General features: G+C 43.1%; 8 protein-coding genes across 12 annotated transcripts in view; 4 read left to right on the plus strand and 4 right to left on the minus strand.

Annotated features, from left to right (window-relative positions):
- Positions 1-3,775: 3,775 nt before the first annotated feature.
- On the plus strand, positions 3,776-57,731 carry LOC6732305 (neuronal acetylcholine receptor subunit alpha-7). Of its 3 annotated transcripts, none has more exons than XM_039292057.2 (15): positions 3,776-4,011; positions 4,914-5,865; positions 24,501-25,630; positions 25,726-26,188; positions 32,434-32,573; positions 40,046-40,381; positions 40,589-40,664; positions 43,963-44,157; positions 45,092-45,178; positions 46,811-46,920; positions 51,255-51,406; positions 51,789-51,911; positions 52,026-52,164; positions 52,410-57,551; positions 57,610-57,731. In XM_039292057.2, the coding sequence occupies exons 3-14, from the start codon at positions 25,154-25,156 to the stop codon at positions 52,560-52,562; spliced, it is 2,451 nt and encodes an 816-aa protein (XP_039147991.1). In that variant the 5' UTR covers positions 3,776-4,011; positions 4,914-5,865; positions 24,501-25,153; the 3' UTR covers positions 52,563-57,551; positions 57,610-57,731. The 3 variants fall into 3 exon arrangements, with proteins under 3 accessions (XP_039147991.1, XP_039150204.1, XP_039152388.1); XM_039294270.2 differs by having other exon boundaries at positions 3,776-3,965; XM_039296454.2 differs by lacking the exon at positions 3,776-4,011 and adding an exon at positions 4,098-4,238.
- LOC6732304 (protein draper) lies at positions 11,137-12,470 on the plus strand. Its single transcript, XM_002079396.4, has one exon. The coding sequence runs from the start codon at positions 11,232-11,234 to the stop codon at positions 12,363-12,365; it is 1,134 nt and encodes a 377-aa protein (XP_002079432.1). The 5' UTR covers positions 11,137-11,231; the 3' UTR covers positions 12,366-12,470.
- A 10,287-nt stretch (positions 57,732-68,018) lies between the features above and the next one.
- Positions 68,019-71,145, plus strand: LOC123327031 (proline-rich protein 36-like). Of its 2 annotated transcripts, XM_044922501.1 has the most exons (4): positions 68,019-68,571; positions 68,632-68,894; positions 68,994-70,169; positions 70,799-71,145. In XM_044922501.1, the coding sequence occupies exons 1-4, from the start codon at positions 68,178-68,180 to the stop codon at positions 70,958-70,960; spliced, it is 1,995 nt and encodes a 664-aa protein (XP_044778436.1). In that variant the 5' UTR covers positions 68,019-68,177; the 3' UTR covers positions 70,961-71,145. The 2 variants fall into 2 exon arrangements, with proteins under 2 accessions (XP_044778436.1, XP_016024961.2); XM_016180131.3 differs by lacking the exon at positions 70,799-71,145 and having other exon boundaries at positions 68,994-70,365.
- Positions 71,146-71,595: 450 nt separating this feature from the next.
- LOC6732307 lies at positions 71,596-72,894 on the minus strand. The gene is made up of 2 exons (XM_002079399.3): positions 72,738-72,894; positions 71,596-72,683 (listed from the first exon to the last, which is right to left on the minus strand). Exons 1-2 carry the CDS (start codon positions 72,792-72,794, stop codon positions 71,748-71,750), a joined length of 993 nt encoding a protein of 330 aa, XP_002079435.1. The 5' UTR covers positions 72,795-72,894; the 3' UTR covers positions 71,596-71,747.
- A 198-nt stretch (positions 72,895-73,092) lies between these two features.
- Positions 73,093-74,319, minus strand: LOC6732308. The gene is made up of 2 exons (XM_002079400.3): positions 74,169-74,319; positions 73,093-74,112 (listed from the first exon to the last, which is right to left on the minus strand). Exons 1-2 carry the CDS (start codon positions 74,220-74,222, stop codon positions 73,231-73,233), a joined length of 936 nt encoding a protein of 311 aa, XP_002079436.1. The 5' UTR covers positions 74,223-74,319; the 3' UTR covers positions 73,093-73,230.
- A 23,667-nt stretch (positions 74,320-97,986) lies between these two features.
- LOC6732310 (glycine, alanine and asparagine-rich protein) lies at positions 97,987-123,882 on the plus strand. Its single transcript, XM_039298486.2, has 5 exons — positions 97,987-98,643; positions 120,161-120,709; positions 120,831-121,031; positions 121,144-121,843; positions 121,958-123,882. Exons 1-5 carry the CDS (start codon positions 98,605-98,607, stop codon positions 122,383-122,385), a joined length of 1,917 nt encoding a protein of 638 aa, XP_039154420.1. The 5' UTR covers positions 97,987-98,604; the 3' UTR covers positions 122,386-123,882.
- A 581-nt stretch (positions 123,883-124,463) lies between these two features.
- On the minus strand, positions 124,464-126,369 carry LOC6739236 (mucin-5AC). The gene is made up of 2 exons (XM_016168992.3): positions 126,274-126,369; positions 124,464-126,219 (listed from the first exon to the last, which is right to left on the minus strand). The coding sequence occupies exons 1-2, from the start codon at positions 126,274-126,276 to the stop codon at positions 124,612-124,614; spliced, it is 1,611 nt and encodes a 536-aa protein (XP_016024969.2). The 5' UTR covers positions 126,277-126,369; the 3' UTR covers positions 124,464-124,611.
- Positions 126,370-126,612: 243 nt separating this feature from the next.
- Positions 126,613-143,318, minus strand: part of LOC6739237 (mediator of RNA polymerase II transcription subunit 15) — a 17,099-nt gene continuing 393 nt past the window's right edge. Inside the window, exons 1-6 of one of the 2 annotated variants that reach the window (XM_039298489.2) lie at positions 143,208-143,318; positions 130,228-130,645; positions 127,849-130,163; positions 127,648-127,785; positions 127,376-127,583; positions 126,613-127,319 (exon numbers count right to left, since the gene is read on the minus strand). The exon at positions 143,208-143,318 is cut by the window's right edge and continues 393 nt beyond it. In XM_039298489.2, coding sequence (XP_039154423.1) covers positions 127,009-127,319; positions 127,376-127,583; positions 127,648-127,785; positions 127,849-130,163; positions 130,228-130,645; positions 143,208-143,309 — 3,492 coding nt within the window. In that variant the 5' untranslated portion in view covers positions 143,310-143,318 and the 3' untranslated portion in view covers positions 126,613-127,008. The remainder of the gene's footprint in view (positions 127,320-127,375; positions 127,584-127,647; positions 127,786-127,848; positions 130,164-130,227; positions 130,646-143,207) is intronic. The other variant, XM_039298491.2, reaches the window with a different exon arrangement.

The following is a 143,318-nucleotide window of genomic DNA, read 5'->3' on the forward strand; positions in this document are numbered from 1 at the left end:
CTTCGATGATGGGCCGATATCAATGCCGCCCGTTTAAATCGTCCTGGCAACAGTATTGCCTATCGAAGTGCCAATAAATTTCCTTCGCTCGCTGTCATTTATCATGTTTGAGTCGGTTGGAAATGAATAATGTGCAGCCAGCATCGATATGAAATGCCAAATGAGCATCGAGCATCAAGAGCCAATGCAATTATGGCAGTCGTGTATCTTTACGTCTTGAGTACTTCGCATAAGCGAATGCGGAAATTGGAAAAGAAAAGGGGAATTTTTACCTGCTTACTTACCTTCGTTTTATCGCTTTAAAATGGCACTTAATTTGCGATTGTGCAGCAAATATAACTTCTCTTTTAACTGGTAATGCAAAAACGATGTTTTTGAAATATTTAGCCATTTTCTCCCTGCCTAATTGACTTTAGGCGTCAGGCGAACAAATTAAATTGCCCAATTATTGGCTAAACTATTTTTAAGCCTCGATGTCCTCGACACGGTTTCTGGTTGAAAGCAGAGAAAGTAGAGAGCCGAAAACTGGAAGAGGACACTCGCCAGGCGCAATTCATTTGACAGTCACGAAATCAATTGGAAAAGTGAATAAGCAGAAAGTGAGAAACGAAATCAAGCTGCATAAATTATCGAGAAATCAGATCGGCAAATTGGAACAATTGAGTGTCACACTGCAAATTCCCAGGCACTGTCAATTTCGCCGAAGCCTCAAATGGAGTTCCTGTGCGGCCTTGTGAAAATGCCTCGCCAATGAATGTGCCATCCTTTGCCATTTTCCGCTTTCTTTTTTGTTTTTGGCACTTTCTTTGCGCCACCAGTGCAGCCACGTTGCACTTGCAGCACTCGTTGCAAAATGGTGTCTTGCAAATGGGTCGTGAAATCAGCCAGATGCCTTGGTTTTAAATAAAAAGCCTTTCTCACGCCTGCTTTTCCATGGAAAACCATGGCATGGTCTCCGCTCTAAATTGCAGTTTATTTGCGGTTTGTTGATTTTATTGCAGAACTTTGTTTACAATTCTGCTTAAATTTCATTACACGATCCGCAACGAAGGAAGTGGGCCAAGGGAAAAGAGATTTGCGGGTGTGTGGCAGCGTTGGATTGAAAATGAATGCCAAAACCTTGATATGAATTAATATTTGAGCAGGGCTGCCAAGTGGAGCAGACATCCAAAGGGAGTGGGGCTTGACCGAGCCAAATGGACATTTGTTTGCATGGAATGGACATTGGTTAAATGGGTCAGCTCGTGGCGATTGATTGGCGCGCACGTTGGTTTTGGCAAATATTAAATTCGGAAAATGCATTTGAGGCACTTCTCCATTGCGGTGAAGTATTTCAATCAACTTTCCGTTAGTGTGCTGATGTCTCACTCACTTTTCGAATCACTTGCCAACATTAAGGTAATCATTCAGCCAAGGCAAAGGTTAAGACAACTGAAAAGCACCAGCCCACAAAGGCAGCTAACAATAATGTGGGGGAAAACCCAAAACGCCAGCGAAAACACGAAGCATGAAAAATCAAAACAAATAAGCCAACAGGCAGGCAAACAAAGTGCCAAGCAAATTAAATAAAATCCGCACAAACAAAGCAATGTGGACCGGGCCAAAAAGAGAGATCGGCCAAATGGGGAGGCGCAAGGATACACATGCACACAGAGACACAGAGACACAGGATACTGGATACTGGAGCAGGCCACTTAGATGGCGGTTGACACAGCCACAAGGAGCGAGTGAGTGTGTGTTTTTGTTTGTCATAAAAATGAAGCAATTGAAAGAGGCCGGGACAAATGCCACCAACAATGGCTGAAAGCCGCCGACGGAAAACTGAGCCGGAATGGGTTGCGGATGGGGAGGGGAAATTAATTAGCTCCGACTCTGGTTAGCAATTTTCATTCAATTATAGTGCGGGAACTAATCGCAAATAATCAGGTTCAAATTGCTCTAAGTACTTTCTTTAAAACAAGCGATTCTTCCTACAATTTTAAATACACATTCACTAAACTATTTAATAAATAGACTATACCATGTGTATATAAATTGTATAGCTACATAACTATCAAATTGTTCATATTTAAAAATATCTTTTCTTTTTCTTAAAACTAATTTTTGTAGACATCATTGCAGCCTGTGACCAACCTCCAACTGAGGCTTACTCGTTAATTGAAATATGTGGCTGCCTGAAAGTATGCAACAGTGTCGAGGAATATTACGTATACGTAATTAATGGAGTGCGACTACCATGGCTCGCTAGGATGGATAATGAAAAGTGCATATTTATCAAGCAAAAACAGGCGCAAGATCCTTCAGCTGGATTTTTGGGCGCGGCAGGGTCGGGGTTGCGGAGCCGATGCATATCCTGCGGCCACATCCTGGCGCAAATACTGGCATTATCAGCAGCCTTCATTCATGGATACCAACCGATGGCAGAATGGCGAGAAAAATGTGAGCAGGAAAGCCGAGCAGGTCCTGTCTGCCTCCTGTGTCCTTCGTTCACTTTGCAGTCGGGTGCGCGACCCGAAAAGGTTTGAGAGCCACTGGAAGGACAAACAGGGATAACTGCAATGGAAGGTTCCTAAGAGCTTAAAGCTCCGAGCTTAAGAGACAGCTGCCCACAAGTGTTTAGGCCCGAAGAGAACCGTGCACTTATGCTTTGCAGCATCTTGCCTTTTCCCATTTCGCTCTCATTTTCTCGCTCTGCGGGTGCCCTGTAGTTTTGCGTTTGTAAAAGCCATTTTTCATTCATACGAACTTACTTTAAATTAATTTTTTTGTGGGGTCATAAATCATTTTTGGCTCTGGACCTACGCATGCTGCGTCTGTGTGGGTGCCCATCAGCGCGTTCGTGTGACCGTGTAATCGCCTATTGGTATGGGTGTAAGCTCCAATATCGTGTATTTGGCATTGCGTGTATGAATGAATGTGTTCTCTGTATTCGCAAGACTTTCAAATTAGTTTCGATTGAATTGATGAAGGTGAAAATCGGCAGCAGTAGGTCAAGTTAGCTGGAATGGCAGAATGTTAAAGAAATTGTATCTGTGGTGTGAGGGTCGTAAATGATTGTAATTTATGTACATGTTATCGAAATATTAAATATTTTTAGTTACTCATGAAACCTGGTAAATCATTAAAAGAGAGCTGTAAATTTATTTATTTATTTCTATTTAAATAGTACCTTAATTATTTTACTTTTTTATTTGCTTTTAAACAAACACACAAATAAAATAGGTTTCAAATAGCAAACAATTATTAAAAGGTAGATGTTATTTATAAAATAAAATAAAAAGGGGTAAAATGCATACACTTAGACATTAAATTATTTTTCGAATATTACGAAACATCTTGAGTTGACCACGCACAACCACCAATGCGATGGGCATCGACAGGGTTGCCCCGCACCCTGTATACATGTGACCGAGGGGTAACTACCACAAACGCAGAGAGTGCCCATCTCCTGGCGCTCTCTTACAGCCTCCGACGAAAGCTCGACGGGAAGAGCTTGAAAGCTGCAGGAGACCCACACACTCGCACATAGCGAACACTTTCCAGGCTCCGTGGAGTCACGAGTCCTGACGGCTGGCAAGGACTCGTGGCATATATATGTGCGCCTAGGTACATGTTCCAGCCTTCACATCGGCAGCGCATCCCCAAGCAGCGCTCGGATTTCGAATTCCTGCACAAGGATGTGTCGTGGGATGCCGAGGCTCGGGCTCGTCGCTTTCGTGCTGGTTCTCGGCTCCAGCAAAGGACTCTGCTTCTGCAGCTAAAGGACTTCCAGCGCCGCCTCGCTGGCAATGCTGCACGGGCATCGGGCTCAGTTGGTGTTCCGGTTTCGGGTTGTGCTGTCAGTTGCCTTTTTGCACAGCGGCTGAGCGATTGAGCGATTGAACGATTGAACGGTTGGACGGCTGAGCGCTGGAGCGGTTGAGAGTGTGCCATCGGAGCCGGAGAGTCCTAACGCGTTGCCCGTGGTCTGTGTCCGCATCCGTATCCGTATCTCCGTGCGTCTCTCTCCGGGTGTGTGCGTGTGCGTGTGGCTAAGTGTGTGCCTGTTGTCTGTCGCGCGCGCGTCTGTCTGTGTGAGTGTGTGACTCTGTGCGTGCCCTTGCCAGTGTGTGTGTGTGTGTGGAATTGTGTGTGCACAACAATACCATATATCTTATATACTAATACCAGTGTGCCCACACTCGCACACGGCCTGCAAATAAAACATTAGAAACAGATATATACAACAATTCCAGCAGGTAAACCCATTGAACTATCCAGGACTTTCTATAGTATGCACTTGATATTCAGCAGCAAGTGTAATATGAAACATAACGTGCCGTGAACGTCCTTTTCGCTCTCTTTGTCCGACTCTTTTTTTTTTGGTCCGGAGGTCGTGTGTGCGTGTGTTTGTGAAAATTCCATCATCATCATCATCTGTATCGGTTTAGCCATTATCATTCAGTTTATAGCTGTACACAAATTTTCGTACATCCTTCCTGCCTCTATTTTATTTTTATGCCACCGATTTTGTCATTGCTATTACTTTCGAGTTCTGGCAAGGAAGCGTAAATGCGAATCGCTAATTGACCATCAGGCTATCAATATTCAAAAAGGAAAGTATCTTTCAGATACATGTCAAGTGCAACTCTCGCGCTCTCTTTCGTTCGTCCATGCTCGCTCTCTGTCTTCATTTTACATATGTGTGTGTGCCTGTATAACAGGTGCCAAAAAATAAATGGCAATGGTTACTTTTATGTTCACATTGTGTGGGCGTCTGGCTGGGAAAAAGGGGTGGCACGAATGAATAAAACCGAATGATATGATATTCTGGGCCATTATCAACAAGTGAGAAACTCGTGATTATTGCTCACTGAATAATAAATGGTTAATTTCATTAACTAAATTAAATGTTATTCCTCTCCACTTTATAGCCGTCGACACGCATTCCATATGCAATGGATGCCAGAACTAATAGCGGATATCGGAATAAACAAATATAAAACCACATACAAACAAATTTATAAGCTAAGCAATATTTAATTCGGTTGAGTGAAATTCACAACAAATAAATCAATTTTAAAGTTCTTCAAGCTGCGGAAACAAATACTAAGCCGCGAAAACTATTTAATCGCTGAACTGAATAAACGCATAAGCCCACGACTAAAGCAATTTTGTAATTCAAACAAAGGGAAACCACACTGAAAATACTAGTTATTAATTAATGGTGATGGCTACTCACAGGCAAACTATTTGAGCCAGTTGTAAATATTAATAACATCATTGAACGTAAAATGCATACACACCCGAAATTCCAAACTCACTTAATGTCAAGCGAATTATAATATCCATACACAAATAATACAAACAAAAAATCCATTTAAATACAAAGTGTTCTATTATATAGAAAACTAAATTCGCAAATGATGTATAAGTTCTCGATAAGCAACTGAAACACGCACAAGATTGATACAAATTTTTAATAATAGTACATTAAAACATAAGGACGGTTCAAGCGCAGCTCAATTGGCTGATGAATCTAAGTGGGAATTATTCGGAAATTCCTTGAAAGTCTTCGATTGACGGAAATTGAAAAAAGTCGATTAACTCGATACATACATACATACATAATCGCATATAAATAAATAATAATCATTATTGAATTTAAAATAAATTACATCAACTTCATTACTTATCAACCAAAAATTCTGGGAGACAAATTTGATAAAAAAGTTTAAAATAATATTAATACGCATACAACAAGTTTAATACACGAACCAGTAACGGGAATAGTTCTACAAGTAATTATTCAACACAATCAACGCAATCCTTGAATGCCAATTGGAAACCCCTTTGATTGCATAACAAATGGAGAAGGGATAGAAGGTGAGTCTCTTAATTACAACCTCAATGCAGGTATTTAAGTAGTAACTTCGAAATGGATAGATATAATTTACCGAAAGCATTATTCACTTTATTTCCAAGGCAAGTTAAGGAGAACAGCTTCAATGTCTTGTTTTGATTTAATATTCCGTTCCGAATATTTTGGAAACAGCTAAAGTATTTCAAAACCTGCCATAGCCACAGAGGGGTTCGTATACCCAACGCCATAACCGCAGGCATTATTTCAGCTTTCTCCATCGCTCCTGTGCAGGCGGTTTGAGTTGATTTGGTTTTTTGTTTCACTTCTCGGGCGAGCAATTTAAAATTGTTCCATTGACCTTTCGACGACCACAGAGCCACATTCAAATACCCAGCTGGCGAGTAAGTGGGTGTCCGGGTGGGTGGTCTGTGCGTGGGTGGGTGGGTATTTGGCTGGCCTGGTGGGCTGGGTGTTCCGGAGCAATGCCCAAAAGCAAACAGAGCAGCCAGCAGCCACTCGGAGGACAATAAAAAGCAGCGCACAATTGCCAAATAAATAACTTGACGCTCGCTCCGTCGTGGGTTTATTTGCTCTGGTGCCGTGGTTTTTGGGCTTTGGCTTGATTTTCATTTTCATTTCGCAAGGCACACACACGCGCTGCCAAATACGCACACATATACATACACACACTTGGCACGACTACTGTTGCATATTAAAATTGCTCCGGCTTCCTGTTTTGTTTTCATCTCTTGCACTCGCTGCTCATTTTGGCCTGGCTCTTTTTCATTAATAATATGACACAATTCGCGCTGCATTGTCCCGAACTGGCAGCGCCCAAGAGCACTTTCGGCTGTGCCGCCTCCTTACGCTCATTATGCCCATTTGTGGCTTTGTCTTCGGCTACAGCACCACGGCCCAGACCCAGACCCATTCTGGCCGGGCTCAGGCAGCATCTTTGGCCATTTCATTCATCATTCATTCATGCAGACTACGGCACGCCCAGCCACCGCTGCCGCCCACAAAACACACTCACACTCTTAGTCGTCAGCAAATCCGAGTGCAAACAGCGAGCCTGTAAGATACAAATTGCACTATTATACACTATGGAATATACCCTGGCAATATCTATAAGTCGGAATAACTCAAAGTTTTTTATAGTTATTCAAGAAAGTGTATCATTTCAATATTCTTATATTAATATCTGATTGTGCATCCATCGAATAAATAGCTCAATTTCATTTAAAGTTGGCAATCCCCCATCAAAATCTCCCCTCTTTCATTGCACAACTTAACTTGATTGCTACAGTTTCGTACAATCAAGTGTAATAATACACATTGTTTGAAAGTGAAAACCGCAAATCTATTGTCCTTGGACCAGTGCCATTTGGAAAGAGTATCCCCGAAAGTAATTCACTTCGCGCTGCCCGCCTCGCAGCCTCTCGCGTTTGCCGACGATGTCCTTAATTATGTGCCAGCAGCCCTGACTGACTGCCATACTGCCACAGTGACTGCTCAAAGGACATCCAAAGCCTCCAGCCTCCCTTCGCTCCTGCCCACTCACCACTACACTAGCACGAGCACACTCACACACGCACGCAGACTCGTGCATAGGACATAGGCGTTGTCAGGATCTCGGCAGTGGAAGTCGCAGTCGCGACTGTTACGTGGCGCTCGTGTATGATGACGATGTGTCATGTTGGACTCCGGGTCTCGGGTTTCAGAGTCCTTGTTGCGCTTGTTTTTATCGCCCTTGTTTGGCCGTTGTTGATGAGTGTCGTTGTTGTTGGCCGCTTTTGAAGAGCGCTCTTCTAGTGGGTGTCATGTCCGCTTAGTTGTTGCCCCTCCTGCCCCAGCTGCTCCAGCTGCTCCACCTGCCCCTCATCCAGCTGCTGCTGTTTGCCGCCGTGCTTTGAGGCGACGCCGCTTTGCCTACTGCTTATTTATGTATGAAGGACCTTAAACTTTGCAGCGGATGAAAATGGCCGCAGCCGAGTGAGATGAGTAGCTGAGTAGCCCATGAACCAAATTATATACACGCCCACCCACCATCCACCCACTGCCAACATACATATAGAAGTGTAACAAATGGCGTCGCTACTTTTTTAATCACAGCCGGCGACGCAGTTTTCAGTTTCACTTTTCCATTTGCAAAGTTTCTCACGTGTGTCTTCCCCAGCCTTTCCTCAGTGTCCTTTTTTGTGTGCGTTTTTTTTTTATTTTTGTAATAGTAGTCGGGCCAACTGGCAGCTGGCAAGTCCAACGCTGACAAAAAAGCTGACAAACAATGCTCACTTTTTGTTGGACTTCTACGCCTCAGCTTTCTGCGCTTGTTCCATTAACCTTCGCTTCGCGAATGAAAAAGGGATTTAAGGTTAACAATTCGCTGGCTTTTTCTTGGACCACTTAATATTAGCCGTAACTAGGCCAGTGCAGAGGTTGGTAAATATAGAAATGGATAGTTGGATAGTAGCGAAGGCAAAAGGTCAGCACAATTCGCAGATGTTAGGTATATTTTCGCTAAGAGCAAGAAGCTGATGTGAGTCCTTGAACCGAACTTAAGTGGTCACAACCATTTTATGCATGACCTGGAAAGTTATTTTTAAATGGAAATAGAATTGCGATACAAAGGTATTTAATATATTGCTATTTATTTTTTAACACTTTTACAAGAAATTTGTATCGAACAATTTTGAAAGGAGGGCATAGCCAAAAATGTGTTTCAAGGTTTCGGAGTGGGCAGCCTTATGGGCACAACTTCTTCGGCCGTCATAATTTGTGAAATTTTAGTGCTCATTCGAGGATTTGTCTGCTAATCTATAATTAAAATTATTGTCGTCTCATTCGGGAGCTGGAAACTTTCGTGCCACCAAAACTTTTCGCCCGCAGAGTGCGGGTCGGAGGGCTAAGGTGCCGATGGAGGCTTAGCCATGAAATGCCCCAACAAACTGCCAGTTAAACCGTCCATAGCAAGTGAATCTTGAACCTGCGAGACCCAGGACCACCTAGTTTAACCCAAACTGATTGGGAGGCAGCTACGTGCCTGTGCATTTGAGCAGCAGATGTCACACGAGGTGGGCCAAAGTTTTTGGGTCCGCCAGCAACTTAGATAATTTAACAGTTCCACGGAAGGGACAGGAGGGGACTTGGACTTCCTTGAACGCTTTTCGGGAGTTTACCTCTACGTGAGATAATGCAAATTTATGGCTGGCAATTAGCAAGTCGCGAATCGCAGTCGAAGCTCGGCAATAACTCAAGGGGTGGCCACAACCTTGACTAGGCCCCCGACCTAATTGCAGTCGCCGACGTGAGAAATCTCGGCGAGAAGTGAAGAGCTGGTTGGGTTACGTTTTCCGCTTTTCGGGTGTCATGGGTGCTGTGGGTGCTGCGGGATGCTGTGAAGACAATGAAAAACCAAAATCCAGTTAGCGAAACCCCGTAAACCATTAATTATCTTAGGCGGCGCCTCGCATATGTGATGTGGGCAACTGGCGGCTGCAAAAGATACAAACATACGAGTACGCCGCCAGAAGATACAGATACGGGCTGACTGTCAGTGGCAAGTGGCACATGCCGTTTATCTGTTATCCAACAGTTATACTTTGCACACCCAGTACAACTGGGATAACCAGCACAGCCACACTCGCTCAAAAGAAGAACGTCGTGCCGTATCTGTATCTTTATCTGTGCGATACAGATACAGATACATAGCCACGCACACACACACTCGGAACAAGGCATCAGTTGCAATCTGACTTCAATTCAATTATTTTAGATTAGAATGTGACTGTGTCACACACACTTTTGTCTCTATGTCAGCTGTCATTCATCCGTTCATATGTTCCATAAAGTCAGGCCGCGGGGCGAAGAGTTGGAGCATTTTGCGGCACAGGATACGTGCCCTATACGCCGCCTGTTCCTGCATTGACACTCGTTCCCATATACCCACATCCATCTATATGTACTCGTTTCTGTATATAAACACATGCACATATGTGGGGTTTCGGGTTCACTGTGAATGTGCTCAACAAAACATTGTCCCAGAGATCCCGACTCGAAACGAGCGTGACAAAAGTAACAAATGTGCGACTGCCACCAGCCCAATGACGTCAGGCTTCCTGGGGGCCAGAATTTATTCAAGTGGCTCAAACATTTATGAGTTTCATCCTGCCAAATTGATTTGCGTTTTGTAAAAGCGCATTAAGCTCAGCCTGCCAATGAGTGACCTCTTAAACGCTTTGGGGATCATATTTCAATTGAGATAATTGCTCGACCGAGCTATGTGGAAAGTCAATCGGAAAAGCATATTATGCAGACTGATTGTAAAATTGTATTTTAACATGGATAGACAAAGGAATCACATTTCATCAGTGTTACATTATCATTTTTAATGTTTAAGAATAGATATAACATTTTATTTTTCCCACCGTTTCTAAAAATCAAATGGTCCACGATACCCAAAATTACCATAAGGAAACTATTTCAGTCAATTAAATTGGATAGAAAAATCTTGCCTGCTGGGAAAATGTATAATTTTTCGTTTCTATCAGAAGAAAACAGCTAGTTGAACAGGTAAAATTCCGAAAAAGCAGGTACCAAAAATGACCATTTGATAAGAGTAAACTGGAAAAAATCCTGGGACATACTGTTTAGACATGAAGTAACGATAAAAAATCGTACTAATTTTTAAAGAACGCAGTAGTGTAAAATGATTATTATTTTCTATTAGATGTGGAGGAAGTCGTGAAGTAAAAATACATCAATGTAAACCGTTTAGTTCCGCTCTTTGTGAGTCATATCGGCAACGATTCTCAATGGAAAACAATTACATCTTTATGTTATGTTATTTTCAGCCTTATCACCGTCTTTATGCGGGCAACTTATAAAGCGGGTTTTATGATAATAACTGAAAAAGGGACACTCATAGATAGTGCACTGTGATAAAGAAGGGGAGGTTCAAAGTCAGAGAGATCAGAAATCCGGGGGTGACCTTTGGCAGCGGCTCAGATATGCTGCAACCCTCCGAGATCACAGCACTGAACGAAATTGGGACAAGTTTAATATGTTATATAATTAAATGGGTACAAATATATAATTTCATTTTGTCAAGCTATCTCGATTTTAATTAATCCAATGCTTAATTATCTGAGTTATCTTAAGCATCATTCCGCTTAGCGCAACATTTCGATGAGATTGTTTTCAGTGTAGAGAGCGATTGTATCTAGCTGCGGATGTTGTTGTGTCCTATCTGGTGGCCTGCCTGCACTCTCTGCCGATCCTCCCCGCAGTCCACTGCCTGAGTGGCCAGCTTAGCTGTCGTCCGCACTTCTTGTTCTGGGAAAATTCAGTTGTGTACCGACTGCAGTTGCGAACGGACAAGTCAAACTGGAAAATGAAATTCATCTGGGCCCTGATTTTGGTGCTCGGCTCCGTTGTAGCAAACGCTGAGCGCGATAATTACTGCGAAAGGAACGAGACGATTCGAGCCACAGTGCCAGTGACCAAACAGCGGGTTATAGTGAAACAGCCCTCCAAGTGGAAAATATGGAAGAAGACTGAGAAGATCACCGAGATCTACGATTCCGAGGAGGAACAAGTCACCCACCGGCTGGTACGAGAGTGCTGTCCCGGCTACTTGCAGGTGGAGTCCGGCTTGTGTGAGCCCATCTGCAGTCGGGGCTGTCCCGCCCACGCCAGTTGTGCCGCTCCAGATCGCTGTGAGTGCATTTCCGGCTACGTGTCGGCCAGAAATCACCAGGATGGCAGCCACTACTGTGAACCCATCTGCGAGACCCCATGTCCTGCGGGAGCTCAGTGCGTAACGCCCAATACCTGCGCCTGTCGCGACGGCTACACCCAATTGCAGCCAACTGACGATGGTGTGAGTGGTGGATGTGCCCCAGTTTGCCGGGTGGGCGATGGCTGTGCCAATGGCAAGTGCATCGATGTGGACCGCTGTGCCTGCAACTCCGGATATCGGTGGGATAAGGCCGAAGAAAGGTGTATCGAGCTGAGTGCAGAGTCAATCTCTGAGGAACTGGACACCACCGAGGACAACACTGATTCGCCGAGCACCAGTTCAACGGCAGCTTTCACGGCCACCCACTGTCCCGATGACTTCGTCCTTTTCCGCGGCGAATGCCGCGAGAAGCAATTCGACAGTAATGATGTGGGTTGCCTAAAATCCGGCTGTGGTCCGCATCAAACATGCCTGGACTCCGGTGTATGTCAGTGCTCGGATGGCTATGTGCCGGAGGAGAGTGGCGAAGCAACTGGAGAGCTCAGCTGTCGGCGCACTTTGCTCAATCAGATTCTCGGGCTGAATGAAGCCACCGACGATGAGGATGAGCTGAATCCCTGGACCATACCAATCATTGGTGTGGCCAGTGGATTCCTGTTCGTTCTGCTCATTGTGGGTCTCCTCGGTGGTAGACGATATCGCCAGGAGCGGGCTGCGTTGGCCAACAAGGAGATGGAGTGCCAGTATTCGAAGAAGACAGTGGATGTGGACGAGTGGGTGCCATGAGGGGGTCAGGTTCATCCCTTGGCGTTGGGCTGTGTTAGATCAACATTGATTGTTAATATTAAATCATTTTTCATTCGAAAATAAAGCGTATCAACTTAATCATAATTGTAATTTTTATGTTTTAAATGGCAGATAATATTATGGACATTTACAAATGTAGGGGCTTGATTTATAAGCCAATTTTCTAATTCAACGGTGTTCCTTATCATTACAAAAAGACAGATAGGATAGATAACCAGTCTTCATCGTGACCAAAAATTAATGTTAGTAATTTCAGAGGATTAACAAATCGGACAAACTATTAGATACTCCCATAGTTCGCTTCATCACTTGTGGCTGATAAATTTAAAACGTTTAATAAACATTTTACTCATCATATCTCGCTTACGGATTGTGAGTCCCTTAGCAGCAATATGGACTCATATGCTGATTACTGGCTTATGTAAATAAAATATTCATAAACATTCGAGGCAAGAGTGCTCGTGCTCAGCACATCAGCAAACAAGCCAACTTGAAAATGGCTAAAAATACTCAGACGAATGAACAGACATATTTGAAATGTTATGTTTTCACTCACAACTATGTATGCTGAAGGACTTTTAAGTTATTGAGGCTGAGTGTGAGTCTCATATTTAACGTTATCTGGATTGGAAATTCTTTATTTTAGGGATTAAAATCCATCTAGATACATGAGCACCGTTGTGGGCCACTACCTTTCAACTCATTTCAGAAACATAAAATTGCTACTATATATTTGGTTTATTATTAACAGCTAAAGCTACAGAAAGTGTTGATTCTGATTAAATGCGGATATTTTGAATTAAAAGGATTTATTTCTATGCTTAAGTAGAGGCATTATTTATATTATATTTTAAGCCGAAGCATCTGCTTCGAAAGTCGAGCGCTTTTGTGTATCTGTATTTGTATCTTTGCGAAGTGTATCTGGCAGCGGCACACGGATCTTTTTAGCCATAATCGCTGCACATTTATATGTGTTTTGCACAAAGGAGCGTGGAGCAGAGCTTTGGGGTAAACAGGGAGAGCAGTGCCGGAAAAGAGCCGAGAAAATCCGCCGCAGAGAAAGTGCGAGCGAAGAGAGTGCGTGAGAGCGAATAAACATCGAAAGCGTGCAAATTCTAAGAAAAAGGACGATTTGTTGCAAGTGGATGGAGCTCACAACCACTATCTGCCCCCTTGGCAGCAAAAACAACGGGAATACTTAAAGCTTCTTTAATTTTTATGTTGTTTTCTTCTCTCTTTGGCGGTGTGCTGAGTATCTGTGTATCTGTGTTTGTGCTCGTATCTGTTTCTGTGTATGTGTGTTTATTTCCGCCATTCACTTTGATTGCTTTCACTCGTATCTGTGTGCGTGCGTGTATATATGTGTGTGTGTGTTTGCGTTGGGGTAACCTTTGCTGGTGAATATTTTTGCGTGGGAAGTCGCCCAAGGACATGGCCTGGCTCAACTCGACTTGACTCGACTGGACTCGCCTGCCTTTGCCTTTGCCATCGCCTTTCGTTCTGCCTTATCTTCCGACCGCTCTTCATTTTTACACATATTTTTTGCCTTTACTTTTCGCACAGTCTGCTCTTTTGCTGCTTAGTTATTTATTTATTATATTTTGCTAGCAAAAATTGTTTTAGCTTTGCAACTGGAAAGCGCTCTGCAACAGTTGAGCTAAAGCCTTGGGCAACTAGCGCACGGAAAATAAACTTTTCAAATGCATAAACGAATTATATAAATAGTTACCTCAAAGATTCCGCACTGATGGCGGAAAATGTTCAGTTTTAAGCAGAACATTTTCATGGTTCGTTTGTTAACGAATAGGGACTGTTAAAAATGTAAAAGGGTTGGGGAAAAGTGGTCGTAGCTAAATTTCAAACCTTGGGAACGTGATCCAGTTAAAAATAAAGTCTTGTTGATAAAAATTTAAATAGAATAAAGAAGCATAAACATAAAAATAAATAATTGTATAATAATGTCCTTTTAAGAAAAATATTTAATATGTCAAGTAAACGAACACAATTTCGTTTTTTTTTCCTTAGGTTTTCTTGAAAATCAAAGAGTGCCTTCTAAAATTCCCAAGCATACAATATAAAATGAAGACAATAAAATATTGCCTAGAGCTTCAGATACAATATTCTTCAGTAATTGAATAAATAAGTGTTTTTGAAAAAATGTAACTTTTCCTTCGGCAATTGCAATTTTATAGCTTTCCTTACGGGATAACTTCACTTCACTTGACTGAAGACATTCGTCAAAATCAGCAGCCAGAGCTCTTAGTCATTTCCCATCGCAACCTAGCGGGAGTCCTGCAAATTATTCAGTGTGTACTTGTTGATGCAGCCCTCGAATAACACTTACCACCCCCGATTCCTGCCTGCCACCCCAATCCACCCACAGTCCACCCACCCCCCCATTCGCTCAGCATCTCCTCTGCAAAAATGCATTGTCGGAAAGTAGGTCGCTGCAGTTTAGCTCGGATGCAGTTCTCTGTTGCTGCTGCTGTTGCTGCGACTCGGGAAAACGCAAACAGCAGCCATCAAATATTAACCACTAGTTGATCCTGTGCAATTTATGTGTGCGAATGTATGCCCCTGCCACGCCCACCGCCAGCCCAATTAGGAGTAGGGGGTGGGCGTTAGCGAATAAGAAATATGCGAAACATGGCTGAATTTTAGGGCTAGCTACTTTATGTTCCATAAGCTTTAGGGCGGCATATTCAGTGGGGGACGCAGCAGGATCCAAAGGGGCGTGGCGCATGCAACTTCAGCTCGCCACTTTTGCCGTCACGCCCAGTTTAACGGCAGCAACACTGTTGACCTATTTTTCTCGGCGGTACGCAGACTTTGAAATTATTTACAGCACCGAAGAGAGAGATGGCCGGAGAGCGAGCGAGAGAGACGGGGCGACCGGGGCTAGAAAGAGAAAGAGAACGAGTGCATGTGAGTGACGAGGACTGTGTGTTTCAATAATCACAAAATGCATGCCCCCTCAGCTGCATTCCATGATTTGTGCTGCTGCTGCTGCTTCACAATTTTTGCAAGCCAAGTTTGCAGGCTGCTTATTGTCAAGCCGTGGCAAGGCCACGTTTTTGTGGATGCAACATTTGTGGACGGTGCAATTAGAGAAACCAACGGCAGCAGCTCCTAATGCACATCCTGAAGTACGTTAATAAGTTTCGCATTTGAGAAACAAGCAACTTCCAAAGGGAAATTCCCATAAAGCCCACTGCATATTGGAGAGCGTCTGCCTTTTACAAACTAAGGCCAAAGAAATAAGTTATGTGCGCACCTGGGCCACACACACAATTTGATATTTGCCCGTATATTCGTATTTTTATGATAAAATATTCGTGCGCTCTTGGCTGACCTAAAAAATCGTTAAATGTTTGAAAAAGCATTTTTTACCCAGCGTTTTTTACTCCTTTTGCCTACTCCACAGCGCTCGCAACTGTGAGCCACCTTCTTCTGCTTTTACCCAGCTTTTTATTTTATTTTAGTTCTACCTTTTAGAACGCAAAGTGCCCAGCCCGCAAAGCATTTAAGTTAATGCACATGGAATCACTTGCACCGTGTTTAGTTGTAGCTACACAAACTGCAGGTGCGTACACGTGTGTATGTGTGTGCTAGCAAGCATATTTTCCAAGAATATTTACAACCATTTTTAGTTGGTGGTTTAAAAGAAGTAGAAAAAGCATTGCTTGAGGAGAGAAACCAACCTTGCAACAAAACATATCACTTACGAGGTTTTCAACCAGTTCTTGCAGCTACAAACTTAAAAATCGGGTCAAATTTGTTTGAAAGATGGGAAAAGTAAAAAGCTTTAAAAAAAAATCACTTAAAACTGACAACAAATTTGGTTATAATTATTATTAATCTTTGTTAGTGTTGCTGCGACTAAAATTGTATTATGAGAGCCGTCGAAGATTGAACGTTGCTTATTAATTTTGAGACCGTATTTTACAGCTATGAGGAAAATATTCGGTCTTGCAGCCACATTTTGTGGCAAGGGTTGACTTTGGCCAACAGCTGCGCTTCAAATAACTTTACTGCCAAAGCAAACTTTCATCCGAGGGGCATGTAAATGTTGGGGCTGGATGGGTGGTTTTTGCTTGTGCCTGGCTGCTCACCGGGCTGGGAGGTCAAGGAGGTGGGGTCGCTGGTGGGTTGGTGGGTCGACTGTCGTCGCACTCACTCCTCCACTGGCAGCACAGCCCGCCGCCTGCTTATTGGAGCAAAAATTAATTGAAAATGTTGGTCAATTGCCTCGCTGGCAGCTCAGCTCGAATGGAGCTTGGGGATTGGAGGTGCTGGTGGTACGCAATCTGCTTTGCCTGTGCTCTGAATTACCGCCCGTGGTGGTGTTCCTGTCGGCGGTGCAAGCCGTGGCCCAGACTATAATCCCCGCCTGGCTGCAGCCACGGTATTAGTAATTATTATTTACTCCTACTCTACTGGTAAAGCAGATATTGCAGCAGCCACCCCCCTCCCCACTTCCAGCTACTATTTTAAATGCCGCAACATTAATTAGTTTTAATGGAGTTTCGGGAGGAGGGCGGGCAGAAGGCAGCTGGAATATCGGCGAAAAATCAGCACACAAAAGGCCACATTTAAAATGCACTTAAGTCGTGGTGGATGGTTCGATCCGAGCACAAAAGCCCAGCTGTAAAGTGTTTTCCATGCTTTACACAATTAGTTGGTTAAGCGGAGTACAAAGAGCTGCTAATCGAATTGTTTGGCAAAACCGAAACATTGCTTTGTTCGCTCTTATTTAAGGCCACAATAAATCCATTTACTAAGAAAATGAATTCTCGCCTTACTCTTAAGATATCAAAGTTCGCTTAAGTTATTGCAGATGTATCTTAATGCAACTTTATAATATGCCTCTGTGCTATATAGTTTACTTCAAGATTAAGGTAATAAAATTGATATATATTGAATTGAATTGAAGAACCACATATCTGCACACATTCGGTCTCTATATTTTGTAAAATAAAATTCATAGTAAATCCTTCAGCATCGTTTGTTTAAAATAACATGTTTTCGGTGACTAATAAACGGATTTACCACTACTCAAAATCCCAAATAAACTCTAATAATCGGCAAACATGAAATAAAGTGCTGTGGCAGACAGTCAACAAATTGCGAGTGTAATTGCCCCAAATTGATGTTGGCCAGGATGTCGTTCGTGCATTTCGCCAGCCTGACATTATTGCAATGCAGCAGCAGTAATAACATGCAATATAGTCGAGTTATCTTTGAAATGCCATGCTAATGCATTTTGCCGCTCATCGTGCGCCAGAGCAATGAAAATCAAAATTAAATTGCGTGCAGTTTCGCTGGGATAGCTCTTTTCTTCAACGTCGCCGCCACGCTTTTCCCCAGGCTTTTCCCATTTTTCTGCTGGCACGAGGCTAACATTAAAATTTCTATGCGTGCCCCAAAGACGGCAACAACATGCAGGGAGGCTGGCGAAATAAGCAGGAACTTCCAGCAGCATCCAGGGCTAAAATTTTAGCAAAAACGAGCTTTCACCCACCCACGCTGGGCACGCACTTTCTCCACACACACACACACAGAAAAAGAGAGAGAGCGCGAGAGCAGAAGAGAGAGCTGCTCTCTTTGGGGAGAAAGCAGTGGTTTCGGGCTTTTCTTTTTTGGTCGGGAGGTGCTGGGTGAGGGGAGGGTGTTGGGGAATGGAGCAGCAACGCTTAATTTGATTTTGAAACCGAAGAACCCTGTATACGCTATTTAAGTGTTTGTTTATGCGTGGCCAAGTAGGACAAGTAGGAAAATTGACGATAGGGAGTGCCGAAGGGAAATGGCAAGTGGGAAATGGGAAATGGGCAAGGAAGTTCCAGCCAGCAGCGCATCTGCCTAATAAAATTCATTTCAAAAAGCCAAGGCTGCTGCTGCTTTTCCCCTTGCCCGGCTCTGTTGTGTTGTGACATTAATTTTTACTTAATTTATTTTTGCGCCGTCGCAAAAGCATCCTCCTCGCAGCCCCTTCCCCCAAATCATCATCATCATGGGCATTTCAATGGTTTTCGGTTTTCGCTTTTGCGTTCGTTTTTCGTTACCAACAAACCTCTGTGTGTCCACCAACACACACACACACACCAACAGTTTATATAGATTTACGTGTATATATATTTGTTTAGCAGGACCCCCAAAACACCGTTCCCATCCCCCCCTCCACCATCTTCCAGCTCATTTGCCGCTTCGACGACAAAAATTTCAGTTTTCAGTACGTTAATGTGCAGTGGGATAGGATGTGATGCGGGGGGATGGGGTGTGGGGTTGTGGTGTTGCGTGGTGGTGGTGTTGCGAGGGTTTCCGTTTGGACAGGGGTGTGTGTGTGAGCTTTAAGTGCCACTGAGATTGTGTTGGTGAGCGGGTGTCAGCTCATTGGAAATATGGGTCAAGTTGTTGCCGTCTGCGCTAAAAATTAAGTTGGCATGCCAGCTGCAGTCGACGTCGACGTCGGCGTCATCCGGTTGGCAATAATTGCCACAGCACATTTAGGGTTAATCCTATAGGGTTAATCCAGCAACAATATATACAGACACACACACATACAAGGGCATGCTTTTGGCCCCCTTTGTTCGCCACGTTAATCGCCCCCAAAATGATTCTTATTTATTGTTGCAGTTAGATCGAATTTATATGATTCCACAACTGGAATACTGTTAAATATGGGTGTATTTATCAGTGGGAGTTAAGGGATTTCAAGGGGGGGAGTTTTTCTTTAAAAACACTGCTGTATATATTAATACCCAGGGGACAATTAAGCTATTATGCGTTTCACTGTTTGTTTATAATTCGTTTGCTTACTTGTATAATTGATCCATTATTGCATTATCGCCTGAAATGAAACGGAAATGAAGCTTGCGAAAATTGAATTAGACTTTATTGGCGTTAATGAGTTAATATGTTAAATGATATGCATTTCCATTCAAACGTGATTTATATGTTCAGTTATTTGTTTTTATTATTTGGAAATTTCGTGTATACTCAACTCATTTTGTTTATTATTGATGCAGGGGAAATATGGGATTACCCTAAATCCTTAAATGAGCTTTTTAAGTCCAAATATTTCGCACTAAGCACACATAATGCTGCTAAGAGAATGGAACAAGTGTGAAGCCCTTTTGTTATTGTGTTCGGGCTTTCGAATTGACTATTAAGGATTGTATTAGCCATATTTTATGTGATTTCGGTTACGGCCAGCGCCATTTGGACCTGCAGCAACACTAATTTGGTAAATCACGTTCTGGCCAAGTGTTGGCCCTTCCGAAAGGGGTAGAAAAAAGCGTTCTCCATTCGCCTGGCCTGTGGTCCCGAGACCTTGGTGTGTATCTACGAAAATCGGATTCTTGGCCATAATGGTCGTGTAATTTATTTTTGGTCCTGGACATTCTATATTTGGTCTTATGGGCCGTGTTAAATGCCAAGCTGTGCTGTTGCCAAAGCAGTTTTCCCAGGCGGAGGGTTGATCAAGGGGGCTGAATGGGCGGGGTCGTACCTTTTGTGTGCTTTTCTTTTCTTTTATTGTTAAAAAATCGCTTGCTTTATGATATTTTGTTCGCCTTTTCATGTTTCCCCCTTGTCTGTGCGTCTGTTTGTGTTGGTCAGCAAAGTTTGCTTTTTATGATTTTTAGTTTCGCCAGAGATGCGTTGGTGCGTTGAAAGGGTTTGGACCACCATTCCAACCCATCGCATCGGTAATGTGTCAAGGAAAACGGGGATGTTGTCTTTCGGGGCGGGTTCCGTATGCTTCATATGGTCTGTCCCATTAAATTGGCCATATTTTTCGGTTATAAGCAGACGCTGAAATTGCATACTTTATGCCTTTCTCCGTTTTTGTTTGAAAAGTTCTGCTCAATGAGTTGGAAGCATATGCTTTCGAGAATGGGCTTTCTTGGCCTTATCATTTTGGGATATTAATAGTTGAATAACGCTGCAGTCTCGGAAAAAGAAAACATTTCACTGCTATCCAGAGTTTCCCATTTCTGGTCGTATTTATTATCGCTTCGACTTTCTTGCCCGGAATATCTGCGTTTTGGGCGCCTTCCACCCGTCCACGTCTACCATTCCAATTCAATTTCCTTTCAGAGAAGGAAAACTTGGGGTGATGAATTGCATTTTCAACGTCATTGGCAGCTTTTGCCTCTAGTTCCATTCTGGCCTTAAGTCTATTGAACTTTGACTTCGGTCCATGACAATGTTGATGCCTTTGCCTGCGTTCCGACCGAAGATGATAATGATGGTGATAGCATGGCCAGCAGCTCTGGCTCGCCGTGTAAGTGCAAATAAATTATTTTTTGAGCGGCAGGCAAGGGAAATATTTTACATTCGGGGCGGACAGGCTCCAAAATGGGCGTGGCCGAGGACTGGGTGCTCACAGTTCGAACTCTTTTGCATGCCATTCAGATACATGTACGTATATATCCCCCGACAAGCTCGTGAATATTTCTGGCTGCCGTTGTCGCTGTGCTGCTGCTTGTCTGGGCCACGTTTGTTTGTCGGTTGTTGGTTGTTTGTTGGCCATGTTCGGTCTTGCCTTCGGCTGATCATACCCAGTTCTGGCCCTTTCCATGCTTTTGGTGCCATTGTTGTTTGCATATTTGCATTAAACACGGCAAACACTTTTAACCAAACACATGTAAAGTGGTGTTGTCTCTCTGCCTCTTTCAATGTGTCGCCTGTCGACAAATATAACCGAACATAAATCATCCGTAGCAGTCGCATAAATAATAAATACACACACACACACACACACTCAGTTCTGCACACCAAAGGAAAAGGCGATGTGTGGGCATTCAATGGATGAGTGTAAATTGTTTCTGCATTATGGGCTTAAAAATTCTGTTGAATTTCGCATTTAATTTTATTTATGGCATTCTTTAGACGACAGCAAATCATGTATTTTTAGAACACCTAATGTTCAAGAACAAAAAAAATATTTAAAAATATTTATAACTAGCAACTTATAGATAGGGATGTTAGTTAGACAATTACAAAGTTCATTAAGCTCGAAGATAAAAACTTCTCGTACGCGAGTAACCTATGCGAACAAAAGAATATTTTTAAATGGACTTACTAAATTCTTGTCACATTCAAAAGAAACAACTTCAGCACACTTTCTCCTTATCCCTTCCAAAATTCCTGCAGTTTGTCATCAACTTTTCGCTGCTAGCTGGAAGCCAAAATAGGAAAAACAGATAAATATAACAGAAAATCCACTTGTACAAATATTAATTTTCCAGCATTGCGAAACTGTCGCCAGTTTTCGCCAACTCTACAGCAACAAAAATGAAAATAAAGCCGCCAAGGAAAGTCTGGTCGTAACATGGCTAAGAACATTCAGCACATAATTCTTTTTGCAAGCCGCAAAATAAAAACCGGTCGAGAGAAAGAGTCGGCCTGGGAAAAATGAAAAAGAAAAACAATTTCCACTTTTTGCCAACCGAATTCATAATTCATTGAGCCAGCTGTGTGAGGGAAAAGTGGCGAGTGGCGACCACACCAAGGGTTGGCTATCATTTACACCATGCAGTTTGCCCATTTCCATCTCTAGCCCCCTACTCCGTTCATCATGCAAAAACCATTTTTTGCTCTGTGCGCTGAAAATTAATTTGCTCACGCGCCAAACGGAAAAGTCTCTGGAGTCCGAAAAAATGGTTTCATCTGCAATGCGACGCCAACAGTTGCCATTCTTCCCCGTCCACCATCCACCTCCCAATCCACATCCCCATGCCCATTCCGGTCCTCCACAACCCATTGCCCACTGCCCAGGATTCGTGTCTGGTGAGCTGGTCGTTCATTTTATGCGACGACCATCGCATAAATTTCACAAAATTTCATACATCAATACGGCTGGCTGGGTGAAGTGGGCAAATACGAGAAGAGGGCTGAAAATTCTGCGGTCTGCCACTTCAGCTGATTAGACGACCGCAAACTCTTCGAATATTTCACAGCGATTGCAATAAAAGCGATACCTTTTCGGCATTTGTCCACGGTACGTATGCGCAATATTTGCCAATGGGCACGCGGCCAAGAAATAAAGTGCTGCCTGCTTTTCGGGGCCATTCCTGCACCTGCCATCGGACAGCTAAATATTTGAGTGGCATCGCCATCGCCGTTGTTATGCTGACGCCCCAAGCCAAGTGACCCATTAAATGCCACTACATCGCGCCACCAACTGTTGCAAGCTGCAAGTTGCAGCTCGTCTCTGCCGCAAGCAGCTGTCCCCTGTCTCCCGCATCATCGTTTTGTGCACGCCATTTGGACGCTTCCCATCCGGACAGGTTCAATTGCAGTTTAAATGCTGTTTTGAGTGCCCACAGCGGGATATTTTAGCGAAAAGATTTCTTCGCCGGCGGAAACAATTTCCCCGAAACTTCTTTGTCACTCCTGGCCTTTTGGGATTTTACTAAAAAAAATGCATCGCGAATGTGGTAAGAGCAGGCCCAAAATTTAAAAGTTGCTAAATACAAGAATACGATTTAAAATTGGATGAAAATAGCTTTATCTTTTAATACTAAATGTTACCTTTGTGGTGAGAGATCAAAGAATGTTGACATTGTATTAATACTCTCTAAACTAATCAATTATACGTTGCTTGTTTAGTAAGGATTGAAAGTTAGGAAAATATATAACAATCACACTAACCAGACTTCGTAGCATTGCTATTTGGCACTCCTTTGACTATGAAATATTTTCGTAACGAATATTTAGAGCTGACAATAAGAATGAAAAAGTGTTGTGATGTTTGTGTGTCGCTGACAGCGTTTTAGATGCAAAACAATGTTTCCCACTACATGTCAGAGCCAAAAAACTCCCTTCGTTCCAAACGGAAGCTATTTCCATTTCTTTCAATTCAAATTCCACTGACAGTTGCAAAACTGAACTTTGACAGAAGAGAGACTGCTTGTTGACATTTCTATTTTATGCATTTATTGTTTTCCTCCCCGACAGCCGGGCACATTTCTTTTTCAGTTATTTTTTTTTCAAAGATGCTACCAAAAACCGGTTGGCATTTCAAAAAAATTAAAAAACGAATTGACATTCAGACTGCTGGGGGGAAGTGGCAATAGATTCCAACCAGTCGGATTATGCCAGAGATCTGTTCAAAGTAATTGTGTGGTCAAAGTTTGATTGTCTTTTCGTATTCAAAAACTTTTGGTTGCAAACTATTGGGAGATTGTAACAACTTGTGGCATAAATATGCATAAGCTCCATGGTCCGTTCCCAGCAAAGCCGCTCTGATCTGCAGGAGTCCTGCTTAACAGGACATGCCATAAATGTCCCGCACACGTCCATCAACGTCAGGAATGGTTCTGTTCTGTTCTCGTTCTCGTTCTCATTCCGTTCCTGCCCGAAGGCCTTCCGTTGTGGCATTTGCATTTCGCATCCTGCAGTGGCTTCAATTCCTGCTCGGCCATTTGCCAGGACACTGGGACCCTTGTGTGCTTATCGTTTTGCATACGCATTATTTATTGAGACTACCAGTGCGAGTTGGGCAGGAATTGAAAGTCCTGCGGGAGTGCGGTAGTGCGGGAGCAACTGCAACTTAGTGTTCGCATTTGGCATAGAGTAGGCCTTTCGGCCATCCAGGATCTTCTTGCCACATTCTGACATCCCAGCTGACAGATGCGCAAATTCTTAGGAGTGATTAGCATGCAAAATGTTTAGGGTTTATTGTTTTAGCAAAACTAATTAGTTTGAGTAATTGAAACTAAAATTTGGGCAATTGCTTAGAGAGCTCTCAGCTTTCTATCGAAAATTGTGCATGTCGTAGTTTCCTTTGTGGTCAAATGCAACGTCGTAGGTTATTGCCTGGGGTTACTGAATGGGTCATTGGGCCGGAATCTGAGAAGCTTGATTTAGCCAAATTGGAATGGCAGATGCCACAGGGTAAATTTATAATGCAAGTACTTGAAAAAGCAACTATAATGCAGATTAAGGTTGTTTCGGTAATGGCGATTGGCTTTGGATTAATATTGAAAGTGTGTTAAGTGCTATGTTGAATGAGATGAAATTAAAGTGCTGCGCTTAGCTTAGTATAACAAAAGTATCTTTCTGGTTTTGAAATATTATTAACTAAGAAATTGTATCTTTTCCTTACAGCCACCACTTTTGCATTCACAAATAAGGAAGAAGTCAAGTAAATCAATAGAAACCAAATGCTACAAAGCACTGCCATATACAACTGCAACGGATTGCATTAGGAGAACTAACAATTGAGTAGCTCAACATTTATAGCAAAACAATACGAAATCTAGAATAATATAGCAACTACTATACAAAATCGGAGACCACGAACAAATGAGGGAGAAAAGGCAAAAAGGAACATTAACAGCGGAATAAAGTTATGAAAATTGGATGAATGAAGCATGAAGCAAGCCCAGAAACGAGAAAAAAGTTGTGGTATAAACTTTTATTGTAGGAAAACGCATAAAAATAATAGAAAAACGCTCTTCGGGTTGTAAAGAAAATAAGAAGACAAAAGAAAGACATGAAAACGTTGCAAACAATAAAGCATATACTTGCCATATTGATATAAAGGGAAATCGTGAAAAGGCGGTGAGAATTTCGTAAGATTAGTAGGTATTAAGGGCAGCCCAGGCACACAGCTAAAAAGGGAACTAAAAAAAACCCCACACAGAACAATGAAAGCTGCAGCAGCTGGATAAGGCCGACAAAACCGAAAATTATATTATTGTAATCTAGTAGAGAGCAGACAACATATCCGCTGGCAACAACCAACACCGAAAGAGACTATGAAAAATGCACAACTGAAACTGACTGAAGTTGACGATGATGAGCTGTGGCTGGCAGTAAGATTAGCGCACTGCAGCAGCAACATCAGCAGCAGTGGCAGCACAAGAACCACCAGCAGCGCGTGCAAAAGCAGCAACAAGAGGCACAACCAGCAACTCACAACACTGCAACCAAGGAGCTTAAGTACAAAACACCACAGCAACATTGCAAGCGAGCAGCACAATAGCCAGCAACAGGAGCCAGCATCGAAGGACGAGGATGTAGCCACCCACGGTAGAAGCAATGACCAGCAGCCGCATCTGCAACAGCTAGACAGCAGCAACATGTTGTCGCCAAAGACAGCCGCAGCAACTGCTGCCGGCGATGAAGCAACAACCCAACAACCAACAAACATAAGACTGTGTGCACGCAAGCGACAACGATTGCGTCGCCGACGAAAAAGAAAACCAGCAACCCCAAACGAAGCAGATATCAAGGTAAACATCAATAACATCATATCTAACTAAATATATACAAATGTAGACAGGAATTGCACACTCAGCACTTTAATATCGCCTTCCTTTAATTGCAGAAACAACAGCAACTTAGCATGCCTCCCTTCAAAACGCGCAAATCCACGGACACCTACAGCACACCAGCAGCAACAACCAGCTGTCCGACAGCCACCTACATGCAATGTCGAGCCAGCGACAATGAGTTCAGCATTCCGATATCGAGTCATGACAGAGTTTCCACGGCCACATTCGCCTGGGTGTTGCATGTGCTGCAGGTGCTGCTCGTGTCGCTGCAACAGTGGCAACTCCACGTGCAACAGCGATCGGTGCTACTGTTCAGAAGGATCACAGCGAGCACCACCGCCTTCATTTCCTATTTAGGCAGCTTTGCGGCGCAACTGAGGAGCAGCAACAGCAGCAGCAGCAGTAGCAGCAGCAACAGCGGCAACAGCAGCCACAGCAGCAGCACGCAAATTATAAACGGACTTAATAAACACTCATGGATATTTTTATTGATATATTTGAATTTATCTGCTAAAGGTGAGTGCCATTTAAATTATCTCGAGTGCTGCATGCAACATCAACCATATCAACAACATCGACAGCAAGCAACAGTTGCCGCACATGGCGCATTGTTTGCCGCATTGTGGCAGTGGCAGCAGCAGCAACATAATGCACGCCGGCAACATATTGTCACTTTGACACATAAAACCACTCACGAGTGGGATGCGAGTATTTTGTGGGCCGGAGTTGTCGTTGTGTTGCCCCTTGTTGATGTCATTGTTGTTTGCCAGTTGTGACATTTACGACAGCCTCAAGTGAGGCAACAACAGCCATCTCAGACCGGTCTATGCCACTTGAAGGCGTCTGCGCCTAAGGTTATTTTCTTTCTTTTCTTCCGTCGCCCCCACTTGAGAAGTCCTTAGTCCTTGTTCGTGGCTAACGCGTGGCAGGCCGCAGTTGAGGTCCTTCAAAGGGCATGTTGCATAAACGCTCTTGACTCGGATGCACCTGAACGAGCCCTATTGAAGGATAAACCATTTTATGTCTGTAATTGAGAAGCTTTCAGTTTTTAGTTTTTAATTGGCACTTCCTCGAAACTTAAACGGTTGCGTTGAGCATGTATCATCGCATGAAACTCCCGCACAGTGTGGTATTTATTGGTTAATTATACTAAATTGCTCGCTTCAGCTGACCCACATTTTCCGGCACAAAAACTATTTGCCAGAAACTAAGCAAAGCAAAGTCATGTCGAACAATGTGTGGCTGATGCTGTGCCGAAAAGTTGCAATGCCATAAATACTTTCAACAAATGCTTGTTGAAACGCTTGCTGCACAGAAATTTCCCATATCAAGTGGTTGCGGCAAGGGGCTTCGAAAATCTTGTGTAATGGCATTTTTTCTGTCCTTACTGCGCTGCACTAAAAGCTTAAAAATTCTTTGCCACGACAACAATATTCCAACGAGACAAGGACTAAGTTTGGTTAGCAGCTCAAATGCCTGCCGTTCCATTAGCGGCATAAAATGAAAAAAAGAAAATCCCCACCTGAAGATGGTGGCAAGGAGATGGCTCCACTGCCACTTACACATATTGGGGTTATTAATGGCTGCCCATATGGGCTGGAGCAGCAGAAACACAAGATGGAAAGTGTTGCCAATGTTTCAGGCTGCCGCGGACTAAGTCGCATTCGCGTGTCGTGGTTGGCGTGCCAGGCAATGAAAGCTTAAATAAGTACACACGTTCAACGGTGGTGCAGGTGGTAAAAAGGCAGTATTAAACTAGATTCCCGTGTTTTAATAATGAAAGGTTTTAATGGTGAATTCAATTTTGCAAACTCATTTTGTCATTTTATTTATTTATTTTATATTAAATTACTCATCTACGAAAAGTACATGACATCTGAAATAGCATATTTACTTTCATTTGAGATTTATTATGACTGTGAAAATTGTTTTACAAGTAATTTGTTAAACGATATTGCTATTTGCATTAAAGTTTCACTGTATTATAGTGAAGTAAGAGAGAGCATTAAATTTCATCGAACCACTGTATTCATAAATTTAAGCCATGTGTGTGTTTGCTGGGCCAACTTCTGTGTCTGCAGTCGAAGTCGTTATTCCGTTTCGTTTTTTGTGTCTGTCCTGTCGCTTTGGCTTTGAGTTCATGTTTCATGCAACACCAACAGCCGTGGCAGCAACAGAAACAGCAGCAGTTTCAACAACAATTGCCGTTTGCCCACATGCGTGTGCATGTTTATGATTTTATGGCAGCACTTCCGTTTCCGCCCGGGCATATTGTACTGCTCCCCTCCTCCACCACCACATCCTTCTCGCCACACGTTTCTACCGCCTTTCTTCTGGCTGCCATCGCTAATCAGATTTAAACTTTGCACAACGTCAACGTTGCTTACAGCAGCTGTAAGTGTGTGCGGCTTTACTTGTTACTGTATTCATAAGTGTGTCGAGTATGCGCTTGCCCTATGACATCGTTCATACGCCCCGTCGGCCAGCCAAGTGCCCTTTCTACGTTGCCTGGTCATGTCCTGTAAGTATGACATTTATTGCTACCGAAAGGCTTTTGGCATGCTTCAAGACTTCAGGACTCTTCGCATCTGACAGCCCCCTATTGTTTAATTCCTTGTCTTTTGCCGCTAACATGCGATGATGGCATTAATTTGTATTTAGGCCAACAGCAAGGCAGCTTACACTGCTTCCATCAAATTTAAGTTCACGCTTTAAGGAAAAGTGGTTAGTTTACCTGATTGATAACAACGGTGTTCTATCGTTGTGTGAGATATTCTTCTTCCATCATAGGCAAACATACTATTCCCTGCCTGATTATAACTTCTTTCCACCCACAACGACATGCATTATTCAGGAATTTTCGCTGAATGTCAACTCCCACTCAGCTCTATCAATCTATACGATAAATGTCACAAATTCCATTCCATCATTAGCTAAAGGGTTGTACAAGAAAGAAAAACCCAATGTCATGCCTGCCATTTGCATTATGGATCCCATCCAGGCCCAGAGCATCGCACACATGCGGCTGGGACAGATGATGAGCCCATCAGCCAGGCACAAATAATCCCCTACCCATATCCAGCCAACATCACAAAGGATCAAACGTGAGCAGGAGCGAAAGTATGGGGATGGCTGGCCTAAAATCAATCATTAAATGTGATAGCATTCATAATTTTCAATAGTGGACACAAGGCAGTTTGATTGATGGCGCTGTCAGGGGAGTTCTGAAAATGCCAGTTACTGTTTTTACTGGGAAAAAGTAGCAGAATACTTTGAATTCTTTTAAGATGTTATATTTTATAACTTTTATTTTATATACTTTAAAGGATCACAATTTTATTTGATCTTCTGCTCTCCTCTCTGTTATATTCCCTTACAAAGCAATCTATCGATTTGTTTCCATTTTTAAGGCTACTCTCGTCTCAGGTTACTCTTTCTGCCCCATCCGTGGCCCTAAAAAAGAAACAGGAAAAAGGAAAACAAGAAAGTCATAAGCAATTAAATGCTTTCCCAGCTCCCAAGCTCCATCCAATTAAGCGCAACTGTATGTGTGTGTGTGTGGGGGGGTTGAATTGAGGGGGGTATTCCGAAGGGGCGGGTGTTAGTGCTGGAATTTTTATTGCATAAATTAAGCTTTGAATGGTTAAGCGTCACCTTGGCGCTATTAAAATGCTCGCTTCTGAGCTCTTTCTTGTTTCCCAAAGCCCTTCATCGTCCTGCGCAAATCCTTGTCCACGTCCTCCCCCGCAGCCATTAGCAGGTGGCCTGCCCTGGGACTGCCTGTACAGTGTTCACCCTTCTGAACAGACAGCCATCAAGCTTCATCACTGTCGCCTCCTCCACCACCGACCCCACCCTATCCTGTATCGGTTTTGGAAGCTTAAGTGGTTTGGCGCCCCGTCAGTTTTCATTTTGCTTTCAATTTTTAATATCGGCGGATAGCGCGAGTCGGAATATCTCTGACATCTCTCTACACTTAGCTCAGGTCCTGCGTCCAAGCCGAGAAAAATAGATGAACCTTAGAGCTGAGCAAAGGATTTTTTTTCTACAGAGCGTATGCAATATGAACCGGGAAAGAAGCTAACAAGTTTATTATTTTCAAAAAATATAATAATAATATACATATAAAATCCACTTGCTTAATTATTATATTTCTTTATTCTCATGGTTTTCAACATTATGCCAGGGTATGAAAAGGCTATTTTTGAAAATCAACCCACAGGCGCGTCCTTTTAGGCGAACTTCTTATTTTTCGGTCCTACTTTCGTTTCTGAGGAGCATTGGCCAAATTCGCTGTCGTTATTATGGCTGTTGTGGCGGCGTGTGTTCCGTAGGCAGCTGCATTTTCTAACCAATTTCGGTTGCTTTTTATTTGCCACATTAAATTGGGCCGCACGAGTGTGCCCCGCGTTGGAGGTCCTTGCAGCCCGCTATCCTTGCAGCTGTTGCCGCACTTCCTCGCGCTGTCTGCCCCGCGCACTTCATCTCACCCTGTCTCCCTGGCCAACGACTTGGTTTGGCTTTGTGAAATAGCAATTACTTTTTCATGCTCCACTGCAATAAAATTGCAATTTTATGCGGCCTGCCAACGGACAATAACAACAACAACGGTGGCATCAACCAAAAAATAGGGAAAATAGCGAAACGGAAGTGCAGCCATTGAAAAGGCATTTCGAAATGGCCGCAGACTGTAGGGAAAATGGGGAGTAAGGAGAAGAAGGCCAAATTTAAAGATGACTTGGCGAAAAGTTAACGACTCAAAAATGGATAGTTAATGACTGTACATATTCCTCTCAGAGTTGTTAATTACCGAGCTCTAAAACTACTATTTACTGAAGTTATTTTCAGTTAGTTATTTCTTGATTGAAAAAATGTAGCTTAGAAAGGTATTTTTTCGACTTCTTGGTTGGCTATTTGAAATTAGTGGTCCTTCAGGCTCGTTAATCTTTAATTAGGTTTCCAACTTATCGTTTGTTTTTTTCAGCTTACATTTTAGGCACATAGTTTACATTCTGCTCGTTGTATCTATGTTTTTGATGGTCTGGCAACAAAAGTGAATAGAAACAAAAGTCTCGGCTCGTGATGTCGCAGTCAAAAGTCGCAAAAGTCGGCAAAGTCGCCTTTGTGCCAGTCCACAATGGCTGGCCGATACTCAGGATCGCTGGCAGGCCCTCATATTTGCTTTATTATCACATTCATTTTGACACTTCATCAGACGTTGGCCTCTTTTTTTCGCTGTTGTCCTGCTGTTTTTGTGCCTTCTGAGCCTCGGTTGCTTTGTTCTAGGCCCACTCCCCGAGTTGGCTGGTGTCAATGCTTTGCCTTAAAGGCCTAACTGCTGCCCTATCCAACTTGCCAACTTGCCAACCTGCCAACCTACCAACCCACCCACACTCATTGTTGGCCTGGCCCGTACTGTGCTCGTTAGCTGCAGTTCTTCCTTCATTTGGTTGCTCTCGGCTTTTCTCTTGGCCTGCAGGCTCGTCATTTCGTTTTAATATTAAATGAACAAGGAAGAGAGAGCGCGTGAAAAGCGAATGAAATATGCAAAAACGGCAGAGAAAGTGGCTGGGCCAGAAGAAAGCCAGCTGAAACACTGGGACCAGAACAGGACTAAAGACAAATTAAAACTAAAAAATTCATGTGCATAATTTCTAAACGTTGTTCATTTCGTATGCAAATCTTTTGGGTTAAGCGCACTAAGCTCGGTGGAAAGTGAAAAGTTTTTTGCGTACAACAGAATTTCAACTATCGTTGCAGACAATGAAAAGCACCAGATTGAATTATTCGAGAATTTAATTACCGAACACTTCGCATTCAGGGGACATGCTGCATTGCTCATCAATCTGGTATTAATGCACTTTTCAAGAACCTAATCAATGGCAATTTTCCCAGATTATTTTCGCCGTTGCCACACGAACTGCATTCTCAATCAACTCAATAAATCCGCAACTTATCGCTACTTACTGTCTGCTTATAGAGATTCTGCAGGGGAAAAAAGGGAGTGTGCTGGGAAAAACTGGAGGAAAACTCTTAAGAAATTATCAAATTGAGAGGCAAAGAGCAGGCGGGCTGCCAGGATTCCTCCTTCCACATCATCTAGTTTCTTTTGTAGTTTCTTCTGCTGCCCACATTCATGCATAAATAATTCCACGATAACGATGCGAATATGTTCGTCCCTGCATTTGTTTGACTGTGTGTGTGTGTGTGTGTGTAGATGAGGCAATCTATTATCGCTGGGGAAAAAACGTAACAAGAAAATTTGTATGTGAAAAACTTTTGCTCAATAAAAGTTTCCTTTTGTTATTCGCCTGCCAGAGAACAATGGTCTCGTCCCTGCACACAAACACACTGTTTGCGACTGCGAAAGACATATGTGTGTTGGCAGAGCGGAGCACAAAAACTTTTCTTCTGCCATCCTTTCGAACTCCTTTCTCTGTTGCCTTTCCAATCCGACGCCGACTGCAGGACCCGCATCCCAAACAGGTCCTGCACGCCGTCATCACCGCCCCCTCCACAGGCCAAGTCCAAGTGGCAGGCGAAACCAACTTGCAGAAGCCAGAAACTCGTAAACTTTTGCATATCAATAAATTTTAGTTGTTGTCTCACTCGAGAACCCCCTTCCCCTTCCAGCAAACCCATTTGCCGAATTATCGATGTTGATTTGCGGTGCTTCTGCGAAAGAGCAAGCAGTTGCAGCACTCTTAGCCAACTTTGTCGACCGTCTTGTATGCACTAATCCGAACTTTATCTACTTGCAGTTTGCCTAGCAGGATATCATGAAAAGAGACTGTTACACGATCTTTTGGATCCTTATAATACACTAGAACGTCCCGTTCTCAATGAATCGGACCCGTTACAATTAAGCTTTGGTTTAACTTTAATGCAAATTATCGATGTGGTAAGTAGTAGATGCATTTAATATATCCTATTGTTAAGCTTATAAAACATAGATATATAGATAGATATATACATAGATATAGATTATTATGTTTAAACTATACGAGATATTCATTCGCAATTGACTATATTAAATAGGCTGAAATACCGCAAGCTGAAAGTTCAAGAACCACACTGTATTTCGCTGTGACTAAGAACACGAAATTAAAAGCATTCCTTTAATTTCCTGTTTTAATTACCGCCAGCCTTGTGTCAGCAAGGAACTTTCGGTTTCACCGGTTTTTTCCTGCTTTTCCTTTTGAATGGGCGCCTTAAAGTAGGCAGGTGAAAAAAAGAATCCCTGATGACACAATTTGGTGCTTGGGTAAAAAGTGAATTGCCAAGAAAGTGAAATTTTAATTATTTGCCAGAGAGCAGGGCACACACACACACATGTGATGGTGTGAGTGTGTGTGTCCTGTTGCCTGTTGGGTGTTCCTTGAATGGCAGCTGCCCCCCCGCAACCCCTTCCCACGTTCCTCTGGCCTATTTGCAGACAGGACACACACATATCCTGGCTGACTGACAGTGTCGAGCAAATTACATGCAACGTCATGTGGCATGTGCGCCGTTTGACTCATTTTCACCTTTGGAAAGGGCGGTGGGTCTGTCTGTCGTTCGGTCGGTCGCTTGCTCGTTCTGCATTCATCAGTTGCGAAAACTTTGCCCCAACTTACAATTGCGTATGGGGGTGAAAAGTCAGGCAGGAATCTAGAGAAAGAACTGGCGAGCGAATAAGGTGCAAACTGTCGGAAAAGGCGACGCGAGGCGTTTGCCTTTGTTAGTGAGACAACCTCAATTCATATTAGATTTGCATTGCATTTGTCCGTATGTGCGGCTTGTTTGTTTGGCCATCCCCACGGTGCCAGGAGCCAGGAGCCAGTGCCACGGAGCCAGGACCAGATCCTGAGCGAGGCAAAGAACCCAGTGTCCCGCATAAAGTTGGGATTCAGCAAAATGGAGCGCACAAACAAAAGGCACTCACACATGAGGCATGAAAAGCAAAAACAGCAACGCAGAAAAGTTGCTGCTGGCATATATGGCTGGTTCAGAAAAAAAAATGAAAAAGTAAAAGCGAAAACGATTCCAGACGCTAGAAAACTGCGCATTCAGTGACGCGCTAAAAGTCGCACATACAAACAAATACACTCACACAAAGGCAAACAGTGAAAGGCGATGCAGAGTACACCGAGAGAAAATAGGAGTGGTTAACAAAATAATATTTCTGAAATTCGAAAAGGAAAAATATCATTAGTACTACTTACTTATCATCCTGATAACTGAAATAACATAGTCAAGCAACGAGTTCTTCACAACATCTACACTCTTAAATCCTTTCCCGATTTCGTGCCGTGCATTTACAATAAAATACACCCGTACACACTTGGCACGCAAATAAAATGAATAAATAAAATTTGCACATGTGCTTTTCACACCTTGTGCCAAAACATATAAGCCCGCGGGCAGGCGAGGGGTGTTTCTGAAGTTCCTGCTGAATGGTGGGGGCTGGGGGCGTGGGCAAAGCAATGAAGTGCGAGTTGCTGCTGGTGCAAAATGAAGTTGAAAGAACAGAACGAATGGGCACAATGCGCTGGCGGTCGTTGTTTGTAGCCGCTTCTGGGTGGCAGTAAAAACTGCAGCACGCACACTCGAAACGCAGCTGAAATCCAGCAGCGAAGGCAGCAGAAATGCGGCAATTACTGGGAACTGGGAGCTCGACGCGGTGCTCCGGGCATAAAAACCAAAATCGGGTCATTCGGGTAAAATGAGAGGGATTGACGGCCGTTACCACCTTTGGATGCCAAACTAGGGTTTATGAGCCCAGTGGTGTACTCAAACTTTTATTGCGCACTGTTAGTGCCCCGCTTAGATGTCACGGCAATCAAAAGTTGTTAATGCCTCGCGGGGAATCGTAATCGTAAGGAAATTAGTTGCATATGGTGCGATAATAAAGGATATTACTCTCCTGCCACACGCCGTTTCAATTGGCAATCTCGTTATGTGTTGCATGGAAAGTTCGTACTCATTCTTATATCTGGAAATTCTTTATTTAAATAAACGAAGAATTTAAGGATCATCTTAAAGAGCTTATTTCATCGTGACCAATATTAAATTGTAAGGTGAATTTCAAAAATGGAAAGTGCCATCTGTTCAATCAATCGTTGCAAAGAGAATTGCGTTGAATGGTAAAAATACATTTTCGCCATAAGTAGAGCACTTTTTGTGTCAAGTAAACGATTTTTCTGCCAGTTGCAGGTCGGCAGGGCCATTAGTTGTCCGCCGAGAATACGCCAGCGTTCGTCGGTGGCAATATTTTAACTGTTAAATGCAGTGGCTGCACTGGCATTTGCATATTTTTTTTTTGCCTTCTCCAGCTGGGCATCCGAGCAATTTAAAGATTAAGCACCTGGCAGGGATTTTGCAGCAACAACAGCGATGCCAGAATTGCAATGGAAAGTGCTGCACTCGGTGTGGCAAGGAACAAAGGGAAAAATGGATACACTGGGGTCGCTTCACCCACTTTCATCCTTTCATCAATTTCACTTATCAGGCAATGTCAACAGCTCCTTCGCCAGCTGGCTCTCCGAAGGACTCTAATCACACGGCCGTGCAAACAATGGCAGTCCTTTCGGTGTAATATGGTTCTCATGCCCATTTGATTTATGTAAAGCACAGGTCATAATTGCTTTTCCCGGAGGTCACCTGTCCTCGGGGGAAAGGACAATGCCATTTTACCTCACCGTCTTACCTTCTCACTTCCTGTCGGCAATTTTGACGCTGCAAATTGCATTTCCCTCAGTCATGAGTTTCTATAAGTGTGCGGAAGAGCTTTCCCTTTGTTATGCGCTCCGCTGTGTGTGCAACGAAATTAGAATACCTTCGTGCAACACTTGCCAGCGGTTTTCTATTCCTGGCCCAGCACGGCAACACACTGGCCATCAATGCTCGCTGGTTGCACGTTGCTGGTCTGCGAGTTTTCCATCGGCATAAACAGCATAAACAGGTTTCCCATGTGCATAGATGGTTATGGACATGCTTGGCATACTTTCGCAAATGCTTTCAATGCATTTTCGGCTGGGATGGGGATTTTTTGAGCGCTGAGGATGGGCGACTCCACTCACTTTCACTTTGATTGATGTTGTTCCCTGTGCAAGTGACTGAGACGGAGATCCATGTGCCTGTGTGTCCTGCGAATCATTCTCCAAGCCGTTCCCGTTCCCGTTCGTCTGTGCAGATACGATTTTGTCAAATGAGCACAACGTCACAGGCACACATAAATAGATGTAAAGGATGGCAGGATGGCTGTCCCGTCCAGAGGATTGCTCAATGGCTTGTGGCTTGTTAGGGTATGTGTTTAGCATGAATTGGGACAGCACTTTGACCCCCTGCTAACGCAACTGTACTTGAGCTGTGCTTTTCAATTTAATTGTTATAAATTGAGGATTTCTCTACATTAAGTAACAGACGTAAGAGCACCGCACAGAAAAACATTTAAGCTGTTTAAAAAATAAATTTTCTGATGAAAAAGGCACTTTAAAACGACCCACACATATGTATTTCTGCTCTTCACTTTTTAAAAATATCATTCAAACACTTTTCACTATGAACATTCGAGTGTGTTTGCTCAAGGGAGAACAGTTAACTCCGCGGAATTATACAAACATTGCAATTTAATTGCATTTTGGAAGGCCCAAGGATCGCTCTTGTTACCCCAAATAAAATAAAAGAGCTCTGTTAAAATCAGTTCCAATTATTTTCCCAGCGGAAGAAATGAATATTGAAGTGTTTTTTAATTAAATGCGCCGAGTGAAAGGAATCTCCATGCCGTAGTGTATTGAATGCTGGGTGGGTATTTAAGTAAATATGGAGAACCATAAACCACGAAACCACTTAACGATTTTAAAATGCAACATTCAATGGAAGAAATGAAACAGGTTTTTTAATTAAATTAAAGAAGTAACATCTTCGCGATCTTAAGGCTCTCGATTTTTATTGAGAGCCCTATGAACTCAAAAAGAGTAATGCATAGTTTGCAGGAATTCCACTGATGCCAAAATCGAATCCTTTCTTAAGTAAGTCAAATTGGAAACAAGGCTGCGAGTAAGCCAATAAGCATGCTTTCGCCGTTCAGCACAATCAGCCAGCATGACAAATGGAAGGGGATTATTGAGAACTATGCTCGGCAAAAGACAAATGAAAAAAGAAAGTGAAAAACAGGCCAGGGCAAAACAGGATACAAAAAGAAGTTGACTTTCAGGACAAGCCACGGCAAGCCGAGCAGGCAGAACAAGGAGGTGAAATTAAGGGCTGGCGAAAGGCGGTGAAAGTACAAATAAAACAACTCCCAGGCGCATTAATTAAAAAGGAGCAGACAAAGCGAGGCGCAGATTAATTGGCATCAGTGGGAGAAAGACAGTGGCGGCAAAGAGGGCCTAGATAAGGGCCAAGACGCAGGCCAAGGATCTGGCGGCGTGTTGGGACGGAGGAAGTGATTAAGTAGACGCAGGACGACGGATGGAGTGGGTTGCATATCAACGGATATCAGCGGAAAATGAGTAATGAAGTCGAGATGGGCCAGCCATTTTTTATGCATACAGGACACAATGCGAAACTAGGCCTGCGCCTGTATGTGTGCACATGCATGGTGGTGGTGTGCGTGGAGACCGCGCGCCGCGTTTTATGCTACACTTTCAGTCGGCTTCAAGTTGGCTTACTGTTTTTTAAATTCCCCGAACGTTGTTGGCCTGCCATGTCAATGAACCGCCTCTGCGTGTGTGTCAGTGCTTTGCGAGAATATGTATTTGCGGCGCACATATGCAAATTTCCGCATACCAAAACTTGTCTTTGGCCCGGCCGAAGGCTGTGGGGGGGAAATAAAAACTCTGGGCTGTAATAATTTTGCCGTTTGCTTTTTTGCTCATTTAAAATTCAACAACTGCCGCCCGTAGCCGCCATTTATTTATATATATTTTTCCTCGCCGCCCTTAGTAGACATACACATTCATACATACGCACACTATTTGAATGCGAATAAGCTTCATTTATACATGGGCTTTTCTTGTGAGGCTGCTGCACTAGGAACCACACAAAAAACTGCACACATGCTTCAAAACCTTGTCCTTTTTCCCTTAAGGATGCATCAAAAGCAATTGGAAGCGCCAACCAAAGATACACAGTACACAGTAGATTTTTAAACTAACTTTCTTAAGTTCATGAGATATATTCAAGAAGCTTGGTTTCCTTTTAAATTGGCTTTAGTTTCCGTGCTTTAAGCCAAGTCATAAATAATTTTAGTTCGTATCACGGTTCTGACAAGCAAAACTCTATTTAAGATATACATATATATATGTTTTCAGTTTTCTCATTTTAGCTCCCGTTTTGTTTGCGTTTTTAATTATATTTTTCGCGCTCTCACGTTTTGCGGTTGTTAGTTTTATAATTGTGTGCACCGCTTTTACTCCAAATGAACATGCGCATTCAAAATTTAAATTGGATGGGTTGCAAATAGGAGTTGCTCCGACAACTACAGTTAGAATATATATCCCGAAAGGCAATGTCCTGTCAAAAGCAGGCAGTTCCTACTGAAATTAAGTAAATGAATGAGTTTAAATAAGAGCAGGTCCACGTAAACCTAGAAATAAGAGGACCGAGGTATATTCCATTACGTTGGCCAGCTAAATGAATTATCCTAGTGGCGTCAAACCAAAATCGCACTCAATGTGTAAGCCGTGAAAATTATGGAGCGTCATCAGAAACTCAATTTGGAAAACGGAATTTTATTAGGTCGCAGTCGAGCCTTTATCCGCCTGCCCGCCCGCCCCCCTTTATCCAACCACTTTCGTCCTGGCAAAAACCATGGCATACTTTTTACCGTCAGGCATTTGTTTGTCTGCTGCGGTCGCAGTCGCAAAGTACACTGCAAATTATAAGTATGCAGGAGGGAGGGATGTTGTTTGCCCATGTGAACGGGGGAAAGGTGGCTGGCCGAAATGGACTCTGCTGCAGTCAAGTGCAATAATGTAATGGCTATATTTAGTCAGGCTCTCTCACACACACACACATGGACAGAGGGACACGTTGCATGTTTGCTTTTGGACTGCGTTATGCCCGCAATATTACCAAGTCCTGCCACGTCGCTCCTTTACAACGTTATATTTGCCGCAAGCTTCGATTTTGTTGGTCTGTTGGCTTCATCCCGCCATTCCCTCGCTCCCCCCATCCCCGTCATCCGATCCGATTTGGTCGGAAAACATATTGGCAGCATGCTGGTTGGAAACCGCTTGCGGGTTGGGTACTTGGATCTCCACTGGGGCGGGCGGCTCCATTTCATCTGCACCGCATTCCTGTCGCATATTTGAGCCCATTTTGTGATTGCACTTGCACACTGACTAAGGGAAATTGCTCGGACAAAACATTCGACCAACGCGGAGTCAGTGCTGATCCCGAGTCCTTTGTCCCCCACCCGATGCCCATTCCGATCCCTGTGGTCCTTGGCCCTCGCTCTGTTAGTTAGGCAGCAGAGATTTGGGTTCCGCCAGTTGTTTTCAGTTTTCCACTGTTACTCTGCCTTTTTTGTTGTTTCCTTTCCTGTGAGCAACAGCGCCCAGCGAGTGAACCATGAATATTTCAGGCATTTAATTGTAAATTACACATACGCCCTGTGCGCAGCAGTTGCATTTTTTAGGAGCAGCTGCCGCAGCAGCAGCGGATTCGGTGTCTGGTTTCTCTGTAACGCGCGGATTCGGTTATTGGGCTAGATCCCTTGGGAAAGTGGGCTACGAAGTATTTAAAATATGCAGCTATCTTGATTAAAGTTCGCTTAAAGTAGAAATGCAATTTTTCTAATTTTTATGCTTAATTATTTATAAAGAACACTATTAACTTTTCATACCACTGGTGAACGGAAAATTTGTTGATTCCGTTTTATTCGCATCACTTTAAAAATGTATAATATATGTTTAATTTTAGAATGCCACAAAACACAATGCTTTACAATTTTTATGAAAGAGTTCATATCACGGAATTGCTAGGAAACGGTATATTGACCGATTAATTAATTAAAGAAAAAGCGGTATTTTATCAAAATGTAACCAAGCATGGCTTAATGTTTTAATCTTTTAAGTGAAATGAAAGGAATACAGCTCGCAGCTGGTTGTGCAAGCAACTCGCTGCGGATGTATCCGCTTTTTCAATTGCCATTTTTGCCGCACGTGAGTGAGCTGCCGACCAAATCCCACCGCAGCTGGCATCCTTTGCGGCAGGAAATACTTTATAAAAAACAGCCAGTGCGAGTTCTCAGTCGAACTTTGTGCTCTATGAATACATCATACGTAGCCGCGATTTTTACGCGTTAATTAATAAAACATGATTTCGTGCGACGTGTGTAATTAACTTCCTGTTGGGCATTCCGTTCTTTTTCTTTCCTTCCGGCAGGACGAGAAAAATCAATTGCTAGTCACTAATGTGTGGTTGAAACTGGAGTGGAACGATATGAATCTCCGCTGGAACACCTCCGACTATGGCGGAGTGAAGGATCTGCGAATCCCGCCGCATCGCATCTGGAAGCCGGACGTGCTGATGTACAACAGTGCGGATGAGGGATTTGACGGCACCTACCAGACGAACGTGGTGGTGCGGAACAACGGCTCGTGCCTGTACGTGCCGCCGGGGATCTTCAAGTCGACGTGCAAGATCGACATCACGTGGTTCCCCTTCGACGACCAGCGGTGCGAGATGAAGTTCGGCAGTTGGACCTACGACGGATTCCAGGTTTGGTTCAGTCACCCATGCAAGCAGGGCAACCAGGAAGTACTTAACTTACTGAAAAGAACTCGTAGTTGTTATGCTTGACCGATTCGAATCGAGTGTATTTATGCCTTATGATTTCCCCTTGGTTCGTTTTTCTGCATTGATCTGATAATGCGAGTGAGATATTTACATTATTCTATACCCTCTCCCCGAATATCGTATAAAAAGCTGGATTTACAATTACAAGATGAAACTGGCGGTGATATCAGCAGTTACGTGCTCAACGGCGAGTGGGAACTACTGGGTGAGTAAGCCAACGTCGTCCTGGAGCGACCACCTTCCTCTCTCTACATACTTCGACACCCAAACTCAGACTCTGAGCAGGCGGTCTCTACCCCGTTCTTCAGGCAGAAAGAATCACATAAGAATTGAGATACTATCTTACTCCGCAATGCTCCCGATTCCAGTGTGTGTGGAGGTGGAAGTGGAAGTTAACACTCCACGCCAGCGAAAGGACATTGGCCAAGTGCTAAGGACTCGCTGCTGCTGCTCCCTCGCGGAGTTTTGGCCTTGCGGCTGATTTATAGCATACCTTCGTGTGCAAGAAACACACAGAGATACACACACACCAGTACACTTCAGCAGTACTCGCTCTCTATCTATCTCTTACTTACTCTCTTTCACTCTTGAGCAGGGTTCAAGCTGCGAACTAAAGTTCCGAACTCGTTCCGTTCGAAACTACGACTGTGTTGCTCATCAATACGTGATTGAAAGCAGCTTTCAATCATTTAGGGATGAGAAGGTTTACATCACTGCTTTTTTGATACTTTTCTATGGTTAATTCATTCAATTTCGAGGTCAATGAATACGGAATTAAGTAAGGCACTCGATGAACCCTGTTGTTATCCCACCCAATTACTCGTACTCAAATACTTTCGTACTCCACCCAAATCACACGCTTATCCAGTGTTCTCCCACTCACTCAACTTTCAAAACAAAACTCCAACAAACAAGACTATCGCAAAAATTCTTTGGGCGCTTTAACTTTTAAGTCCGAAATAGCCGCGTAAACATTTCGTTTACTCTCAGTGTAAGAAGCCTGCTTGGATTAGCATAATTCGAGCTCATAAGAGTCCATTTATGCTACTCCAAGTGCAGGCACCAAATAAGTTTTAAACCTGATAAAGAGGTAAGGCCCGGCCCCTGTATGCATTTACTTTAGATTATTTATTTCCCGGAATATTTGAATCTTTTTCTTGATCGCTGATAAAGGCATGCGGATAGCGTAACGATAAGAATCTAACTGAATGCTGAATAGAATCGCTTACTTATACCTTATACAAACTGTTTTCAAATACTGAGACAGCTATGAAGATTACTGGAAACGTTTTGCATTTTGTCTAACAATTATATATATGAGAAATTTTTGGAGAGCTTATACAAAATCTGTACATACTCTATATAACGAAAGATATTTTTTTAGAAATATGTAACGTAAATTCCGTTTTATTTTTATTTTATACAAGACTAAAGTAAGGCCTTCGTTTGAAACGCTTTTCTAAGACATTAAAAAATTACTTTAATTCCTAGGAAGTCCTTCTAAAAACGGGTTTTCAACAATTAAAACACCGTTCAATAGTGAAGTTAGATTTAGATTAACTTAAATTAAAAATGGCTAAATGGGCTGCTTTAATTAGAGGAGGGATTCAACTGGACTAAATCAATTAGAGCACAAAAGCCAAAAGATTTCAGTGAAGGAAAGTCAAAATACATTTGCAGTCAATGGGCAAAGTGCAGCATGCTATTGAAAACCATGAGAGCTGAAAATCCAGCCACACCCTCATTTTTCAAGCTTTCCGCCGTCCGGGAAAACTTCGAGCCAGCTGAATAGATAAGTTAAGGGATGGAGCCATGCTCTTTAGCTGTCTGTTAGAGCCGTGCAGCAGAACCAATTAAGAAATTAAAAGACAAATACTTCTGCATTCTCGCACTTACACACATGCACTGCGAATTAGTGCCTTTTGCAGACACAGAAAGTTTTCAACTCAACACTGGCCACAAAAGTGCAAAAGAAAAATGTTTGCAACAAATTTGGGTTTCATTTGCCAACTCCGCACTCTTTTATTTCCTGTTCTCGGTTGTTTTATTTTTCTGTGCGTAATTTTTCGGGAGTTTTCAAAAGTTTTTCGCCGGCTTTTTGTTTTCGTTTCCCCCTTTCGGCCATTCCTTATTTTCTATCCCCATTTGCGGGTTTTTTCTCCACCAGCTTATGCAAATTATTTTGAGTTGGCCAAGTGCTCCCAGACATAAGAGGTAAACTGTTTGTGGGAAGGAGTTTGGGAACTTCGGGTGGCAGGCCCAAAGTAGCTAGGTCATTTTTAAATACGCTGCCAAGGCATTTTGTTCGCAGTCTGTGTCGCTGGTAATCCCTTTGGTAATCTTGGAGTAAGTTGAGCAGATAATTTTGCTTGAAATTTTGTTGTCTACCACTGCCACTAGCTATTTCCGTACTTTCCGCATTTCTTTTGGGCATATGGCAAATGCTTTGCCAAAAGTTTTTATTGCAAATATGTTTGCGAACATGTCGCGCAATGGGCGGGGGGAGGAAAGCAATTAAGAAGAGACCGGAGTTGTCGTGGTAGAAGGTTCCATGGTTTTTGAATGGATGTGCTTTTGAGTTCTAGGAGAAAGTTTCTTACAGAAAGCAGATTAGCAGAAGTTCCAGAAATCTTTCAATCAGCAGGGACAACTATTTAGTTTGGCTGCGGCTTTAGTTTCCTTGGCTACAGTTGGCCAATAATTTAAGGAGATCGATACCGTGACAAAAGGGTAATAGTTAGTCAAGAAAATATGGTTGATCAAAGACAAAATAAGTACAAGTCACACAATTCTATAGACACATTAAGGACCTTCCATTTACAGCCAATAAACTCAGCCTACACAACTTCACTCTCAACTTTGATTTTGTACATGTATATGCATACTTGAACTACCCACAAACGATTTCTTATCTCTACATACTTTTCTACTACGTATTTACATTTTGGAAAGCAAAGTGCATCAGAACTTTTACCCCATAGTAAATTGCTCGGCTTCACTCCACTCTGCTCTGCTCTTATGTAACTTTACTTACAATTAGTTGCCTAGACAAATAAAACTCCTTCCGAAACTAAGTTTACACTCAACCAAACCCTGAAACCCTTAAACCCCCGACCCCAGACCCAAGATCCAAACATCAACCCGGCATGCCCACCCACATTGCACTCGTTTCCCAGCCACTCAGCCACTCATATCTGTACCACATTGAAGAACTGTGAATGGCAATAATGCTTCAATTACACTCAACCAGCCCACTCTAGTCTTTGATCTGCTCTGCTCTGTTCCGAACACGCTTTTACCAACTTTCTCCATGCTCTACTACTACTACATACTCCCTACTTTACTCCTATCTCGAAATATGCTCAAAACAAGATGCTCAGCCCGAGTGACAAGTAAAAACTGCCACAGATACAACATATCTGACCAGAACATATGCTATATACCGACTAATCGCACCGAGAACTTATCATAATGACACTCTCCCTACAATTGAACAACCGCAGGTGTGCCCGGCAAACGTAACGAGATCTATTACAACTGCTGCCCGGAACCCTATATAGACATCACCTTCGCCATCATCATCCGCCGCCGAACTCTGTACTATTTCTTCAACCTGATCATACCTTGTGTACTGATTGCCTCCATGGCCCTGCTCGGATTCACCCTGCCGCCGGATTCGGGTGAAAAATTATCACTGGGTAAGTTTGGCTGGGATGCCAGAGGCACACCAAACTGGAGAGGGACGAAGGCAAGCGCCACATTAATTTCAAACCACTTACGCAACGCAAATACTGGGGCATAACAAGCCGTGGGGAAGTGCCAACACACATGCAAACAGCTTGAGAGCCGCTCGAAAAGTATTTGCCAAGTACTTTTTAAATAATGACAGCCTAGTTGGCGGCGAAAGCAGCGAATTTCAAATTAGAAGCCCCTCATAATCGTGTCGATAAGAATGAGCTACAGCTCCCCAGCCAGCTGCCTCCTCGCTTGGTAACTGACTGACTAACCGACTGACATGGCACATTATCCATTATGGCCATCGTTACCCACTCCGCCAGTTTGGGCCTGCTGATGACGCCACAGTCTCAGCGATGGTGAGCAAACTATTGAACTTTTAATGCCGCCATCGGAGCTGGGAGCTGTGTAAAGTGTTCAACGAGTCGAGGAATGCTCCTTAAAGTGTGCTGCTGTCTGTCTGTCGACAGGACATGGCATTAGTGGCTCGGAAAATCAGTTGGGACTCGACCTATCCGAGGACTCGGCTCCTTGAGTACACAAAACTGAATGGCTAGCGAGGGCGACTTGGAAAGTCCATGATACTAAAAGCTTTTGGGTAGGTTGCACCTACTCAAGCAGTGTTAATGATGGGTCATGTCTTTCCAAATGATTTGGAAAACAATTAGTCAGAGAAGCAGACTTTAAGAACTGTTAGAAATGGTGAGAAATGGTTTAGCCAGGAACACAAAACTAAAAAAACGAAGCTAACACATTTTAATTAAAACTGAAACCACAATGGACTCTGAAAATGTAATGCAATACTTAATGACAACAAGTATTGCGCCACTATCTGAAACTGCCTTGATTTTCCATGCACTTACTTTACTTAATCGAAGCTTTCCATCTGATATCTAGGTGTTACCATCTTGCTCTCGCTGACCGTGTTTCTGAATATGGTTGCCGAGACAATGCCGGCTACTTCCGATGCGGTGCCATTGCTGGGTAAGATCATTTTGTTTACCAATAGTAGTCGATGGTAGAGCTTTTCGTATATGTAACCTGAATCATGTTATCGCTGTTCCTACTTATGCTTTTGAATCATTAACTTAACATTTATACCGTAATACTTTCATATACCTATCGTTTATGAATATCTATAAAGTTGCAGTTGCATACTCATTTTCTATATATCCATGCATTTCTAAAATGATTTTAAAATCCGAATAAAATCCGATGATCTTATAATATTAAAACTTTGACACACAATTAAAAACCCAAGCGAATTTGGAGAGCACAGCTAACGTCTTGAGTTATTTACTTTGGCAGCAAAGTCAAATGTTGTACACAAATATTTGGCTTTGAAGTCTAAAGGAAATATACGTGCTGGTGCAACCAAAATAAATGTTTCCAAAAAGAAGTAGCGATCGAAAAACTAATTAACCATAACTAGAGGGGCATATAATTAGATTGTATAGCCTTAACAAATTTGCGAAGAACAAATTAATAACATTGTAAACCACTATATTATATGAACCTTAAAGACCAAAAGCTGATCAAAACCTATATATAAATTAAACCACGAGTTAGTTTGAACAATGCACACATATTTGACAACGAGTTTCTTGCACGTTATAACTATTTTTAGTTTCGGTTGTCAAGGTATCAGAATTTTAAATACAGTTGGGTTGTTCCTTTTTGAGCGCATATAATCAGAAAATTCAAAAGAAACGTTAATGTCTTGTGTCTCGGCTATAAGATACCCGTAATTCAGCCAAAGAAGTCCTAGTGAAATTGATAGAGAGCATAAATCTGAAAACATTGTATTTAGTTAGATATTGACAGAAATCCAAATCTTACTTACTTGGCTACTGGGTTTGTTCTTTAGATCATTTTTTTTTACTTAGAGAAGAATAAAAAGGAGCAACCCCACTCTATAGTTAAAATCAAATTATAGTCAACCGAACTAAATTTTTTTTCCACTTTTCCATAATTTTGTTTTTCAAAATTAAGCAATATTCAAATCCGAATACTTATCTTTCAAAAAGAGCTAACAAAATTAAAATTAAAATTATATTGTTGAATTTCTCTAATTCCGTTCTTGGCGTACACTTTTTGGTGTCTAACTTCTATATTTACCTAACCTATGTCTAAAGTATACAAGCTAAAGTTAACCTCGTGTGTGTGTGAATAAAAACAGAATATAAATCTATATGTATTTTTCCTGAAAATAACATTTGCTATGCCTGTTAAAAACAGAACGATTAAGAAGCTAACAAAACGACAATTTTTTGCATTTAATGTACTAACTAAAATATTTTGTACATATTTCTTGCCTTTTTCTTTCTTTCAAACAACTGTGTACCCTCCGCAAAAATGATATGTGCACACAAAATGCGTATAAACGAAACGAAACCATACACAATGAATAAATCTGAACTTTGAAATATGCGTTACCCCAAAACGAACTAACACAACAACAACTTCCAATCCAACATAATAATAATGACAATGAAACTAACCAAAATCCACGTGCACCACTACAACAATTACAATATATTCCCACACTAAACATAATAAATATATATAATATTTGCATATATATATATATTGACAACACGCCCAACCAACCAACAGGTACATATTTCAATTGCATAATGTTTATGGTAGCTTCATCCGTTGTGTCAACGATTTTAATATTAAATTATCATCATCGAAATGCTGATACGCACGAAATGTCCGAATGGGTAAGTTGCAAATAGGTCAACCCACCAAACAACCATTCCAAACAACCACAGCAACCAAAAAACTATCTCCAACCAACCAACCAACAAAAATATCAAAATAAGAAACAACTGCAAAAGCGACCATCACTCATCATTTATAGCTTCAGCCAGTTTCCAGTGGCCTCAGAACGCCAGCTCCAGAGGAACCTCCCATATCCTGCCCCATATATCCTTATATCCTTTTTCCTGCCGACGTGGGGCGGAAGGCCCCCAAGTCCTCTGTGCTGTCGGGTTTGAGGCCACTGTCGCATAGAATTAGCATTTTTTTGTATGATTTATCACTGCAAAAGAGAAAAAGAGCCGTGCTAAGATAACTTATGTGTTAGCTAGCGAAATGTTTTTGTGTTAGCTATTTTCACATTGTTTAGTTAATTGTTGTAATTGTGTTGTGTTCCTTGATTGTAAAAACGAAGCCTAACAAATAAACATACATCTCGTAAACATAATTATAAAAAAAAAGGATTTTATGAGATACATTTTCTTTTCATTTTCAATTTGGCAACTAGCTTTAAAATATGTCCAATCAGTCACAATCAAATATTTAAAAATAAAACTATAGATTTTTCAAATTTCAATATTCAGAACTATTCTGATTATTTCACTCTTGCGATTATACAAAAGCCCAAATCAATCATTAAAAAGTCAAATTCTAAATTTAGTTAAAAAGAGAAAAGTATCCCAGAGTCGGTCAATGTATTAACTCATTCTAGTGGAAACCATAATCATTTCGAACCAAAAACGAAAAACATGTTCATGTTTTATATCATAGCTCACATTCTTTAAGAGCATTAAGCTATAAAAACATTTAAAATACTTAAAAAGCCTAAAAACGTATTTGCGAATAGTTGCACAAATAAATGTTGTTCGATATCCTTTGATTGTTATTATTGTTGATGTTGTCGTGCATTTTTGTTTCAACACACACAAAAAAAACCCTTTCGTTGTTCGGTTTTTCAATTGGTTCTTTGTTAGTTTTTGGTGCCTACTTAGAGGCCGTTATGCAAGCTGCAATTTTGTGTTGCCCCTTTGATTTTGTTAGTATGCATAACTGTATCTGCAATTTAGCCGAGAACCAAAGCCAGCCAAAAACCAAAAGAAATGTCAGTTGAGTCGAGGTTTAGCCCCATGTAACCCCGTGTAACCCTGTGTGTGTGACCCAAAAAACGTATATGAAAAGAACCCGAAAGGAACGTAATATAACGAAGCGATGGGAATGCCGAGCCGAAATGTGACGGACGGATGTACAGAGTACGAAATGAATGTTGTAACCATCCAACATGTCTAGCTACTATACGTGTCTACTATAAAATAATTTATGTAATGAAAAATATCGTAATGTTGATGTTGGGCCCATATTTTGAACTTACGTGTATGCCAGCCACATCCTCGATCCCAGCAAGCATCCAGATACCAACCGACTAACCAGCAAACCCCGCCCACTTCCTATCCCAATCCCTATCCCAATCCCCTTTTTTATCTCGTAACTTTGTCACCAGTTGCACACACGCTTTTGTATCTGCATCATTATACTCGTACTCGTACCAATGTGAATAGGTTTAACAAATATAAAAAAATAAACAACAAATAATGCAAAAAGTAACCAAAGCAGATGGCAGCGTCAAAACTGCTGTCCAATTATCCATTATGCAATATGCTGTGCTGGTGTACGAAGTTCTGTAAATGGTAATCTAGCCTCTATTTGCCTCCCCAATATCTTTTTTCCTCTAAGTACATATTTAATCCATATATCTCTGTACATAGTCTCTATGTGTGTGTGGTGCCGTGTATGTTTGAGTGTGATGTAGTTTATGATGCCTTTGGCGGCAGGCATAATTATAACTGAATAGAAAATGGTGGGGCTCTGAACATTGAAAGGTTAAATTTTACATAAATTGTAGTGAAATTAGTAATGAAATGAATAAAACCAGCGATGTCGCCTATATTAACATGCAGAAAATAGGTTACATTATGTACTTGTAGAAAACTGCACAACCTTTTTACACATTTTCTCACAAAGTAGACGTAGCTTAAATTTGTTTCAAGTAAAAATTACTTAGAGAGTAAAAGCAATAGCTACAAAAGTAAATATTTTTCTAAGCTCAATAGGTTTTCGTTTTCCATTCACCTTAGAAAGTATCTTTATTTTCCATTTAACTTGCAACACTGATATCACTGCTGAAAATATCAGACATTCCATGACAATATTTTCACAGGACAGTCAAGTGGAAAGCAATTTCAGCACATTATTGCAATGGCCTCCAAGTGCATAATGAAAAGTTTCGCTAGACGAGACCCAGAAAGGCAGGAAAAAATCAAGAATAAGGGCAGCTCAGACGAAGTCGATTGGCTTTTAAGGAGTCACTCACATGACAAGTTTTGTATGGCTTTCGCGCAAGAATGTGTGTGGTGTCTCCGCCCCTCGACACACAATTGAATTTGGAACACTTGGGGGAAAAACCAAAGCCAGCAATCGAGTGCAAGTACGGAGCAAGTTTCGGGGGGCCTGACAGTTGGCCCAGTTGTGAGTAGTGCTTACACGGCACCGAAAATTGAGCCAATTGGTTCAGGCGGGCCGGGGCCAGGTGCATTAGAAATGTGCATGCCCAAGAAGTCCTTTTTGCAGGTCCTTGCTGCCGACTGCCGACTGTCGCCTGCCACTTGAATTGGCCCCAAACACCCCGCTTGGCCCGCGCTTTTGTGTGATAACAACAAATCAATTTGCGCAAAATTTGCACAAAAGGCAGTGGCAAGTGTGGGTGGACCGCATTGATATGGATATGGGCAAAAATGCCAGTTGCTCGCTGGCAATGGTTAACTTTGCATTTGGTTTGCATGCCACGTCCTGAAGCGCATTTCCATGTAAGCTCCCCCCGCTTGTTGGCCAAAAAAAAAGAAGAGGAAAGGAACAGGGAAAAAACGTGGAAACCGCCAGCAAGGAGGAACCGACATGATGGAGGAGGCAGCCAGCCCGGCCAAAAGGACGACGGACGCAGGACGAAGGACAACGACAGTTTCAGACAAACTGCAAGCGAGCTTGTCAGCTAAGAGCGTCGGTTTTCAGCTCCTCAACTGCATTACGGATTTCGTGCCGGCGGAGATGGAGTCGGAGTATTGGAGTAGGAAGTGGTCCGTACACCGATGCCTGGGGATAAGCTGCAACGAGGGGCAGCGTAACATGTCCTGACTATCCAATCGATTTGCGTTTTTGCGACAATGGCGCTCCTTTTTGTGGCCGTATTTGAAGTCTGCTCGACTACACGTCCAGCTAACCAGTTTAGCCGCTCTCCATGCTGCCATGTTTACTCCCTGCCATTTAACCAGATGGCAATCGCTGATGAATGAGATTAGAAGGCACAACTGAGATACGCAATCGTTCTTTGTTATCGGACATATAAAGACAGGGGATTAGCAAATTGATTCTAAAGTCATGCAGCTTTAAAGTGGAATATTGAAATTTATAAACATTGAACATCTAGTGTATAATATATTTCACAGAATGATGATATTCAGTGCTAGAAGAGCTATACAGATAGATTGCATAATCTATAGATCGGTGTGAATGCCTTATGGGGGAGTTGTTTACAGCTTAGCAGCTTTGGGCCAACTACCATCATCTCAGTTGTTTGTTATTGTTGCTGTCATTATAGCTATTGCCATTGTTGTGTATGTGTGTTTCTGGCTCGTGCTATACACGTGTTTATCTGTATTTGTACATGTATCTGTATCTGTATCCGTGTTTGTGTTGTAGATCATAAATTTTGCATGCACCGTAGCTATAAATAAGCAGAGACCATGGCGAAATGCGAACACAGTCCATTTCTCGCAAACGAAACGAACACAACAACCCACATAAATATTATTATAAGTGTAATAACAAATCATCCTGCAAACTGACAAACACCAAACAACGAACACCCACATGTTGCTCCTCATTTCTCCGGGCAGCAACTTGAAAACAGTGTTGCTTTAGTTGTAATCAAAATCAAATATAAATCATACTTGTGGTCATCTGTCTGGGTGTGAGTGCCGGTTTCATGCAAAATACCCATAAATCGTGGAAAGCCCGCCTGAGTTTTCCACACATTTTTCGGTCCCACTCCAAAATAACACTTTTCCAGACCCACAAACACTCACACACTCATATGCGCACACCCAGGCAGGGAGGCTATCATCATCCACAGACACGAACTTTTCGCACACGCAATTGGAGCATAAATACATCAAATTTGATTTTTGATCGGATTATTCCCGGGCCCGTCCCACTAAACGTTTCCATTTCGCCACCTGCCGCTTAGATACGCATCGTGTTTTTGTGCTGGCTGCCATGGATACTGCGAATGAGTCGCCCAGGACGACCGCTGATCCTGGAGTTCCCGACCACGCCCTGTTCGGACACATCCTCCGAGCGGAAGCACCAGATACTCTCCGACGTTGAGCTGAAAGAGCGGTACTTAATCTAGTTATTGGTGTTACTACTGCAGATTACATTATATATACATAGATTGTGTGTTCAAACTAATCTTGCTAACATAGCAACTTAATATATTTAGCACTAACCATTTGAAAATATCGATATGATGATCCAAATAAATTACTTATTAGATATACAAATCCTTCCTGATTTCATAAAATATGAATGCATACCTAAAACTAAAGTATGTAATCATCAACCTATCGATTTTTCAATAACTCACACTTTTTGAGTGTCGCAGTTCCTGCTGCCGCTTTCTTCGAGTGTAAAGCGAGAGCAGGAACAGTACTTATCACCCATACTGCATTAGATGTTCCTACTGAGGGTACTAAAGCTGTCTTTATTCCCCGTAATGAAGCTCGTCGAAATCGCTGCTGGCCAACGTACTAGACATCGATGATGACTTCCGGCACAATTGTCGCCCCATGACGCCCGGCGGAACACTGCCACACAACCCGGCTTTCTATCGCACGGTTTATGGGTAACGAGTCACATTTGGGATTGGGTCAAGTGAATCCAGCCACTCACGTGCCAAAACTTCTCTCTTTCTTCTCGTTTTCGGCCGGGTCCAAATGAACGATGAAACCAAAAACAGACAAGGCGACGATGGCAGCATTGGGCCAATTGGCAGCACCAGAATGCCTGATGCGGTCACCCATCATACGTGCATCAAATCATCAACTGAATATGAATTAGGTTTAATCTTAAAGGAAATCCGCTTTATAACTGATCAGGTAAGCCGGCGACTGCTGCAGATCCGCAGATTTGCGCAGATCATTCATTTGTACTAACCACAGTTTTAGCTCTTGAATTGCATTCCGAATACCATAGTATTACTTTGCATGCGCAGCCTAGTTTTAGAACTCAAGAAAAAATGACTTGAACCAAGTTTAACTCTTCGCTTCATCTCTTTCTCTCCAACCCAACCCACTATTTCCTGTGATAACTGACATAATCAATCTAATCAAACATCAAACAGCTACGTAAAGATGACGAGTGCAATGACATTGCCAATGATTGGAAATTTGCAGCTATGGTCGTTGACAGACTGTGCCTTATCATATTCACAATGTTCACAATATTAGCCACAATAGCTGTACTACTATCAGCACCACATATTATTGTCTCGTAGCCATATGGGCGAGGTGGTTATTGTTATTGGTTTTATTATAAAATCAATTTGTTAATTATTAAATTAATAACGAAACTTTTTAAGTAAATTAAAACTAAAAAGACACTAAAAAAGCACAAAAAAATAGGAAAAGACATGATAAAAACCATCAACTAAATAATACATCCAAAAAAAAAAAACCAAAAAAAAAACAATTAAAAATCGTCTCTGAAAACACAATAATTTAATTATAAACTTCTCGTTTAAAAGTCTTTCATTCAAATCAAACAGACACTAAACAAATAAGAGACTAAACCAACATCATATACTAAAACGTTAAAAATTAACTAATTCCAATTTTCCTAATTCTATACAAAAATCTATATAATGGTAAACCAAAGAAATCCCCCCACTTCCCGCAAGCCCCCACAAGCCAGTATCTAGATTTCTTCCATTGAATATATATATACATACTATATATGTTTGAACAGCAAGCAAAACGGGTATATTTTCTTTTTAGATTTTATATGTTCTATTTTATAGGATAAGCGAAAATAGTCACATGCGTTTTCGAAACTTTTTTTTTGACAGACTTCAATGGAAAGTGCAGTTTTTCAAAGCAGAACAAAAGCCTCCCCCAAATCTTTTAGGAAAACTTCAATTTGTGAGCTTTATACTCGTAGTAGGAAACGTAGGTGGGAAATTTGCGACTCGTTTACGATATTAAAACCCAACGTATTGAGATCTACAGACGGACAACCAAATTTGTATCTTCTTCTTCAGCATTGAAGTCAGTCCAGAGATTTGTTCCGAGCAACTTTTTGCTAACAATTAGTACCTAGGCCAACTAAGTGATTACGCCACATTCCCCCCTCTAAACGAAACTGCATTTCCGAAACAGAACCAATTAACCCTACATATCCAATACTGTGTATCTAGTGCCCCCTTTCCCGTCTTTATTTAAACTGAATGTCTAAACCAATCGAAAAATAAATCGAAAACCAAATCCCTAAGCGTAAAAACCAAACCCCGTAAACCCTACCAAAACCAATAGAATAACCAATCTGAATTGGAATTAAGAAAATTTACTGGAATATAAAAGAAAATGAAAAATCAAAAAGATGCGAATGAAATGGGCGAACATGAGAGTAATTGACGAGCGGCACAGCAGGTGAAGATGAGCCCAGAATGGCGCTCAGTAAATGAAATGCATCCGACGGATTGCATTTCATGTTGACTGGCGCTGCACAGGAAATGAATTTATAAATTAAATGGTTGCGAGCAATAATATCTGCGTGTTGATGAATTGCATGATTTTTGGTGATGCAAACGATGATCGATCGAACTATTGTGCGAGGTCCACGACAAAAGGGCAAGAGTTCGCTCCTTCAGCGCATTGAGAACAGCGAACCTCTATACAATCTAACTTTCTGTATTGATCTCACGCATTTTCATTTTCATTTACACTTTCGTTTGAACTTTCACTCTTCTGTTTTTAACAAATACTCAAAGTTGAGGCACCAGAAAGCAATTCAACACACAAACCGAACATAACTTGATAGCAAATCAGAGGCCAGGCAGACCAACAAGTAGCGCATTCGAGATATACCAATAACAATGAACATCACAGATCCCAGAACACGTAACATGCCGGTGCATGGGTAATTATGTGCTTGCTCTGGTGTTGAGCGCACAAAACATACTGATCCCAGACCACAACAACCAAAACATATAAACCAAGGAGCTTTATACAGATATATGTATGATATATATATGACGGAGTTAGCGTGAGGGTCCATCTGACCCCACTTTTCATATATTTGTACCACACACGAATCCACACAGGACACACACTCGGTTGTTCGATGGCCAGCTTATGCCAATTTGTATGTTTCTGTCCGCCAACTAGCCAAGCACACAATTTCAAGATGACAAGACAAGGAATACAAGAAACAAAATCTTAAAAATTACCAAGGTCTGGCGGATCTCTCGGGAAGTGCGTAGGATCGGCTGGGGAAGGTCCTGGCACGACGATCCCTGTGCACTCTGCGCATTTCCGGAGCGAAAGGATCCCATGACCCAGAATAGAAAAAAAGCAAAGCTGCGTTGGTCGAAAATTCACACTGACTTTTCTTTCCACACAAAAGCGAAGAAAACGTTCGAAATGAAATTAGCTTTTTAATTTTTAAGTTACAGTTATTCTGCTTCTAATTGTAAATCTTGTGCAATGTAAACAATCAGAATTTTTCTTTGAATATAAACAATACGAACACACCGAAACCAAGAGCAAACAAACGCGTATGGGTCACAGTGAAGATGCAAAATGAAAACATATAAGATTTCAAAAATAAATAATGGAAATATGATTAGCAACTAAACTATGTCATTCAATTTAGACTAGGCTACACACAAAACCATAAATTGTTAAGACTCTATCCAAGGAGCTAAGAAACGCGAACTCAACAAAACATACTAGAAATAGATTTACAAGCAACAATAAGTATAATTCGAATATCGAACAGAACGAAGAAATAGTTAAGCAAATATGAATATCGAGCAAATTGGTTTTTATGCGATTCGGTTAGAAGAAACTTTTCAAACATCACTTTGTATGCAGATTTTGTATGCCCAACTATACAGATTTCTGATTCACTCTTTTTTGCTTGATTTAACTTTCAATGATTGATCGAAATTTACAGATAAGGTTTAGCTTTTGATAAAACAGATTGCAAATGTAAAATAATATGAGAACTTGGTATATTTTGATGAAAGGTGAAATTATTTGTACATTTTGTTGTATGCCCACAGGAGTAGCTGGAAAACCAATGGATGCGAACGGTTGAAATTTGTGGGGACTTTCTTAATGTTTTTGATAAACATGTATTTTATTTTGTATGCTTTTCCAATGCGAGTGTCAGTGAGAACGATTAACGATAGATTTCAATCCTAACGCTTAAGAGTATTAAAGAAATAATAATAGAGAACATAGCAAACAAGCTGCCAGCATGAAAAATAAAAACAATAACTAATTTTAAATCTTTTATACATTTCCATCAAATGTGCTTATTTAAACACAAGAGAAAGCAAACCAAAATGCCCAACTGAAATATCTGATGGCCGTTTTCAAATAGCAATCAATAACTGGATTATGTTCAACATCCAATTAGCTGAAGTTGAACAAAAGTTTTCATATAAGCAATTTTTAAAGAAAAACGTCACCCCAGTAAATAAATACATAGGAAATAGTAAGGCTATCTGGGCTGACTGACTAATCGTCAAAATTAGTCGAGGCCATCGAATGGAGCAGAATGTCGGAGATTAAACTAATAAAGTTCTAGAGCATAATGAGGACAGTTTGGAAAATAGTTCATGATCAACCATTAATACACAGTTTATACATATATGTGTATATTTACATGGATATATATGTGCATACGTATATACTTCTTTTTACACAGACAAACCAGTATATATATAAATATATATAGTATACTATGTAATAAATTATAAAAGAAAATATTTGAAACAAATGAAACTTTTTCCTACAACTAGTTGCATTTAAAAGAATTTTAAAAAATATACATAAAAGGTATATATTTCTTAAAAAACGTAAAAAGCAAAAACCAAACTCCTTTCTCTATTAAAAATAAAAATGAAAAACACACAAAACTTTAAATTAATATTTAATTAGTCATTTAAAAAGGGTTTAATAAAAACCAAATCAAGCGGGATGAAATCGTAACCTAGTAAATATTTAAATTAAATTAATTTTAAAAAGTGAAAAGAAACAAAGAACACAGAAAACAAAAGAAAAGCGCTGATTTTTTATGTCGTTATTAGTATTTAAATTTAAATAATTGCGTATAAAGAAACATACAGAATTAACTAAAGAACACAAGATATATGACATAAAAAATTAGAAGAAAATTTAAATTGGTCATTTTGACCTAAATAGTAAATTATAGAAGGAAAATAAAATAAAAGTTGAAAGGAAACAATGACGAAACAGAAGGCAAAACCGAGTAAAGCGATTGTAAAATTTTAATTATTATTCAATAATAAAAATTCAAAAGAAAAGATTTGACAGAAATACCAAAAACAAATTAGGTTTTATTCCCAAGAAAACCAAACATCTATGGACCAAGGACGAGGACTCTAAGGACGAACTTGAAGCTGCATCCTGAGGTCGGAAAGGTAAATTGTGTTTTGCTCTAGAAAAAGCTGCGAGTTAGGCTTAAGGTACTCCAATCGAAACACCTTCACGCATATGTTACAAAAATGTAAATATACTGTATCGATGTTCATAAAAACCTAATCATATTGTCATAAACTCATTGCAAGACAACACCATACACTGTAAAAATCAATGCTTAGATTACGTAGCAAATTACGCTGTGACAAATGGACAAGCAAACGTTATATACTGAAAACAAGAAACCAAATCGTTTGCATTTATATTCAAAGTGGTAAAATTTCAAAACTATTTCCCAAAAATAGAGTTTTTGGCGAATTTTACTAAAGGAAAATTCTGATCCCCGCGCAGTTTGTCAACAACCAGCTGAAATCTAAATTAAAATCCAGTTCCTTCTTTACGATATTCCCATAACAGAAACAATTATATAACCAATAACTATATCCAGCTAGTCAAACAACTGATTTCAAATAAAAAACAGCTGGAGGAATGCTGCGTGTATGTATAACCAGTTGATTTCATTTTTCCCCTGTGGAAAGTAAAATTGTAAGAATTTGCCCCATTTTTATCCCAATATTTTGGCATGTTTTCTTTACGACCTTCTTCCATTTATTTCCAACGTCCAATCAATAGCCTAATTTCTGAATTCGATCCAAACTAGATTAAACTTTCAGTCACATCTACTCCTACTTCTGCACTTTTTGTATACATTTGCTTATGCATGATATTGTTATAAAATTATATATTATTCCCGACTAAAACGATTCCTTTATGTCTAATCCATTCGTAACTGCTAACATTCTTGGGAGATTTTCGAGGTGAGTTTTCTAAATCAATCTACGGTGGATATATTTAATAATTAATCTCTCATTACAGGATTCTAATCTATCTGGGCAGAGTGAAACATCATCATGCATTGAAGTATTTAACAAATGATATTGCTGACACTACAAATATTGTATTTCTTTTTTGAGAAAAATAAATTTTATAATGTTTAATAAACTGTTTTCAATCTGTGGGTTTCCAGCGACAAATTAATGAATCCGTTTGTCAATAACAACTGCAAGAAATGTGCAATCCAACCAACTTTTAATGCCAAGAAGATAATAAGGATGGATTTAATGATTAAAATTAAAACAACTATTTAATCAGTTAGATTAGCAGAAGATGTACACAATTTTTTTGAATCGCGCGCCAAACTTGGCCATGCGGCATAGGGATGCCATCCGTGTGAAATACAGACAACAGTCAGCGTTGCCAGACGACATGTATTATACGCTGGTTATACCTGTTTTCTACACGAGCATTGTTCAGCCGCTAGGTGGCGCGCAGTCAAACCACTGATTAGTTCCCAATTCAGCCACTAGAAGTTAAAGTCGCCTGTGTATTTTCGTGCTAGCCAACACTGATACCAGTGCTATAGAGTAGCATGGGGAATGGAACGAGAATTCAAATTTGAATTTAAATTTCAGTCGGTAACTGAGAATTTCTGCTTTCGTAGTGTTATTGTTCTAGCGTTATTGTTTTTAACTTTGTTGTTGTTTCTACGGCTTTTTGATCTCGACACGTAACCAGGTTATAATAAGTGACCTAAAATGCACCATATAGGTGATTGTATTACTTTTCTGCTTCATTTGGTCTGCCTTTGCCAATCAAACAAATTCGCAATTGGATAAACAAACATATGGTGGTTTCGCACACACCAACATACATTCGCGATTTCGAAAGCCCTCTCAACCGACAATCACTAAGGGCAGCAACAAGCTCCTTTGTGGTCGCCGCTGCTATTGCAAAAAAGTGCAGTGCAAACACAAATACCCACGCCCCCGACCAAAGGCGCCCTGACCCCTCTTATCATAATGATAAGGGATGCGGACAATCCACCCGTGTGCCTATGCCTATGCCCGTGGCAACCTCTTGCCACCCTTGCACAGATTTTGCAATTTTTTCGCAACTTCACACGTTTTTGTGCGTGAAAAAAGAGAGTTAAAATGGAAAATTATTTTTTCTTGTATTTACAAGTTTAACAAAACGATTTAAGGCTGTACATAGCGGGGATATAAGTGCATATATAGGTGGCACGCACTTAGTAGTTGTTGTAAATAGAGAGCGGGTGCCACCTATATACCCGCACACAATTCCGCTCGGCGGCAACAACAATGCGCTTTTGTTGTACATTAAAATCGCCGCCTATCTCCCCACCCCGCCTACATGAGTGCGTGTGTGTGTGCGTATCGTGTAAAGTATATAATTAACGGCAATGCACATACGAGTATGTGCTAGTGTGCGTACAGCGATTCGCGTACATAGGACATCCCCTTGCACTCCACACTTACCTCATTACATGCGAAGAATACATAAAGTAAATGTCAAAAGCGACACACAGATACTCGCGCACGCACACACACGCACTGTGTCGCGATGTTGCCGATGCCCTTCTTGTTGTTAATGTTGTTCCCACTGCTCTTGGTGTTGCTGTTGTTGTTGTTGTTGCTGCTGCTGATTGAGTTTGAGTTGATGATGAGTGGAAGTTGCGACCCCTGACCTCCGACCCCCGATTGGCCACCCCTGCATCAGCCCACCCACCCAAGCATTCAATACGGCGGCCTACCTCAATTTTAGCACACACACACAGGCAAAGGAACTCCGCCGCTTAGTCCGAAGTCCACTGAGCGAATATGTGGATCCTTGAAGGATCTGATAATTATATTGTCTAGCCTGCTAACTCTTCACTTTACGATGTTAAAATAGCTCCGATTCTGTTTCAGATTGTTCAGATTGAATCTGAAAAAGGTTAAGAACTATGCCTTTAACTGTATTGATAAATTGGTAAACTCTATTATAATGCACAACATGAACTAAGACACAGTAAAGTTTCTGAATTGTGGGAATCTAGATCATAAAAATATTAGATAACCGATGGAATAAACATTGTTATGCCACTTTTTTTTTATTAAGATATTATAATATTCTATTAAAGGCATTATATACCTATAAAAAAAACCAATAAAAAGCAATAAAAATAAAACTAAGATGTAACATAATTGCATTTAACTCAGTTCAATCTGATACTCTTCTTACATTTCTTGTTTGCTTTTGATCTTAGCCTCAACGTCTTTCGTCACCTGACCACCTTATTATTATTATTAACTATGAGCTTCTGTTTTCAATGAACACCGAAGTCATTTTGCGTAATTGCTGCGTTTTCGCCCAGTGTATGCTTATGTGTCCTGGAGGGTGTGGGTGCTGACGCTGTCCGGTTCTTTTGTGACTTGGTGTGCATCTTGGCACAGTCTCCGCTACTCGGGCCTCCCAGCCCCATTATGACCCCACTGCCCACTGGCGACCGCCCACAGCCCACATCCCCCACTGCCTTCTTGGCCATCGGACTTGCACAATAAGCACAAATTACGAGTACGCATTTCGGTCAGAAGGGGTAGGACGAGGGGCTTGGGCAGTTGCTTAGGAGTTTAAGGGGCTGCTCGTGGGGGTCAACGGCGCCGTTGTCGTTGGGTCTTCTTGGGTGTCGTTTCTTATGGCAGAATTTATGTGCAATTTTAATTTATGCATTTGCCGTCACATTCTGGACAGTGTGTGCTGAATTTAACGAGGTTCAAGAAGAGTGCTGTCCATTGGGAGACGAGGGGGCAGTTGGGATCCTTGGGGCAAAGGGGCACATGTCCTGCGACTTGCACTTGAATGCGAATATTTAGAGGAGCTCCCAAGATTTGCTTGTGAAATTGCGCATGCAGAAAGAAAACGAAGCTGGCTCCCTTTCGTTTAACAAATCATTTATTTCACAATCCTTTGTCGCCTTGTAATTTATTAACAGTGCAGATATGCTTAGTTTGGCAGATATTATGAATACGACGTCTTTAAGATGCAGCAGGGCATAATTAATCAGCGGCAGACCTGTGGGAAATACTTTAAGCTATCTATTATTGCTACTAATATTTGATATTTTCAGATCAAAAGCTTGATAGCCAAAAAGAGCCAGTATGAGTGTGTGAATAGTGCAATCATAATGATATTTTCGGGCATAACTACCAAAAATCGGATGTAATCGGTTTTTGCAAGCATTTCATTTAATGCACACCCACACGCACCTAAGCACCTACACACACGCACTCGGATTCTTATGTAGTGCAACGCACTTTGTGGTACATAGAAAACTGTACCCGGCACATGGCACATCCTAATTATATACAGGATGCCCGAAGAAGAAACTTATGTGTGCCTTATGGCTGGGCCAGTGGTGCGGCGAAAAACCAAATGAAAACGCACCACCCAACCGCCCAGAAAGCACACACACACACACACACTTGAGTGTGAAATGCAACGTCTAAGCATATGCAGTATATTTTCACAAAATGCAAAGGCGTTGCAACAGGGTGGGGGGTGGAGGGGCAGGCTTAAGATTTTCTTGGAGTGGACAGTGCGAGTTGCAAGACAAACATAATGAAACATTTTTGGACAAGATGCAGCCACCGATACATGTGCATGTGCAAGCATATATGTATACGAAAATGTCTAGAGATGCAGCTGCATTTTGCACTTGTGCGCTCGTGTGTGTTTGTGCTGGGTTTACTTTACTCATTTGCAATGTTTTTGGTAAAATGTAAAATTGAATTATTTAAAATTTAATAGAAAATCTTTGACTTGCTCAAAAACACACATACACACACAGCCAAACGCACGGATGCGTAAGCATACGAGTATCTTGCCCTGGCACATATATATGTGAATATTTATAGAGAGGCATGGAAACAGAAATGTGTTTTAAGATCTGGATGCGCTGGGCATGGAAACTATCTCGGGTTGTTCGCCATTTAAATGAGGGTCAACACAATGTGTTTTGCCAGAAGATTTTATGGAAATCCAGTAATGTTTCTAGTTCTTTTGGTTTTCTCAAATTCATCTTTGATCCTATTATTTTTGGGTTCAAAAATTAACAAATATATTCGTTACGAATTGCATTTACAAAACTGGGTAACTGATAGATCAAAACGAAATAAATATAGAAAACAAATATTTGTTCGTCTTTGTAAGGTATTTTACAATCGAATACTGCATTTTTGTACATTTGTGTATTAATATATATTTTATGCTTCACTTCACCCACACACTCACACACATATACATGTACACGAGCGTAGGCACACATACATAGCAATTTGGCCTTAGCAACATCTTGAGCTGGAAAAGCAAAGTCCAAGATGAAGGACTCCGTCCGTTGTCCAATGTCCATCGAAGCCTTATGCGCTCGTAGGCCTTGTTATCATTTCGGTAATTGCATTTTTGTGTTTGTCGTTGTTGTTGCCATTGCACTTTGATGCAGTTTTTGCATCCACTGCGTATTCTCTAAGGGGTTATTCCGGCAAACTTTCTCAAGAAAACCCAAACCCCAGCTGCAGCGGGCCATAAATTCTTGACTTGCTTTCCAAGTCGGGCCGCCCTCAAGACACACAATGTATAGCTCACTTTGGTTTCTAATTTCGGACGGCACTGGATGGCATTAATAAATATGTAGAGAACAGCATGCATTATACTTGTACACTTGTATCTTAAGATAATAAAATTTTTCGGCCTTATATTTTCTTTGGCTTGCCATCAATGACGGCGCAATGAAATTCGCCTTCTTCTGGTCCTTTGAGAAGGTTATCCAAATCGTGCTGATAAGTGTGATTTATTGGCACCTTAAAGTTTGAAATGTTCTCAGAATATTACAATAATTACTGCAATTATGATTAAGACTTTAAAGGAACAAAACAATTAAAATTTATCAACAGAATTCCTTATAAATCTCAAAGTTTTATCAATTAATATTCTGTAAGCTACAGTTATATCATTTTAGAGTATATCCTTGCAGAGGGTTTTATCGATGGCAGTCAGAAGATTGTAACGCAATAAGGAAGACATCTACGACCATATAAAGTATATAAATTATATTGGTATAAACAGTCAAGCCATATTCTTTAAACTTTTCTGTCAGTTTAAAAACTATCTATTTAAAACTTTACCCAAAAACAATGTATACCTTTGGTTCTAATTTAATCAAAATTGTACGACTATATCATATAGCTCCCCTGTGAAACAAATGAAAATATGAGAATATAGTTGAAAAGATATCAATTTTCTTGCCCGCTTTCTTTATTTTCAAAAAAAGTTAGCTTTTTCATGGTTTTTGTCAAAGTGCAGAATAGCGATGATAACTTTTGAAAAAATTGATTTTGTCTCAATGACCCAGTAATAAAATATATTGTTAATAACCTTTATTTCGATGGAGCCTGAAGATCTACTGCCATGCTTCTATTTATTTTATATATTTTATAAATATTTGTAATTAAAGATACTTGAATAAATAAACATGAACATGGAAACAGCTAAGTATGCGTGATAAAAATTTCCCAATAAATTGAAATTTTAAACATACCAGCCAAAAGGAATCAATACCCAAAAATGCATTATTGCAAACAAAGCCATTTTTTATGGTGATTTTCAGCTGAAACTTTTTCGATTCTTTCCGTTATTATGAGAGATGTTGATAGTATTCTTTTTGATTTGTTTTTAGCTGACCAAAACGCGTTAGAATTCATTTGGCTTTGTATATTGGATTGGACTGCCTGCCTGCTGGAGTTCGCAGTGCGTGGAAGCCTCTCGATAAATTTCAATTACTAACCCAATTAAAAAATGTTGTGCGCTTTTAGGCGAACAAACAGTGAAAAAGCGAAACAAAAAAAGCGAAATAATATAATAAATATAGGCATAAAAAAGGGAAATATTTTCAATATATTTGCGCAGAGCTTAAAAAATGGAGAAACGACAATGCGAGTGAAAAATGCAGCAGCAGCGGCTCCAACCATTTTTAATTTATTTTTCCTCTCCCGCTGCTGCAGCTGCTGCTGTTCTTGCTGTTCTTGCTGTTGTTGTCGCCCAACATTTGCCGACATCACACATACGCACCATTGGCCCCGGCGTCTGTCCTGCTGGGGTTTTTTATGGTCACCGCTGCCGTTGCCGCTGTCGTTGCCGTCGCTGCAGCAGCTCCTCCTGCCCCAGATCCTCCCCACTGTCCACTCCGCGCCGCCATCCAACCGCCCAGCCGCCCACTCGATGGAGGCAATCAGTGCACCTATGTACCCTGATCCTGTGCATCCAGGACATTGCTGGCCCGTTTGCTTGCACGCACTTTCGCATTTGGGCATCTCTCTTGCTTTTTGTTCATTTTTTGAGCGGCTGTTCGTTCGCCGGCCATGGAGGCCAATGGTGGCCGTGGTCGTTCGTGCTGGAGCGGTACCGATATATATTTTTATATATTTTATTTTTCACTCGCGCACGCATGCAATAAAACTTGTAAAAAACGCGCTGCCGCCGCTGTCCCGGGGAAAAAACGAACAAGAGGTAAATAATGTACAGGCAGCGCGAATGTGCACTGTGTATGCATTTGCATTCGTGTGTGTGTGTGTGTGTGCGGAACTGTGATGGTGTGCGAAATGGGGGGACAGGGCAGACAGATGGGCGGCCACTGCGTTGCATACTTTTAGGCGCATCGATGCATCCTTACAGGAGGGGGGACCGCATTTTTTGCAGCATTTGGGGCGTTGTCGGTTTTATTCGTTTTTTGTGCGTGCAACGGGGAGCTGAAATAATGCGCTGTACTGGCACTTTTGACAACAACACCAATGTTAATGATAACAATAACAACAGCAACAAGGCCAACCAGAGCAACAACAACAAATAATTGAAACGCTGGCAGCGCAGCCAGCATCGCCGTCGTCCGTTGCAGGCTGCGTTCGCTTTGTGCGCTTTTTAAATTGCAACTGAAATATGCGTTAATTTATGTTGCGTTGTTAAGCTTACACCCCCCGCAGCAGCATCAACATCGACGCACTCCAAACTCCCACCGCATCACCGCTGCACCCAATGCCCACCACCCACACCCATATCATGCCCATCGTCAACTCTTTTTTTGTGCGTAAAATTGCATCTTCCCTTCGGCGAATAATGCCGCACCCGGTCCCCATGTTAATGCCTCATTATCTGCCTGTTGTGGCCGACAACGAATCAGTTTTTCCAGCTGCAGTGCATCCGGATCGCCAAATCTCTCATAGATTTCGCCGAAGGAATTATATAACCCAGCGATGCTTTTGTTTCCCTTTTTTAAATCTCTAGAATGGGCAGCAACCATTTAATAGGTTGCCAAACAAGCCATTATTATCAATATTGATTTTTCTTAATTGAACAAAAATTCTTGGTTTCCAGATTTTGCTGAGCCTGCGTTTAAAAATAGTTCACTGTTGCTGTTTACTGAATCAGTCTGTGTTATGAATAAAAGGTTCTTAAAGCTCTATTGGCATACTAAAATAGTTTTAAAGCTGGTAGCTTGACATTACAAATAGTCTTCATTGAGTGGCTGTATATATATATATTATTGCATCATTAATAGCTTGGCTTGAAGTTTAGCTATTTCCGAATAGCAAAATGCTGAAAAATATCCTCATATTCATACCCAGTAACAGGCCATTGAAAACGGAACAGGTTTGAACCAAAGCAAAGGTCTTCTTCCTATTCGCATCTGAAATAAAAACTCTCATGGAGGCAAATGTGTGGACTTTTTATTGGTGTCCTTTGGCACAGCGTCAGCAGCAAGATCACAAATGAAGCAAGAAGTTCGGAAGCAAACAAAGATCTGACCAAAACTGGACATTATCTTTGCCGAAAAGCAGAAAAGAGGAGCGATGCGGGCCAAATCATCGGCACAGATCAGCATCAACAGCAACATCAGCTGGTGCAGGCGGAAAACCCACCCCGAATGAACGGATACCAAGTGACCAGCGGAGGCTGAGGAGTGACCAGCGGCAAACTGGTTGCTCCGAAGATGGGAAAGGGTTGATGTGGATGCTCATCTTGGCCGGGATGCGTGTCAAAGTTCAGCGGCATTCGATGCCGTTGTCCAGTTTGGAAAACCGGCCTGCTTCTGGGTACGAATCCGTTGAAATTTTGATGTGAAAGTTCAGCAAAACGATAAAGGGATTTCTTATAAAAGTTCCGTGTCCTGCCACAGATGCGAGTGCTGATGCTGATGCCGATGCTGATGCTGGGTTCGAGCGTGAGAAAGTTTCCTTGGCGGAGCCAAACTTGTTTGCATCTAATGTCCTGCCGCAGATGCTGACCCGCCTGGCTGGCTCTGGAGAAACCAGTCGCTCCTTCTGGATCAACTACTTAGTCGGGGAGTCTATTTATTCATGCTATTTGGTCAGTTGGCTAATTGCTAACCAAATGACAAGTAGCCTGCCGGCCAGCCATGCGGCCAAACATTAGCTCTCCAAATGGGCAAAAGCCATCCATTGTTTGACTATAAGTCGATTCGGTAATTGTCCTCGAACGGAGTCACCATTTAACTTCATCTGGCTCCTGGCGGATGCCGTGGTGCTCCACCTTATTAGCTTAGATATTCCATTAGGCGCATCGATTACTCAGACATGCATTGATTTTTTCACATCTGACTGCCAATTTCAATGCATAGGCGATGAGGCCACGGCCACTAATGAACACAGGAAGTCCCACCCCCAATTTACCAGCAATTTGAAAGTTAACTGTTTTCATGGACTCTTTAGAATTTGCTAACTAACTTAAAACTAGAAAAAAAGATTGAAGTTCAAGTTAGCAGCTAAAGATATGGATTAAAACACTTAGTTTTTCATTGTACCTACTCTGGTTATCGATCTGCATTTCAAGCAAAATGTATTATTATTAATATAAATTAATATGTATCTATTGGATTTTCTAAAAGTTCGTTACAAATACCCGTTGTCCTTTTAATATTTAATATATGCAGGATGCTCATGATCAACCAGTTTTCGGTACTTTCAACATTATTTCTGGCCGGGTCCAGTAATTAAGCTGAACCCAAAAACTCAGATCCTGAGATGCAGACAGAAGTCACATCAACAGAGCAGCCGAGCAGATAAAGCCGGTTATGGGATAGTTTGGCCGACCAATAGCAAGGCAAGATAAATTTGAGATCATAAAAAACAAGGACAATCCGACAAGCACCGAAACATTGAAGAATCACCCCTAAGATGATGTCCTCTTCTTTAAGGACCATCCCATTGCCGAATAAGGCTTAGGGTGTCCTTTAAAAGTCTACTTCTAGGCGCGGCTCATAAATGAGGACCAACTTTCCTCAGCAATTTTCTTTAATTTCTTCACTCAGAAACTTGTTTAGTTCTGTTTTCCTTCGGAACAACACCGTTTTACCGCGTTATAAAAATGCTATTATCAAGTGGCGCAACTTGTGACGCTTCGTTGGCAAACTCAACGCAAAACAAACGAAATAATGTACACTTGAAGGCGAAAAGAGGAGCAACAGGCGGTCGCTGGTATGGGTTTGGTGGGTGGCTATGTCGACCTCTAAACGTCATCATCGTTTTTCATGGCTGGGAAAAACGAGCGCCACGTTTTTCCTTTTTTTCCGCTTGCTGCCTAAAAGTATGGTAGTGAAAATGCAAAACACCTAAGCACCGGGTTAGGGGTGACTTTAGCCGTACCATCGACATCTTCGGGTTGGTTTAGCTCGGCAACAGGAAGTTCAGCCGGGCAAATCCCGGCTGACCAGCAATTGCGCAACTTATTGAGGTAGGCACTCTATGGTTATCTGCAAGATACGAGCTTCTTCGGGGGCTGGCTCTGGCTGGCTTCTCTGGCATTTGTCTGGCACTCGGGGCTGGAGTTCAAAGTTCAAAGATGCCCGATCAACCGGTTTGCATCTGGACCAGCCTGTCTTCGACTGGACCCTAAGACCTTCAAGCATCCGCATCTCCTCGAGATCTTCTCGGCGGGACGTTGATCAGTTGGGCAGTCAGTTGTGTTTGAACTTTCATTCGGTCGCGTCGCGTTCGCTGTTACTCATTTCTTTTTTGGCCTTTGGTTATTTGTTGGGCCGAAAAGATCTGAACCCTGTTTTTCGTTTTTGTGGGATTTCTGTTATACTTTTAATATTGTTAAAAAAAAAACTCATTTTTTCGTTGACTTTTCGTTAAATATTTGTTCTAAAAATTTGTGTCTGATACTTTGTGAACCCATTCAATCAAGTTCAACATACAAAAAGGTATGTATTAAGTGCAAATAATTCGTGTGTGAAAATATTTAAGATTCTGATTCTATAAATAATTAGAAGATTTTTGAGTCAGAAGTGCGCAATTATGATTTTTAAATTTAAAAGTCTTTTTGTGATGTGTACAATCAAAGTTTTTGCATTTATCTTTGCAGGACATTACGAGAAATCCCACCAAACGAAGAATTGAATTCAGCTGAAATTCTAATTTCACACAAAATTCTGTATCTCCATGTCATCGATAATCGCTTGGAATTGTCTTTGATTTTGCTGGTTTTTGAGTTCCCTAAACAGTGTGTGCTTAAGTTGACCACTCCAAATTCGCATCATGGAGCACTCGAATGGCAGTAGCAAGCCCAGTACAGACCAGTCCGCGCCACCTCACCCACAGTCCTCGGCGGTGACTGCCTCGTCGGAGGTTTGGAGCAGCAAAAGGAAGCTCTATGCCATCGATGAGCGCGAGGAGAGCTCGCCGGTGACTGTGGGCAAGGCGGAGACTGATTTGGCCTACGATGCGGATGTGGACGAGCTGGAACAGCCGACGGCCGAGCGCGAGATCATCTACGAGCTGTTCCAGCCGTGGGCCCTTAGCACATATGGTGATCAGGCCAAGACCAAGACGATAACACTGCGCAAGAAGGCGCGAATTCTTAAGGCACTCGAGGGCAAGGAGCACAGTCGCCCCGATAGCTCCAAGTTCCGCTTTTGGGTCAAGACAAAGGGTAAGTGAGGGACATGGTATATGAAGGCGGTAACTCATGTGCGATATCCAATCTTGACAGGCTTCACTACTAATCGACCCGAGGGCTTTGAAGAGGCTCCTGGCAGTCGGCGCTACCTGAAAAGTCTTCCTAGCTCGGCCATTTTGTCGGATAATCCCGCTGATGTGGATCTATTTGCTGCATCCACCAGCAAGGGATTCGGTCGACGAACCTACCGCAAAGTGGCCTGTGTGGAAGAGTTCTTCGACATCATCTACAATGTGCACATGGAGCTGGGAGGCCGCAGTGGCATGCACGCGGGTCAAAAACGCACCTACCGCATTGTGAGTATAGCGCTTAGATTGTATTTATTCATTAATAGATAATTAGTCCTCAAAACACTATACCTTTATTACAATTTCTGAATACATTCTCCTTCGCAGATCACTGAAACCTATGCGTTCTTGCCCCGTGAGGCGGTCACCCGCTTCCTGACCATTTGTCCCGAGTGCAAGAAGAACCTTCGTCCATCCTCACCATCGGGGGGCGGAAAAGACTCCGACATGGCCGGCAATGAGAGCTCCTCCGAAGTGGAGACCTACCTCAATTATTCATCGCACACGGAGAGCTCGCTGGAGGCGGGGCCAACTGCCAAGCGCCGTCGGCACTCGAGCGCCGAAATCAAGGCCTCACTGGCCAGTGGCTTGGCTGTCGGTGCGGGAATCGCCAGCAGCACGAGTGCCACTCAGCTGGATGTCCTGTGGACTGGAGTGCCCAGAAGTCGAAGCCCCAAGCCCCCGATGGCGGCAGAGGCGGCTGTTGAAGCCACACCTGTTAGCGTGCCCAAAATCCGCATCAAGACCCAGTTGCAGCGTCCGTCGAGTCCGCAAGATCAGTCTGCTGACCCGAGCACCGGTGCTCAATCCCAATCTCAGGTCCAACCCCAGTCCCAATCTCAGTCACAATCACAATCCCATTCACAGCCAAGTGGCCAAGGCTTTGATGCACAGCTGCTAAAGTCGCGGGATAATCTGCTGCGATACTATCACTTCATGAGGCGCTTCTATGCCGGGGAACCGGTTTTAGCACCGCCCATCTACGGCAGCAGCCTGTTGCAGAGCCTCAGCTATCCAACCACCATCTCGACCGCGGCCACAGCAACCCCTACGACCCCTACCACAACCACCTCAGCTCCTGGTAAGATGCTGGCCCCTCCCAAGGCTGCAACTCCGCCACCCAATCCTCCCAAGATCAAGTCCTCTCCGGATAGCTTGTTGCGGGCACGCACTCCTCCCGTAGCTTCAACAGCCACCTCCGCCGCGCCCAAAGACACAGCTCACACTCCGATTAATCTAACGAAATCTATATTTTCCAGCCTGAAAACCGGACATGCACCATCCACATCGACGCCAGTTCCACTCAAGCTGGAACTGCCCAGTCCACCGAAACCACTGCCGGAACTACGCATTCCCCAACTGCGCGGCATGCCGCCAGTGGAGCTATCCTTGCCACTGCCGCCTCTGGACTTGGAGCGATTGAAGCCCATAACCTCGACATACTTGCAGTTGACACGCAGCATGGGACTCAGCGATGAGGATGCCTTGCGGTTCGACAATCTGGTGAGTAAGGACTTCAAGTACTCGCTCTAGACCTAAGCGAATGTTTAGGATGTATTTGAGAAGTTATGATTGTTTCCACTACGGCTAGTTGAATGGAAACATCCGATCTCAAATGAGCAATCAAAGTTTTATCGAGCAATACGTTTATTATTTACCAAATTACTTTGAAACTTACATACATTATTGATGAAAAACATAAAAAAAAACGTTGTCAATCATTGGGTAATTTTTATTCCCAGTCATATATATTTTATATTGAACGTATTATATTAAATTTGAAAGCCGCTGGCGTTGTGAAACCTTTATTACAATATATCATAAGAAAAAATTTAAAAAATTTACAAATTTATACACCTACATATTTATTCTGTAAAAGAATCAAACAAAGGACTCACCGAAATTGTTCAAATATTAATGCTTTTTGTAACATATTTTATGCGTAGTTGAATTTTACATATGTTTAACGCCCAGAGCAAGGCGGCGCTTTTAAATTTATGTTAGTTGCCAAAGCGCAACTATTATTTGCTTTTTTGGCTTTAACCCGCATATTTAGACTTAAGAAAAAATGCTTTCACCACGATTTCCACACCATTTCCACTCGATAAAACAACATTTTTTTACTAATCTAGTTTCTCTTTTCTCTGACATGCTTGGCTTATAAATGTAACCCAACTAATGCAATGCTAACGAGCGAGAAAGACAATGACAGAAATGCACTTTTGTCGGCCGAACAACTACCACCAGGCTGTCAGCCACACGACTACAAAGAACTGCAACCAAATCACCCATGACCAACACATTGCTTTCGGCCACCAAATGCGTTTTGCACTGAGCTGCGCACAAAATTATGCAATAGTTTTTTCGACGTGCTTTAATCAGTTTGCCGTGAAATTCCAATTGAATTTCTCGTTCCGCGCTGCGTTTTTTATATTTATAATTTTGATCTCCTAATGCTTGAATTATTTTTGGCTGCAAGTATTTTTTTTCCCTTGCTGAATTGTTTTGTTTATCATGCTTAGTTTCCAAATGTTATTATTTTATATTATTTCGTTGATTTTTTATTATCCCAATTATATTTTTCCTTTCTTTTATTTTTTTACAGCTCAGTTGTTAGCGAAAACAAAAAATTGTTTGTAATAAATTAGCTATACAAAACTATTAATGCTTTTTAATTAATTTGGCCAACGATCTGAAAATAAAGAATTATTAATTTCCCAAAATGTATACATGTATGCGAGTAGATTTTGAATAATTTAGAGCGCTTTGTAGTTGCTAGCATATGTATATTTACAGTTGCTAATATATATATATTTACATATATAAACAGGTAAGTTTGTACAATATATTCCATTCCATTTCGATTGAGCTGACTGTTATGTATCAACTCAGGCACCCTTATCAATTTCCCACCTATATAAAGGTTATATTTCAGTGATAGTTTGATTTAGAACTTTTATTATAATTTCTGGGTTTAGCCCAGGCTGATAAGCTTATTTTTTAAACTGCGCTATGGGTTTATAAGCATTGTTTACAAAATATTGCAATAATTTCCATATATTAATATTTATAATGAGCTATTTACTTGGTCGGCCTCTGCTGCTGAGATCCTTCGCCAGTTCCTTTGACTGAGCTTAGAACAAATCTGGCAGTTAGAATTCTACCGTTCTTGTCGACAATAGTCTTGACCACTTCACCATTCGAGTTCTCAATTTCTGAGGCAGTCAGATCCACTTCTTTCAAATAATCATCTATGACTCGATCTGATCCGTCGTCTTTTGGTATTGCGAGGGTGGGCAGGGGAACTGAAGTCCGCTGCGTGGTGGTTGAGTCAATCACTGGCACAAAGGCGGGTTCCTTTTGGCATGGTCGGGAATCATATACATAGTTAAAATCAATAGGTCCAGTACGAGATGGGGAAAAGGCTGCGGTGTCAGGATTTTCGGCTGGGTGGCTTGAGTCCGTGTTAATTGGACCAGGCTCTCTGGAGATGTCGGGGAATATCTGCTTGAATACATTACTTCCCGGGACCAGAGTTCCGCTATAAGTTCTGGTTGTGGTGGTCACCTTGCGTCCCAAGCTATCCGTTTCCGTCTTGGTCGTAACTTTCGGAGTAACTCCCGCTGGCAGCTCCCAGTTCGGAAATCTCGGAAATTCCGAGCTAAATATATTAGTGTCGAAATTACCTGTCCCGAAGTTAGATTCTCCAATGGGCCGGAACTGACGCCCGGCACTCGGCACATACTCCCAATCTTGCTGGGGCTTAGAGCCGGAATTATCCTCTAGCCTGGCAGGCAGTACTCCCTCGGAGACCTTACGTCTTGAAATCGATCTGAGATCCGGACTTAGCTCATAGGTCACAGTGGTGACCTGACCAGCATCGTTTTGATTTCTGATAACCAGCGGCTGCCGGCTGTTCCACATTTCTCGCAAGCCAACTTCATCCAATCCTATTTGCCTGGCCACATTCAAAAGTTCCAGAGTTGGTTCAGTGGACAAAGAAGAGGCAGCTGCTCCCTGTGAGCGAAAGATGACGTCAGTTTCAGATTTCTGGAGACTTCCATGACCTACCTCCAGCTTCAGAAGCAGCAAGCTGACACAGATTGCCAGTAGATAGGAGTACTGCATATTCGATCTTTCCGCGACACTTGTGAATACTTCGATCGACAGAATCGAACTGATTTTAGAATTCTAATCGACTGAGCTCGTCGCTTCTTTTCGCAGTCTACTCAAAGGTTATCAACAGTTTTCGCAAAGTCGCCCTTATCAAAGAGTGTTAACAGAATATAGTTTCTAAAGCTTTCATAAGAACATAGTTTCTTCATATGTTCCTTATAACAAATTCCTTCTGGATCCTGGAAATTCACTTTGTTAAATTGGGTTTAGAAGTTTAGAATCATACTGCAATGATCAAAAAACTACGATATAAGTTTTCAATACCTATATTGCCACTAGAAGAAGGTTCAATGTGGTAAACATAGACTTATTTATATTATTTATACTAAAATTGTCTGTTAATTTAAGTAGAGCTTTTCTTGTTCACACTTCTCTATATATATGTATATTATTTTGCAGTGCGACTTTGATAGTTTCCCGCACCCCCTTGTCCGTTCTCATTGCTCAGTGCAAAACTGGCACTTAGAACTCGTCCTTGCTTGTCCACGATTGTGGTGACCAGCTGGCCATCCTCCTCCTTGATGTCCGCAACAGTGAGATCCACCTTTGCCAAAAAGTCATCGATTGCCGAGTCAGTTCCTTTGCCTTTGGGTGCGAGTGTGGGCAGTGGGACCGAACTCCGTTCGGTTGATGTCGGATCAGGGACTGGAACCCATATGGGCTCCGTATCAGTCAAGCTTGGGGGTGCCAGGGTAGGCAAAGGTACCGAAGGCCGGTGCGTGGATGTTGGATTTGGCACCCATCTATCACTATCCGATTCCCTATTGGGAATGCTTTCATCTATTTGGGGGACTTCTTGAGGGCGTAAATTCCACGCATCCTGCTCATTCAACCGGGGATCTTCTCGGCGAGGATTATTTTCATGTCTGCGATCTTCACCGGTAGGAATACGTTGCGGTTTAAATTCCGGGATAAACGGAAAGTTTTGGAAGAGATTATAGACAGGAAAACCAAAACCGACCGGATTAAGGAAGGGATTATTGTAGACACTGCCAAATCCTAATGTCGATTGCAACTGGCTAAATAAACATTCCAATTGTCCTTGAATTTGCATGAGCAGTACCTCCGTTCTCCTTATGAGTTCCTCTTCGTTGGGGCTCAACATGTAGGTTTCCCTAATTATCTTGCCGCACTGTTCAGTTTTTGTGACTATCCACGGCCTTTTGGTTATCCGCATATTATTAACAACTGTTTCATGCAGATTCCAACGCCTAGCCGTTGCATACACAGAGGGCGGGAGTGCCTTGTCCATAGGCATAGTTGCTCCCATCTGCAAATGTATAAATTAGTGATATATTTTGGATGGGAAGATATTGAGTTAGTTACCCGTAATTGCAGAAGCAAACTGATGCAAACAATCAGAAGACTTTCGAACTTCATTCTTTGTTCTAAACCGGAACATGCGACTGCTTCAAGTACCTGATTCGTACTGAACTTGATTCCGCGAGCATAGCACACAATTGACGATCGATGACAATCGCGCTGTATGTATACATATATAGTATATAGATTTATTCTATAAAAGTCACGTTTTCAGCTGCTTACTCAGAGAATGGCACCTTTTTGAAAGGAACCTTAAACTTGTATGCCTTTTAATGCGTATACAGATTAATAAACTTATAAAAAAACTCAAAACTCCATTGGTATTAAAATAACAAAATAATTCATAAATAATGTAAGCTTATCACGTAAGAGATGTTTTGAATGAACTGAGAATTGTTGTCTGCCATTTGGCAGCGGAAAAGACCGGTTTTTGCAGTTTATATTGTGCTTTTCACTTGAAAAACAAGTCACTCCGCCGCTCTCAGCCTTAAAAACTCATCATCCAACTATATGTTTCCACTCAGACATTAGGAATAGTTCAGTATTGCGGGTTTTTAAGTTTGAGAGGGCCCCCTAAATTGACATTAAATGAGTATTCATAATCTGAAAATTCACAATAAAACATCTTGGCTATACCCGGGAATGCAAATTGCTCATCACCGCCAATAAAATTGTAGTTTCAGAGCTTTGAATTTCTTTATTGCAAGTGTAATCCCAAGCTATTGATAGAGGTGAGCAATGATTCAACTAGTTGGTTTTTCCTATTCCAAATAGTTCACTTCCGTGAATGGCCTTACTGATTACAAATATTACTTTATAACTAAAAGGTAGGATGAAAATCATAGAAAACATATCAATATCATATATCATAATACTGTTTCATAGTGTAATCAGCAGCAAAGTACTGCGAAAATCAAATCGTTCTATCAAGTGACACTATCAAGTGTTATTGCGGCATGAACAAAATAAAAGTGTACCTCTGTCCTTTGGTATTTGGTAAGAACGAACCTAAGTATGGGTGACGGAGATAGGATATTGAAGATGTAGCTCCACCGATAGGATGGAATTATGTAGACTCGGTGACTGGGAGGTCACGGTCCAGCAACGGTCACTGAATGGTGCAACAGCGGGACCGGACTTCAGTCGTGGCCATGCAGGATTTACGCTAAAAAGACGCCATAAACCTTGAATGCCAACGGAGCGGAGGAAAAAAAGGGACCGAAATTGGAATTTGATAGACGCCCGGTCCTCTGGTCCTTGTCCTGGTCCCAGGTTCGTGGCCCCGTGGCTGCTCCCCATTCTGGCCGGAGTCCTTGCTCAGAGCTCGGAGGCCGTTGCACGTATCCCCAAACCCTTTTCGTCCTTTTCCACGGGCGGGGGCAGACAAGGCGAGTATTGACGACTTTTTAAAAGGGTCGAGCGAGCGTCGGCGCTGTCAGGGATAAAGGGGTATCGGGGCTAAAGCCAGAACGAACTTAGCTTAGGGGGCAGGAAGGCCGAGGGGCGAGGGCTGCGTTGGCGCGTGCTATAAACCAACCGATTTTAACGCTTTACAGGTGAGGCAAAGCGAGGCGAAGGTGTCTGCGAGGAGGCGGTGATTGGGTGGCCGGCCAAAGTTATAAAACTTTACAGTTAACTAGGCTTGGCAATCAAGCTAAAAGCAAAGGCGTCGTCCTCGTCCATGTCCTGTTGCTACCACGGCTCCTGTTCGGAGTCCCGGCTGGCGCCATCTAGCGACAGTTGCCGCAGCCAACCGACTTCATTCCCCTTCCCCGATCCCGAAAAAAACGAGGCAACAACTAGTCCGTGCCCCTCTAAATGTGAACAGGTCAACACCCACTTGACCGTATGTGGGCGTATGATGTGTGTGTGTGTGTTTGTCCTCCGAGTCCTCGTCCCAGTTGGGTGAGTCAGTTTGGGTCTCCCACACTCGAAATCGCAGCCCCATCCACAAATCCTCCACCAGCCAAAGGGTTTGGCTTGACCAATGCTCCGTGAGTGTGTCCAAATAGCTTTTGCTGTTTTTTACCCGTTTCGTTTCAGATATTGTCATTCGGTGCGGAAAATTTTTTGAACAGATTTTCGTCTGTAGAGGTTGGAATCTAGTTAGTTTCGAGAAGCTGCGTAAACTGTTTAAGTAATCTGAATATTGCACATATTGGGTTATACTGCGGGAAATTACAAATCTTTTGAAATTTGCAAGTTTTTTCAACAGCCCAATCATTGTCTAAAACAAAGAAGTTATAATATTCTTATTGCACTGAACTTTAATATCATTTTAATAGTGTTTTAAACGTTCTGAAAATAACTATCGAAGTACTTTTAATGTATATTTTAATTTGAGTTCAGGATATACAAATTGTTTAATGATTAATTATTTTATGATATCCCTGCAGTCTCGTTTATTTCTATTATATATTTATATATGTATTTTCATTTATATATACCTTTTAGATTCAAACTGGGGTTCTGAATTTATGCTAAACCCATTTTAGTGCTAGGGGACTGTGGAAAAATTGGAAGCCAGCAGCAATGGGCACACACCCACCCCCAAGAGGGAGTCGTCCTTTTCATATACCGACTGCCACACACCCAGCTCTAAGTCCAGGTCCCAAGTCCCAGTCCCAATCCCAGTCTCAGACCCCAAACTAACCTCAAAAACTGGGGACCGGAGCGACTGTCTGTCAGTCGGTCGATGGGCGGGGAAGGGAGTTTTAGTGCCTTTGGAACATGGGTCGGGCACTTCTTCATTAATTTTCATGGCGGCACAAGAACAATGCCACGCCCCACCCGCCCCACGACGCGGAGGAAGCAGAATTGCTGGAGCGGCGAAAGCGAAAAAAAGTTTCTCCAGCTCGGACCAAAGTTGTGGGTGTGTTTTGTGCAAATGAGTGAAGGTGGAGACGCGTTTCTCGTCCTTTTTGCCCTGCATCTGTGTGGGTGTATCTCCACAGCTCTCTTTGTGTGTGTGTGGGTTGATTACTTTCAGTTTAGGTGCCCGTCCAAGTCACCACCCTGCCGAAACCCCCCACCCACAGAGCAGCCTTTCGAAAAGGGACTTGTGAAGGCAAAAACGCATTTTTATGTTTGCTCGCCTGCCCGTCGTCTAGCGGTCCTTATTCTCTTCCCTTTTTTATCGTTGGAAGGATGCGAAGCCCTTTTTTGCCCCCAGCCCCACCCCAAGATCTAGCAAATGGAGTGGAGGGAGGATTGGATGGGCTGTCTGCTGGGCAGGGACAATCGTCCCAGCCCCATCGATGTCTGGCCCTGGTCCTGGAAAAATTGCAATTTTCTCGGAGGAAAAAAGCCAAGACAACGTCTTGGAGTCGCTTTGACATGACCAGGGACCAGTTACCCCTGCGCCGCTTCTCCAGGGTTGCTCTAATGAATTTCCGTCCAGGCAACTGGGCAGCAGCAGCATCCCTGGAAAAATGGTAAAAATAAGAGAGAAGAGCGAACAAAAAAAAAAACAATTAAAGTAGGATTTGGCCGAAAGAATGGGCAAACGCACCCATAATCATAATTGCGCGCCCGAAAGTTGTCGATTCTTCAGCCGCTCCACCTTCCGAGCGCCAACAATCGACCCCTTTTCCTTCTAATTGTCAATCCCCCTCTTGCTTAATTGTCCACTGGGCTCCCAACTTGTTTCCATTTCAAAGCTCTCCTGTTCTTCATTCAGGGTTTTTCGAAAATTTTCACTTGCTTTTAATTTGTCAATTCGGTTGGAGTTTTCCTTGCTGGGCAATTCTACCCGTCTTTGTCAATTTTTTATCATCTCCACTGCTGGACAATTTTCCTGTTTGCTGATGAGTTGTCGAACATGGTGGCAATTACTTATTTTGGCTAGCCTCGGGACTTGCGTTTTAATTACGTGACGGATTTGAATAAGTGCTGCGTTTATGACAGGGATTGAAGGGAGATTAATTGAGAACTTGTCTCAGTTTCTTCTTCAATCTTTATCATTCAAGGACTCTCTGATGCTTTTTCTTCTTCTTATATGAAACTGTGTAATAGATCTTGTAATCTTTCAATTTATTTGCATTATTTGCATTATTATTTAGACTTCAGATTATTTTGTTTAGGAATTATCAATATATATTTAATATTCATATAAAAGTCTTTAATGGGCTTTAAGAATTTTAAGCTACGACACCGAAAAGTTAGAAATGGACCTATTAACCTATAGGCAAGAGGTCCTTGTGAACAGGATCTACTGTATTAACGTTAAGGAGCCCTTTCTCTTAATCACAGTTCCGTTGAGCTCACCGAGGACTCAATATCGCCAATCAATAGTCTATTGAGGGCAAAAAACAATTTGACTCCAATTACCGACACACTAAAAAGATGCACCGAAGGTGGGACAAAGGAAGTAAAAAAGAAAATGTTCATTGCTACCGATTGAACTTCCGATGCAACGACAAAGAGGCAACATCTAACGGAAGGAACGATGCCGTTGATGGTAAATAAACAAAAGATTAAGCCCAGACAATAGTAAACAAACCGCATCAAAGGGGCAAAGCGGAAGCGGAAAAAAAGACAGCAACAATCAAATAATGAATTCCTTTGGCAAACGACAAATTGATAAATTAAACGCCACTTATGGCCGTATGGCTGTATATACTATGTGTGTGTGTGTGTCAGTTTGTGCAAACCGGAAGAAAGTGGAAAAAGAAAGCAAAATAACGGCAAGGACACGCAGTGCAAAAACGGGAGCAACAACAACCGCAAAGTGCACGCAAATTGAGGCGGCAATAAAAAACAATATAAACAAGCAGCGTCAGAAAATAAAAGCAGAAATAAAAGTCAAAGGACTCACACACACACTCACTCGCACTTGCATACACTCACAAGCACACATTCACATTGAGGCCAGACGAAAAAAATAGAAGCAAAACAATTAACGTCCTTGACGAAAATGTATTTTTTATTCCATTTTATTTTGCCGGCATCGAAAAAAGCTAAAAAACGAACAAGTTGAAAAGTTGAGCCGTGTGCGGCATAATAAAAGCACAAAAAGCCAAACGACCAAGAAAATTATCCCCCGGAAAATGGGAAAAATGTAGGAGGGTCGGAGGTGCCGGGTGGTCAGGTGGGCGAGGAAGACGCACAAAAGAAGACAGGAAAGAGCAAAGTGGAGGCAAAACAAACAAATAAGCAAACAAGTCGAGAGAAGCCGACAATGGGAGAGAGTGCCGAGAGAAGATGATGTTCATAGCCTAAAGGCTAGGGGCACACGCACACTTACACACACACACACAAACACTCGCAAGCACAAGCCCAAGCACAACAAACACACACTCACACATGTGAGCGGCGGAAAAGAAATGCGAAGGCAAAAGTGTTTGGAGGCGGCGGCAGACAAAAAACAAGCAGCACGAACTAGAAAGCGAGCAACAACAGAAAAAAGAACTGAATGACAATGGAGGAGGCAGAGAAGCAACAGACACAACCACTTGTTGAGTCATCGCGCTCATACACACACTCAGACAGCCATACACGCATTCGAGGAGAGAGTCCTGCAGCTCAAGCGGAAATGCAAATAAACAAACACGAGGCGAGAAACGAGGACGAAAAGGAGCAAAGAGAAACTCGCGACGACGACAACGACAACGAAAACGACGATGAGCGGCTTTGCCATTGTATTGGTGGCCCGCTCTCGCTCTCTTTCTCGCCGCCAACACACTCTCACACAAGCACACACACAAACGCATGCCTTTGAATAATATTATGGAGGATCCCGACTTTCAACGCTTTTTTCCGTTTTTCTTGGCCATAAAAAAAGCAGCAACAAAACACTCAACAAAATGAAAACAAGAAAACAATCGAAAAATAAACAGCAACGACGACGGCCAAACGGATGCAAAGCTCAACGAGCGAAAGTTGCCAAAGGAATTTACGACTTTCGGCGAAATCAATTCAAAAGTGGAGCAGAAACAGCAGACAGCAACAAAAAGATCAAATAAAAGCCAAAAACCAGACAAAGGGGGTCGTGCATGGTAAGATATTTCTTTTCTATTTGCATATTCGACTAGGGGATAAAGGATTTTCGCATCATATTTTTACCCGTTTGTTAGCGAAATTTTTTGATTTATCAAGCGAGTCAGTTTTGCGGTTGACGCGAAGTCCTTTTTATTGCTGCATTTGGTATGACCGATTGATTGCGCTGTAATTGCTTTTTATTGAATTGAAATGGCGCTGAAAACTGCGAGTTCGAAATAGGAAGATTTATAGATTAAAAGATTGTGTTTTACACTAGTTTAATGCTCCACTAAAAAAGGTCCTTTGAATTGGTCAAATTTATTCAGATAAAACATATAATGAGAACGTATCTATTAAGGACCGCAATTTTTTACCATGAAAATCATAAAACTTTTCCGCTTACTTATCCTAATGACAATGAATTAGTAAATATAATTTTTGCAACCCGCTCTAAAAAACGTCCAATTAAAATGGCTTAGCTAATTGCCTTTAATCCCAAAACAAAGATCAAAATAACAAGAGTCTGCACTTCAATCGATTTTCGTTGAGATTTTGTTTTTGCAAAGGAAAAAGGATTGAACATTCCCCCAAAGATGCCACACGCACAACGACGAATGCACAGAGACCAGAACTTGAATTATATTTTGCAACTAATTTATAAACTGAACGCATCTCCTTCTCCAAACTATTCGCTTTTCTCTCTATCTCTCTCATTCTCTCGCTCACTCTTTCTCCGGCGCAGACATTTCGAAGAAAATGCATTGATTATGCATGCGTAAAGCCCAAAACTCAACTGTGGGTGCATAACTCTGCCCCGAACCCAGTCCTTTGATCTAACGCACTAGCTGAGGAGGTGCGGTGGCTTTCAAGTAAAAAGATAAGACAGCATTATGCAGACTGCCATCTCCGTTTCTCTCGCATTGCCCCATGCTCTGCAGCTGGCCAAATGTCGTAAGATTTTCCCAGTCTGTGGAATGTCTTTTCCACTACGACTCCCGATTGCCCAGCTACCCAACTGCTCAACTACCGACATGTGCTGCTGAATTTTCTTCAAAATTTTGCACTGCCTGGATCCTTTTGTGTGTCCTGTGCAAATTAAAAGCATTTATATATGTATGTGCTTGTGGGCGACCCCTTGGGAGAAATTACGGTCCTTACCCCTAACCTTACCACCCCTTTCCACACTCAAACGAATTATGCACAAACGACGTTCGTCCAACATTGCGTATACGTAACACACTACTGTGGGCCAAGTGTTTCTGCGCGCGTGTGTGTGTTGATTAGATTTTCTTGCAAGAAAACTGACCAAAGAGTTTCCCATACATCAGTTGACCACATACGCACGCACACACAAACACACACGCACACATTGCCACTTATATAGAAAGAGAGAGATTTTCACTTTTGCTTGTAAGAATTTTCGGGGACTCGTCGTGCAGCTGTATGCTTGTATTTTAAGAAGCTGACCACACACTTACACCCAATGCACCCACAAGTGCATATGCAACACCCACCCACGCACACTCGCACTGGCACACACACACACACTCACAAACAGCCACACACAACGGCAAACCGCATGCAGCTGCAACAGCTTCCGTTCACCACCCCCATTTGGCCGCCCGAAAAGTTTTCGTTTTGCCTTCTTGGACTTTGCCTAATGCACATTTTTGCATTTTGCTCTAGACAGAGTCGGCATGCGGATTGCCAGAGCGAGAGGGTCTAATTTCTTATTATTGAGCAAGTGAGAGGGAGAGCGAGTGCAAGTGTGTGCGAAGGCAGAGGCTAGAGCGAGACAGCCATAGGTACGAAGAAAGTGCACTAAAGTTTTTGGGTAACGGGCATAATGATTCAAGACCTGGTTTGGGTGTTATGTGCATCAATTGCTGACTGGGCACAACAAAATCCCATTTTTTTCCCTTTTCTTAACCACATTTAATTGTTATCCCAGTTGTGAAGGCCATCAAGGATGGACAGATGGAATACGACCCCAAAGAATTAGCTTGTCTAAGCAAATTTTAGATTTTCTCGCTTAGACTAAAACATCTTAATGTCACACATTAAGTTTTGCCATTCTAATGCAACCATTAAAACTAGACCTCTTTACCCCGTACAGTCATGTCTTTCAATAAATTCCGTTCAATTGGGTAAAAACTTCCGACTAGATGCAAATTAATGGTAAATTTTGCATAAATACCAAGAAAAGCGCCTATCAAAAAACACGTAAATTGCTCATTTATGTATAGAAGATGCCACACCCCAAGCGCCCAATGAGTTGCATTTATATTTTCGTTGCAAGATCTTAAGACATTTGCAAGTGCCACAATATCCCTGATACAAAAACCTCACACTCATCGCATTGAAAAGTGATACATAGAGAGCGAACGAGAGAGACTGAGAGCTAGAAAGAGACCAGAAAATCGCACGTGTGTTGGTCGAAAATTTTAATCAAAATTTATCTTAAGAAAAATGGATTTCCCCCTTGAGCGTGGGTGTGTGCGTTGGTGAGTGTGGGTGTGTGTGTGTGAGTGAGATGACGGCTGAAGCAACAAGGCCTACAAATCGATAGCATTGCCTGCTTTTAGTCCTTAAGACTCCTGCTGGATTTTTCGAGAAGAATGCTCCCAAATAATGACTCTAAGGAGAGTGTGCTCTAGCTGAAGGTGTCATTTTATCTGCCATGTTTTCCACATAATATGGTAATGATTGTAAGACCCCGCAGTCCTTTTGCTGGGCTTTGCATATCCTTAGGCGGCAAGGAGCCTTCTTCGATTGTCTGATTGGGACAGGCGGGCATTCTCCCATTTCCCACACCCAAAATAGTGCGTAACTCACACCTGTTTCCAAAGGCTTGTCCTGTGTGGTCCTGTGGGGCTCGGCCAGGTTGGACGGGGGTTAGGGATAACGTTATGGTTCTGGTTCTGGGCCTGTGCGTGTCGCCTTTGTTCTGCGATGATGCATCGTCGTCATTATGATTTTGTATATATTGTGTGAGCGGCGGGCAGTCAGGGCGTGGGTGTTTGTGTTTGTATATAATTTTCCACATATAAATATGCACATGGGCCTCTGTCTCCTCCACGCATCGACAGAACATCCGTTCGGTTTCCCCCCTCTGGTTTTCCCACCCGCTGTTTGTGTGCGTTTACGGGTATGTGTGTGTGTGAGCAATTATGTGTGCTTTATGTTTGTGTACTCGATTCTTTTTTCGCTGGATGTATAATGTTTTTATTGCATTTCTGTGTACAGGTTTTTAGCGATGGAACCCTGACAGCACATATGCCTATACGGCTATTCAATTAAACGCATTAACTTGATTTTCAATTAACTTTCAATATGACCGCAACAAGAGATTTTTCATGCTCTGCTTCTAGGAATTATTGGGAAAGATGACGCGGGAAAAGGGTTCACAAACTTTGTGAGTTATTGTTGTGATATCATATGATATGCACTTAATATGATTAATGGCGTGTGAAGTGGTAGATCATGCAGATCGCAGTTCTCTAGACGAACAGAGCACCTGATGGGGATGCATTTTAATAATATTCAAACTGGGAATTCATAGCGAAATCAATTACATGTTGCTGCGCACGCATTTTTAAACTTTATTAAAAATTTAAAATAGGTTTTTACAAATGGAAATTATTAAAATTATTTCATTTCAAACATATAAATATTAACCATTTGCAGTAGAGTAGTTTCATTAAGTATTTCACAAAGGGAGAATGTCATTTTTGTAAGGTTTCGGTTGCTGTGATATAATCAGCAAATTCCGACTATTTTACTGAAATTAATTTCTGTATTCCAAACACTAGCACCACCCCCAATCAAACTCCCCCCAAAGTTCTTAGATGCTTTCTGATTTACATTAGCATGTGATTCACAAATGACTTGGCACAAACTACTTCCGTATATATGTAGTTACATACTTCCAAGAAGAGTGTGTTCCTTGCAACCCAACCCTTTTACAGGCCACCCCCGTGGCTTTTCCACCACCGGATCGAGAAATTTCACCGCTTTTCCAGCATTATTTCCATCAAATACTCAAATGCTTTACTCGAAAGCCAAACACAATTAACTGAAATTAAACTAGGCATAATCTCAGACCGAGCAACCCTTACCGGGCCTGCCACCGTTCCATCATCACTTACCCCAACCGTGGGCCTTTCTCCTAGCTCTTTATCCCGGCACCCTTCCTTGAAGGTTCACCTGCATCTTGGTTTTCCAGCACCCCATCTCCAACCCCTTTGCACACTTTTTAATCACTTTGTCACCCCTTAACCGAAGCAGGACCGAACCCTTTTCTGTCACGGCAACCCAAATGCAAATCAGACACATTTTCCTACCCAAAATAAGAAATTTCGAATCCAATGTGAGTTAAAAGTGCGACAGATTTTTACAGAGATCTTTTTTATGTACCCTTTAGGAGAGCACATTGCATTTTGTATCTATTACTTCTTGTGCCCTAAGATTTCACACTAATTTGCAACACTTATATTTAGTAAATTTTAACAGCCTCAGGAATTTAGTAGTTACATTTAAGTTATTAAAACGCTAGTTTATCAAAAGCTCCTTGGCTTAGAAGATTAGAGAAGACAAAAAAAAGTCATAGGTATTTACCAAGTCGACCTTTCAAAAGGATTTTTATTTTTTTTCGTACTGTCCTTTTTCCGTTGTAACTTGGTTTCGGAAAGTGAAATGTATTTTTGATTAGGAACGCCCGAAACAGAAGAGGACCAAAAATCAAGAGAGAAACTGACGTTGGGACCGTATATAGAGCTTGGAAAGGGGGGAGCACCACCCATTGTATGTCCCCCATCATCATCAAACTTCAGCGCACAAACTTATCCCCGAAGTAAAGTCCCTCCCGAATGGCAGAACCTCTACCTCCGAGTTGTTTTTGAAGATTGTGCGCCTTGTTGTCATGACGGCGAAGACGAAGGGGCGCCCACCACCCACCAGCACCCACATTTACACCCACATCCCATCCCAGCTCCATGCTCATCATCCAGTGCCATTTGCCGTAAGTTTCCACGCTAAGCGTAAACTGAGCTCGCGTCACCAGAATCGTTAGCGCCGCCAGGAGGGAGGACGTCTTTGTATTATTTTCCGCATTTAATTTGTTGCCTGCGACGACGAGGATGCGAATGGACGCGGTTGGGTGGCTTTCAGGGAGTTAGTATAAGGAGAAACGAAAGGGACGAGGCTACGTCACCATTTATTACTTTGTTTCACATTTTTCGAGCCCAAAAATGATATAAAAATGGGCAGAGCTTCACCCCCACACAACCACAAATGGGATGAGGCCCTCCTCCCTTGACCCAAACACCATCCCTCGAATCGTTTCGTTGTGTGTGAGTGTTCCCAATTTTGGACGCCCGTTTGCGCTTCTGTAATAACATCGAATCTAATTACTTTTTGACAATATCCTGGGAGGGAGCTCCTGAGGGCTTCCCCTTTCTCCTTTTTATCGAGTATGTATGTGGCAGTGGCGTAAGTTATGTGCTAAGCATCTGAAATGATGGTAAGCCTAAGTGGCCGGCGATTCAAGTTTCATATGCGGGTAAATCTTAATCGAAGTTCGAATTCATTGAAGACTTCTTTGATGACAACCATACTTCAAATAGCCTGAAATATTCTTCTGCCTTTACCTCGTCATTTATTTCGCGTTTTACTTACATACTTACATTTACTTACATTTTCGCTGCCATTTGTAGCCCTAATTTTGGCATCATCTTTGCCATTCTAGAAAGAAAAGCACCCTTGCCAATTTATCGCGTCTTTTCCAAGGTGGGCTGAAGCCCATTCGAACTCTTTTTTTATCTAGCGATACCGTCATTTTATGCAAAGCAGCTGGCGAAATATTTGAAGAAAAGGTTAAGGGTAAGAAAAACCGAACCCGAAATCCTCATGAAAAACAGACCAGCAACGAAGGGGGTGACTTCATTCCACTTTTTAGGCCTAAAACCGAATTTTTTCATGTGAGCAGGGCAAAGTTATGAAATATATAAAAAAAGTTCAATAAATGGTCTGGAGCTTGGGATTGGGTGCTTAGAGGTGAGCCATGCGGCATATCCTTCATTAAATCGAAGAACAAACGAGCAGACGAACACAGCTGGAGTTGGGGAGCACATGTACCCGAGTCCGAGTCCAATAACCCCGCCCCTACACTGCGCGAAAAGGTGTCTCCTTAAGTAATGAGAAATCCACAGAGTAACCTTTTCCTTTCACAAAATATATTTAAAATCCCGAGTTACTGTGCCCCTTTAAGCTTGTCATAGTTTTTTGTTGAAAATCAACTGACGAATTAAACCGCAGTGCAGACCGTTCCTGTTCCCGGATTTCTTTCATTTTAGTTTCCCATTTCTTTGCTTACCCCATGCCTCAAACTCCGGCGATGTATGCGACCCTCTTCAAATGTGTTGCCTTCGCTTTGGCCAGCCATGTGGCGCTGCTCCTGCCAAAAGGTGGGGGAGGCGGAGGACACGAGTGCCAGGACGAAAACGAAGACGAGGGTGTTGAGGACGTCGAGTGACCCCCTCACAGACCGATATACTCCCACCCATCCCAGTGGCTGCAACAACGTTTCAAATTCAACGACAATGATGATGAGGACAGAGCTGGGCGGGCTTCTGCGGGGGAGCGATGTCGAAAAAAAACTTTTTCTTGGCATTTGTTGAGCAGGAAACGAGCCAGGGACGGGGTGGTTTGCCAGAGTTTCGGGTGGTCTTGGGGATTCAGAAAGTGGCATGGGACGGGGGATTCTCTGGAAAAAAGGCGGTGTGCCACTGTGCTAGACGAAGACTACTCTGACGTGGGCTGGGCCCTGGCCCGCCTTGCCTTTCCTTTCCTCGTTCTCCCTTCCCGTCCTTTACTTTCCATTCCTTACCGAAGGGAAAAAGGGAACTGGCTGACTGACGAGTGCGCGTTTTCAGACTGGTGAGAGTGCGGTCCGGCACTGGAGAAAAAGATATAGTCCTGGAATTGGATTTAGTGAACAATACTATTAAATACTGGTCACTTATCAGGCGGAAATCCTTGAGGTCTAGCTGTATTCGGAATCACTACTTGTTCTAATCTTTGTTTATTTATGTTTAATTTCCCAGAACTATGGCTTTTTTTTGAAGAACACTTTCTGTGCAGTACATTAATAGTTGTGGAGTTCAAAAATTCTACCTAATTGGACATGTGATCTGCCCTTGCTTATTGCCCGCAGCCAGCTTATACTTCTATTATTTGATTTTCGCCCAATACCATGATAGAATTTCCTTATTTTTTGGAGTGCTTTTCATTTTCCCTTTTTTTTTTTGTTCATTCGAGCTAGAAGCGTTGGATGGGGGTGTTTTTTTTTTTTTTTTTGGGCAAGGCCGCAAGGATCTGCCAGGGGACCCCGGCCAACAGAGTGTTACTTCGAGTCGAGACCCGCTGGCAGCTCGAAGCGTTCGCTGGGGGTTCGCTGCGGTAACCATGTCGCCTGATAAGACACAATGGACATATCAAATTGTGGCTTAACCCATGTGTGTGCGTTCGGGTGTGCACGTGGGCATGGACGTGGGTGTGAGTTGGGGGTGGCCCACAAAGGAGACCAATTTTGGGGCGCGCCAGTAAGCTACAATATAAATGGAATTTCTGGGTGGCTGTCCTAAACCTAAACCCAGCGCCTTTGCCTTGCGCGCGAACCACCGAATGGAGCTTTAAAAAGCTGTACCGATTTCAAATGCTTTATGTATATCAAATACAACTTTGACCAAAGCCATGGCGATCGGGGAGGGAGTGGGGGCTGAGAGGACATCGGGGGCTGTACCTCCAATCCATCAACTGTCAGTTAGTGGACGCGAAATGCCGTGGAAAGCATAATGCGCGTTACATGAAATGAGTTTTGATGTGCGGTATGGGTTCGAGGGCTCATGGCCGTCGGCTCGAACTAACATAGTTATCCTTTGTGTGAGTGAGTGAGTGTGTGAGTGTGTGTGTGTTTGTTGGAGGAAGCCAGCCCGCTGTTGGGTGTGTGTGGGTGCAGCGGGCAACAATTTAATGGCCTAGGGTTATTTGGGAATAGGTTGAAACAAAGCGCTGGTCAAACACTGCAACTGGGCAACGGAAAAGAATCGAGCTTGCGTGGGGCCCCAAAAACTAGGCACCCAAAGCAGAAATATCCCCAACCAAAAGAGCGAAACGGACTGAAAAAATAACGAACAGAAAAATGGGGGGAGAATATACGCTGCAGCACAAAGAGCAAACGGTAAAAATTAATGCAACACAGGGAATGGTATCTGGTTTTCGGGGGACTTTGGCCAGAAGCCAAGGTAGAGGACAGGAAGGGTCCTGATGGGGACGAGCTGCCCGTGGCACCACCTTAATAACACAGATCGTCCGTTTCAGAAAGGGGTTCTCTCTCTTCTCCCAAGCGCCACTCTGACTTATGTCAGTGGGAGTCCTGAAAGGAGGAACTGTCCTGAAAGGAGGAACTGTGGAAATGCCGGGCACCCGATAAAAATAACCCAATTAAATCTTGGTTAACGACATTATCGATGGGACGTGTTATATTACGTAATTGATAGCTCGTTTTAACTCATTGCCGAATATTCAAAACAGAGTTATACGTTGAACATTTGTAGAAATCGTTCGAAGTGAAAACACACCTAAATAACTCTTTAAGACTTACACGAAACGAATACCAATTTATAATTATTAGAAAATATTTAGAAAATTACTTGAAACAATGGGCTTATAAAAAAATGTATAACCATTAAATTATATTCTTACTTGTTACATAATATTGAGCGCTTAATAACTTTCTGTCCCCACGGTGGCAAAACGGTAACCACCAACCCAGCAACTTTCAGCAGCCCCCTCTCCTAAGCAACTCTCACGCCCTACCGTCCTCTTATGACGATTATTTTTATAGCATTTATACCCCAACCCAGAAAGTTTTCTCCTGCAGAAAATTCAGCTAGTGCTTTCGCCCTCCCGTCGCCGTTCCACTCGACCCACCGAACATTTTCCGAGCTTAGCGCAATGGAAAAGGATTTTTGGTCTTTTATTGCACGTCAGACTTTTTGGACCGCTCGACAGGACTTCTCCTGATGCCCGGGAGTGCGGACTCCGATGCTCGGCTGGCTCGTACTCCCGTCCTTTTTCGCCATTATGCTGCAGAAGAAAGAAAAAATTTAACGTTTATTGCTTGCGCCAATGAGCTGGTTCTCCTTTGGCACCATCCTTTCCCACTCCGCCCATTTCCATTTCCACTTCCATTCGAGCTTAGTCCTTTCGCCTTAGCGTTTGGGGCGCCAAGTTCGCCCCTTTCGTCTGTGGCGCGACCATGGCGATATCCTTAGCCCCACGATTCCGTTTTCGCTCACCAATCCTTCTGGGTAACCTCCCTTTCCTTTCCGATTCCTGTGCTGGCTGCTTTTGGGTTTTTTCTTTGGATGCCTTTTCGTCCTCTGGCTGGGAACCGCCATCTTGTTGTTTTGCTGAAATGCGAAGGACATTTGATGTAATGATGCCTGGAGGCAGCCACCACTGTGTCTATATATATGTGTGTGTGTGTATTTGAGGGATCAGCTCGGTGAGGTCCTGCGTCCTTTTCTGCAGGAGCACCCCCGAGTCGCCAGCTCCCTTTGTTTGAGTTCACTTAAGTTCAACGCTTGGGTCCAGGTCCTCAGATCCCCTTCGCCAGCGCCGACCTAGCCCCATTCTATTGCAAAGTTCTGCCGTTGCTTTCATTATCCTATTGGCGTATCCTTGCCCTGACTCATGTGGGCGTCTTGAGAAGCCGTCGCCAAGGCGCAGGGAAAAAAGGTCTCCGCAGTGGGCAAGGGGAAAAGAAAAGCGGAATAAAGCCAAAAACGTGGCGAGGGTGAGTAAAAGGACAGGAAGGACCTAGAGTGAGGGGAAAAAAATAAGATGAATTACTTCTTTTGGCCGCAGCGCCAATGACCAAACCGAATCTGGCAAACACCCCGCACCTTGGATGGAGTAACCCCCCGTACCCAATCTTTGCCGCCAACCTAAAAACAGGACGACCAGCAGACCCTGGCTGGTCATCAATTTTCGTTCTAGCCGTAGGAAGAGCAGGGCAAGAAGCATTCCAAGAGAGCTGTCCGCTTCGTTTTTCGAACACTCAGCGCGGGTGGGGAAAGGGATTTGGTGGGACAGCAACGAAAAAAAAAGGGCAGGAGGGTCAGAATCCAAGGCAACCAATGTCCAATGTCCAGTGCCCAGCGAGCATCAGCAGCTACGCTCCGAGATTAGATTTGATGGGTTTTAGGGTGCCCCAGCGCATGTGTCCCATTCGGGCTCATCCTGTTCAGTTCCATTCTGTTCGGCTCCTTCGCCAAATCCCATACTCCGTCCCTGTCCCTTGCTCGCTCCGTTGGTCTCCATCTCATCGTCTTGACTGGCTGCAAGATTTTCGAGGGATATGTCTTGGGCCATTATATGTTTCGAATTTTGTTCTGTTTCCTTGCCCTTGCCGCTGGCGAGGAGCACGCAATTTATACTTGTATTTCACTCCGCTTGCAATTTGTTGGTTCTATGGCCAGGATCTGAGGTCTTGGAAATACATATGTGCGGAACAAGTTTACCTGGTAGTTAGAAGACCAAACAATTCGAATTCTCTCCAATGAAAAAGGAATCAACTTGCCTAACTTACTGATTTTTCTTCCTAACTGGGCATCATAAACATAGAACTACACAGAAATAGAGAGCGTATCTAAAAATTTTGGTTTTCAAAGCCATATTACTTGACTTGAATTACTAGTTTCGCTAACTTAAGTCCATTCATACAGGCTGATACATATATTTAAAGAATATGTATAGAATTATTCATATTTTTTATATAATCATTTATTTGTAAATGATTGTAAATTATAATCATAACATATGGCTTCTACGGAAAATACAATATTGTCGTATTTTGACTGCAAATCGTATTTATTCAAGTGTCTTTATAATATGTTACTAGAAAGTAGTCAATTCGGTTGAGTATCATCTTAATTTTTGAGTACCTCCCCAAACTTAAATATTAATTTCTAATTTTCAACACCGGGTGGGTCACATTTCCATTGCCGAAGTATCGCTGTCTAATGTGCATGAATAAGCATACACTGATTTGCCGAAAATCAGGCAGATCTGTTGAGTGATCAACTGCAGTTGCAAATTTAATGCGACCCCCACAAGACAGAGAAAATACTTTGCACAATCAATGGCCGACCAATCAAATGTTCAAGGCAATTAGTATAAATGCTTTTTGCAGGGAGAGGCCTTCTTAAAAGTGGGGCTTTAATAAACATATATTAAAATTTTAGTTATTTATGTAAATCTCGAGCGGGTTGACAGAGCAAGGCAAAATTCGTATCTCGAAATATATTCTCCACATTATGTATTGAAGATATCTCAAGAAAGTCCCCTCCTCCGTTCGACTTGGCAAAATTAAATGGCAGGCACATAGGCCCGGCTCCCGAACCTTTTGCAATTATTCACATATTTGAACAAAATTTTAAGAAAATGCAGCAGCAACAAATTTTCCAATCCCAAAAAGACGTTGCAATGCCTGGATAGCAGACCGTTGGTGGAAGCGAGAAGGTAAGCCGGTCTGTGCGAGCAGTGCGGCATATTCTGGCAGGATCTTAAGAAATTGCACAAGAAATTCGAAGATGCAGTTGCAAAATGCAGTCCTTGTAGTTGTAGTTGTCGTTGCAGCACAGCAACAAGCAACAGCAACTTGGGGGGTGTCTCAGGTCAACCGTGCGTATGCGTAATGTGTTGGAAGGCGCCTAAAACTATGCAAAAGTCGGCCTGTTGTTTTATGAGTGTGGGTGCGGGCGCACACCCCTCGTTGAGTGTGTGCGTGTGCCTGGGCCCGAAGTGAGCTGCCGAAAATGCAGTCGAAGAACTCTTTGGGGGCTGGATGGGGTGTCGTTCTGTTTACTTGACATTAAGTGCATGGAAAACTTATTATTGCAGGCTCTGACAAGCACAAAAAGCAACTACAACATAAGCGCATTCTGCATCTCACCACACAGTTACACACACACACACACGCACGTGTAGCATGTACATAAAAAGATTTGGCTTCCAAGTAGGCCTAAGAATCTGGTTGGCAAGAGGAGTTCCGGCCTCTGGTCTCTCTCTTTCTCGCTCTGTTTCTCGGCAACGAGTTTCATTAAATTTTAAGACAACTTGGCATTTTTGTTGTACATAAGTATTGGGCAATAGGCGTGCATATGGCCATGTATTGGCCGAAAAGGCCCAAGAAAACCCACACTCGGCCATCATAAATTTCCAAAGAGTCGGGCTTAGTTGGACAATCACCGAGCATGCTCAGGTTTGGGTGGCCATGGATGTGAATGCACTTTGCAAGGTCGTGGGATGAGCTCTTGTGGGGGGTGGCACTTGCATTGGTCCGCTCCCCGCTCTCCCAAGAACCCACAAAGTGCGCCTTGTGCATTCGATGTAGCTGCAATTGCTGCTGCTGCTGTCGTTGTCCTGTTTCGGGTGCAGAGTCCTGAGTCCTGAGTCCTGCGACCACCCCCTGTCGTCTTTAATGCATTATTTTGTGTGGCAACACTCAGCGGTAATAACCTCGAGATAAACCCACACCAGCACCGTTCAGGCAGGTGACGTGTGTAAGATGCGATGAGTGTGCGATGTTTAAGATGTCGTCCATGTCTTTGTATATTCGGACCTTGTCTCTTTGCCTCCTCGCCTGCGCGTTCGTCTTACCACTGGACTTGATTAAAATTGATTGAGGCAAATAAACTAAATTGGGTTTTTTATGCTCACTGTTGGCTTGCAAGAGTGGCGACTCGCAATGAAATCAACCGCACTGATACGGTGAAAGATTTCTAATTACATATGCCAAGATGCAGGAAGCAGGTAGCTTTTGAATAATCTCTGTATGAACTGTTACTTAAACCAATTTAAAAGGCTTTTCTGTTAGGCACGATTATTGACATCATTTTTTAATAATTTACAGACTTATTAAAATTACTGACTTCTAATGTTAGCAAATTTGTAGGAGTTCCGCAAAGATTTAAAGACTGATTAGCGAATAGAAAAAGGTGTGTACTTATATAAACGTACTTATAAATTTATTTATGTTTTGCAAACCTCTGCTGAACAGCACTTGTACTACCTTTACATTTTAGACCACACCCACATGTGGGTCTTTAAACTGATTAACAAAACATTCGAATGCACATGCAGTCCACAGTGGAAGTGAATATATACCGCATTCAGCTGCTTAGCCTACCTCAACAAAACGGGCCAAAACAAGCAACAGACCAGCCAATGGAACGCAAGCGGGCCATCACACCACAATCATAACCATAACCGTGGTCTAAGCGGGGACCACTGCACCACAATGCACCGCAGTGCACCACCCACTGGCCATCTACCCCAGCCCGCCCCCGACCGAAAAACCCTTAACCCCTGTTCGCCCCGCCGTACAAAGCCCATTGGCAATTTTTGGTCGAAGCGTCAAAGCAGAAAAAACATCGACGGACACAATAAAAGTTTTGTAGGCGCGTGCATAGGAGGATTGGCTGGGATGTGGAATTTTCGGCAGGACGAGGTCCTTCCCGCTCAACGCAGCGGCGTATGACTTTTTCTATGGCCTCATCGCCTGGATGGCGCAAAATATTTCGATCAGGCGTAAAATGTGCGCAAAATTCAAACAGCATGAGCGTTTTTTTCCCCTTTTTTTGTAGCATAGTAGCCCATTCTCCTCCTGTCAGGTTACCCTATTTTTTGTGTTCACGTGTGTGCCTGTATTTTATTATTTATTATGACCACACACACGAACATCCATGCACACACACACGCATACGCACAACGCTTGCATGTATCGTTGCAGTTTAGTGTTGTAGTAGTCGCGGCCAAAAAAATATAAACAAAATGCATTGCACCTACAGTGAACCTTTCTGCTTTCACTCCCCATCAGAGAAAATGCGAAAAAAACACTAAAAATAAATTCGAATAAAATTTTTGTTATATACAACATGCCGTCTGTGTGCGAGCGAAATCTGTGTGGGTGTGAGTTGCATTCTAGTTTGCTGCTCTGTTGGAAGTTCCATGAAAGGGATGCGATCTTTGTTCGACCAAACCGGCTTACAACCTGGCTGAATCTGAAAATAATAGTATATTAACTATGTTCAACTAAAGCACTGAAGTTCAGTATAGATCAATAGAATGTTTTGAAGCTAACCCTTTTTAAATATCTCATACTTTTGATTATTATAAACATTGTTTTGCGTACAAGATTTTCAAGATTGTTATATAACACAGTTTTCTACTGACATCATTCCTTTCTTAAATCGAGTTTCAGCTAAACGCAAACATGCACTCCTGGTCAGAGCAATCCTGATTCCAATCCTTTTTTCTAGAGGGCTTAAGTGGCAGATTTTTAATTGAATTGGCTGCAGTGGCTGCTGCTCTAGCCTCACACCAAAAGTTGACAACGAAACCCCCTCGGTTTCAGATTTTTTTTAGCATATTACTAACCATTTGTTTTTTGCATTAGTTTTTTGCCAGCTGCAGTCGTGAGTGTTGGTGGGGGGAAAGGGGGGAGATGCGAGCAAACAAATCATTTGACATTTTATACATATTCCATTATATATCCCCCGATGCATATATGCATGCATATAGGAACTGTAGACCCCCTCAATAGAAAAATAGAGGCGACTGCGCATTTCACATTTTACGCTGGTTTTATTTTTTATGCAGAGCTGCGCATTTTTGCAATTTATATAAATATTTTATATATTATTTATTTTACACATAACATATTTTTTTAGCTGATTCGCATTTTTTTCCCAGTTGCCGCTTTCATTTTGTGCGCTATATAAATATTTCATTAATTCAACTTTTTCTATTTTCGGTTGTCTATTTTTTTCGCGTACGATTTTATTATTATTTTATGCATTTTTGATGAAATAGTTTTTGGATTTTGTGCAACTAATTTTATGTCAATTTTTTCATTCTTATTTCTTATTCAGCCGAACAGCATGAGGGAGATCCCTGAACAGAGGTAAAATCGCTTGAATTTATGCGGTAGTCAGTAGCTGGCAGTTTTAAAAGATTTACGGCATTTACAAAGCGATTCTGGCCATAGGGTTTATTATTTCATAAATGCGTTTTGATTTGCCAGCTCTTTCCAATTCGAAACAAAACAATTAAAGGTGAGACGAGGGCATGCTGATGGCGAAACACATCAATTACCGATTCGCTTCATTTAGTTATCATATTGCTGGTCCAATTTCCATCAAATTTATTGTCATTCCATATAATGCGTGGCAAACCTAATTTATTTTATATTTTCATATGCACTAATAGACAAAAATCGAGAAGTGACCACATTTGGTAAATGTGAAAAAAATTCAACAATCCTTGATTTCATTTTCCGGATTCTTAAAACAAATACAACCGTTTAATAATAGCCTATTGAAACTGTTGTTAATAGTAACTTGCATTTTTTGTTCTTATGATTAAGTTTCTTGCAAGGAGGGGAGCCTAACTATTTCGTTAACTTAATTAATATCCACAGACACAGTGGATGTCGATGAGACTAACATACATATATGTAGATATGAATGTTAATGAGCATACCAACAAACAATGGGAAAATTGAGAACCATCGTATTTAACCTATTTACCCAGACAGTGTCTTCTCCATCAGCAAGTGTGCGAGCTTTAATTATGCATAATCTAAATGGTCAGTTTATGTTAACACTTTGACTTTCGTGACTTAGCACACCGGATATCTACGTTTTATAAGCTGAAAGTGGGGGGCAGGTAGGACTTTATGCGGAATTTGATAGCTCATTAACATCAATGTTGATCAGGAAATATGTATAATTAGGCACTTCTTAAAAAGATAAAGATGAAAACAATTTAAGCATTTCTAATTGATTTGAATTGTTGAGGTCTTACAACATATCGGGAAGGTAACAGCACAATTACAAAATTAAGCCCCTGAGTGATACACTGTAAAAATAAGAATGCAGCTTTGTTTAACCAGTTCATCTTTCTCAAATAAAGTCGCCTAATTTGGATTTAAAATATTTTATATTATTTCGTGTAAGGACCACTGCTTAAAATCAATAATAAGAAAAGAATAAAGGTCAATATTGTATGAATGTTATAGCCCAACTACTCAATTATTGCTCACATTCAAGTTTAACGAATGTATGGTTGTGTATTTCTTTAAAGTAATACGAAAATTACAAGCCCATACATTTTTAAAGTATAATTTTTACATTTTTGGGTTTCGGTAAATTAAACAAATTTTCCGAACAGTATCACAACAAATGAATTGATTCACAAAATGATTTCTTAACCTTCTTCAAAATCAACTCGCGCAATATATCAGTCAAGTTAAATGATCGCCCCATGGAAATCGTTGAAAATCATCGAAAAAGCGACGGCATTGACGTCGAGCCACGCAGGCGACGGATCTCTCTTCCTGTTCACAAACAAACCCCCTCGGATCCAAAGACCCCCCCGCAGCTCACGCAAGGTGGCCAACGCTCTTGACCCTTTTTGCACTCAACCCACGGAATCGAAAAACATTCCCCCACCGCATTTTTCGCCTTTATTCTTTTCGAAAACTTTACGCTGCCCATGACCACCCTACATCCACCGCTAACCAAGCCGACCCAACCACCCGTACACCCACCCACTCATCGTCCTTCTTTGCCGTTCAGGCAGACAAGCGACAACAACGTTGTCCACTTTCGCAACACCCCAACTCCCCCAGAGAGCGAGACGGCAAGCCAGCGACGGGGAAAGGACGAAGGCGATAGAGAGAGAGGGGAGAGCATTTCGAAATTCATGCTGTCCATGCCAACAGCAACAACGTAGCCGGCTCATATATATTTTTCTCATTTATTTTTCCCGGACCCACTCCCAATATTTTTTGTGCGTTTTTCATATCCGAAACGCCGACAACCACCGCCCACCACCCACTCCACGCCACCCGTCACCCCAACTCCCCCGCCCCACAATCCACAACCCAACATCCGCGCCCAAACCAAAAACCCACGGCCATCACCTACCCCATTCCAAGGGGCTTTCCCTTTCCCACCCCCGGCGTCGATCCAGCCGGCCTTTTTTTTTGCGCCATGCCGGCGAAAGACAACAAAAGCAACAGCCATCAAACCCCCATGTGCCACCACCCCACTTACACTTGGCAAAAAAAAAAGGGAAAAACAAAAATAATTGCCGCCCCACTCTCTCGTGCCTTCGCTCGCCCACTCCCACTTTCGAGCACCCATCCCATTCACAAAACCGTCGGCACTCAGCTGTTTGTCAACTCATCTGCCGCGCCGCCATCCGGCTGATTTCGCCCAGCGACCTCTTCCACCACCCACCCACCCACTCGCGCTCTCTCCTCGGCTGACCCGCCACCTCTTCTCCCCCGCTCACCCCCTTCGGAGGTTCCCGTCTACGGCCATGGACAGCGTGGTTCGTTGACGTCCAGCGTCGCGTTATCGGCGTTTCTCTGTTTTTGTACTCATATCCCTCTGCTCTCTCAAAACGTGGAGTGCGGTCTTGGGGAGGGGGGTCCAAGCGGAGGCGCCGTCGCCTGATGACTGGAATGGGAGAGCGGTGTGGTGGGGGATGGCTGGGAAGAGGGGGCTCGCAGAGTGTTGCACACTTTTCGGCGTTTCGCCTGCACACGCACTTTCCGCTTTTGGCGGCGTCCCACATTCAAGTTTCGTCCTTGCTGCGCAGGCGCTGCCACCTAAGGTCCTCTCACTCGCGCGCCTCTCTTTCGCTGCCGACGTCGACGCAGGACGACAGGCGGGCGGCTCGGCTCAAAACCCACTTGGCCATCTCTGTTTTGGTCAGTCAGCAGTTGGCTTTCGTCGTGTTTGGTTCGCCGAAGGAGCGCTTGGAGCTTTGAATAAATCAAACCAAAACAAACCAAATCGCATAATTCAAAAATAAAAGAAACGCACTCTGAAATTTAATATAGAGTTTTGAATAGTGTTGCTGCTGAGTAAAGAGCTTACCCCCTCGGAAAATTCTCTTTGAAAGTGTGCCAAATCGCGTTCACCGCTGGGTTATTGAAACTCAAAACTGTGCTAATATAGTTTGTGAACTGCGTGAGCTACTTAGCAAAACAAAGAAAAAAACCGCCAAAAATTCTGACAAGTGCCAAAACGTTGCAGCGAACCCAATCCGCACAAGTGTTACAAGTGTGTTCAGTGCTAAAGATACCAGCGAGTCGAGTTGCATCTTAAGCTGCAACTTTGATATTGTCGCATTTTGGCAGCGCCTGCTTCAGTTCAATTGTCTGGTCTTCGGGCGAACAGCTCACTCCACGCAGGACATCAAAAAAACTGCCAAAATTCCGAAGAATCCGAGGAAAACACCAAAAACATCGACACGTACCGCATCGGCAACCGGTGGCGGTGGGGGAGGTGCTGGCGGAGGCGCCACCACCAGCACGAAAATGGCATCTAAAAGAAAAGCCTCGGTGTTGCTGCACAAGGTGAGTTTGGATGTCCTTAAAAGATCTTGGATAGCAATTCCCCTACTGAATGTTACGCACCCACGAACGGCAATTGAACTCTTTCGTTTTGAGTGCAGTTACTATGATTATATGAACGAGAAAGCTACAGCTTAGGATTGTCTATATGTTTCCACTCATAGGTAGGAAAATTGTCTAAAAAAAATAGTTTGATTATATAATAATTTCCAAAAAATCCTTCATTAGGATATTGCTATTTCCCTTCATGAGAAACTCCACACCAAATATCGTACAAACTTCACATGAAATAATAGCCATGACCTGATTGAGAATAAGGTATAGCCCAAATAATTGGATAATTGCAAACTTCATGATTCATTCATCGACGTGGTTTGCCATGAGGGAGCCGCAGTGTATCAGTCATTCAAGGGGTCTCACCTCAATCATCGATATAGCTCCTTCCCATCCTGTCACGGGTTTCAAAGGCTCTTCCGCCTTACAGCCATCCTATATAGACATTCTGAGACCAGCATGAAACCTTTTTTTCCCTCTTTGCCCCCTTTCAGCAAGTAGTCCAATATGAAATCAATTTGCCCCCAGCCCACATATTCCCATTCCGAGACTCGCCGCAGACCAGACACATTTACCCAGCCACAAAATAAACAGTTCGAAAAAAAATATATAGAAGGCATGGTAGGAGCGCCAAAAGGAACGGAAGCAACGTAGACAGTTGCAAAAATATTGCTAATACGCCGCGTAGGCAGCAATCGCAAAAGAAAAACCTGCTCATAATGCCTTTTTGGATAAAAAAAAGGCGCCTAGTAGGTTGGGGTGTACCATTCAGGCGAAGATGGAGGCACTCTAATGATATACGATGGTATCCCAGTGCAGGTCTCCTCTCCACAAACGTGAATGCTCCTTGGTACATAGAAGCGCGAATTGCGACGGTAACGAAGACGACGGGGGAGTATAAAGTGTGCATGTGTGTGTGTGTGTATTATGGGCAGAAGGTGGCGAGGGGTAGTCAAGTAACGACATGGGGATGTCTCGCTTAGGGGTACGGACTGCGGCAGGGGACTAGCCTCCGAAAATGAAACGAAGCGCACACTCACACACATTCACTCGACAAAACACCCGCACACCCATGCCGCCCACGGCCACGTCACCCTAATCTCTCCACCCACCCACAATCGTAGCCCACACACTCACACCGAAGGGCGCACACTTGCTCTGCACGGTAATTCATCAAATGACGAAGACGCAGACGAAGGCACAGGCAACAGAAGTGGAAAATGGGTGCGAGGATTGCGGGCTTACTTGGGGCGCCACAAAAGAAGTTGCTTCTTGGGTGTAACCCCTCGCCTTCCTCCCCGATGCCACCGCATCACAAATACATACGCACACACGTGCACAAACGAGAACGGCAGACACACAAAGCGAGTCCGGCGACTGACCAGCCCTCCGGTAAACTTTCTTTGCCTGTGTGCGAGGGGTGAACAAATCCGAATTCTGGCGGACGGGGTCCCATGCCTTTCATGTAAGGGTTGCGAAAAGTGGCTCAAGGAAGTGCAGGAAACTTGGTTCAATGGGATAGATTGAATCAATATGATTATTTTCCTAATTAAGTTTCGGCGGCAATAAATCTTAGAATATTATTAGAAATTGCGTTTTGTTTACCTATTGTGACACGTTTTAAAAAGGACTTCTATATTTTCGTGCATAAGACTGTACCACCTTCCATTTTAATACAATAATTATTAGTACATTATTTATCACATAAAACTGCTTGATTATATTGCTGTGCACAAAAACTTGGCAAAGGGCACCCAGGCTTCGTTTGATCCGAACTAATTCCCGCATTTCTTGCTCCTTTATTGGGCGATCCCAATCCCCTACCCCCAATGGGATCCAACTCGTCATCGCATAAACCCACTGTGGCCGGCGGTGAAGGCAACAAAAGCATTGACTTTTGTATATAGTCAGCGCCATTTGTACATAAATAGTTGAATCACCACGTATGTGCTCGTGTTTGTCAAAGGAAACCCCTCCCCCCCATTCGCACCCACTCCAAATGGGAGCCCATCAACCCTTTGTGGGTGGGTGGGTCAAGATTTGCGCCTAAGCGCACATAAGCCGCCGCAGGACATGGTATGTGTCCAAAAGGAACAGAACGTCTTTGTGTTTAATTTGAGTCTCAAAATTTCCGGGGGATAAGTTAAAGACTTTGTGGAAAGTTTGAAGATTCCACCAGCGGCACCCACACTACGGGCACAACTTGTTATGCTGCTCAGCTGTAATCAAACATGATTTGGTACAGCCAAAATGGTAGTCAGTCATCAGCCCATCATCGAACTTTTCGAATCGATGGGGTATGAGTACCACTGGCACTGCGTTCCGCTCCTGATTCCGCTCCTGATCCTGTTCCGAGTGCTGGCTGTGCTGCGCCACCGTTACACATCTCAGCATTAGTGTCGCAGGCAGACAACGTGCCAGGCGAATCGAAGCAGACGCCAAGGATGGGTGCGAGATTTAAGGGAGATGCTCTAGGAAAACCAGTCAATGTCATCAACAACAGTCTGGGGAGCGGACCTAAAACTGGAGATGGCGATGGAGACGGACCAGCAAAAGGGAACGTAGCGAGTCGGGGGCGGCAGATGGAGCAGCATCTTTTAAGACGTCTTTCGACTGCTTGGCTGGCTCTGGGTCTCCACCTCAGTTAGATGTTACGGAAAATTGCTTACGGTTTTTTGAACACACATACACACACACACACTGGGTAGCACACACATAAATGGAGAATGGATGGAATTGGACTTGGTTTTTGGGGTTGGAGGTGGTGTGTGTGATATGCCATCATACAAACAGACAAGTTAGACAGCCCAAGACCCTCATCTGCTCAGCCATTGCTCCAAAATAGAAATAGATGACAAGAACACCAAAGACGACAAGGCAAGGGACACTGGGTGGCTGTGCCAGTGGAGTGGTGGAGAGCCAATGGGGCGGGGAATGGGTCTCGATTGCGACAACGACTTTGGCTAAGGGCAACGACAAGCTCGACGGGCTAACGTTGGTTCCAGGGATAAAACACTGAAAGCGAAAAGTGGCGAAACTCATAAATCAATAATTAGCCATAAAGCTCTTGAAGAGCTATTAAACCAAGCAATCCATTTCACTTCAAGCTATATTTACACCGGAGCTCTATTAAAAAGCAGACTTTTTCTATTTAATGTAGGAAACTGTTTTTAATATTGTATCCAAAAGCAATTGTATTGGATTGATACATACCTATGTGTCTCACAAAAATTGTCATTTAGGAATATAACTGTATCTAGTGTTTCACATAAAATCTCACTTTGCGCTATTGATAGCCGATATACGATGCTATTTAATAACCCCATATCCACGTTTTTCTCAGTGGCTCCTCCACACTCTCGAAAGTATGAGCCATCAGCTTTGGACCACCTTGAAGCCTGCTCCTTTCCTCAGAAAGCCCAAAAAGAAAAAAAAAACCGAATTTGCCACCCACCTAAAGCAAAACAGACAAGCCGGGCAACCTTTACACCCACCCCCACACGTACCCACCCACGCACACAGGCACAGACCTAGAACGAATCGCACAAGCAATCTGCCAACTCAACTCCATCTTGGCCAAAAAAGAGGAGCAAAACGAAGGAAGGAGAAGGAAATGAAGAAGGCAACGATGTATTTCAGCTTCAGCCACAATCAAAGTTGCTTCACAAGATGGCAGGAGGAGGGTCGGTCTTCGGGTGGGTCTGATGCTGATGCCAGACTTGGCTCATCCCCAGCTGAAGAGATAGAGGCGGAGGGACGGAAAGAGAAATGAGTGCCACATCCCACACACACACACTCGTAGCGACGCCGCCTTCAATCCGTACACTCACACACTCACTCGCAGTGGCACAAAAACAATGCCAAAGTTTCTACACAAGCGCCTCGACCTCACCTTCATTCCTAGCTGCCTCTCAATGTTGCCAAGCCAAAGACTTTGCCTTGGCATGCATGAACCCCCATGCCTTCCTTCCACTTTTCCCTTATTTTTGCCCCAAATTGTATGCTACACTTTTCGTAGGCACAAAACCCCCGAACAACCAACCCCTGCGCCCGTGTGCGAGTGTGTGTGTTTGCGTCTTCGACTTTGGCTTAGTATTTTTGGTTAATTTTCTTGCAGTTTTAGGTTACGTTTTTGGCTTTTACCACTGATGCCAGCTCCTTTTATGCCGCCCCCTTCTAACCTCCGGAGATCTACCCCTCGGGCCTTTCACTTGTGAAAGACGTTTGCTTAAAAGCCACCACACATATTCACATGCGCTCCGCTTTCACCCCCACTCGTGTTTAGTTAGTTTCTGATGGTTTTTAGTGCGGGGGTCTCGAGACCCGAGACATCTTAAAGGGGTGCCGGCACTCACTCACACACACCCACACACACACACTCGTTATCCTGGAACAGGAGTCAACCCATTCCCACGGAGCCTTCCCCTGTTGCCCGCCTGTCGCCGCCAGGCAGCATTCGAATGGAACCCACGTCATGTTGTTGCAGAGTCCTGCTCCGATCCCCCCAAAAAGACCCCTCCTTATCCCTTCACCAGCTTACCCTTCATTATTTTCCATTTTGCTGCTGATGCTGCTGCTGCTCCTGCTGCTGCTGTTGCTGCTCTTCCCCTGATTCTGTGGCTGCTGATGAGCTAAGCCAGCATCTACAAATTTTTCTGCTCTCTTTCGCTCCGTCTTTGTGCTGGGTTTCATCAGCAACATTTTACATTTATTACTTGGCATCCAACCCCCCACTAACACACCCATTCTGCGGGGTTTTTGGCTTAATGAAAACGAGCGAGGGGCCCAGCTCCTTGGTCCGGCAATGGCCTCACGATTGATGTGCAGATGAAACACACACAAACACAACATACCCAGCGTCTTCGTCGACCAGGCAATAACCTTTGCCCAACTTCTGGCCAGGACTTCGCCCACTTGAGTGCTCAAAACGCCAACACGAAACGATTCATCTTCGCTTGCTTTCGGGCGACACCCAGCCCAAAGTCTGAAGTCCGCAGGACCCAGGACCCTGGGCCCTACCATCCTAAAGCAACCATCTTTCCGCTTAGCCAAAGCGCTCGTCTTCATTGTATTTTCTTTTTACCAACTTGGGCCTTCTATTTTTTGCCGGGTAAGATTTTGGGGTGCCTGGGGTGGTGGGGATATAGAGGGCACAGTAAAAGATCCACTCCTCGCTGTTGGCTCACAGCGATGCCAACGGTCTGGTCCTGTCTCCGTTTTCAGAAAGAGGATATAAAGGGGGGAAAAAAAGGTTTCCGGTTGCGCCAATGTTCCTCACTTCCTTTGGACAGAGATGAAACTCAAACACAAATTAGAGAACTCTGGGGCCGGACTCGTGGGCAAAAGTTTCGAGGCGCAAGATATTGGAAAAAAATTTATGCATAGCCCCCAACGTAATGAATGAATGAGGAAATGGCAAATGAAGAAAGAAATAAGAAAAAATGAAAATTTATAGCAAAGGAATGCGGCAACGAGTCGACTTTAAAATGGCCTCTCCGTCATACTAGCAGGGGCTAATCATATCAGCCCTCGTCTAGCCAACTGAAATAGACAATTAAGCCCAAGTCGCACCTACTCCAAAGTGGGCAAGCCATCCAAGGAGCAAGTGAAGCCACTCTGATATCACAACTGCTAATGAAATACGCCACGTAACGTGGCCAGGCAACCTTCTTGGCGAGCAACTGAACGTTGAACGTTGAACGCTGACTCGCGCCTCTTGTGCCCCCTTATCGAATTACTCAAGTCCCTGAGTTGGACCCCAACTAGCGCAAGTCAGCAACATTTCAGCTGCTCAACCGAGAACGCTGTCTTGTACCCTTTCAACGCTCTCGTATCGCACCATTGCCACTCCTTCAGTCCTCCGCCCCCAGGCCACATCCTTCCTACCCTTTGAACGTCCCACACGGGCCAGGCTTTCCGAAAAAAATAGAAATAGAAACGATAAGGGGGAAGGTCTATCCTACAGGGGCTTTTATGAGAACGTGCGCTTTATTTTCCACTACGAAGACGTCGAAGACGAAGAGCTCTGGGTTGGACACCCTAGTCGGCAAACCATGGACGGGGCATCCTTGAACACCGCTGCTCTGCACAGTGGCATACACTCGATGAAATGAGTCAGTATAACTTTGTAAATGTGGAAGTATAAAAATGTGTACTGCGTGTTGTTGTATATTAAATCTGATATTCAAAATAAGGTTTATCCTGCATACCAAAGATGTATTTGTTTTAAGAAGGATTAACTTCTTAGACCACTGTATTCATTCGGTAAGGCCCTCTATTCCGTCTTTGAAGCTCGATGCTGACACTGAGTTTTTATTCCACCACTTGGCCACTCTTTCCTCAAGCAGGACTATCTCCAGAGCCCCCCAACCAGCGATCCCTTGTCCCACACGAACACCATCGCATCGGAATTACAGTTAGACCCGGACACACACCCACTCACACACACACACAGGCAACCTTAGCCTAACCCTTTCGCTTGGCCATCCCCTTCCTGGTCCTTGGCGCCCCCTTTCCATTAAAAATCCCCCACCACCATCCCAGCAGGAGGCCACTCCCTTTTGGCTACCCTAGGACGTCTGCCGTTTGCTTACTGTGCCAGCGCACTTTTTATACAAAATTTTTTTGCCCATCTCCTGGTTCGACGCCCGTTTCATACTTACACCCCTCATCCGCCTACTTCTATATACAGCACTTTGGTGGTATGGTGGGGGGGAGCTGAGTTCTCCTTTCGAGTGAGTCTCTTGGTAGCGGAAGAAGGGACCGCTTCTCGTCGTACTGGCTGGCTCGTCCTTGCTCATCAGGCTTCTTCAGTCCCAGTCCTAGGCTCACCACACCACCGCCTGCCCACGTTGCCTACCCACGCCACGGCGCGCTTGTCCATTTTAAGTTCGAGCCCTGCCCGTGGCACTCATCCAGCGCCGAGTCCTTCAGCTCCTCAGGTCCTCCAGCCACCCCCGAACCACCCCGCCCAACCACACACACACACAAGCAACTATCCACCAAACCACCCATGCGCCAAACGAACTGGGGGCCTGGCCCTCATTTATTTTGTACCCACGCTGGCAGCAAAGTTTGTCTTGCGTTTCGTTTGGGTTTCCATTTTTTAGATTATTCCTTGCCGCTCGCTGTCCAATGTTCCTTCTATTTTTTCGTAACCCCCACATCCTGCGCCCGTCCTCCAATTTTCTCTAGCTGGGACTAACGAGCATGTTACTCCTTGCCTGGCCAACGATTTTCCCCCTCGTAGCCCACTCCGTGCGCTTTTATTATTATGCTTTGGCGCACATTCCGGCAGGAGGAGCGAATGAAGGAGGGAAAATGGAAAAGCTGAACCCCTCTCGCCAGTTGCGGCCCCAACAGTGGCCCCAACCTCCTCCGCGTTGCCAGGACTACCAGCTTGGGCAGGGTTAGAGAAGCTGAAGGATGGACGCAACGATTGCTCGGGAAAAGTTGCAGTTGTCCGAGTCGCCGGGCTCTGGCCATATAAAATAATAACAACTAACTAAAAATCCGTTCGCTTTAGCTGCAAAATCCTTTTGTTTTCCAAGCCCCCCACTCCTCGCCCACTCCTCGCCAAACCGTGCATAAAAAAAGCAGAACCCAAAAACTACTTGCAAAAAAAGGAATAAAATAGAAAAAAGGTTCGCCCCGCTCAAATTCAATGCAAAAGTTTTGCATCGCCGGCGAGCTACCCACATAAATTCCGTGCCCCGCCCTCCTAGATAGCCCCTCCTCTTTTGGCGTCTGACTTTTTTGCGGCATGGGTCGAAAGTTTATCAGCGCGTTTGTCTGCTGCCATCGTACGCCAGTTCCAGTTTCGGCCAAAAAAAAGCAAGAATCCCCAACTCGACCGCTTGTTTGTCTTACTTTTGACCTCTATAAGTGAGGAGCAATCGGTGGGTGGAAGGGGTCAAGACGGGGATGAGACTGAAAAACAGCCGATAATGATGAATTGGATGGCAAACGAACTAAGTTTCGGGAGTGCGCCTCTAACTAAATTATTCTACTAAGTGAATTGAAACAGATTGATATCCATTCTAACCGTATGAACTGATCTCGCAGTTAATAAACATTGTTAGGATCTTAAAATTCCCCTTGCAGGTGAATAATAGTTTATAGTCTAGCCTGCAACAGTAGTCATTTTCCATAAGAAAATGTATCTCAGTAGTATTTGTCTTAGTATGCATTAGTAAAGCACTTTGATACACAAATTAATAAGTATCTTTGTGACGCAATATAAATGTACTTCAAACTAATTTTCGAACATTTTCTCATCTTCTCATTGCAGGTAAGCAATTCAAGAACAAGTCTTTCCCACACAAAATAGTACGAATGCCGACTCGGTTGTAAGTACATTACAATTTAAAACAACTCCCATTGTCTGTGCCGGTTTTGATAAGCCCAAAATGGTACCTTCTCCATGAAACCCATCCTTGGGCAACATTCACGTTTAGTGCAACAATTGCAGCACAAAATTTAGCAGAGACGCAGGCGGCAAGCAGCCAGCCAGCCGCCCCATGACGATGAAACGAAGTTTTCCCAGCCACGCGCAGCACAAAATCAAAATGAAAAATGTTCTCCTACCTTAAGCAGCTTAAAATTAATTCACATGGCCATGGGTGTTGCACGAGGAACCAGCTTTGGTCTGAAAGTGGAACTGAAACCGATGGTTTGGTGTGGCGGTACAAAAAAAAAAAAAAAAGAGAAAAAAAACTTCAGTGCACCGGCATAGAATTATACATTTGCCGGCGGAAGTTGAAAGTGGCAGTCGCGGCACCCATTCAGCCAGGAGGGGTGCAACTTGCAGTCTAACCTCAAGGCCCCACCCCTAACCCCGGCCCTCGTAGCCACCCTGCCTCTCCCCGCCACCAATCCCTACACCCGCCCACCCAACGACTACTTAATAATACGGTTTATTAGCGACATAAGCACATCCGACGCTGCCTCGTCCGCTGGCAGTGCAGACATTTTAATTGGTAGGCGAGTGCATGGGTAACATAAAAATTATAGTCGTGCGGTGGCAAGTGCGGTGGGCGTTGGGTTGTGCCTGCAACAGGGGCGTGCCCCACCAAACAGTGACAGACAAGCTGGCAGCTGGCAGCAGTCAGCAAGCGGGGTGAGGAGCGGGCAGCCTCCAAGGCTGGGGCAATTGAAAACTAGGATATACACTTCAATCATTGGCAGTCTTTGTCTCCGCCAAAGGATCGCCAAGTGGAGCGCCCCAAGAGTGGGGCACGCGGTTATGTGGCGAGAGCGCCCTGCATTGCCACAAATTAAAAACTGCTGCGTTTTTAATCAAAGCTGCATTAGGAGGCCGCCACAACTATTCCGTGAATGGGGTGCCCAACACTGGGCTACAAAAACCCGAACACTCACTACTCATGAGGGCGAACTTGTCGAGTCTGAATATATTTTAACTTCAACTTCAATATTTGCTTATCAATTATAGCAGTTTTGAAGGACATTAAATGGTCATTTTAATTAAGAATGCAACTGCTTAATTGTTAAAAAGGTCTCGACTCCTTTTGGAGTCACTGAAATTATAAATAAGTAGATCTGTCTCAGTTCGGGCTTCATTTTTATGTTTGCCAGCCGGCGAGTTGGTTGTTAAGGATTAAAATGCAACGAAAAATGTTGGCATTATGGCAGCTTAACGGGTTTCACTTTGTTTGCAGCCCAGCCCGTTGCAAGACCCTCGAAACTCGGGAGGGAACCCTTCTTCGCTGCCTGTATTGAGTTGGTGGGCTGGCGGGTCGGGCCAGGGTGGCAGACGTACGAATTTTCCACATCCCTAAATCGCTAGTCTGCTACGCATTTTTGCCGTGCCACTCTCGTCGCACCCGCTCCTGCCACTCCTTCGAGCTTGTAATAATTTCGTCCTCGTCGGGCTCATTTTTCCCTTTTTTTGCACCCAAGCGCAAATCGGTAACTTTGAGCTGGAAACTTTGGAGGCGGGTCGAGAGGGTTTCCGATTCGAGCCGGAGTTTCAGTTCGGGTCTGGACTTGGGTCTCAGTCTCCATCTCCATCTCCATCTCCCGCCCCTACCCAGCACACATATGTGCGCGGGTGCGATAAGGCGACAGAGAAATTGAAATTGTTACCATTTGCGAAGGTTGCCGCTGCTAGACGACGATGACGAGGCTAGGTGTGCTAAACTCACAGCGGGTGGCGTGGGCTGGTGGGGTTCCGCCAAAAAGGACGAGACCGGCCCCATCTCGACAACAGCCCAGCGAGGAGTAGGAGGACACGCGAAGGTTGTAAAACCGCCAACGCCGTCGCTGCTGGAAATTTTGTGCTGCCAACTTTCAGGCGCTTTTGCTCCGAACTCAAGTGCGCTTCGGGGATTGTGTTTAAGGGGGTGGTGGTGTGTGGCCAAAGTGGATGGGGGTCGTCTGGAGTGGGAGCCAGCTGAAGAGCGGGCCGCTTCCCATGCCAGCTTGGAGGCGTTGTTGATTATGTTGGCGCCGGCCACCCAGTGCCGCCTGCAGAGACGAAAGTTTGGCGGGGTCGTGGTTTATCCTCAGCTTCTGCAGACAGGACCTAAATTCAGAGAGTACAGAAGCGTGCTTGATTGAAAGCCTGAGAGAGCGCATCTGAACGATTTTTGACAACCAAAGATAATTTAAGGCAAATTCCAGAAGGCTTGAAAATATATTTGAATTTATATATCACTCTAAAAAATTTTCTTGAATATTCTTGAAAGCCTTGGATATGAAAACGAGTCTATATATTACAGAAATCTTGTTTCACACCTATGATGAACATTTTGAAAAATTCCATTAAAAGTCCTTGTTGTGTACTTCTGTTCTTAACAGACAAAACTTTTTCATAATTTAGGTACTAGTATTTAACAGAAATATGTTTTAATTTTAATTGCAAAACAAAAACCCGCCTTACCTATTCACTTGGAGCTTCGGTACAGCTTGTGACCCTGAATTTTCCTCCTTCCCTAAATAACAAATATGCCCCAACAGACCCTTTTGGCAAATGAATTCTCGAAAAATAACCCTTTCCGGGCATCTATCTGCGATCTAGTAGCCACCCTCACTCCCGGCCGCCGAGAAAAAACCGACGCCGAAACTCTCTTTCAAATGAAGTCTCAGACCTAAACCAGGAAACCCATCACCCTTCTGCAGCTACCACTCTTACATCTATGGTGGGAGCCAAATAATAAAAAACTTTTTGCCAAAATGTTTGTTGTATTATCTGCTGCCCGCGGGGAGGATGAGGCCTTGGGAGGTGAGCTGGGCGTTGGGGGTTGGGAACTGCCCATAAAGGACGCCCATTTTTACGAAAAATATCACCAGCAAAAAAAGGGATACTCGTAAGACCCAAGGGGAAGGCGTGGCGCAAAGAGGAAAACGGAGCGGGGGGACCACGTGAGCTCATGCCAGCAAAACGTTTGCCGCATCTTTTGGGATTTCTTGCCTCGTTTAAAAATCATTCAAGCAGCAGACACCACCGAAACCCAATCCAACTGGCCCGCCCACTTCGACCCAGCCAGGGCCAAAAATTCAGACAGTGGCGCAAATTGTGTCAAAAACCGTTTGCCTCGAATGGATTGCACGGGGAATGGGGGATTGTGAGTGGGGAATGGGGGATGGGTTGAGCCTGGGTCTATGGGCTCCACCTTCCGTGAAACGCTTGTTTGGGCTGCGCATTCATTTTTATGTTTTTGCTCATCCAATACTCAAAGCCATCCCATGGCCCAGCGCCCCCGCAACTGGGGAAACTTTGACGCCTAACGAAAGAGGCAGCAAATAATTCATCATTTTGCCTTCAGACTTCAGAGTATTTCCTCTGCCCAAATCCTGAGCCGAGGAGTTAGGCATGCCACGGCGCAGCCTTGTGCCAAGAAGTTTCCACCTCGCATTTCCTCGCCCGCCGACCGTCAAAGAGGAAAATATTATTTGGAATGGTTTATCATCAATTTTATGTGCGATTTTTTCTCTCTTTTTCTTTTTGTTTGCGCTTTCCTCTCGGTTCTGCTTTATTTCGAGACACATTTCCCCCGACCTTAGCAGCATCCCCTTGGTTTTCCTGGCAATGAGTCGCCATCCACGGGCTTTAGTTTATGGAGAAGGCCACTGAGCCACTGCGACTGTCTTTGCGAGTGAAAATCAACTGAAATTCGATTTGATTATGATTTGTTTCGATCGAAGGCGATGTCTAAGTTGGGGAATGGGGGGCATTAGTATGGGGACTCCTCCACATCCGTTTGCAATGAAAATCGTGATGGCTGAAGCTGAATTTGATTTTTCACATTGCTTGGCATTCGCAGAGGATGCCGGTGCCGGATGGAATACGTCCAATTCATGGCTGAGGAGTCATCTCAGCGCTTTAATGGATTTCTCTAACGAGGTTTTGTTTTAATAGAGCAACGATCCAGATTCTAGCTGTAATAATGTCCGCATAAAGGTTAAAAAGTTTTACGAATTATTTTAGTATATTTTTATCAACACTTTTTAGGTCTGTTTGAAGTTGAAAAATCTATATAAAGCTTTATGTACATTTCCCAAAAAACTTTAGGTATTATGTATACACAATAAATATTGACATTTTCATTTTAGACAGAGTGTCATTATATTTTTTTAGCCTTAACAAATATATTTAATGCAAAATGCTGATAAAAAATTGCAAAAGCATAAGCCGCATCAATCAGCACTGCGTCCTCCCATCGAAAAATATTCGCTGTATATTTATGCACATATTTATATACACCAAATGTTGTTTTCGTGTTTTAGTTATTTTGATTTTTGTTTAATTTTGAATTTTTATTTGTTATGATTTTTCGGCTGCACACACATTTAGTTTGCTTTAATATTTCATTTACTTAATATTTAATAGAGGCGTGCAGAGCACTATTCCATTGTACAGTTGGTTACATAAGTCGATGTGCTATTTGTTATTTTTTATCCCCACTACGCAATACAAAAACAAAAAACCATATAAATAAAACTGAAAGAAATATTAAAAAGGATCGCTTGGAAAAAATTTAAATGTTTGACCAGGCGATTCTTTTCCAGGAATTTGCATATTCAAATAATTTTTTATCAAGCATACATGCAGAGAAAAAATATTGCTTAAGTTGTTCAGAAAAATATTCAAAATGAAATAATATGGAAACTGTCTATTATCTAGAATGATGTAGTAAAGCCAATAAACTACTAAATAGATTAGAGAATGTCATTACATTTTTTTCGTTCTGTGTAATCATGCATTCAGCGGAGTACATACATGAATGATGTAATCAAGGGAGCGAAAAAATATCCCATTCTGCATTAATAAACAAACTTTCCGGACATATATTGCATCAGAAATACAATATAAATCTATTACTAACAAAACAAAACTATAAAGGTTATTGTCTCATCTATTAGATACCCCATACTCTTTTCGTGGAAGTGTGAGGGAATTAGAGATATGCAAGAAACATTAATTGCCCATAAGCTTAAGTTAATTTGAAATAATTCTTGTTAATTGTTGCCAAGTAGATAAGCATTAATAAGAAAATCGAATTTCAGACATATTAAGAGAACATTATAAAAATAACTCTAATATTCACACAATTATCAATCGGAAATAGGGATTTACTAAGAGATGTATTCATACGCATAATTGAATAAGTGGTATCTTATTTTACCAAAACAGTAAGCGCCAACATATTCGCTTATGTATTAGCTAACCAAAATGGTTCTGTCTCCCACTACTCGGATTATGATAATAAGCCAAGATGGGTCACGTTACACAATGCTCCTCCACTGGCATGGGCCAACCCTTTAAGTCAGCTTAAGTGTAGTCGATCGGCGTCCTTTCTCGCATTTCCCAAACACCCAAGCCCCAAACACCAAAACACCCATGGGCATGGCATTGGGTTTGGGTCTACCTTGACTGCCGTTTGGCTTTCCCTCTCACCTGAAGTGACAAAGTCTCGCCATCTCGTTTGCCGAAAACGATGCTGTTGGCCTGCTGCACACATGGCGTATGCGGAATGTGCGTGAGGTGTGGAAGCACTGGGCTATAGATTTCACTTAACTGCAACGCAGTGCCGACGTGCAGGTGTCGTCGACAGGATTCTGCACATCGCCATCTTCATATCATCATGATGATGAGAATTCATATGCAAATCCAAAGCGCAAATCAGCGTAGAAACTTGCCTTCCCATCATCATCAGCCGTATCGCTAGTTGTCTTTGAGCTGAGGGCTCGAAGAATTCCGAAGTGGTCTTAAAGAGGACTTGAGAAAGCCAAGCGAAGCAATGTACCAACTAAATAGCTCAGTAAATAATAAGCTTCAGTTAATGTCCTAGTTGGCAGAATATGCAAACAATCATTAATCACAAATGCGCCAGAATGGTATTAGAAGTATTAAACCAGGAAACGCAGCCCTCAAAAGCCATTATCATCGTTTATTTTAAAACGAGCTAATGGAATATACCAAGGTATATTCTAGACCTACAATTCTTTTGACCCTAGTTTAGGAGCTCGAATTGTGTATATTTGATTGTGTTCCTGTTAGTTTATGTTATGGTTTGTCTACCGATCTATCAGTGCCAACAACTTTTACAACATATAATTATCTTTTATCCAATGAATCTTGCTTTTAGAATTTATTACCTTACGGCTTTGCCAGAGCATGATAGAAAACAATCCCGTGGAAAAAAAATACAAAAACATTTTCCACCTATTTGCGCGGGCAAAACATGTGCCCACTTTTGGGCGATTCACTCACGCAGGCCAACCCCTCAGTCCTGCTGCCCGCCACCTGTCAGGACCCTACTATTGCACCTCCATTTTCCGGCTGCATCCAGCTGGGCTTGTTCAGCTAATGCATCGGCTAACGGGCACATCATGCGTGCAACTTAGGGGTGATGGTGGGGCTTGTGATTTGTAGGGGCAGGACAAAAAAATAGGACTGGAATGCGTCCGCCATCAGGCGCAAAAACCAAAAATAAAATGCAATTTTTGTTTGCCGTCCAAAAGCGGAGGGGGTGTTGAAATTATTGCAAGGCTGGGCGGATTGTGTGTGTCTGTGTTCAAGGGGCTGGGGGCTGGGGGCTGGGTGAACCACCGACTGTGGGTGGCATTAACTGGGCAACAACCCAGCGAGCCTACAACGCAGCCAGTGTGCGTGCATTTGCGTGGTGGGCATTAATTGTGATGTCTGGCTGGGCCCAAAGCCTGGGCAGATGAGTAAGTAGATTTCCTTGTATGTGAGCCAGCATTTTTTCACCACCCCTCGCCGCAGCGGGAAATCGGTTCCACGGCCCCCTCATTGATAATAAGGCCCCCCCGCGTTGCATTAACCCCATATCCTTTCCATTTTTTTTCTTTTTACCAACGCTCGCCGGTGCATTCGTTGCATCGCTCGTCTCACATCGGCTGGCTACGCGCTTTTTTCTCCTTTTTATATGTGTATATATTTTTGCATGCGTAATATTTTTACACGCCAACACTGATGCAATGGAGCCTACCGCTGATGCTGTCCAGTGAGCGGCGAGAGTGCGTCTGTGTGTGTGTGCGTGCGTGAAAAAGGACCAAAAAAGCTCCGCCTTTAAAAATGTGTGCGCACCAATTGCCATTTGTGTCTCTGTCTTTTTTCTCCTTTTTCCTCTCACGCATAACGCACGCAGCCTGCAATCGCTGATAAGCGGGATGCACCACCCGCTACCCATCGCCCACATCCCCATATCCCCACCACCCACTTGCCAACGGACACCACCCACTTGCACCGTGTGTTGTTGTAAATGGAAATACAAATAAGGGAAAAAGTTGGGAAGGCCGTTACACAAATGGCAAGTGCAAAAAGGCGTTAAAAAACGACCGTCAACCGCCTGGCCGAAGAAATGTTTTTCTCCTCTAGTGGCTTCGGTTAACTGGTCCATATGGGGCATCCCCGAGCATATGTGGGGTATTCTTTACATACTTGTAGGCGTTCTTTTTTGTATTTTATTTACGCACCTCTGCGACAGATTCTGGAATGTGGGGGACGGTATGGGGGCCTTTGGGTGGTTGGGAGCTGGGAATATGGGGAGGCCGATGTGGTTAAGTGGCCAGGGAAAGAGAGAGCTCGTGCGGTTGCGGTCGTTGAAGGAAACGGGCATCAATGTCTGACAATATTATGTTTCAATTTCGGAACGTGATGCGGCGGAAGGGGGCGTGTAAAAAACGATATATAGAGGGACATGGGATAAATTACAAATGAGCCGCTTCAAAGGGACAACGATTTTGGCTGTCAGTGCGAGAAATTTGACTCTATGATTAAAAAAGACGAGCAACAACGGGCAGGAAGGAAAAGAAATGACTATAAAAATATTTAAGTTAATCAATTACTGTTATGCTCAACTTGAAGACATGGCTACTATTAAATAAATACTTTTCTACTACTTCTAAAACGGGCACTAAACATCAGCAGTTAAATAAACTAGGAGAGCTAAAATGTAAAAGCCATATTTCCCAGCCCAATCCCATTATTCGATCCAGTCAACCAGCTGTCTCGTCCTAACCACATCATAAACTAATCAGACCAGACAGGGAAGGAGCGGTACCCGTTCGGGTTCGATTCTGAAAGGACTCCCTGCTTTCAGCGGATAACTTCGCGTAGGTCAACAAAATGTTGCATACTTTATGGCGCTGGACAAATAATATTCGCGTGCTGCATAAAAAGCGACGGCTCGTGCCTTTGTTGTTGGGCGATTGAGTGGCATGTAGAGTTAGTTACAGTGGCCCCGAAATGTATGTAGCCGGCGCAACGATTACACGACCCCTTCTGCCGCCACCCACTCAAAAAAAGCGATCTGATGTGAGTAACTTTGACCCGTTTTGTGGCCAACAGCGAGAGTTGAAACGGAAGGGGCGGAAAAAAATCAAATCAAGTGCGCGAAGGGAACGCTTTTGCCAATTTTTGTTCGCTCCTTTTTTATTTGCTAAATAATGTTGCCTTCCACTGGGTGGAAAATGGAAAAGCAAAACATCATCAATGCCGTAAAGCGCGGAGGACGCAAGAGCGGAAAAGCCAGAGGCTGCGCTTTGGGGGTGGTTCAAAGCTGCACTCATTGCCCACCCTCGATTTATAAACAAATGCATTCGGTACTAAGCCTTGATGCAATGCTTCCTTTGTCGGCTATACACTGCAGTTAATAATGTTCCATTACTCATAATAGATTTTATTTTATTTATTTTCACTTTAATAGCATTAGGGAAGCTTATATTAAATTATTCATATTTAATTAATAAGCAGAGCATTTTTATTGAGTCACCGTTCTGATTAGCTGCGCTTCTTGTTGGAAATTGGCACTGTGCTCCTCCTGATGCTACTGCACCTTTACATCCAGCACTTTTAACCACTTCGTGTTTTACCAACATGAGCTAAAACAGTTGCAAAAATAGTTTCCACTGGACCCGCTTTCTCTTTGCTTTTGTGCGTGTGGTGCAAAAAATAAAATAGAAAATTCTATAAAGCGCACACGGGGCGTATGAGTGCTGGCAGTTGCCACGGCGACACCCGGGCTCCAAAAATGCAGATGATTCGGGAGGATGGAGTATATATGTATGTGCCATTCAGTTATATTCAGATTAGGGTCAGTTGGCAGAATTTTGGGCATAGGGCTAGAATATATGGCAAGATCGTTTTGGGAAGAAAAAAAAGTAGTTATTAAATATTTTTTATCAGCAGTTTATCAAAGTACAAAGAATACATTTTAATCATCTATCGGCACTTACAAATCAATGCACAGCTTACGAAGCCATAATCCCCTTTTTGAACTATTAAGCTAAGCCTGTTATTACTTGATTCATAACGCGGCCTTTGTCACTTTTTCGGGCCCTAATCAAATAAATAACTTGCCATCCTATACAAATATCAGAGTCACATGCATCCTATGTAAATGCACACATATCGCTTATGTATATCGCTTTCAATATTTCATATATACGGCAGGGTATTTGTTGTGAGTTGTTACGCTCTCCACCCATTTGACCACCCAGCCGTCGGCTAAAACCGTGGCTGGTAACTAATTTGAAACTGTCCTGGCGTATCCTGCCCCCACCATTCACTGATTTTTTCTATATTCCCTATTTGTTTTTTATTTTGGTGCACTGGCTCCATCACGTTGAATGCAGTTCCCATGTTCGGCCGCTCACTCTTTGTAATTGCTTTGACCAGCGTGGATATTATTTTATTGTGGGAATTTTTATATATATATATATTCTATATATATATATATATGCATATATTCTATTGCGCAGTACATGCACTTAATGCATTCGAGGGTTGCAGCTGGATTTTTAACCGGAATGGAAGGCACCCATATGAGAAAAAACTGCTGTGCTGCACTGGAATAGAATCGTTCTACTGGAAGCTATGTGGCTGCAGGATTCCATTGCCCGTTCTAGACTCTTCCAGAGGTCTTTCCTTTATTTTGCACAATGTTTCAGGAGATACAACTCTTTGTAGAAAACTTTCAAATGAAGCACAGGAAGGCAAGGGCAATATCTTCCAATTTCTTTTGCCAATCAAGTTCCCTGAAAGCCTCTCGCCCCACATGCTTGACTATTGAAGAGCTAGCCACATGAAGAAAGTGTACACATTTTCCATTAATTAAAACGAAACTGAAATTGGGGACGAGACTCTGAATGGACAAAGACTTGAGGTTAGACTACTTGCAAAAATGTTCAAAGTCCAAGGCTGAGACGGAACCGGAACAACTCCGTCGGGAGTCTGTGTGACTGCATGTGGGCCGATGTTCGGATTCTACTTACGGATATTCCTCTAGCTGCTCATCCACACGACTTGAGCTCATCCCGAGCAACCTTGACTTTGCCAGCAGCCGCAGGCCAAAGATGAGGTGCTGTCCCCTCCCTCGGCAAGTAATTTGTTTTGGGCCTGACAGCAGCCCACGAGGCGTATGAGTAACACCTGCCAACTAGGAAAACGCACACACACCACGCGCTCAGACACGCAGGAGCAGTGGCCATAAATCCTAGCATTTACTTCCATTTCAAGTCTCGCCTGCGAGATGGGAAGAGTTGCTTTTGAAGTCGCTCACACAATTTTGTAACCCTTTTTCGGCAGCGATCCTAGTGTGAGGGATGGCAGGAAGCCCCTCTAAATATCAGAAATATGCGGGCTTGTGGCATCTTACTAGTTGAGGCAAAGGCAAGCCAATGGGAATGGGAAAAGCAAAAGCGACGTGAGCGGGGAAGGGGCAGAGTTCAATGCAGAAGCAGCCCCCAAAACTAACAACCGATGAGGTGACAGGGGGAGGATAAACATGTGCCGTTGCTGGCTGCCAGCCTAAAAGCAGGCTTTGACTTCGACTGCGTCTGGAGCACACCACTACAATGCCGGCAACCTCTAAGCACACGCATAATGAATTACCACCCAGGCAGGAATCGTCCTTCGTCCTTCGTCCCTCTTCCCACGCCCTACGTCCCCTCGCTTCCTTCGCCACCAACTGCCGATGACATATTTCTCCAGACAGAGGCTGCCATCCCCTTCCCGCCGAGCAGCGCCTAAAAGGAGCTAAGAAAATTTGCGTTTAACTCATAAGTGCGTGAAAGGGTTGCCAGGACCTGAGTCCCAGTCGCCATCCCATCCCGGTCCATCCCATCCTATCCAAGCCCAACACATCCTATACCCGTACCCAGACCGAACAACATCCCTGCCAGGGATTGCCTCTGTGCACTGTCAAGGAAATTGTAGTTTAAATGAAATGGAAGTTGCTTTTATCAACGGCGAAGAAGGTGGTCTGGGGGCTTAGGGTTTCGGATTGGGAATGGCAATGGGAATGGGTGGGGGTTAGTGTGTGTGAGCTTTCTTAGAACTTCTCCCCCGTGTGTCAGTGAGTGTGTGTGTATATAAATTAAAATGCCTAAACATATGCATTAGTTTTTGTCTCAGTCCCACACCCCTTTCATGTGCGAGCTTGTGTGTGTGTGTGTGTGTTTGGAGGCTTGGGGTAACTCCAAAGTTTTTGTGGTTACGACATCGGTTTTCGGGGGCGGTGCGAGCGAGGATGCTTGAGACAAGCCTTGGAACTGGGTGGTTCTTAGGGAGTGAGGCGAACTGTCAGTCTCGAGTCGGTCTCGAGCTGTGGCCCGACAACTTAGTCTAATGAGAATTCAAATTCGAAACCCAACTACGCAATCGTGCTGAAGAAATTAAAAGAAATTGCACATGATGTGTGTGGGTTGGTTGTTCCTATTTATTGAGCCGTATGATATATATGTTCAAACATGAAAGCCTGTAGGTAAGAAATCAAATATTTGTTTCACTTTCTGGCAATAAACTACAGAATATTGGCACAAACTCAAGTTGAAGACTTAAACAAAACAGTACAAGGCCAGCTGCAGCTTTTAGAGGCGAAAAGGGTCTTATGTTAATTAACTTATAAATAAAGAAAGTACATCTTGCTCTGAAGATAAAGGAGATCAGGTACAGGTTACCAAAAAACAAGCGCAACTTTAAATTTTGTCATATTTAGAAAACAGTTTTAGTTCCACACAAAACATTTGTGCCCAAAAATTTCACAATTTATTTCCTGCATCAAACTACCCCTATACCCCAGAGATCGAGCAAATTAATGTTAATTAAGACTTAGAGTCCATTCACGTTTAAAGGGAAAAAGAAGGAAGCCTCAATCTCGATGACCATCCACACGGAACACAGCTTCATTTGTGCTGCCATTACCAGTACCAATCCCCAATCTCAGAACCCCAACGCCACGGCCCCACCTTAGGAGTGTCCTTCAACCACAAAACCCAAAGAGTGCGGAGGAAAAATGCTTGTGTGCCGGACGCCCAACGTCTTGGGCGAAATGTTTCATTAGAGCCGTGTTGGCCGCAAAGGGGCAGGACAGAATTCAAACCCGACCCCGGCCCACCAGGCCGACTAATTTTCAGTGCACAGAAGGCGGACAGTGAAAAAAGGCAGCCCCAAGAATGGACACAAAAAAAGGAGCAGATTGAGGGTGAACTGGACCTGCCCTGAAGATGAAAGTCGGTAAAACTTTCCCCTAGAAGCCCGGTCTGGGGTTTTGGGACGCTTTCTTTGACGATTCGTTCCTTTTTGCATTCTTTAAAATGGTCGAACGAACTTCCAACTGGTTCTACTTCTAATCATTGGGATTTGGCATATCGAACTGAGTCCTGAAAGTTTGTGCGGTCTCTAAAAAGTTCGCTCACAGATTTCTTGAAAAAGCTGAAAAATTGAAAGCAGGCGGTAGTGAAAATTCACTACTGAGAATGTACTTTTGTTTAACAAAAAATGTATTTGAATGTTTGCTGAAACGATTGATGAAAATTTTAACTAATAATTATGTTGCAAATCAAATCTTTAAGGCAAGACTTTAACGAGTTCAAACTATGGTTGCACAAATTAACGATATAGAAATGTTTAATAAATTGTTATATCAATTAGAGATAATATGCTCAACCAGAATCTTTCCACATTTCTACCTTTCAGGAAACCATTCCGGCAACACCGGTCGTGAGCACCGACACAGCCAGCGTGGTTGGTGTGGGCGTTGGAGGCGTCGGTGGAGGAGGGGCGGCAGCTGGCGCAGGAGGCGGAGCAGGTGGCGCTGGCGGACTCCTGGGCGATGTGGTCAGTGGACTGGGCGGCGGCCTCGTCAACGAGTCCGAGGCCTACGCCGGCCTGATGAAGGACGCGGACAAGCTGAAGCTGATGCTACTAGCCTGGAACTACCAGAACTCGACGGCGGTGCGAAATGGAACCGAGGGTCCCGATTTGAGTGTGGTGGGTGGTCTCTGGGCGCAGTACCAGAACGCTCTGGCCCAAAACGCGGCAGCTGCGGCGGCGGCCAGTGGCAAGATGGACAGTTCGCTGTCGCCGGTGCCGCGACAGGATGCCCACTCGCCCATGGAGACGCAGGACGAGACTAACTCCTCCGGCCAGAAGGAGGAGGACGAGGTGTCCGAGGATGACTCCGATGACAAGCTGGACGAGAAACTGGCCACCACACACGATCCCGAGCGGCTCAAAGCCTTCAATGTGAGTAAAGCGTGAGCTGTGAGTGAGCGGCGAATGTAAAGCCAAGCGTTGCCAAAGATTCGCCAGACATCTGGTCACGTCAGCCAAACGGGTTTCTATAACGTCCATTCCTTCCTTTCAGATGTTTGTGCGGCTGTTTGTTGATGAGAATCTCGATCGCATCATTCCCATCTCGAAGCAGCCCAAGGAGAAGATTCAGGCCATAATCGACTCTTGCGCCCGGCAGTTTCCGGAGTTCAGCGACCGATCCCGCAAACGCATCCGCACCTATCTGAAATCGTGTCGGCGCAACAAGAAGACCCGCGATGGATGGGAGAATACGGTAAGTTCTAAAATAGAAAAGGTGATTTACCTCTTTCCCAGTGTTCTTATAATTATCATAATTTTTATACAGAATAGAGGTCACAAACTAAACTCAATTCCAATTTTTCCAGACTCGGCCCACTCCCGCTCATCTGACATCCGTGCAGGCGGAGCAAATCCTGGCCATCGCCTGCGAGAACGAATCTATGAACGCCAAAAGAATGCGCATCGGCCTGGAGCCCATCACGCACGCAGTTCCCGCTCCTGGAAGCGCGGTGGCCGCTGCAGCAGCCGCGGCTGCGGCCGCAGCGGTGGTGGCTGCCACAAGTTCCAGTGCCGGCGGCACCAGCACCACGGCCGCCGGCAATGCCACTGCTACCTGCGGCATGGGCGGTGTTGGGGATGCTACCGGTCTGACCAGCGCAGCAGCCGCAGCTCTTCCGTTCGTCAGCGCCGTCGGCTTCGCCCGCTCCACGCCCAATTCGGAGCACGCGGATGTCCTGCCCTTCGGAGGGGCGGGCACTGCGGGTGGCAGCGGGGGCGGTGGAGCCGCCGGCGGAGGCGGGGGTGGTATGAGCTCGGCGCGCAGCTCTCCCTTGGCCCTCAGCTCGAATGCCAGCGTTAGTGGCGGCGCCAGCGTCACCGGATTGACCCTCGCCAATGGAGCAGGCGCCTCCAACGGAGCTGGTCTGCCGGCCAGCAGTCCGTACACCACTGACTTCAGCTCCCCCTCGACGGCCTCACCTTTTGTCGCAGCAGCTGCAGCCGTGGCCGCCGGCAGAGCCCCCAGCTATCCCGGATACTTCCCCGCAGTGGCTGGCCTGGGAAATGGTAAGTAAACCATGCGACAAATTTTCAAATATAGTTAGGCGAAAGTGGGTTGCATTACCTTCCAGCATGTTTTATAAATGATGTGCTTAATCATAGTACTGTCTTGCTTTTCAGTTACGCCCACCGATCTCTCGATGAAACCGACCAGCGGCCTTGGCGGCAACATGGTCAGCAACAACAACAGCAACAGCTCCGTGACCGGCAACATCAATTCGCAGCTGAGCGCCGCCAATCTGGCCAGCCTGAGCAATGCGAGCAACAACAACGCATTGGTGACCGCCACCCAGCAGTTGCAGCAGCTGCAGCAGCAACAGCAGCAGCAGCAACAGCAGCAGCAACAACAGCAGCAACAACAACTGCTGGTGGCCGGCGGCGGCGGGATGGACGGCCAATCCGTTCGAGCGCCGCCCATCCTGCCGCACAAACTGAGCGCCAACGAGGTGACGGCCGCCCGGCAGGTGATATCCGCTTACCGCGAGAGTGCCGCCTTCCTGCTCCGCACCGCCGACCAGGTGGAGCAGCTGCTCGTCCAGCAGCAGTAGGTGTGGCCCGTGGTGGGGGCGGGGTTGTTCCTATTTTAAATTAAATTTAAAATGAATTACACACACTGCAAACAAAAGAGACACACACACAAGCCAAACTAAGCGAAAATAGTCAAACCATATAGCGCAAAACTAAGACGACTAACACTTTCTCACAGGATGCAAGGCAGAACCATATGTAGCTAAAGAAGTTCGTTCAAACAAAACATTTTAAGTGTTTTTTCCTCCAACTACGTACAGCATATTAAAAATAGAACTTAACGATAAACAAAAACCAAAAGAAATATTGCAAATATCACAACAGTAAAATAGTAGAGCTGCTTGGTACTGAGCTCAATTCGATATTTTAACCACATTCAACTTCGGTTTCCATAGACATTAGAAGATATTCACTATAGGGATGGTTTCAATACATTCTCTTTCTTCCGAATTTCTCTATGAACTAATTCCTTAAATTTGACTAAGATTAGATGCAATTCAGATACCAAGGCGGCTCTAATAAAAATAAAGCCAAGCAGCAGTTCAACGTACTACAGTGTCTACTAAAAGTAAACCTACAATAGCCATACACAAACACTCGCATTCATTTTGTTCAACTTTTATTATCGCATTTTTTTGGACTCTCAATCCTTTGGATAGCCGCAGATTCTGGGCCGGTTTTTAAGATGCGCGATTTGTTAAAAAATTTAAATATGATAAATAAGTTAAAGTATTGTTGTAAATTTTAAGAAAATGGAAAAAGAAGAAAAAAACAAAAAAAATCGTAAAACTATGAGAAAACACAGGGTGATACTTTGAGAAATTATTACAATGCATAAGCTAAAAATTAATTAAAGAAAATGTAAAAAAAATTTATGGAAATGAGGTAAGGCATAGATGTTGGTAAATGTGTATTTAAAGTTTAGAAATTACAATTACAATTTGTATACTGTTCAGGATTAATTGTTCTCGATTACCATCATCTGAGTTTTTATCTTATTTCATTTTTATTAGGTGTATATAATTTTAAAGTTTTTATTCTGAGACATTTATGTTTAACTGTTGCTTTTTACTCACCTTCGATTATTGAATAGATACGGAATAAAATATTTAAATACAAAATAGCATTTCATGTTTTTTGCAAATATAAATGTGCATGTTAAAATAAGAAACACTTACACAAACTCATAGAAACACATGGAACATTGGTATGTATGAGTGTGCAGAACGACATGGAGATCCGCTATGCAAGGCAAATTATAGAATTTAATTATATAAATTAATTGCTAAAATTATTTAACCACAAATAATTATGACTAAACCAACATAGATACTCCAAACGAACTTGATGGCTTGCAGGAGAAATATTTATACGGAATACTTAAATATAATGTAATGTGTGGCATTTGCATTGAAGAGTAAACTAATTAAACAAACACGAGGGCAACACAAATGAAACAAGACATTTTAAAAATCGAATTAATAAAGAATTTATGAGAATTATATGTACATTACAAACGCTTGAATATTTATTGGGGCCTACTTCTTTCAGGAATTAATAAAATATCCATTTTTTTAGTTAGCTGAAAAACTAAATTGTGTTGGTAAAAAATACAGTAACGAATTGTATTGATGTTTCGACATTAATGACTTCGTGTCTAAATCAAAACCGATATACTATTGTTTATTTTTTTTTTATAAATTTTTGAAGTCATATATTTATATGTACGTTTCGGCGGTTGCCAAAAATATAAATTTTATATAATCACAGTAACAAGTCTCAATAGGCGTTGTTGTCAAAAGCATCATACCGTATGATTACCTCAAATCATAATGCTGCTGAGAACACAAACGAGACATTATTAACCCAAAGAAATAAAATAATACTTCGAAATTCACAGAATATTCAATAGTTTGGTCTTTCTAAAACTTAAAAACTTCTTTCTGCTGAAAGATCTTCCTGATTTGAAATGTAATTTGTTATTATACATTTTTTTACTTTTCTATGTAGATACATATTTCTACACAGCTCTACATCATTTTAATACTCTTGCTCACACATAGATGGCGCCAGCCCTTAAATAAGTTGTGTTATGACCTATAGATGGGGAGAGGCATTTAATGTTCAAAATCATTTCATTATTCTGATCTTATAATCGTGATTTTATAATACAAACTCAGTTAGATTTGTTGCAGAATCAATGTTTTAATTGCTATTAAATGTGATCGATCACATGCATATGTACATTATCCAAAAAAGTTTCCGAAGGGTAGTGGAGGTCTTGGCGGTGGTCGAGGAAATGCTGGGATCGGCGGTGGAGGCGGAATAGGTAGTATAGCAATTACAGCAGGATCAGCCTCTGGCAAGGATCCAAGGAATGGAAATGGTGGAGGTGGAAGGGGGAAGCCTGGCGGTGGAAGCGGGAAGGCTGGAGGTCCAATCACTTCGTGGTGGTGATGGTGGTGGTGTTGAGCCTGTTGGTTGGAGGGAGCTGTCGTTGTGGTTGTTATTTCTGCAGTGGTTGTAGACGCGGTGTTTGAGTTGTCCTCAGTAGTTGTTGGAGCTAAAGATGTGGTTGTGGGAGATATTGTTGTCGTTAATTCTTCAGTAGTAGTAGGAGCAGTAGTGGTTGTCGTTGCTTGTTCGGTCGTTGAGGTTACGGTTGTAGTTGTTGTTACTTCTTCAGTTGCTGTTGAAGCAAGAGTAGTGGTCGATGGCTCTTCAGTCGTTGTAGAAGAGACTGCCGTTGTGGGAGCGGCCGTAGTCGTTGTTTTCTCTTCAGTAGTTGTTGTTAATTCTTCAGTTGCAGTAGGAGAAGTATTGGTTGCGGTTATTTCTACGGTCGTTGTCGGACCAATTGTGGTTGTTGTTATTTCTGCAGTGCTAGTAGGAGCAAGAGTAGTAGTTGTAATCCCTTCAGTGGTTGTGGGAGCAGTTGTTGTGGTCGTTTCATCAGTAGATGAAGCTAAAGTTGTGGTTGATAGATCTGCAGTAGTTGTAGAAACTCCTGTAGGGGTTGTTGCTGATTCTTCGGTTGTTGGTGTAGCTAAAGTAGTACTTGTAGGAATGATTGTAGTTGTTGGTATTTCTTGAGTGGTCGTAGGAGCGGAAGTCGTAGTTGTTATTTCTTCTGTCGTTGTGGGTACATTTGTAGTGGTGGGAATATTATCAGTGGTTGTAGGAACAGGTGTGGTTGTTTTCAAGTCTTCAGCTGTTGTAGAAGATGCTGCAGTGGTCGTGATGTCCTCCGTAGTTGTGGAATCAGATATGGATGTTGTTGTCGTCGTACTTAGCAAACATATTGGTAAGTGCGGAAAATTTTTACACTGATTTGATTCCGTTGTAGTTATTCCTTCTGTCGTTGTGGGTGCATTACTGGTGGTCGAAATATTTTCTGTGGTTGTAGGGGCAACTGTGGTTGTTTTCAAGTCTTCAGCTGTTGTAGAAGATGCTGCAGTGGTCGTGATGTCCTCCGTAGTTGTTGAATCAGATATGGATGTTGTTGTCGTTGTACTTAGCAAACATATTGGTAAGTGCGGAAAATTTTTACACTGATTTGATTCCGTTGTAGTTATTCCTTCTGTCGTTGTGGGTGCATTACTGGTGGTCGAAATATTTTCTGTGGTTGTAGGGGCAACTGTGGTTGTTTTCAAGTCTTCAGCTGTTGTAGGAGATACTGCAGTGGTCGTGCTGTCCTTTGTAGTTGTGGAAGTGGATTTGGTTGATTGTGCACATAATGGAAAGCTCGGAAAAATGATACACGGAAATGGTTCAGTTGTAGTGGTTGTTTGCGTGGTTGAAATTGATATTTCAAGTGCAGTCAACATGAAAATAACTACAATCCAGCGAATGATCTACAAAATAAAAGTCCATGAATAAGTTCTTAGATCCAGCAGAGGCGACCTTACCATCTTGAGCTTCTGGCATTCACTAAATCCTAGAAAATAGTTACAACTATATATGTACAACCTACGTTTCAATCGTCTTTGTTGTGATTTTCGATAACCTAATGACAGCACATTCACCCTCGTCAAATTCAAATAGTAAGTGCAGCCAGAAATAGAAATTAGATAGCGTTGTCTATTTTTGTAACTGCTTTTTTAAGGCCCATTTTAGTTTGAGTAATGTTATCGTTTTGTAAAAACAACAACATATCCTTTGTCGGTCTTTTAATACTTTTGAAATAAATATAAGAACCAACACATATTTCTTAACTATATTTTTTATTTATTTTACAGAATTTTGCAAATTAATTTGCACATGATTTAATGCCAAAAATAAATATATGTGAACTTAGCTTAGATACCAATCAGATTCCACCTGTCTTGGCTTCTTTTTACATATTCTCTGCTTCTTTCTTAAATTGAACTATTTGTAATGACTGTTTTATGAAGGCGAAAAAGAAAAATACAGAAAAGTATATGGAAGCACCAAATCGTTGCGTATATCTCTTATACTTGATGGATTTGCACCAGTTCTATAAAAGATTGTAATTTCTTAAGTCCTTTCAAGGACGTTGGCAAGATTTCACTATCAATTTTGGATGTGGTTGATGAAACTCCTCCTCACTTAAACTAATCTTAAGGCTTAACCAAAAAACTGCTTAATAAAGGGATTCTCCGACCCCGGCAGCTTTAATCTCTTCACGCCAAGACTCCATCCAGGGCGTGAATCACTCCATTCGTGGCTGGAATATTGGATGTAACCATCTGTGCATCGTTGACCTTAATCTTGCCCGCGGATGTCTTCTGGAGAATCACGGTTTTGCCAGTGGACAAAGAGTCCTTAACCTGGTAGAAACGCATACCAGCGGAGAAAAGAGCCCCGGGTACAATGTGCTTCATGGCAAACTGTTCGGCGGCATCCTTGTCATTGTACAGCTTCTCCAGTGTATCGGAATCCAATTCGCTGAAGCTTTTGTCCACAGGAGCGAAAACAGTGTACGTCTTGACACCTGAAAATTAACATTCATTAGAAAAGATTATTGTTTTGGCTTGAATATTTTCTAACCCTTGCTCTGAAGCTTTTCAGACAGTCCAGAGGTGTACAGAATCTTCAGGAAATTGCTGAAGCGACCCTCACGATCAGACTGCAAAGTCTGCAGGATATCTCCAACGGGCAGTGGGAACATCACGCGATCGACTGCGTGAGCCACTCCTTGCGGGATCTTGATGTCCTTCTTGTTCAGCACAACCATGGCTCCGTTGATGGTGGTGAGCTTCAAAAATAAATTATATACATATGTGAAGTTTTTAGATTTCATTGAGTTATTGCAGTCTTACAGTCACATCATTCCACTCCTGGTCATGCATGTTGTACTGGTTAACTCGCAGCTGTGTTCCAGCCAGGGAAACGCCAGTCATCTCGTCCTGCAGGGTGGCGATCTCGAAAGCTCCTGGAATCACATGATGGAGTAGGAGCTATGAAAAAGAAAATGTTATTACTTTTATGAACAGCAAGTTGTTTAGTTAGGATCAACATACCCCGCTCAGCAATCTGGGATTGGACTGGAACTTTTCCTCGGCTCTTTCTGGTCCTCCCAACTGCACCAAAAGATTCTTGAAGGCCTTATCAGTGGGAACAAAGATGGTATACGGTCCGGTTTCGTTGAGTATGCTGTCCAGACCCGACTGCCTTAGATACTTGGCCATGGCGAAAAGTCCGTTAGTCTTCAGTATTTGCAGTAGGTCTTCGCTAGGATTGGACAGCACCGAACTGGTTGAGGGATTCGCTTGAGCGGCCTTCTCGGTGTTCTCCGTCTCCTGGACGAGGGCATCGGCATATTGGGGAACAGGTGGCAGGAGCTCTGCATTGTTCGCCACATCAGACAGCCTCTCGGTCACCACCGGCAAGTGGGTGGATACACCTTCCAGATATGGGGAAACTGTCACCGTGGATCCTCCGTAAATGGGAGATGTGGTGGTGCGGATCAGACTAGCAGCATTCACATGACTGGTGCTGCTCTCGTAAATCAAATTGTGGCGAGCGGTTGTGGGAGCAGTGGTTGTGGTAGTGGTGGTTGAGGTTCTTGACGGGTGATACTGCCTGTGATTGCTGGGTGTTCCACGGGAAATGAAGGGCGTTGGAGTAGTTGTGGTAGTGGTAGTTGTGCTTGTGGTCGTGGTGGGTGCACGCGTGGTTTGGATAATCTTGCCGCTCTTAATCTCTACCAGCTCATCGTTGGGCAATGTTAGGCGGGAAACCGAAGGCGGCAGCTTAATCTCTCCGCTCCTGATGCGCTCCAGAATGCTTTCCACTTCGGATCCGGTTTGCTTGGTCTCCTTCTCGCCGTTGGCCTTCACTCCTTGGATTTTGAAGCTACCATCGGTCTGCTCCTCCAGGTAAACGTAGGTGGCCTTCTTCTTGGGCGGCAAAGTTGGTGGTGCAGCTGTGGCCGGTGCCTGTGACTTTGGGCTGAGACCCTCAATCTCATAGCCGTCGGGAATGAGTCCGCGCTTGGCCAGCTCCTCCAAGGATGGTGGTTCATCGGAATCCGAGGTTATGACTGCGGAACTGGCAATGCTATTGGCTCCATTACTGATGCCCTGAATATCACCGGCACCACCGCCGTAGAGAGCGGCCAAACTAGAGAGATCAACACCACCGGGCAGAGAACCAGAAGGAAGGGTGTCCGACTCCTGAGGATCGGGGGAACGCAGAATTTGAACCTTTCCACCACCGGGCAGCTCAAGATCCTTGCTCTTACTGGGAGCCACATCACTCAAACTTAGCTTGGCTTCGCCACCCAACGCCTGTTGAGCCAGCAAAGTTTGCAGTTGCTCCTGGGAGTAGGCCTTTTGCCCCTGGACCAAATTGGGATCTGTGGTGCGAATCACCTGAACCCGCTGGCCGTTGGGCAGAACCAGGTCCATCTCATCGTAGGTCTTGTTTCCCGTCAGTGGTTGTTGTGGTGCTTCGGACAAGGCTGCCTTGAGTTGCTTAAGCAAATCATCCCGGGCAATGGTCTTCACGGGTTTCTTGCTCTTCTGACTTGGGAATTTTCCCAGTTCCGACTTAACCTGAGCATAGATGTTTTTTTTTGGAGTGGTTGTGGCCTCAGTCGTTGTGGTTGTCGTCGTGGTGGTGGTTGTCGTCGTCGGGTGCTCCTTGTAGTACTGTTGCAGGGCACTGTTGAACTGATTGTACTCAGTGGGATGAGCCACTGGTCTTCCACGTGCCGGTGCTGCCACATAGGGTGAGTTCTGGTAGTTGGCATTGTGTTGGGTCACGATGGTCGGCAGGATGTGCTGCTTGATTTGATGCTGCTTCAGAAGGAATTCTTCGTGCTGCTGACGCACCTTGTGCTGCGACTTTTCGTACTGCTTGGCCACAAATTGCTCGTGCTTCTGGATCAGCTTTTGCTTGTACTCCTGGTCAGCTGGTTGGGCCTGAGCCTGAATTGGCGATGGAGCATTAACGAATTGATGCTGGAACTGAGGCTGCTGCGCTGGCTGCTGCTGTTGCTGGAAGGTTCCTCTGGTTGGCTCCGGGAAGGGTGTGGCCTGAACATTGCTAAAGATCTGCGGCACTGGCAATCCCAACTGGGGAGTGAGCTGATACTGCTGCTGCTGGCTGGACTGTGGCTGGTAGTTAAACTGGCTCTGCTGCTGGGGAATCGACTGGAAAGTGGGCACGGGCGCCTGGCTGGGCAGCTTCTGTGTGGTCTGGGGCAGAACCTGTGGTCCGAACTGCTGGGGCTGCTGGTAGGCAAACTGCTGCTGTTGTTGCTGCAATTGCTGTTGCTGGTAAGTTTCCGGTGATGGCTGTGGAGGGAAAGCAGTGGACTGCAAGCGGGAATCTGAGGGAATACAACGAGAAGGGTAACAGGTTGAAGATCAGGAAAGATCTTGAGTCTGACTTACCAAATTGCTTATGGCGCTGCTGATGCTGTTGCTGATTTTGCTGCTGCTGCTGGGAGCCAGCGAAGTTGCGCAAGTCCAAGAAGTTTTGATGATGCAGATCCAAACCGGCGGCCGGAGAGGGCAACTGCTGCTGCTGCTGCGGGAACTGTGGAGCGGTTTGAAGTTGATTTTGGGTCGAACGTTGGAACTGCTGATTGCTGTGGGGCTGCTGATGCTGCTGCTGCTGCTGCTGCTGCTGTGGGAACTGCCCGAAGCGGTGCTGCTGCGGCTGCTGCTGGTGATGCAGATGCGTGTGCTGCGGATGGGGGCCGTGTTGGGAGCGGTGGGGAATGGGCAGCTCCACGCCCGCCTGGACAAAGTTTTGCTGATTGTACTGCTGCAGATTTAGCTGGCGGCGCTGCGAGTTGTGAAAGGGCGGCTGCAATGAGGGGAACAGGTGAGTTACAACTTTCCATGGCGATCATTGCATCATCCCGGCCAGAGCAGAAACCAGCTTTGGCTCGAGATCCCTCGACAGTTAAAAGATAAGTCAAACATTGAGTGAACGCTCCTAAAATAGACATGAACCAGTTTCACAGGCGGCTGTAATAGCAATCTCCGCTCCACTTTTCGCAGGCTAAACTGGACTGTGTGTCTGGTTTGGCTAGGGGTCCTTATTGGCGGGCAGTCGGTCAAGTTGAAGTCCATAAAAAAATGGCAAACTTGTTTGCGTCACGAAAAAATACGTATTACGGAAGATGAAAGTGCAATTGCTCGGCTTTCTTCATTTAAATGATGGTAATATCGGTTGTAAAATTTGATTGCCCAAGAAAGTAATACCAATGATGCGCACACTTTTCAGATCCGAGTTAAGCATAAATTTATGTAATGACAGTTTCATGCTTCCTCCCCCAATTGAAGTTGCTCTATTCACTTGCTTACCCACTTGTATTGTTTTCCATCTGCAGATGTCATTAGAGTTTCTCTCTCAACGAGCAAACTGCTTATACAATCTTGTAGATAGGACCGCCCTGGCCGAACTAGCCGTCATACACCGCGTATACGTATTGCCAATTGAGGGGCCAAACAAATGGTCAGTCCGTCGAGCAATTGTTACAAACAGTTATCCAACAAAAAATCCAGAGGAGAAGGTGAAGCTGCATTGACTGTCGTGGATAATATAGATGTACAGATTTTTTTGTCTTATGGCTAAGATGCTGTATGTATAATTTAATTGCCTGGGCCATATATCTTCTTTTTCCCCGCCGAGCTCTGTCGATGCCAGATTGAGGCGTTATCAGGCTACTCGACCCCTGACTCTTTCTTTTCGCATGGTAATTATGTTGTTGCCGCTAATGCCGCACCTCATCATGACGCGATGTTGTTGCTCGATGATGCCGTCAAAAGCTAACTGTGGGTTGGGGCAGTGGGATTATGCAACCTAATCGGAGGGGCAATGATTAAATTGGAGAAGAGATGAAAATGCTGGAGCAGGTGAATGAAGCAGTTATGGCGCTTTCTTATAATGGAATAAAAGCTTGCTCAATTACAAACTCAGTCATTCTTTGGGTGGGTATATTTTCTGTGAAATCACTTTTGGGCCGCCTGCCTGGGTAATCGGAAAAAATCCAACGTCTTGTCATGCATCTTCATCGTAAGTTTCTGTTTTTCTACGTCTACAATTTTCTTTCTTTTTGAAGATGACTTTTCCCTACAAATTGCCTGACTGGTGAAAACGTCAATCAGTCATCAATCAAGTGCCAAAGCAATCAGCATCGTTGTCCCAAGAGCCACTGAACCCCACTCCTCATAGGGCACACGTATTTCTCCTTCAATTTCTGTCTATCCGCAAAAGTTTGTACGCTATGTATCGAACATGTCAATTTCGTGGTTTAGCGTATTCATTCAACATTTCCACGGCGCTTGTATGCAAAACGCTTTCGTTTTTAAACGCCACCGATCTGTGGCCAATTGTTAACACGCTGCGCATGCGCGTTGCCATTAACCCATTGCTGGCAGGTGGTTGTAGCTGTCACCAAATGCCACCGCAACCCACGTGGTTGATACCCAACTGTTTGCCACTGGGCTAAATATGTCAAATGATTGGCACATGGAGTGTGGGTGCTACTCAATCGACAAAAATCAGAAAAGTGGCTAAACAGTACCGGCAAACATTAATCACGATACTCAACTCAAATTTCATAATTAAGTATAGAAAAACGTAGTATATAAAGCTTGGGAGTACCTCTACTTCCATGCAATCTTGCTATAACAAAGCTTGGATTTCCCCTAATCAAACTCGTGTTTCGGATCCAAAACACAACATTAATTTGTTAACAACTAAAATATTAGCTTAGATAAACAAAGAAAGTTCCATTGGAGTAACAAATGGGTATGGGCTCCCACAACCGACTCCATTTCATTACGTAAACTTTTCCATTCCGGGGCTGTCAAATGAAACGAGCATTATGCTAATCGAAGATGATATGCCATGGAGATAGAAGTCACTACATTCCACCGGATCGAAACCAGTTTACAGAAACATCTTTCACATGTTCGCTGGGGCGTTGTGATGCACGATGTATCTGTCAGTTACATGACTCCAGCTGCCGGCTAATTTGTTAATAATTCATAATTGATTTCTCATCACACACACGGGGTCGAGACAAGTATTACGACCGACGAGATTCGAAATGAAAGCGAAATTTTGGAAATTTCTTTTTAGATTTGGTTTAGTCTCGCAGTGAAAGTGATCCGCTTGGTATTTAGTAAGCATTTAAGGTGTTTATGCTAATTAGAATTTAATAGTCGAAGCCGCAAGACCTTCAAGCCCCAAGAAATGGTGCGCTCATTAATAGTCACCCAAAATCAGAGGCCGTAAATTCTTCAAATCCTGAGTTGCGCAACACCCTGAGGTTTCTGCGAGATGTTTCGAGAGTCGCACAATTTACAAATTTTCCAGTTTTTTTTTTCGGTCATGTCAATGGCCAATGGCATCCAAGCTGGCCTCGTTTTCCCCGATTGCCTTTCGGATTTCCTGCCTGCCCCGCAGTCAACCGAGAAAAACCAAATACATTTGCCTTCCAGTTTTGCACTGGATCTTTGTGTGTTCTTTCTACCACTCTTGGCGTTTTGTTTTGGAGTTTTGGTAACCACTTAATGCAATTCACAGAGTTTCAAGGTTGTTTTTGGTCTGATCTGAGGATCTTTTTTTCAGAGGCGATCGAAGTCGTGTTGTGCAATTTGTGTTCTCGCCATAAAAAGAGCTGCACATGTCAGATGTCAGATTGGGCATCAATCTAACAGCTAATGAGGCTCCATGTTTTTGGGATAAGTAAAGAACATTCAGGTTTTTAGTAGAATCAAATTAAAGATTACAAAGTGCAAAAAGTGGGCCAATTAAAATTTTCTTAGGAAGCTATTGAAATGTAGTAAATAAATCTCCGGGGCTCGGTAACCAATCATTTGGGTACAACCTTTTATAAAATTGCAAAATAGCCAGAGATTAAAGGAGTCACCAAAACTGGGACACTTCATCGTTTAAACTGATTTATTATTGGGCTGTCATCCACATTTTGGGGCTCATTAAATTGTTTGTCTAACTTATCATCACAGTTCATCTTGATCTTAGTTAAATCTAAGAAATCGTGCTCACATTATTTCCACATTATTTATCCGATCGATAAAGTCCAGAACAGAGTGCTTAGCTTCGATTTTTGGCCCCATCCAAAACTGGTTAGCTTAAGATGAAACCTCCTGCATTCCCCCTGTTGACAGTCACCACATGACGGTAAATGTGCATAATAAGCTCTTGATGGCAGTTGATGGCTTAGTTTTGTGTGGCGACTGCGGCGGCTTCGTTTCGTTTCTTTTTACTTCGAGAATTGGTCAATCCAAAAATTTGGCAATTCCCTTTCACTTTTCGGGGCTATCGAGAAATGACTGCAATTTGCAAAGATGGCCCACAAAAAAATAGGCGAACAAAATATTTCTGTGGATTTCCTAAAGGCATTTTAATGGCCAACAAAATAGCTAGCCGGCTAAGCAAATAAGTAATTAATTTGTGGCCGCACAAAAGAATGCCCAGCAACAATGGCTTCAGCAGCAACAGCAAAAAGTGAAATTTACATAAAATTGTGTAATTAAATGAGGTAAATAAGAAATTGCCGCAAGCGGCTCTTTGGCCAACACCTACAACTAGCCAGCACATGAAAGCGAAAGAAGCCATCGTCCGAACAGCAAAAAACAGGGCGGCAACAATGAAAAGATTCCAGGCGAAACCCGCCAGCGGTTAAGACAACCGAATTGAAGCAAAAACAAATATTATTTAACAATTTCTTTAAAGCCGCGCAAGTAAAGAAAAAAAGAAACTTGGTCAGCTCGGTTACTCCTCGCGTACGAATCCGCAGATATTATCGCTCAAAATACTTCACTCTCACAAACGTAGGGAAAAGTACTTAAAATCTGAGAAAACAAATAAGGCAATTTAGCAGACAGTTGTCCGATGTAGCCACTGATGATCTGGGTACTTAATACCCACTGGCTCATATCAAAATTACTACGATAACAACTACTCAGATTAATTAGGGAAATTGTATTGCTCGAATCTTAATTCATGAAATTCCTCTTGGAATACAGATCGAAATAATAAGAATTTGAATTAATTTCCAATATCGATGAATTGGAATTTGACTGCATATTTAGCCACCTGTTTCAGTATCTTAAAGGCAATAAACTAGCAAAATCACAATGCTATTTAATTTAGCAATTCCTGCCTTCCTTTGATACTCCAACAACTGCTTATCCCCATTAATTGGAAACTTGGCTTCCACAAAGCACTTCAAGGATTGCACAATCGCTTGCAGCAAGACAAAATTGTGAGTTAATGCGATTGCAAGTATCTCGGCACTTCAAAACATGAGTGGCATACAAATTTAATTTAATTGAAGAAGCATCCGACTCATTTGCGAATTAGGCATTTTGCCAATGGCAAAAGTTGCATAAATTCACTTCCTTTTAGAGTCGTGTTTGTATCTGTATCCCAACACCCACGCAGCCCGCACAGGTAGCTAAAATCCAACAAATGCATCCGACGACACTCCACCAAAGTTTGTGCATGGAAGCTCGGCTCATATGCTTAATTTGACACAGTCTGACACTTTTTACGAGCAGCTAAGATTTATTATATCATTAGCATTGCCAGGGGCAGCATCTGCAGTTTCCTTAGTTGCGGCGTACCTGCGAGATACTTAACTGAACTAAGCAAATGTAATTTAAATAAACCCACTTCTTTTTTGTTTTGGTCTCGGTATGGGGCATGAGAAAATTCGGGTTTATAGGCCATCTGTTTTTGGGTAATTAACATGTTCATATGGCTAATTGCACCGAACTGAATTTAAATGGTGTCCACAAATGGCATATTATGATTTTCGGATGTCGGTCTGCAAGATAGCTGTCTAGATGTGAAGTCTTGAAAAGTCGTACTTGAATAGGAACTGACAATTTTATTTAGCGCAAACTAAATCTTTAAATTGGTATTTAAATTGCTTCATTTGAGTGCAGACAGTAATTTATGATCATTAGAGCACACAGTAGATCACTATCAGATCTTTTTAAGCAAACAGCTCAATTTTCAGCCTCAACACACTTTCAATTTCAAAACCACAATATCAGCCGACTAATATCTAATAGCACACTTATTATTTGGCAGACAATCGCCTGAAAGATCCTCATAATTATCAATGGCAATTGCGTGCGAGTCGGACATTAAACAAAAACCTCTACAAATTATATTATTGTTGGAAATAAATTTAAATACGCTGCAATTTTTACTTTCCAATTCAATAAATTTGGCGCACGCACAAAGTAAATTGCATGCCATATATCTTTTCATCTTTTAGCCATGGCCAAGATATTTTTCAGGTAGGAGTTTGGCGCCCACATCGTTGGACTCGAAGATTTATTTACTCCGCTTTGTTGATGGACGGTAGCGAACAATCAAGAGAACCGGCGGAAAATATTACAATTTCGTTTTCGAAGAAAGGCGTACCAGAGATTTGCATTCGTCAGATTTTGTTACTCAACTTTACCGTGAAATTTCATTGACAGTACCGCCACACGCCCAAAAATCTTTCCACGCTCATCAACCGTCAAAGATTCGGAGGAGCCTTTGTTGAGCTCATCATCCCGAGCTCTTGTAATTTTGTGCAATTTTTCTCCGTTTTTGTTGCCGTCACAGAGTATTTCAATGGCGCCAATATACAAAGGCTTTAAATGCGCGTTTTTCTGGCAAGCCGTGTACTTCGCACTTGTATTTACTTTAGTGACTTCAGAGCCATTGAGTTGGGATTGTTTGTCTACTCATTTCCATGGGCTGTCACTTGAATTGAGCGCCTCGATTTCAATTGATGCACAGTCTTAAGGTGTTGTCGCGTTTGTTTGAATTATATGGGTCAGGCCAATGTTTGGATGGGCAGACTATTTATTTATACCGCTTGCGACCTTGGTTAACAATTCAGGTTGGCAAATTGTGGAAAAAGTGTGAGGCCATAAGGTCGTGATGGGCTTAGGTGACTGTCTTGACAGACCTTTGAATGAATTTGACGTGTATATTGCTGCTTTTGTAATCTTCCGTCATTCAACTGAGGCATTCCATCCTCCCAGTCCGCTGTCAAGTCCTCTTGGCGCCTCAGATCTTTCTAGCGATCCAACTTAACGCTTGTCTAATGCTTTAATTACATATTAGCATTGCCTTAGATTCCCAGACATGCGATTGCATTTGGAGCCAGCAACCAGACTTCCCCACCCACGTATCATTTGTCAAGCGGGCAGCCATTGTTTTCGCATTGGAATGGAATGTAAAACTTTTGGTTTTCCATTTTCCCCCACTTCATGTTCAGTTGGAATCCATAATTTGTGGGTTAGGAGTGCGCCAGTGCCGAATACTCTGGTTTCGAAAGTGAAGTTCTTTTCATTTTAATTACCTTCACCAGGCGGAGGAACCAATTAAGTCATTTTCCGATTGTATCGCAGCCAGCTCGTTGCTCTTGACTCGCCAAATGCTCACATTGCTGGGTCTCGTGCCCGCTTTTGGTCACGCAAGCTCAGTCATTCCGAGGAATAGACCCCATGCAAATTGCAGAGGGTCGCGGGGTCCACGGACTTTGGTCTATGGTCTACGGTCTACGGTCTCTGGTCTGGCAAATGTTTCAAATTGCCACCGGCTCGGTATTGTTGGTAGCCGGAGTCGGTAAACTGTGTGTTGCTGCAGTTCGTGACAGTTTTTAGCAATTACCCGGATGGGCCGGAACGCGACAAAGTCGAAGACCCATCTGGTCGGTCGACTGACCATTGTTTAGCGGTTAGTAACCTCACACGGAGTTCACTTGGCGCATTGGCAGCAGTCTCCCGAGATTTCTAAAAGTGTCTGGACTGAACTTAGTACCCATTTAATTGATGTGCATTCCCAACATTTCCACACCCCCGTTAGACCTATTTGGGATTTTTCTTTCATATTTATTTCGCAAAGAAATCGAAAGCTCAAAGCATTTCGCCTTGCATGCCCAACTGATGCACTCAAATGCGCAGGCGAAGCCGCAGCGAAATGAGAAGAAAATGTATCCAAAAACCGCCGAGCAAATTAAAATTTATTATTTGCAACAAAACGAAGCACTTTGGGTGCCGCGAAGAGGCGAATGGAAATGCAACTGAAATGCCAGCTATGGAACTTCTGCGGTGCAGAAAATCACCGAAGCTTGCGAAAAGTGTTTTTCTTTTACTGCATTTACTGCAACTCTTGTTCAGTTTTCTTCACTCCATGCCGCCAACCAACCGAAAGTGGCTGACAGAGGCTGCGGGAGTTGGGCCTCCAGTATGGGGCCCAACTCCATGGTGTACTGTACTGGGGTATTCGGTCTGTCGGTGGCGATAATGTGGCATGAAGCAGCCAACTGAAGTGCGAAGTGGGTTGCTGCCAGTCGGGGGCGTGTTCGGACCTGACAGGTACTAAGCAGAGCATCTCCCTCGCCGAGGGCTTTGACTTCCTGCCCAGGGAACCTCCGCGGAGGTGGAAAGTGCCCAAGGAGTTGCATCAGCGGCGGCTAAGTATGACAGCCCTGGATGTAATATTTACCATGATCATTCAGATCGCTGTTTGTTAAGGAAACAAAGGTTTCTTAATGTTTTAAAATGTTTAAATAGGTACTTAAACATATTTACATAATTTATTTTTGATTTCCGGCTAAACTGTGTCCTTACTCTAGTCATTTTCTAGCCAAGCATTGTTATAGATTTGATTATCTTCTTGCTTTCTAGGAAGATTCTTATTTCCCACGACCTTTAACCTTTTTGCTGCCTGGCCCGCGGGTTATTACCATACATACCAGAGAAAAGTAAAATCGTTATCTGCACTTTTCCATTACACCACGGCAAACCGCAAAATGTCATTAAATAATTTCGCTGCGCATTTGCAGTGCTCAAAAGCACAAAAATAAAGTGCAAATCGATGGACAAGTTTTCGGTGCTTTGAGGCAGAGCAGGCGGCTCAATAGTACTGTGACTCCCACCTCGCCAGCCAAAAAGGAAAAACACACACACAAATTATGCAACTGCACGTCGGCTTGGCTTGCAACATCTCCGGGTAGACCAACCCGACCCGTCCAACAGTTGCAGATGCCATTGCAGCAGCAGCAGTGGCAGCAGCAAACTGCAGCATGCAGCACCATCGGCTGGTTGAAAATCTTGTTTTGGGAACTGCAAGCCAGCCGCAGCAACAAACGCTTCTTCATTTTCGCGCAATAAACATTTCGCCCCAGACACAAAGGCACAGCAACAATAAGAAAACGAAAGTGCAACAACACCGTGCCACAACGGGTTGCCCAGTTTGAACCGAGCCGTTGGGCTTGGCTATTGCCTATGCTATTGCTATTGCTATTGCATTACGTGCGGTTGGTTCCTCGCCGAGGATCGTTTGACTTTTGGCCATATTTGCGTTGAGTTATGGCGAGAAAGAAGATGCAGCTGAACAAACCCGTTTCACGTGGCGTATGAGTAACGCGGAAGTTGACACTTGCTGCACTTGGTACTGTCGGTACTGTTGGTACGGCGATGGTGGGTGAAAATTGCCTTGATATATTTACTATTTACTTCACATACCGCAGATAATTGCGGCATTCGTCAGGCGACTTGCAACGTGCCACATCCAATTCCTATTTGTCGTCACTTGCAATTAGGCAACAAAAAGCTTTGACACAACCCATTTTGTTTTATTTTTTTTTTTTTTTTTGGTTGGCCAATCCAAGTGACTTTTAATGACCTGCCAGAAAAGAAGCCATCCGGATGGTAAGTCAATATCAAACGATGATTTATGTCGCCGAACCCTTTTACTTTCTTTTTCCTCATCCCAGACGTCGTTTTAACGATCCCACCAGTAGGCATGTGAAATTATTGTTTATAGGCAATAGCATTTTTATTTTTCACTAAGCTAATTTCTGACGATCGTTTCCATGAAACTATGCGGAACCAAGCCTGCGGTTTACTGACCATGTTAATGGCTTAATAATTGAGAAGTTCGCAGGGGTAATGAGGAACTATAGAAAGCGGAAGATGCCATGAACCCCTACTCGTCTGCGGGAGATCCGCAATTCTCGGAAGAAACTCGCCTTTTACTTTTAGCCAACCTTTTTTCGTTCTAGTTAAACTAAATGTGGGTCAGTGAATTTCGAAATATATACAGATATACGCGCAGAAAACCACTTATTTACATTGATAGCATAATACTTGAAGTAAGATGCAATTTTTCCTGCTGAGCAAGTTGCAAGGTGGAAAATGAAATCCAAGAAAATTTCATAATCGCTCTTATATCAGCTGCGCTATTACATTTTCAGTGATTTTTTTACCCAAACAGCCCTTTCACAGCCCAATCAGGCATGACACTTTGGTTTCATTCACTTTTCAGGCAATTTTCCTCTCATTCAAAAGCGAAATTGATTTAATTCTCAATGAGCTCGAAACCAGTTGGGTGCAAAGCCAATCAAATTAAATCGGACCAGAAAAAGAGCACAATAAAGAAATAAGGCAAATCCAATTGGACAGTCGCTGTCCCGGTGTGATTAGCGTTTCATTATTTTATTTGTTTGTGGTTAGCAGCTGAAAGGCGATCTCAATGGGATTACTTTGATGCGAATCGATTTAAAGAGGCGCCAGGCTAATGGCAGCCCATTTACTTTCCTCAATTGGAGAACATCGAGGGCCATAATCAAAGGCGATTGAGGTGCGATGATTGAGGCCCTGAACCTGATTAGCTCTTCAGCACCGGCAAGTGGCATCATCACCTTAACCGCCTCTCTCTCACTCGTTGAATCTTTCCTGTTCTGCCACAAAAACAACTTTCATTTTTCAAGCTAAATCCATTAAGAGTTTGTCACCTCTCCGCTCGGATATTGAAATATCTTTCAGATAAATATGCAACCGAACAACAACATTTTGTATAAAGATCTCTCGATTGACCCACTTTCCATGCCTTCAAAACGAACAGAACGAACCCAGCCCGCAAAAAAAAAGAAATTACAATGAAATGCGGCTTCTTATTATGATTTTTGCTGCTTTTATTATTATTTTTTGGATGGTGGATGTTGTTGCTGGTGCTGCGACAACAAAAGCCTCTCCAAAATCGAACAGGTTGAAGGGCCCCCCGTCACAAAAATATGAAATTATTACCCGCCGTAAGTCAATGAGAAATGTCTGCTGTATTTATGACCGGCTCGGGGCTACATTTAATCGTATATGATAAGCGGCTATGCCATGGGAAGCTTAATTCCGGCATTTATTGTTTGCCTTCGAAACAAAAAGAGTGAATTTATGTGATGAGCTGCAATTTGGCAGCGGTTTCATAACAATCCAAAATTTATAGATACGTTAAAAGATTTCCTAATTGTGTGATGCATTATGTGATGTGATAGGTGTGAAAAAGCGTCATCAATAAATGAAATTACCTTATAATGGAATCTATGATCTTCGCTGGCTGTGTTCTTTTCGAGCATATAGGAAGTACACTTTATTTGCCCCAAGAAAAGTGAAAGCACGTCGGTTAAAATACACATAAATATGTTAACTAAAACCAAAAAACAAACAGCAAAACGAAACAAACGAGAAACCAACAATTTGGCAGGCCCAGAAAAACATGTTCGCAGACAGCAAATCGCTGTTTCTGCCGGGATGCGGATTTCTGCCGCTGCGCCTGTGCCGTGAACTATGGATCTTGCGGCTGGACATGGACGATGGGCAACAGATGGTACTGAGTAGTTGACGGCCCGGCTGCCAAGTTTACACGACACAGCGACACAACTGCAAGCGCTACGTGAGGCAATATATACAAAATAATAAAAGTTCAAATTAAGCAATAGCAAAAAAAAAAAAAAAGAAAAATCAACCGAAAAGAAATTTAACAGCCACCAATAAGCCGACAAATCCCGAATAGCAACAAAAGTCTCCCAGGCCAGCCAATGCAACTTCGACCAGTTCCTGTTCATGGCCAGACAAAAGGAAGATGATGATACTTTTTTTCGTCAGCAAGCTTAGTTGTTTGGCCAAAAAGTAAAAAATTGTTAAGATGCAATCGCAGGCCATTGCCACAGCTTATGTCAATAGTGAGAGATGATGTTGGCAAAAATCTGGTTCAAACACGTTTTTCTTTTCCTACGTTATGGCGACGTTGTGCAAGTTGCCCAAAAGGAAATTGGCAAGTCAACCGATGCACGAAAAGGTTAAGGACAAAGCAAATGTTGCATCGAACATGAAATTAATTCCCGATATACATGAACTTCTTTTGTCCACTAATTGACGGCTCTCATACTCCCAACAAGCTGGCGATGATCAGGGCCTTTTAATCCGCCTGCCAATTCAAACATAATTCCATATCCAAACTTTGCCTGCAGCACAAAAAACATCAAAATAAATCTTTTTACGTAATCCAAACCTCAATTATAGGCATTAGTTCATCCAAAAATAAAGATTAAAGACGAAAAAAGAGGAGACAACAGAGCTGTTGATTTCACATCATAAATCGTTGTGGCTTTTGGCCAAATCTCTTTGGGGTTTTAGCCGTAAAAGTGAAAACTGTAACAACGGATGCCCATCATGATCAGATTACATCAACATAGGAAAATCACAAAATCTGGTTAAGGTGATCGATTATCTAAGAGACCTTCAACTCGGCCAGAAGACAACGAAAGTTCTAAGAAACCCTCATGACTTGACAGATTTTCTACCAAATTTCCGCTTAAAAATATTGGAAGTTATTTGTTTTCCTGAGCACTCCACGCGAACAGGTTTAAATGTTGTCCCATGACTTTACGGCTTTTACTCCTCTTTTGCATCTTCATTTAATCGAGTCCCCCACCTTCGATTGAGCGAAAGATAAAAAATATTTTTGTGAAAAGGGAAAGTTCATTGAGGCGTTGAAAATCGTTTTCGTTTTCAGTTGCGGTCCTAAACGTTTCAACAATTAATATTGAAATCCCAAAACAAATATTTAAATAATTGAATTTTTAAATAGGCTATGGAACTTGGGAACACCGACTGCGATCAATCGGGGGGTTATCTTATTGGTAGAAAGTCTTATGCAAGTCTGGGGAATTTCTGTGATAGGCGATCCAAAATCTTTGACCGTTTTTGGTATATTTATGCGAGTACTACTCAACGCATGGCAACTTTCTTTGGCCGAGACTCGAAAAGATCTGAAAACTGTGTCAATTTGGTCGGGACAAACGAAGAGTCCACAAAGCCAGATCTAACAATGAATATTTGCATATCGTTCAATGGAAATGCAAATTAAGTGATAAACATTTTTTCACTATTTCTATGATTATTTGGCACATATTTGAGATGACGTTTATGAGGCATTGCCTTTGTCTTGTGGAATGTGGAACACCAGCGATGAGGTATTCGATACAACAACAAATTAATTATTGAAGTGATCAATTTAGGTCAATTTCCCAACTTACCCCATTGTGAAGCCCGACATTGGGTGGTGGTATAAATCCTTGTGCATTCGCGGTGACCACCCACAGGCACAAAGTGCCCCACAGTGCCAAAGAGACCCTCATGATTCACTC

This window comes from Drosophila simulans, chromosome 2L (assembly GCF_016746395.2).
Source record: "Drosophila simulans strain w501 chromosome 2L, Prin_Dsim_3.1, whole genome shotgun sequence".
Taxonomy (NCBI): domain Eukaryota; kingdom Metazoa; phylum Arthropoda; class Insecta; order Diptera; family Drosophilidae; genus Drosophila; species Drosophila simulans.

Excerpts from the sequence above, each read along its gene's own strand:
- LOC6732310 (XM_039298486.2), top strand. The coding sequence starts at position 98,605 with ATGGCATCTAAAAGAAAAGCCTCGGTGTTGCTGCACAAG. Across the intron at positions 121,032-121,143 it reads GCGATGGATGGGAGAATACG|ACTCGGCCCACTCCCGCTCA; the intron begins GTAAGTTCTAAA and ends CAATTTTTCCAG. Across the intron at positions 121,844-121,957 it reads AGTGGCTGGCCTGGGAAATG|TTACGCCCACCGATCTCTCG; the intron begins GTAAGTAAACCA and ends CTTGCTTTTCAG.
- LOC6732308 (XM_002079400.3), bottom strand. The coding sequence starts at position 74,222 with ATGAAGTTCGAAAGTCTTCTGATTGTTTGCATCAGTTTGCTTCTGCAA. Across the intron at positions 74,113-74,168 it reads GTTTGCTTCTGCAATTACGG|ATGGGAGCAACTATGCCTAT; the intron begins GTAACTAACTCA and ends ATACATTTGCAG.
- LOC6732304 (XM_002079396.4), top strand. The coding sequence starts at position 11,232 with ATGAAATTCATCTGGGCCCTGATTTTGGTGCTCGGCTCCGTTGTAGCA.
- LOC123327031 (XM_044922501.1), top strand. The coding sequence starts at position 68,178 with ATGGAGCACTCGAATGGCAGTAGCAAGCCCAGTACAGACCAGTCCGCG. Across the intron at positions 68,572-68,631 it reads CTTTTGGGTCAAGACAAAGG|GCTTCACTACTAATCGACCC; the intron begins GTAAGTGAGGGA and ends CAATCTTGACAG. Across the intron at positions 68,895-68,993 it reads AAAAACGCACCTACCGCATT|ATCACTGAAACCTATGCGTT; the intron begins GTGAGTATAGCG and ends TCTCCTTCGCAG.
- LOC6732307 (XM_002079399.3), bottom strand. The coding sequence starts at position 72,794 with ATGCAGTACTCCTATCTACTGGCAATCTGTGTCAGCTTGCTGCTTCTG. Across the intron at positions 72,684-72,737 it reads TGCTGCTTCTGAAGCTGGAG|GGAGCAGCTGCCTCTTCTTT; the intron begins GTAGGTCATGGA and ends TTTCGCTCACAG.
- LOC6732305 (XM_039292057.2), top strand. The coding sequence starts at position 25,154 with ATGAAAAATGCACAACTGAAACTGACTGAAGTTGACGATGATGAGCTG. Across the intron at positions 45,179-46,810 it reads CGATGCGGTGCCATTGCTGG|GTACATATTTCAATTGCATA; the intron begins GTAAGATCATTT and ends ACCAACCAACAG. Across the intron at positions 52,165-52,409 it reads TCCGCTTTATAACTGATCAG|CTACGTAAAGATGACGAGTG; the intron begins GTAAGCCGGCGA and ends AACATCAAACAG.